A 144,179-nucleotide genomic window follows, 5' to 3' on the forward strand; every position below is an offset into this window, starting at 1 on the left:
TTATTTGAGAGCTAGTGTGGTGTTAATGTGAATTTGAGAGCTAGTGTGGCGTTAATGTATTAGACTAGAATTAGGGAAAGTCAGGCCTAGTCCTCCCTTAGGCACGGAAGAAAATCCTTGTCACATCAGATATGGATTGCTTCAATATGTGACTATTTTCCACATTGCACTAATGTGGAAGTACATGCAGATAATTCCAGCAATGAGGCTGGACTGGTCAGTTCCTTAGTTTGAACTTTATTTAGGAGAAAATTCAACCAGTCTAAGTTTCCTTAGGTTTTATCACTTGTAGAGGAAACTTCTCTTTAAAAGTACTACCGGTAATTCTATGGATGCATGAATCAGATCAGGGTGCAATTTGAATTTTTTTTATTTGATTTAAGGAGATATTTTTATTCATATCTGCAGCTGAAAATAGTCCATTCAAAAATTCATGTGCATGGCCAGTAAATGTTCAAATTAATTAAAAAATGTATTATTTGATATATCATAGGAGCAATTCAACTGAAGATTCAATCAAAAGGATAATTTTATCAAATGGCCTTCAAATCAACATTTTGAATAGAAACTTCCTACATCTACGTAATACCAGAAAAAGAAGTAAAGAAGGAAGACAAGAGAAAGCTATAACTGCAAAGACGTTCTTCAAGAAAAATAGCTTCTTCTTTTATATCTTTCATCTCTGGCATTTTAAACATGATTTTATCTACAGAATTGCCTTTTTAAGGAGCATGCACCCATTTTTAAAAGAAAAATAAAAGCTAGCTCTTGCATTGTAATTTCCTTGAAGTTATGTTCCCCTGCTTGGAGAATGGGGATGGGGTGAGTGTTGTAGGGGACAGACCGAAATCTTATGCAAGGAAGGGTTTGTGATCATTGACTCTTTGTTTTTGTTCCTTTGATCAACATATCTGATCCTCAGGGAAATTACAGACAATATAGAATTATGTTAAGATTTCATCCATGCATACCCTCTAGACCAGAGGTGCTGGCTGAGGAATTCTGGGAATTGAAGTCCATGAGTCATAAAAGGGCCGAGTTTGAAGACCCCTGCTCTAGACAAATGAGACGTAATTAGTGTGTGGGTCTATTGCTTGCTACTTTGAATGGACTATAATGCCAACATATATTAAAATCCTAAAGGATGTAGGATAGTGTTAAATTTTGGATATGCTATAAGAAGCAGAATGGAACTAGACTTGCAAAATTAAGGCAGCTTAAAATATCTTCTTAATATAGAGTTTAAGTGGTATTACAGATTCATTAGCAAAAATAATTTAAACTGAAGAACCTTTCTTCAGTTTGCTGATTTGTTTCCTAATGTGAATATGGCGTGTAATGCCAACATGGGGCATTCACAAGCTTTGAGTTTTGAGTTACGTTAATTGATAAAAATTGTAACTATGCCAACGTTTCAATTTTTATATAATGAAGAAAAGTTAAGAATTCTATCTACAAAGATGTTTCCCAGTGCCTGATAAAATAAAGAACACTCTTTCCAGGACTACCAGATAGCTTATCCAGAATCTTAACTAAATTATATTTTTAAAGGAAATCAACACGAAAAAAAAATCCCTGTAAGGATATCTGACTTTCCTAGAATCATCATTGGTATTAAAAAGTCTTTTCAGTACTTGCATGAAAATAAATTAATCGCATAATTTGAATAGGAAGTACACTTCAGTAACCATTATCTGCATAAAAATTAACAATGTACAGTTCATTTAATTAAAAAAAAATGTTTCTAGAATGCACCAGGGAATCTTTCAGGTCTTCCATAGTCTTGAACCTCAAGATGTTAAGCTTACTGAACCTGAGTTATGCAACTAGTTGTATATTCTAACGAGAAGATATAAGCAGATAATTCATAGACATGAATAAGTATTGGTAACATCATAATATCAGGTAATTTATTAATAATTTATGGGTTTGATATAATGTCAAAATAAAATTTGTCTGGCTTATTGCTTGCCCAAGTTTAATTTTAATAATTCTAGAAGGTTCTGTACAGGATGCAGATGGGCTTGGCAATTAATAAATAATATACTGCATCCCTTAAAATCAGGGGAAGTTCTATTAACTTGTTTATGAATCTAAGGCTACAAAAAAAAGGAAACTTCATTTTATCCAGAAGTCTCAAGGCTTGAAGGACCTGGAAAATGAATATGAAAGATGAACAGTCAATTGTACCGTATTTTCCGGCGTATAAGACGACCCGACGTATAAGACGACCCCCTACTTTTTCTGTTAAATTATAGGGTTTGGGCTAATAACTCAATATTTCACTTCCTGGCACACAATCTGCATATTAACAACTCGTTTAGCGTTAGTACCCTTTTTTTATAAGTGCCACGATGTTGCTAAAATAAAAGAGGTAAACTTTGTGACCCTCCCAGCCCGTGCATAAAACAGAAATGAAAAGTCTTAAGCCTTTTTGTTCCCAAATACCAAGGTTTCCCCCGAGTTTTGCGCGGTTAAACAAACGGCATTTGCGTATTAATGTTTCTCCACGGAGCACAAAATTCGCCCGAATTAAGGAAAGTGGGGAGCTAAAAAAACTGGGGCTACAGGGGATACCTCTGGCACGACAGGCAACCCTGGGAAACACGAGGACTGTAGCGGCACCCTCAGTTCGCACAATCCGATCCAGAAAGCGCCCGGAGGCTCCTTCGTTACTTCTAACAGAACGTCTCCATGCCCACGTCCCGCCCACCTTGCCTTTTAAACCCTGCCCCCTTTTCCCCTGTAACTTTTCCCTGCTCCGCCTGCTCTGAGATTTGCCCAGCTTTGCTCCTTCCCCGCCAAAGGGGGGCCTCGCCTTCTTTCCTCTGAGCTCTCTCGCTTGGTGCGCTGCTGCTCTCAGTTCCGCATTCCGTGACCGGGCAAGCGATTCTTCTGGTCGGCGCGGGTCAGGCGGTGCCTCGGCGGGAGCAAAGGTGCTCCCTTCCTACTGTTGAGCGGTGCGCCTCTGGGGACCACCTGCCCCTCCTCTCACCGGGGACATGACAGCCAGTATTGGAAGCGCCAGCATGGCCAGTCCTAGAGAGAGCAATGGCAGCGGCTGCAGCAGCCGCCCCATGATCTGACGAGAGTTTGCCCTCCATCACCCGTTCGCTGTTGGCCGCTTACTCACGGGTCGCCATCGCCTACCTCCATTCACCCAGCGATCCCGCCGTCCAGCAGAAAAGATCAGAGAGGTGAATAGTATTTTCCGGCGTATAAGACGACTCGGCGTATAAGATGACCCCCAACTTTTGAGAAGATTTTCATGGGTTAAAAAGTCGTCTTATACACCGGAAAATACAGTACTTGACGTATTGCATATATTGGTTACCTGCATTTTATAAATCACAAGATATATAGTGATGAAAATATCAATGAACAACATCTGCAGGAAATACAAATGTAGGTATTTCAACCTGATCCTGATCCAGAAGCTCAGCATTGACAAGATAAGTGTTCCTAAAATTGCAATTAATTACACGGTCTTACTCAGATCTAAGTTTCGTTAAGTCCTTTTTATTTATTTTTAAAATCTGTAAGCAATTCTTCAAAACCAGTTTTTTTCCAATCCAGTGGAAATTGTGTTGGAGTAAGGTGTAGAGAGGAGTATCTGCTTAGACATTTCATATTTAAATGCAAATAATTTACAGGCCACTTATTTGATGAGGATTTTTTATATTTAGGATAGTAAGAGTAAATAAATTTTCCCCTTTTTTTGAGAACAGTAAGATTAACAATTCCTTTTGGTTCTCCCACATCTGGAATTGATTTTGTCTTTGTTGAATCTGCCGTTTTAATACCTGGCTTTGAGTTTTAATTTGATTATTTATTTACTCATCTTTATTGAAGACATGAATTCCTTGGGAAAGGGGGTGAGGAGCCAAAAGGTATAATATTCATATTTTAATAAGCAACAGTGTAACTAGTAACAACACACTATGAAGAATGAAAAACAATACTCGATGTTGATCAGCTTTGAAAACTGTTGTTAATAAATAGCATTTCATTCTTCCCTTGTTTTCAACATTTCAGTGGAAATCACTGACACAAAATACATTGTTAAACTCCATTGTAAAAAAATAGAAGTTTGTGGGACATTCTTAGTACAAAATAGTGCTGAAACCTCCCCAGTGAAAGTTTCAGAAATGTTGACTTTTTCAGCTTATATTACAAAAAAATGAGATTCCATAAACTTTACATCAGATGCTTAATTGTTAATAAACAAAGACAGTGCAAGAGAGATTAAGCTTTGTGCCCTGTTTACAACTTTACAGCTTAACACATGCATGTGCCAGAATGATGCAGTTTATTTTTTTGTGCTAAAGAACCCAAAAGAAAGTGATGGGGGCTTTTCAGATAACTTCCATAAAAAACAGCCTTCTGTTACTGTTTACAAATCTTAAGAAATATCCTATTAAACTGATTGAATATTGGAAGCCCACTAAAAATTACAGATACAAAAGCTGATTATCCCAAAGAAGATTTCTCTTTTTCTTTTTTTTCCTCATGGAAATTCAGCAAGCTGTCAATAAGTTCTGTATTGGAACTTCACACTGTCTGTGGAACTCCCTCCACCCCAGACTCGATTACAGGTAATCCTCAACTTACAACAGTCCGTTTCGTGACTGTTCGAAATTACAACAGCACTGAAAAAATGACTTATGAACATTTTCACACTTAAGATTGTTGCAACAACCCTATGGTCACATGATTTACATTTGCATGCTTGAGAGCTGGTTCATATTTATGATGGTTGCAGCAACCTGGGTGTCATATGATCACCTTTTGCAACCTTCTGATAAGCAAAGACAATGGGGAAGCCAGAGTTACTTAACAACTATGTTACTAATTTAAAAAACTTCAGTGATTCACTTGACAAATGTGGTAAGAAAAGTCGTAAGGTGGGGCAAATCTCACTTAACCATTTTTTTTCACTTAACATTTTGGGCTCAGTTGTGGTCATAAGTTGAGGACTACCTGTACTTTCTAATCTATTGTTTTAAGGCTATTTATGAATGGTCTTATTGCATTATTATGCCGTTTTAAAGAAGCTCTTCATTCTGAGGACTTAAAGTTGTACGTGGAAGTGTGAGCAATTAGAATTAGGCTCAAAACTAACATTATGAAAAATAAAATAAAATCAGCATGTCCTTTTGCATATCAACTCCACCTAAAGTTGAATATGATTTTTAATCCCAACGATTTCTTTCTTACATATACATGTTGTTTATACATTTTTTTGACATGCGAATCCTCTTCTGCTCCTATGTGTAACCTTACAGAAAGGTGCCCCAACATAGATACATCAGATAGAGAAAGATACCCATCTACTGTATGCCTCCTTGTTGCCCATCTCAAGATAATTCTAGAGTTATTCTGGGGTCAGGAAAACCTATACAGTATATACAAAAATAATCAGCATATTCTGACACAGTGATGCACACAAAGGTTATCCAACTACATATTCACATTATCTACAATGAAAATAGCTTTTATTTCAAAAGATGAAATTAAAGAAAGTAGCAATTTTATATGTGTTCTGTTAAAACGTTTCAACATTACTTATGCAAAGTGAACACCAAAATGCCTGTTGGGGAACTTTCAAAGTAGTGCAAGTCACATGGAGTCACCTTCTAATAAAATATTTTCTGAAATACACTAAATAATGGGGTAGCTGGCATTAAGTCCAATTCAGTTGGGCATCCTTAGCCTAGAAGAGAGCAGCATGGCTTCTAGGAGTTGCAAATAATCAGCTCATGAAACAACTGTAACTACATCCAGTGAACATCAGCACAGTCAAGTGAAATTAATGGGAAGTATTTATCACAGTGAAAAATTTCTGCCTGCCTACTAGATTTCACCTGAGTTATATATGTTAAATGATGCTATATTTCTGTACAAAAAAGTAAAGTCATTTTTTAAAAATTTCCAGACCAGGAAAGAATTAATGAAAAACTAAAGGTGCCATTAGTTTTCTTTTTTGACAGAAATGCCTCATTTTGGCTCACTTCATGCTATTGAATCCCAACAATTGCCTTCTATAATCACAAATCTCTTTTTTCTGCCAGCCTTACTTTGAGTGAGCAGTTATTTACTCTGAACACTGATGGCTACTGAATTTATTGAGGCTTATTCAGGATAAACTTGTCAATGTAAATCAAATTGCTTTAGTTCTATTGAAAGAGGCATCCACAAGAATTTTGTTGGCTGCAATTTGTCTTTAGAAATCTTCAGACATCTTGTTAGCCATGGCAAAAGAATAAAAATAAAAAAAAAATATTGTACATTTGTGATGCTGAGTTCCAGGAGTGGTGCCACATTATGTGGTATTTAATGAATCTATTTCCTTTCCTTTTCATAATGTACAATAATTTGGATTACGGTACTATATGCCAGAAGCAGATATGGTCATCAGCAAGGCATCATTATGTTCTTGTGTAAAAATATTCAGCAACAAATAAATGGTGCAAAATTGCTCAGTGTTAGCCCACAGTAAGGTTGAAGTGTAAATGATTAGAATTGGGATGATTTTAAGGTACAGCATTAGGTTAACCTCACTTGACTTGTGAATTACTTGTGAAGTAATTTGGACATCATTTTACAGAGGCTAGATCAGAGCACTTCCATCAGGAGCTTCTTAGATTAATATATGGTGCTCTTCATAGTTTTGTCCCTAGGAGAAATATGCCATTTCCTTGGTTCAGCATAAATGATTTCCCATGTATTTTCAGACATGGAGCAGACTTAGGAAGCATGGCTGCAAATATTATACTGAAAGAAGGCCAATGGGTGTCAATCAGACAAGACAGGTCAATAGTATTATTGCTATAGAATATTTCTTTGAGACTGGAATACTAATATATCTTTTGATAGGTTTTCTTTTAAACTAGTAATTTATTGATGGCTTGCCACACAATCTTATTCTTCCTTAAGTTTTTATTGAGTAATGGCTGCTTGATAACTTGTTAGCTATCTAAGCTTACCTTACCCGCAAAGATACCAAAATCAGATGAACAAAATACTTTAAAAATATCACTTCCCCCAAATTATCCAAACTGTGCTCTAACATTGTCTGGGAAGACTATTTCATGGTCTCTTGGGTTATTTCTGTTCATGATGCAGCACCTAGGAGCCAGTTCTTCTCATGAGAATATCTTGATTTCGATTGTTCCAAGTAGCATACCACGGGCCTCATACTTTATTCTTTGAAATGGTAATCAAAAGCATTCTTACTCCTGGTGGTGGTAAGAAAACACCACTCTGTTTCAGGACCAGTCTGTATTTTAGTTTTGTCATTAACTTTTTAAAAAATATTTATTTATAGGATTATTATTATTTTTTTGTTTTCTTAAAAACTGCTTTGAGTGCTTATGGAAAAAGAGAAGTACAGGTAGTCCTTGACTTACAATACTTAATTTAGTAACGGTTCAAAGTTACAACAGCACTGAAATAAAAATGCCTTATGATCGTTTTTCACACTTACAACCATTGCAATATCCCCGTGGTCACATGATCAAAATTCAGATGCTTGACAACTGACTCATATTTATGATAGTTGCTGTGTGTTGGGGTCATGTGATCACCTTTTGCGACTTCCTGACAAGCAAAGTCAATGGGGAAGCCAGATTCACTTAACAGCCATGTTACTGACTTAACAATTGCAGTGATTCACTTAACCACTGTGGCAAGAAAGGTGGACAAATGGGGCAAAACTCACTTAACAAATGTCTCACTTAGCAACAGAAATTTTGGGATCAATTGTGGTCGCAAATTGAGGACTACCTGCACTGAGATAAAATTAATACAAATGAATAACAATATTAATTTTTAAACTCTTACAATATTTTCTGTGGAGCTAAAAATGGGACCAATCGGAGTGTGAATTGAGTAGCACTTGATGTTGCTCACCATGTCTCACCAGGTTCAGCGACCGGATGAACTCACATGCTGGTAGCTGTATGATACATATATAGATTCTGGGGTCAATTCAGTTGCAGTAATCAATGATTGGAAGAATCTGATTCTGTCAAGCAAGGCACTACTCAGAAGTAAGGATGACAGAATGAGTCCTAGAAGCTACACCCACTAACATACACAAACTATCTCTGTTCAAGGCTGATAGAGCGGTGTCTCTTGAGACAACCCTCTTTAAAGATTGCCTAGGTATGGAAATATTCAGAAGAATACTTGAGACGTACAAGGTTCTACCACAATAATGAAACTCATTCAGTACTTTTCTTTCAGACAGATTTTTGAATGCCATTCAAAAATCTCCAGTGCTCACACAACTGCTCCATGTCCCCATCATATTTCAAATGACACTGGTGTTTGTTTGTTTTAAAGTCCGTGCTTCCTAAAAGTATTGCACTTAGCAGGAATCAACACACACACACACAGGTGTGCAGACAAACTCCTGTGAATGACAAATGTCATACAAGAATTCTTGCTTTTGATAAGAATCAGACCCAGTTAAAGTCTGACTGCACAACCCAACTAACCGTGAAAGGGTTTCGCTGTTTTAACACAGAAAAAGAACAAGATAATTTTGTAAACAGTTTCACAGTATATCAAGAATCATGTTACAACATCTCTGCCCAATCCCTAGCCCAGCCCCCCACCCCCCCCCCCCAATTTAGACTTATGGCTTTTTAGAGTTAGCTAAATCATCGCTTAAAAAAACAGTGAGGTACTCTAAATAGCTGCCAGTTTAAAAGGTGCCAATCAAATTCTAATAATGAACTGGTTTAAAACAGAAATGCCTTCTTAGTAGTGAGTTTTTAAAGGGTTTTTTTTGCATCTTATTATTTTCTAAATTCTAAATCTAAGCCTAAAATTAATTACACACAAATATACATTATTTAAAGATTCTTTACTACAACTTTTGTACATGCTGGATTTATTATTAAACTGAAAGAGAAAGAAATTACAGAAGGCATATGTACAGTATCGTATTGATCTGCAGATCTTTCTGCACATCTTGGGTCTTAAAGCTGCAATAAAGGCATACAGTATCATTTAAATCTATTTTGGAGAAATATATATATATATATATATAAAATCTGGAATTAAAGCTCAGGTCAGTAATAATTATTACCTACAGATTCTCCATTTGTTTTTGCCCAGATCTATGTGATGTTTGCTTTTGGTTATCAAAACAAAACAAAACAAAACAAAAAAGCCACTTGCTTATGTATGAGAATATTGAATTCATCAACTAAAAAGTGGAACAACAAAAGGTAAAATAAAATAGGAAAATATACAATATTGCAGCTTCAACCCAAATCTTCACTGAACTTATTGATGCATGGACAGACAGTAAACATTTTAGACGGCTGTTTTTCCCCCTCCTTCTTTTGAAAGTGTTAATGTCTTCTCTCCCATCGTTCAGTTCTAAACTTTGGATTCATTCTCTAAGTTGCCCACATCGCCATTCCTTTCTGTTTGTTCTTCATGGCTCTTAGCTTCCTCTCCTGTCTCCAATTCAGCATGCTGATCCAACTGGCTTGAGACAGACCAAGTAAGGGGTAATTCTGCTCGACTGGCCATCTCAGCCAATTCTTTGGCACTATAAGATGGGGTGTTGGTTTCATATGTATCATGGAAATTATTATAATCAACTTCATAGAATCCATCCTCTAGGGTGAGAACAGGTGTGAAACGATAACCCCAGAGAATTTCACTGGTAATGTAAGAACTTCGGGCTTGGCATGTCATCCCTGCAAAGAAAGAAGAGAGAAATTAGAAGGATTAGCCAGACTCAATAGTACTAAATTTATTTATTTATCACTTTTATTTAGCTGGCCATCTCATATGACATGATTCTGGGCAGTGTACAAGTAAATCTTTTATCATTGGTTTCAGTTGCTTTTGTTAGCTACTCACAATGCTTTTCCATGGAAGAGTGGGATAAATACATTTTTAAATAAGTATATTTACTATGATTTATATTTTGCTAAGGTCCAATGAAAAGCATGACAGATTTTAAAAATGTAAGATTTAATAGCATGCAAAAATGATGATCTTATATTCAGTGTAGAAAAACAACTTTACAAATAGTCCTTGTTTAGCAAGTGCCAATTTTATTAAACACTATAATTATAACAGAAAAAACTAATTCAAACTTAACATGCAAGAATAGAAAGAATAGAAAGTGCAGGAAAGAAAGAAAAAAAATGGAGAAATAGAAAAAGGAATAGAAAAGAAAGAAAAGTAAAAAATATAGTAAAGAAAATAAAAAATATATGAAGTGACTTTGCACCTTCACCACAAATATAAACAATTTTAGTAACATCTTCTCTTAAAATACAACAAATGATTTCTTCTTCATCCCATATTCCATAAAGCACAGTCATTTCTGTCCTTAGGCCAGCAAAAATTCATAAAGGTTTACCAAAGATAACATATTTATTTTAATCTTGATCAAATAAGCCAACTATATATTGTTTCACTTCTAACAAAGAATCTTTCGCCCATTCAAATTGTGTCATAGAAATTTCATTGTTTTTGTCACTTCTCACAAAATTCTTCAAAACAAGCCTTTTTTGTGAATCCACTACAAGAAAATTATCCTGTATTTGAAAATGCCAGGGTGGCATTTGGACTTGTTCCTTCTGGCCAATAATCTTGTAGAGCAACTTTGTTCAGTACTTCTCTCTTCCCAGCAGACCCTTGCATTGAAATGAGGTATTTGATCTACCTCTTCCTCTTCTGTGGCCACCAATAGCACAAAACACCTGCACACACCTATACCATACACTACACATACCATTCAAAAGAGACAATAAAAAAGTTAAGAAGGAAACAAAAATATCAGAATAAATCCTCTCCAGCAGTTTATACCCAGATAGGGATTAACGGTTGGCAAACAGTCAAGCTGAAAACAATACCCTAATCAAGAAATTACCAAGGATAAAAATTCAACCAACCTGGCAAGCTACTGTATATAAACAAGCAGCAAACCCCATACTCACTTGCACTAATAATGATACTTAGTCTGGAATGAAACATCTGCAAGTAAACAAGCAGGCTCTGAGCACCAAGGACTCAACCCTGAGTTACATATATTCTCTTCTATTGGAAAGATATAATTGGAGATTGCTGTAGATATGGCAATAACCCCTGTTTCCAGTATTTCTGCCCTCTGTTATTATGCCCAGAGACTTAACTCTGTAAGGTCTAAAGATCAGGTGAATCAACACCTGGTCTTTTTGAGAACCCATTCATTTTGATGCACAAATTACATCATTATCTATTTGGCAGATGGGACTCTGACATCTCGTTCTAGTAACCTACACACCAATAGCAAACAGTTAATGCAGAGTTATTTTTTCCTAACCAAGCCTTCTGTTTCTGTACGTGAGTCTACTGCTGAAATGCAGCTGACCAATCTGAGAACAGCTAGAAACAATAATAAGCTAGAGAAGCTTAACTTTTCCTGACCTATGTTTGTGTCCTCTCATTTGGAGTGCAAGAATTCTATATTTGGCTCACAACATCTCTTAATTTTAATTACTTTATTGCTTCCAAAATTGCTGATGAGTTTGATATGTTGGTCTTTAGAATCCATTTATTTAAATAAGGGTTGATGACAAAAAAACCTACACAAAGGACCTCAGATTAAGATTTCTCTACTGAGGAAGGTTAGTTTAATGATGGCTATTAAACTATTCAGTAAAAGATGTGAAAGAACATAAAATTCATAGACTTCACTGACCAGACCCTAATATTGGTAGTGTGGGAAATAAGATGAATTTGAAATTTTAATACAGGTTTAATTGGCATAACTAAGACTTAGTAGAGTAATAGCAGCGATTACAATATAGCTGTCAACACTGCAACGATCTTGGCTGAAGCCATTTTTGTTTCATTTTCGAGGGAGAATGGGTGGTTTTAATGTTAGACTAAACAATGTTTTGTCCCGTGGGAATCAAGATCATCGCTGCCTGACCTCTGGTGTTAGAAAGCCTGCCAAAGTAGTCTATTGGGGAACTTCTATAGTTGATTACATAGTTGATCACATAGTGCTGTGGTGGGAAGTTCAACTTTGTAATATTGTAATGCTTGGGAGGGAACTCCAGACTTGGTTTCACTTTTGACCGTGCAGATACTTTGTAGCCAATAAACATGTTCTTTAAGGAAACCTCTTGCCTTGGAGTTCTGCTTTTCCTGGTCTCATCGATTGGAACCATGACATTAGCAATTAAGAATACAATTTGTTCAAAAGCAATAGAAAGTGAGGAAATGTACTATATGTTAAAAGTAGCCACAACTACAAGTTGATTAACCTATATGCAAGTTAACAAACTTGATTAAAATAAATGGAGGAGCAAGTGAAAACAGTTTACTTTTCTAACAATTAAAAATGAACGGTTGAGTTATATTTTGACTACCATTTACTGTAGCTTCAGGATATAGCGTTGGGCACAAGAGTTCTTCTCTTCTCTCAATTCTTATGTTGATACTAACAAATAGATAAGACAGGGCTGCTTGCACTTTTGTCCTTTTGCCATATTGTTTGAATGGTCCAATAATCCTTTCTGGGGGCAGAAACATGTAACCCTAACCCTCTAACAATCTCCCACTAATTGCCAAAGCAGCTTCAGTCCACTTTTACTTTCCCATATTCTCTCCTTGAGGATTCAGTCCATTGCTTGTATTTGTAGAATGCTAGCAATTCATGGGTTGTTTCACAGAAGCAGGAATGTTTTTTTTTTAATAAGCCAACACTGACTACATTCTGTAGTATCTTTTAGAACTAACTTTAACCCTGACTGCTGTAATAGTACATATAAAGGTAAAGGTAAAGGTTCCCCCGCACATGTGTGCTAGTCGTTTCCAACTCTCGGGGCCAGTGCTCATCTCCGTTTCAAAGCCGAAGAGCCAGTGCTTGTCCGAGGATGTCTCCGTGGTCATGTGGCCGACATGACTAGATGCCAAAGGCACAACGGAATGCTGTTACCTTCCCACCGTAGTGGTCCCTATTTTTCTACTTGCATTTTTACGTGCTTTCGAACTGCTAGGTTGGCAGAAGCTGGGACGAGTAACAGGCACTCACTTTGCTACGCGGGACTCGGGATTTGACCCACCAAACTGCCAACCTTCTGATCAACAAGCTCAGCATCCTAACCCACTGAGCCACCACATCCCTTAATAGTACATATAGTACTATAATAATTATATACCTATACATAGAAGTAGCTGGTCTGAAATCTTGTGGTGTTTTCAAAAAAGTACTATATGATTTTTATTTCATTGAACTTCCTTTTCCTGATCAATGTGTTTTTTAAAAGCCCAGTGGTATACAAGTTTTATTGTTTTCCCCAATAACCTGAGATAGAAGATTTTCTCCTCTAGCTTCCAAAAACAAAAGACAAAACAAAATCGAACCCCACGATCTGTTCAGGGCGTGCATATGTACTCTCTGAAATACAAATCTTCAGGGTCCAGCGAAATAATTTGCAGATGGTTTGGCCAACCCTTTTTCCTTTATTCTTAAAAATGTCAAGGAGTGCCAGGTGACTCTTGGAGAACAAATTTCCCTGTCTTTTGATTGTCAATAAATCTGAAACTGGATCTAAGACAATTCTGTAACAAGTCATAAAGAAACCCACCTGAAAGAACTTTGAAAATAACATAAAGGTGAATTTCTCAAAATGAATCTTCTCTCATATATGAATTGGATGATTATCTTAATAGATTTTGGGAATGCTGTAGATACAATCTATCTCACCTTGTTTTCAGTAAAGATAAAAATAGCATACAACAGTGGGAGCTTAGAGTCTGCACGGGTCCAGACTCCGGTTGAAGAGGATATTGGATATTGGTGTATGCAGCTGTATTGGGCATCAGAAAAGTGGAGAGTCCTTAGCAGGACAGCAGGCAGAAACAAGCTATGGTCAGTGATCTTAGGAGACCCCTGCCACCATTGTTCCATCCCAAGCCTTATTTAAGCAAACCACCATTGCCGAATGGAAGGAATATTCCTTGTTTTAAACAGATTCTTGGCATTTTTGTTTCCCTCATAGGGAATGTTCCATACTCAGATGAATGAGGTTTTCAAGTGGAGCCACCACCCGCTATTTAATGAAGATACTTCCTCTGTGTTGCTTTATATCCATTAGAGTATTCGGTGGGATTTAGGACCATTACATTAGGAGAAGGGTCTATGTTCTACTCAATTTTTCTGTCTATCATTGTTTCTCTTGCAGAATCATGATGTACAAACCAGTTTCCTTGTAAAGATATTAATGCCAGGATGATAATGGTTCATTGCATTTAGTCCTTGGAATACAGAGAGACAATGTTCCTGTTTTCAGCCATCTGTTTAAATTTGTCTAATTTCGGAATACTTGGGATTACTAATATAAAATAAATAAAAGGTTGATTTTACTTAACTCCCCCTTTCTTTTATTGGAGACTCAGTAGACCCCCAGATTCAAATAGTAGGAAACCCTCCTCCCCAGAAAACTGAATACAGATGCAAATTTTCATACATGAGCAATTGTGCAAAATAAAACTGAAGTAAATTTAGGTGTAGGTTAAGAGGAAGATTCATCATGATTTGCTAACTGGTTAAACAACATAAATAAATAGACAGTTATTACCTCTGCTAATTATGAACTTTTGTGGTGATGGATTTTTCTTGCTCTTCTGCTTTCTTAGTATAATTGAAACGAGGGCAATTGCTACAGTCGTTTTGTATCAGTCTGTTGGTACTGAAATGTATTTTGGATAACCAGTTCCAATATACATTTTAAAACGTAACCATTGCACTCAGACATTTCTTTTGCCCATCTGTTTAAGAGGTTTTAGCAGAGTGAAATGTTTCAAAACTAATATTAATAAAAAGCCAGTGAAGCATCAATACATGAAAGCCAGTTTGGTCTAATGGTTAAAGCACCAGGCTAGAAAGTGGGAGACTGTGAATTCTAGTCCCACCTTAGTCCTGAAAGTCAGCTGGGTGACCTTGTGCCGGTCACTCTTTCTGCGCCCAACTCACCAAGGTTGTTGTTGTGGGGAAAATAGGAGGGGGAAGGTGTGTTACATACGTTTGCTGCCTTGAATTATTAGTAAAAATAATAAAGGCAGGATATAGACTAACAGAATAACATAGTTGAAAAGGACCTTGGAGATCTTCTAATCCAACGCCCTACTCAAGCACAAAACCCTATTCCATTTCAGACAAATGTCCAATCTTTAAAATCTCCAGTGTTGAAGCACCCTCAACTTCTGGAGGCAAGTTGTTCCACTGATTAATTGTCCTAATTGTCAAAAAATACCTTCTTAGTTCTAGGATGCTTCTCTCCTTGATTAGTTTCCATCCATTGCTTCTTATCTTGCCTTCAGGTCCTTTTGAGCATAGGTTGACACCCTCTTCCTTGTGACAACCCCTTAGACATTGGAACACTGCTATCATATTACCCTTAGACATACCCAATTCCTGCAACCATTCTTTGTATGTTTTACCTGCCTGTCCCCTAATCATCTTTGTTGCTGTTCTCTGCACTCTTTCTAGGGTGTCAAACTCGATCGCATCAAGTGACATATTGTGATGTGTTGTTAGCTGCGAAGTTGTGTCCGACCCATCACAACCCCGTGGACAACTTTCCTCCAGGCCTTCCTGTCCTCTACTATCTTCTGGAGTCCATTTAACCTCACGCCTACTGCTTCACTGACTCCATCCAGCCACCTCATTCTCTGTCATCCCCTTCTTCTATTATCCTCAATCTTTCCCAGCATTAGGCTCTTCTCCAGTGAGTCCTTCCTTCTCATTAGGTGGCCAAAGTATTTGAGTTTCAACTTCAGGATCTGGCCTTCTAAAGAGCAGTCAGGGTTGATCTCCTCTAGGACTGACCAGTTTGATCGCCTTGCAGTCCAAGGGACTCGCAGGAGTCTTCTTCAGCACCATAGTTCAAAGTATTGTGATGTATCATTACTTTTTTGCCTTTGCGGAGCTGGGGTGGGCATGGCCTGTATATAATGCAGCCTGCCCGCAGGCCGCCAGTTGGACACCCCTTTCCTAGAGTCTCAGCTTCTTTTTTTTAATATCATGGCAACTAAAACTGGATGCACTATTTCACGTGTGGTCATACCAAGGTATTATGGTATTAGCACTTCATGTGATCTTAATTCTATCCCTCAATTGATGCAGCCTAGGGCTGCATTGGGTTTCTTTTGGCAGGTCTCTACATTGTTGGCTCATATTTAAGTGATTGTCCATTAGGATTCCTAGATCCCTCTCACAGTTATTACTATTGAGCCAGGTACCATCTGCAGCATGCTATATCTGTACATTTGGGTTTTCTTGCCTAAATGTAAAATGTGACTTTTCTCTACACTGAACTTCATTTTATTAGATAAGGCCCAGTGTTCAAGTCTGTCAAGATTTCTGTATCTTGAGCATATCTTCTAGAATATTGACTATTCCTGAAAGCTTGGTGTCATTGCAAATCTGATGAGTTCCCCTTCAATTCCCTCATCTAAATCATTGATGAAGATATTGAAGAGTACTGGACCTAAGATGGAGCTTTGGAGTACGCCACTGCATATTTCCCTCCATGTAGAACAGACATGTCAAACACAAGGCCCGGGGGCCAGATGCAGCCCGCGAAGTGGTTTCATGTGGCCCGCGAAGCCATCCTGGAAACAGTGAGGGAACGGCCCCCATTGCCTTGGCCCTGGCCCAGAGACCCTCCTTCTGCCAGAGACCCTCAGATCTGTCCCACTCCTGCCCAGGCCCCCATAGGCACCCTTGATGCGAACGATGTAGAGCTGGCCATGCCCATCCAGTAGGCCATATGCACTCTAGCCACGCCCACCCAGTAGGCCACGCCCACCCTGGCCATACCCCCCCGGCCCCCTGAGGGCAACCGCAATGCTGATTCGGCCCTCAATGAAATTGAGTTTGACACCCCTGATGTAGAAGGAATATAAATAAATAAATATTCATTGTTTCACAGAACATTACTCACAGGTCAAAAATATATATGATGATATAAATATAAATATATAAATATAATTAAAAACTTATTTGGAATCTACAATAAGTCAAGATTTTTAATGGTTTTGATGAGAATTGGAATCAGCTGAAATCTTGCTTGCATCTGAACACTGATAAATTGACAGCAATATTTGAAGAAGTGAAAATAAGGAAAATAGTATTTCAAAAATAAAAGCAGCTTCTCTTTCTTTCCTTTGGAAAGGCTGTTTATAAAATGAATAATTTGATCTTTTAAAAAAAGAAACAGGAAGTGTTCAGATACTTCTAGATACATTTTTTGTTGAGATATTATGGGTGTCTCATTTAGAATTCATAACTTTAAATTTTCATTTTGCAAAAAAAAACATCTGCAATTTTAATCTTGAATTGTTTGTAGGTGGCTTCCAATCATCAGCCTCTCAATTTCCTTAAACCAGTCCAGAATGCTTTCAGGCTTGCAAAGAATTCCCATTCCATCCTTAAAAACTCCTAAACCTTCTCAGTGTGGTTTGTATTTTGGAGTGCAGTACAAAATTAACATTTGAAATAACCCATAAAATAAGCAACATAAATCAACTGTAGATACATCTTGCACCGCTTAGCTGAGGTCTTGAAGTTAAGCGCAATCAGACCTGGTTAGTTCTTAAGAGAGATTTAACAATTAACTGCAGGATTATAGACTGGACTAGGAAATACACCCTCTCCCACATTGGAAGAAAGCAAAGCATACATAAAGATAATAATAGAGATGTGTTCATGTATCACCCGAAGCTAGGTTTGAGTGAAATGCTACCTCTTGTGCAATTCTATAAAAGCAGCATCCAAGTGCAGTTATATTAGTTGAAAAGACTATGTGCTTAGCTCTTATCTTCTGGAAATGTTAAGCGCTATTGGCCACTGTGAAAAGATATACTTTTCAAAGTTAAGTGGTTGATAATTACAGATGCAATCAGAACTTTTGTTTTAAAATTTTATATAGTAAGGGATCAAAAGCAGGTGAGCTTGTTGTATGTGTTCAGGATCATTACGCTATATATGGTCAACTTTTACATCAGACAGATAAATTCCGTATAATGTTTGAAGTATACATAACAGCAACACTTCAAATAACTATTTGTTGTCAAAAAGTAACAACCGAGATGCATCTTTTGTTCACTATTGTATTTCTGAATCTGTTCCTATATTTGTCCTTCTGTATGTCATTATAGCAGTCTGGCTTTAACCAATTCTATGTAGTGAAGAGCTTCATTCAAGTAGACAGCTATTAATGAAACATGATGCCTCAAAAAGTGGCATGAAACCAAGTCCATGCTTTATGCTTTCAGCTTAGATAGTTGAACAGTACAACAAGCAGTAAATTTTGCTATTAGTATGGCAAGTTAGGCAGTTCAGTGTTAGGCAGTTCATCGTTCAGGAGGTCAATGAGTGACAAAAACATCGCCAAGATCTCATGGGAAGCTGGCTTGATTGAAGAAGCAGTGCAAGGAGAATACAACCCCAAAATGAAAATGGATATAGTAGCACATATACCTCAATTCTCAAAAGAGTTCTGAAAAATCCTCAGAAATTTACAAGGATATCTTGTAAATTTGATTATGAATATTAAGAAGTGAAGTTTAGTTAAAAGGAGGCTACCATTTTCTCCCCTCTCGGTTTGAATCTCAAGCATCCTGACTGTAAACCTCGAAATCATCTCTCATTATTCTGTGACATTAGGAGTAGTGACTCATGGTGGGAAAACACTTTTACTCTTTACTCATTGTAATGTAATGTAATGTAATGTAATGTAATGTAATGTAATGTACACTTTACTCATCCTTCCTTTTATGATACCTTCCATCCCTAACCACATCCATATTTTCACAACAATAACCTTTTGAAAGAAAGGCAAAAACTTCAGGATACACTGTATTTGTAAGACATGTTTACTCCTGGTACTTTCCACCAATTCCTTTCTTTGGGTTTGTCTGATGTACGGAACCATAAGCTAACTTCACTATTTGAATTCCCAGACTGGCTTAGCTAAAGGTTGGTTGGTTAATTTGTGGTGCAGTGTCTCATGCAGCTATTCTGAGACAGCTGAGGGTCTTCCTAATTTCTTTCCTGGGATAAATCTTTATCTTTTTCGTGGTTCTCTAATCCTCATTAGATGATACTATATATCCAAAAATATAATATGCTAAAAAGCAACACAGAAGAATAAAATGACCCTTATCTACATGCAGGTATGTCAGAATGAATACAGCAAGGTATGTTAAATTCAACTTTCTGATTATTGCTGGCATTTCTAACTTGGCTGCCTTCTTTATTTCTTGGGAATTGCTTAGTTATGTGATATACTAATGTAGCTTTCAATTTCGATACCAGTCTTACAAGACTCCGGTAATGAGATAAGCAGAATTAACTTTTATACTGAAAGTGAAGGAATGGAGAAATGTGGGGACCCTATTCAAATTCCATTTGAGTTGATGGCATAGTGTTGCAATGTGATTGTGCTTTGTTTAATTACACTGTACTATGTCATGTTCATCAATGGGTGGAGCAGCTGCTTTTTGCTCATGGGTTGCATTTTGCTTTCCATGTGATTTAATAGGTGGCTTCAACTATCAAGCTGAAAAGAAGAGGAAATCAGAATGCACAATATTATAATTATTTTCCACTAAGTGTAGAATACCTGTAATAAACTGGGGAGTCAGTTTGGTCTAGTAATTAAGGCAGCAGGATAGAAACTGGGAGACTGAATTCTAGTATTGCCTTAGGCACAAAAGCTGGCTGGGTGACTTTAGGCCACTCCACTCTCTTTCAGCCTAATCCACCTGACAGGGTTGTAATTGTGGGGAAAATGAGAGGAGGAAGGAGTATTAGGTTTGTTCACTGCCTTCAGTTAGTTATAAGAATAATAAAGGTGGGATAAACAGCAAATGAACAGAAAATGCAGGTATCTTATGTACAAAAAATAAGCTGTGAAGTAACAATATACTGTAGGGACGCGGTGGCTCAGTGGGTTAGGATGCTGAGCTTGTCGATCAGAAGGTCGGCAGTTTGGCAGGTCAAATCCCGAGTGCCGCGTAACAGAGTGAGCGCCTGTTACTCGTCCCAGCTTCTGCCAACCTAGCAGTTCAAAAGCACGTAAAAATGCAAGTAGAAAAAGAGGGACCACTACGGTGGGAAGGTAACAGCATTCCGTGAGCCTTTGGCGTCTAATCATGCCGGCCACATGACCACGGAGACATTCTCGGACAAGTGCTGGCTCTTTGGCTTTGAAACGGAGATGAGCACCGGCCCCTAGAGTCGGAAACGACTAGCACGCATGTACGGGGGAAACTTTACCTTTACCTTTTTTTAACAATATACTGAAATCTTATCATATTTATGTGAAGTATAACATTATCAAAATGAACAGAAAATGTAAAACATTGGTGTTAATGTGAAATATGGCTATTTCTACTTCATAAATCTAAAATTATGGAACAAGGCTGACTCCCCAATAGCAATAGCACTTAGACTTATATACCGCTTCATAGTGCTTTCTTCTGTGCATCCCATATTTTTTTCCCCTAGTGATTTCTTTTGGTAAGGACATAATGTAGTAGCTCAGGCCCTGATTTTGTGCAAGTGTACAGGTTATTGTAAGATAGAATGAGTGGTATAAATCAGTGTTTCTCAATCTTAGCAACCTTAAGATGTGTGGGCTGCAACTCCCAATATTCCTTAGGCAGTATGATGGCTGGGGAATTTTGGGGGTTGAAATCCAGACATCCTAAAGTTGCCAAGGTTGATAAACACTGGTTTAAATTACTTCTGGTCCCATGAAACTTTAATTGGATTTGCTATTTCTGCATTACATTTTCTAATTTTTCAGCCTGGCAAATCTCTTGAGTATCATTCCCTTTGTGGACATCTCCTCCATATCTCTCCAGGCAATATTCAGCTGCCATAGGATTCTCATAGTAATAATAACAGCTGATTTAAATCTCCTGGCTCAGCTTTCCAGTTGCCTCCACTGTGGTTTCAGTACAACAGTTTAAAAAATATATCATTTGAGGCAAGACAATTCTGGGAAAAATTAAAAGACACAGGACAGGGTTCACAAAGCAATTTCAAATCATGGAAGGAGTAATATGAATGCTATCATTCTGCTAATGATAGATTGAAATTAGTTTTGCAAAATAATTGTGCACTAAGTGATTTGGTACTTCTGGAACAAACAATATAGTCTTAGAAGTTCAGGTGTTTGTTGAAATGACCCCACTATGTTACTTCTAACTAAGGTAAAGGCTCCCCTGCACATGCGTGCTAGTCGTTTCCAACTCTAGGGGCCAGTGCTCATCTCCGTTTCAAAGCCGAAGAGCCAGTGCTTGTCCAAGGACGTCTCCGTGGTCATGTGGTCGGCATGACTAGACGCCAAAGGCACACGGAACGCTGTTACCCTTCCACCGGAGTGGTCCCTATTTTTCTACTTGCATTTTTACGTGCTTTCGAACTGCTAGGTTGGCAGAAGCTGCGATGAGTAACAGGAGCTCACTCTGTTACGCGGCACACGGGATTCGACCCGCCAAACTGCTGACCTTCTGATAGACAAGCCCAGCGTCCTAACCCACTGAGCCACCATGTCCCCTACTTCTAACTATAAAAGCCTTATTTGCAGTTTTTTAAAGCACAGCAGAAATAACCCTCTAAACACTTTGAAGCAAAGTTTCTTTGGTAGGGAAGAAGTTGATATTGAGGCATATTCTGGCCTTGGGTTTCAGTGAGGACTAGAATGCCTCCAAAGGGGTAACAAGTAAGGATTACTTATTTTTCTTTCTCTATTTGCCAAAGGCAAAGGACAAGTACAAATCCCCAAATACCCCAGCCAGGACAGCATTGGAAAACACCACATAGAAAAGAGATGCCTCAGTGGACTTTAATGGAGAAGACAGATGACAAAATGTTAACTTCACCATTTTAATTCATTTTCTTCAAATTTTCTTAATTTTTGTTTCACAGAAATGGAGAACAAATAGCACTCTTCTTAAAAACAAATATGCTGAGCAATTATATATATTTTTGTCCCAGTACTTCATTACAGTTGCGAAAGTAATGTTAATTTAGAGCACATTGATATGCAACCCATGGCTGTGCTTGTCTATTTTTTAATTATTCTGACATTATCCTGGCACTGTAATACGAAAATAGTTGGGATGCAAAATGTTGTCTGTTGACTTCTGTGGTTAACTTGACCAAAGTATTGTTCTTAGATTAAAAGTTCCTCTTTGTCATTTTCAAAAAAGATAGTTTTGTGTTTTGATGGGAAACTGAGAGACACTTTTATGGAATAACTCCAACTTTTTTTGTTTTCTGAAGTTCTAGGAACATTTATTGTTGACAGATTCCATTTTTAGCAGTTAGAGTGATAGACAGATGTTTCTAGCTAAGCGGTGGTATTAGTGTCACAGCAAGTCATCCAATATAGATGATAAATTTCATGGATGCTGTGCTTGTAGGACTGCAAGATCACTCAGTAAGCCATAGGGCAAATACATCTATATCTCTAACCAGTTTGGGTCTAGTCCAGGGGTCTTCAAACCTGGCCCTTTTATGACTTGTGGACTTCAACTCCCAGAATTTCTCAGCCAGCATGCCTGGTTGAGGAATTCTGGGAGTTGAAGTCCACAAGTCATAAAAGGGCCAGGTTTGAAGACCCCTGCTCTAGTCTATCCTACTATCCCTACTCTAACTTCCTTCCAGACATGTTGAGATTACAGTTCTCAGAATTCTCCAACAGCCTGGCCTTTGGCTTTACAATCAAGATGATGGGGCCTCTTACAATACTGAATGAAATGAACTGCATTACCATAATGTGGAAACTGATTTTGGCATTGCAGGGAGAAGGAGGAAAGTCTCAGCAATGGTGAACTAACTGGCAAAATGAGAGAGGTGGTAGAAGTATTAAGGCCTTGCTGCAAGAGAGTAAATGGGGAATGAAGGCTAAAGTGTATAATAATAAGTACATGGTGGAAGTGAATAGCAAATTACTGTGAGCTGGTGTGCAAGGGTGCACTGAGATTACATAAAACATTTAAATGGCTTCAAACCAAGTCACAGCCTTATTCCTTAGACTGACAAAAATCCTCCATCCCAATGTTTTGGTTAACAGAGAAAAATATACATAGTGTACTTCAATTATAAAATATTGTATTGATATTTAATACTAACTCTTTCTATACTTTCTCATACATATCCAGTAATAATTTTGGAAGATTCCCTGGGGAAAAAACAGAAATATTAGTGGAAAACAGCATTTGGGATGTTAGCTGTTTTTAAAATTAATAAACAAAATACAAAGATACCATGTTTCTGTTTTGTACCAGCCTGCTACTGGCCCTGCAGAAAAGGCAGGGACAACCCCTTTACAAATGGCAAGAGGCTAGAATAAAGCCTGCCAAATTTATTAACATAAAACAGACACCAACCATGAAACAGGATCTATGAAACAGGAACTATCCAAGCGGTTGCCTTCAGCAAACCAGCCCTCCCACACATTCCCCTTAAATACAGCTCAGGGCGTGGCCTCTCTCTGCCTCCTTCTGAGGTGCCCCATTGCCTTCCTCTGTTTACTCCTGATTGACTGCCTCCTGCGTCAGGCGTCCTTGAACAGGGCCAGCTGTGGGTCATCTTCATCCACGCTGTCAGGCTCACACAGCTGGGTCTCCACCAGGTGGGAGGGGCCTGGCTGAGGGCTCTGCGGAGCCTCAAAGCCATCATCAGCAAGCTCTTCAACACCCCCCTCCTCCTCCTCTGAGTCGTCTGACCCAACTGCCGAACCCACAGGCTGACCCTGAATCACAACACTTTCCCTGAAAATAACCCCAGGTCTTATATTTATTTTTGGTCCAAAAGTCCCATTAAGGCGTATTTTTGGGGGTGTCTTATTTTGCAGGTGGAGGCAGAGGCATGGAGGGAGGAGACAGGGCCATCGTGGGGAGGCGGCAGGCCCACTGGAAAACCAGATTGGAAGGCGGGGCCGAGCACAGGAACTACGGAGTTTCGCATGGTACAAATGAGGTAGAACATGGGTGTCACATGACATGTCGTGATGTATCGTGACTTTTTTCACATTGCCAGAGCTGGGGTGGGTGCGGCCTCCATACGATGCAGCTGGCTCGTGGGCCGGCAGTTTGATACCCCTGAAGTAGAAGATACTGTTACTGCACCAAACCCATTTAGTCCGAGGTGAGCAGTGAATGTGGTTTCAGCTTTTACACTGTCTCTTCACTAGAAAGGGTCTAATTTAGGGATCACTCCCCTTGCCTAGAAAGGGTAATTCAGGGATTGCTCCCCTTTTCCTTCAGCACAGCCCAAGCTCCCCACGCTTCTTTCCAATTCTGCCTCAAAGCCTCAGTGATTCGGTTCTCTCCCAGCATGCAAGCCTAACCCCACCCCCTTCCTTTACTATCACCTCCTCATTTATCTATTTCCACCCACAAGAGGCAGACTTTCTTTCTCATCGCTTGTTCTTCTCCAGGACTTTTTTCTTGCGTGGCTTTGAGGCAGTCACTGGGTGAGCTTCAATTGCCAGGCATGGCATCTCAATGCTGTGGATTTGCTGTGCTGCAGAAGTTTGGACTGGATCTCTCTCATACACAGGCACACCCAGAGGTTGGATCGGCACTCTCTCTCTCTCTCTCTCTCACACACACACACACACACACACACACACGACAGAACTTCAGCACCCAGCATACTCCAAGCTGAAGAGAAGCCCTCTCGTAAGCCAGTAACCAAACTGGCGGAGCCCTCCAATAAACCTAAATCAATGGGCGGCATTCCCCTCTCCTTTCAAAGTGGGGCATGTTCCGCTGCTGAGAAAATAAATGAGTCAAACTTTTACAAGTGCCTGGCAATTTAAACTCACCCACTGCTGCCTCAAAGCCACACAAGAAAACTGTCCTGGAGGAGAACAAATGACAAGCAAGAAACCTGCCTCTCATGGGTGGAAATAAGTAAATAAGGAGTCAAGGTAAGGGGGTGGGATTAGGCTTGCATGCTAGGAAGGCCAGGAGAGAACTGACTCACTGAGTCTTTGAGGCAGAACTGGAAAGAAGCGCGGGGAGCTTGGACTGTGCTGAAGGAAGAGGGGAGTGATTCCTGTATTACCCTTTCTAGTCAAGGGACAGCGTAAAAGCTGAAACCACATTCACTGCTCACTTGGACTAAATGTAGTAACAGTATCTTCTACCTCATTTGCACCATGCACAACTCTGTAGTTCCAGTCCTTCCACCCCACAGCACCACCCTGCTTCCCTCACGTCCCACATGACAGACATCAAACTGGCCATGCCCACCCCCACCCCCTGGGCAACCACAATTCTAGGGCTTACTTTTGGGGTAGGGCTTATATTAGGCCCACCCCCAAAAATCAAGCTAGGGCTTATTTTGGGGTAGATCTTATTTCCAAGGAAACACGATATTAACAAAGAATTTGAAAATGGAAAAGCCAATGGAATTGATGGAAAAAATGATTTTAAGATTGAGAAAAAACATGAGTTTGTCCAAAACAGATCATGGTAAACAAATCTTATTGCATTTTTGACAAAAGGACTAAATTAGTGGGCATGCTATGGACATAATGAATTTGCTAAAGTAGACCACAACTTACTACTTAATAAGATAGAAAATTGTGGGTTAGAAGCATTACCACCAGATGGATTTGTAACTGACTGACCAACTGCACGTCAGTCAACGTGTAGTCCTTAATGCAACTACATCTACTTGGAGGGAAGTATGCAGAGGGGTACCCCAGAGTTCTCTCTTAGGCTCAACATGCTGCAACATCTTCACAAATGATATAGATGAAGGGATAGAAGGGAAACTCATCAAATTTGCAGATGACACCAAGCTGGCAGGAATAGCAACAATCCATAAGATAGGCTTAAGATATAGAAGGATCTTGACAGATTTGAACACTATACTCTCTCCAATAAAATGAAATTCACTGGAGAGAAAAGTAAGGTTTTACACTTTGGCAAGAAAAACCAAATGCACAGGTATAAAATAGGTGGCACCTGGCTCAGTAGCAGTAAACCTGTGGGAGGGATCTAAGAGTCCTAGTGGTCAATGAGTTAAATATGAGCCAACAGTGTGCTGCAGCTGTCAAAAAAACCCCAGTGCAGTCCTAGGCTGCATTAACAGAAGGACAGAATTAAGATCCTATGAAATGTTAGTACTGCTTTAATTTAATTTAATTTAATTTTAATTCCATTTATATCCCGCCCTTCTCCGAAGACTCAGGGCATAATGCCTTAGTAAGACCACAGTTGGAATATTGCATCCAGTTTTGGTCACCACAGTATAAAAAAGATGTTAAGACTCTAGAAAGAGTAAAGAGAAGAGCAACAAAGATGATTAGGGGACCGGGGGGTAAAACTTAAGAAGAAAAGGTGCAGGAATTGGGTATGTCTAGGGGTGATATGATAGTAGTATTCCAATGTCTAAGGGGTTGCCACAAAGAAGAATGTATCAGCCTATTTTCCAAAGCACCCGAAGGCAGGACAAGAAGCAATGCATGGAAACTAATCAAGGAGAGAACCAACCTAGAACTGAGGAGAAATTTCCTGGCAGAACAGTTAATCAGTGGAACGACCTGTCTCCAGAAGTTGTAAATGCTCCAACACTGGAGATATTTAAGACAAGATTGGACATCCATTTTTCTGAAAGAGTATAGGGTCTCCTACTTGAGCAGAGGGTTGAAGTCCTCCAAGGTCATTTCCAACTCTGTTATTCTGAAAATTCTGTGAAATACTTGGGTATCATTATGTCTAACATGAATTGCATGTTAGACCAGATTATTATGTTATGATGTGGAATGAAATTAAGAACAGGTTAAAATGGGAGATATTACCATTGTCATGGTTGGGTAGAATTTCTGTGATGAAGATAAATGTTTTGCCAAGAGTGATGTTTTTATTTCAAACAATACCATTATGAAAATCAATGTACCATTTAAACAATGGCGGAAATATATATCTAGATTTGCATGGGAAGTGAAAAAAATGAAGAATTAAATATAAAATATTGTAAGATGCAAAGGAACAATATAGTATGCAGAAGAAACCAGTGTTGTTGCCTCACTGGATGTAACAGCAGAACACCTCAAATACTTTGGATATATATGAGAACCAGACAAAACTCTCTCAGTCTTAAACTGGGAGAACTCAGATTTCCCCCACCCTCCATTCCAGATTTTGCCTTCCACTGCTCTGTAACTATCCTGTTCCAGCTTCCACATCATTCTTATTTTGAAGACTTTGATTACTTGCTGCACTAGGTTCTGGTAATGTTGAAGAACTGAGGATCCAAACCAAACATTAGGTTCTGAAACAGATAGGTGGCAATGTTGGACTGGCAAGTCTAGGCACATTTCCTATTGAGGAACTCTGTTATGCTTAGCAATAATCTTTAACATGCAGAACAGTCATGTCAGCTGCTTTTATAGTAATTGTTTTTTCTCTGAAACTTTTAACATTAATTCACCTCCTGTGGTTTTTCTGAGTTTCAAATAGACAGTGTGCTTCAGATATGTGATGTCAATGAGAAATTCTACTGCTGTGGATATATGACATAACACTTTCCCCACTGATAAGTTGTCAAATATTTTCACTAGAATGACTACATTTATGACAATTGTTTCTGGAAGCAGATTAAATTGCCTTATTTTAAAATAATGTATCTCACTATAGCTTTATCCTTATTTATGTGGTGAGATTAAAAGTAGCAACTACTTTCTACTGCTAAAATTTGCAGTAATTGTGAAGAATGAAGAAATTGAATGCTCAAAATTAGTTGGGACTGGACATAGATAACACCTATAAAGAAAATAAATCATGTGATGTTCTAATAGCACAGGTTCGGCATTTTGGGAACAATTTATATGGGAAATAGACTCACCTTTATAGCTCTTAGTATTAGAAAGATAAATTATATGAAGTAAGAGCTAAATACCCCTAGATCAGACATGTCAAACTCGTCATGTCACATGACGTCATGCAACGTATCGGAGCTTTTTCGCCATTGCCAGCAATAGGGTGGGTGCGGTTTCTTCATGACGCATCCGGCCCACGAACTGGCAGTTTGACACCCCTGCCCTAGATAATGGAATATTCAGTTATATATAAACTCAGGTTCCTTCATATGGCTAAAGCAAAATAAATCAGAACTTAAACTGAGTCTAAAGTGCAATTGGTGGAATTTAAATGTAGATGTGAATTTTTAAAGCATAGAATCAAGTCTGTAAATTCAATGTAGCCAGTATAGGAATAAACAATCCATAAGTTCACAAGACTAGAAGTCAAAAAAAGCTTTGTAAATAGTAATCTGTTTGATAGCTTCATTAAATATCTAAATAACATTCTCTATGCAGTTTACTGCTTCTTAGAACATTTTCTGCAGCTGCTTAAGCATGCTTTTCTTTTTAAAAATGTAAGCAGAAATGGTTCTGCAAACATTGGACTTGAACTGTTCATCTGTTGGCAGCATAAATGAGATCACAAACATATTTGTATGAATTAGCTATAAAGGAGTAATTTATCTTGTAAGGATTTTATGTTATATTTTGTTCCTTTACAATGTATAAGCATCTTTCTTATGTGGGGAAGAAAGGGTTGTTTAGAATACTACTTCTATTTTGCTCTTGGGGAAGAATCAGTACTGTGGAAGGCTTACATAATGTAATAATCAGGAAGCCTGACAAGAATATGTTTTTCTCCAGCGAGAGCGACATCAGACTACTGGCTCCATTTAAACGGAACTAAACTCATTCTCTGCTAGTGACTAAAATGTAATGACATTCTCTGAACTAAATCCATGACCTCCTGCAATTTCAGATGGTTGAAACTGTCATTCATAGAATGACAACATACTTTATTGCTTGGGAAATTAGCTGGTGGATGGAAATTATAGAGGTTAGTTCCAAATTCCAGGGCTGATATTTAAAATTCTCCATTTCCAGATTCCTAGATTTGATGCTGAGAAAGAATTCAGAGTCTTCAGGGGTTGTTGCTAGGCCTGAGCTGCTTAAGAATACAGTTATGCCAATTATGCCAATCATGTAAAGAAATCTACTGAAAAGCAAACATTTGGATTATACTCTCCTATCCTATTTTTGAGATGTCTTATTTGCAGCTAGATGCATCATGCCAGAAACTTATTTGGAATTGTACTTATTCAGGAACTAGTACTTGTCTAGCGAGCATTAACATTAAATATAAATATCACAATTATGATTGGGCATATAGAGTATCATTTTGTAATTTATTGCAGTACTTTTGCCTATCAGTGTGGACCAGTGTTGTGGAATTCCTATTGTAAGATATAATGGAACAAATAAATCTTTCCAAACCACATTTACCATAATCATCACCATTTCTCTATTGCAGACATTATTCTATTTCAGAGTTTTTATTTCCTGCCAGCAATTTTAAAGCAACACGTCTTTTCAACAAAGCAGCATTTCTGGTTATATGCCTTCTCTTGATATCTTAATTCATGGTGCTTGTGGCTGCCTTTCTTTTTACTGTAAACACACCAGATTACTCCCATTGTTTTCCTATGATCTCTTTTTATGAATTTTTGATGAAATGCACTTCTGTATCCCCAAAACCTATTGATTTTTTTTTATTGGAAAGGACAGTTTGTAGTAATTCCACACATGCCTTCAGCTTTGCAATGTCTTTTAGATGCATATCTAGACTGACAGCTCTCAATCATGTGGCTCTCACTTTATTCATTTCTGGTTTACTGATATAGGCATTTCTCTGACACAATCCATAGATTCCATTACCAGCTCAGCTGAATTTCTTCGAGGCTGAAGTCAATTCACTTCTTCCTAAGCATGACAGATGTGAATCTCAAAAAAATATTATCTCATTACTTTGCTTTGAAGCATGGCATGTTCTGGCGGTAGTAATATGAGCTTATGGTTACGACATATTTTGTAGTTTAAAAATATTGTTATCTCACTAGCCTTTTGTTCCAATGATTTGTGTGATTATTGCATCAGAGGAGGAGAAGAGACCATCAGGACCATCTTTTTGATGATTTCCTTAAGTTGAGACCAGCAGATAGAATAGTACAATCTGTTTACTGGCTCTACCTCCAAACATCAACCCATACAGATGAGATAATGGTATGACACAAATATAGATCATATCTGTGCAAGAATGACTTACGCAGCAATATGTATATAAAATTTGTCTTCTATTAAATCAGACCATTGGTCTATGTAGCCTTATGTACTAATTAGCAGCTGCTATCAATTGGTATAATCCAATTGGCAATAGTTTTCAAACAGTTCATGAAGGAATCAATGTAAAACATTTCACATAGCAGGGACTGGATCTGGGAGCTTGAGTTCAAGATTACATGGGCTTACTATGGTAGAGAAAAATTAGCAGCTGATTAAGTCTGGAAAATTTCTGAAAATGTGAAACTATTCTGAGAAGACATTAAACTAAAAACAACAATGTAATTTCTGTCAAATAGAATAGAATAGAGCTGGAAGGGACCTTGGAGGTCTTCTAGTCCAGCCCCCTGCTCAAGCAGGAGAACCTATACCTTCTCAGACAGGTGAACATTTAGTTTCTTCTTAAAAATCTCCAGTGATGGAGTGCCCACAATTTCTGGGGGTAAGCTGTTCCACTGGTTGATTGTCCTCACTGTCAGGAAGTTTCTCCTTAATTCCAGGTTGCTTCTCTCTTTGACCAGTTTCCAACCATTGTTTCTCATCCTTCCCTCTGGTGCTTTGGTGAACAATCTGGCTCCCTCTGCCTTGTGGCAGCCCCTCAGATATTGGAACACTGCTATCATGTCTCTCCTATTTCTTCTTTTCTTTAGACTAGCCAAACCCAAGTCCTGTAGCCGTTCTTCGTATGTTTTAGTCTCCAGGCAATTAAGTCCAGTCTTGAGTTGGCAATTAAATCTTTTTTGGGCCATATGCTACTCGTAAATATATCTGATCTCTTTTTCATGGTAGGAATAAGATCAGTAAACATAATAACACAAGGTTTCTAAAATGGGCTGACACTGGGGAAGCCTATTTTTTTGTCCCAACTTTGTTCTGTAAAGGATTCTCATGTAACAGTGATAGGAGAATTACATTCAACAATAATAGGAAAACTATTACCATAAAGAATATCTGCCTCATTACCCCATTTGAGAATGTCACAGCACCATCTCTGTTCTGTTCCATTTTATTCCATTCATCATTTGCACCATCAGACTGATAAATGTTAGACAATTTTGGATACTTAGACTTCGGGTGTGTGCTTGTAAATAAATTTCAAGTGTTTTACATTTTAACTTTTTTACAATACAATATTTCTTTTAAAAAGTTAATTTATGTAGAATATGAGAATAAAAATTGTTACCTGTCGCTTCCACCATTCCTTCTAGGATCACAACTATTTCTAATTCCTCTTTGGGCAACTGGGCTTTGGAAATCTCCCAGAAAGGACTCTGTTGGTTTATTTCATGGCTGATGATCAGTGGTGAAACCAAAAACAGTCGATCATCCCCAGTGTAATAACCTACATTGATATCTGTTTGATTGAGAGGTATAAATTCCCCCTCCTTTGTCTGTTTCGATTTGATCAGCTTGGCTCGTATTGATGCTTCCACAATGTGCGAATTTCTAAGATCCCCAACTCGAAACATCAAACACAGCTTTCCATCCCGCATAGAAATTACAGCATTGGTAGAAAACACCAGAGTTTCTGCTCTCTTCTTGGGCTGTGATATTTTTACAAACATGCAGCCAACCATGAAAGCATTCACAATAGACCCTAAAACAGACTGAACTAAAAGCAGGATAATTCCTTCAGGACATTTGTCTGTGATAACCCGATAACCATACCCAATTGTAGTTTCTGTCTCTATAGAGAATAAAAAGGCTGAGACAAATCCATTGAGGTTACTAACACACGGTGTCCATTTCTTATCTCCTATGTGCTCCATATCTCCTCGGATGTAAGCAATTAGCCACCAGATGAATCCAAAGAATAACCAAGTCACAGTATAAACCAAGACAAATATGAAAAGGTTGAATCTCCACTTGAGGTCGACCAAGGTAGTGAAGATATCGGTCAGATAGCGATAAGTCTCTCTCACGTTTCCATGGTGGACGTTGCATTTTCCATCTTTCCTAACATACCTCTGGATTTTTCTTTTGGCATCCTCTTTGCTTAAATGCTTTGGCAGATCTTCTCTGGCCTGTTTGGGCAACTTGGGTGGATGAATTGTAACAGGGCTTTCCACGTCCTGCTCCATTGAGTCTCCTTCCAGCACATTAGCTATTATTTAAAAAAAAGAGAGAGAAAATAAATAGGGATGGTGACAATGCAAATAAAATTTGCAAGATCAGTTACATGAAGCATCTGAAATATTTTTGAACACCACTAGAAAATTACTGAAACTTACAATTTGTTACCAAGGAACAGATGTTAATCTGTATTATTTGAAATAATCTCTTACTTTTACTTTGTATAAGTTAATTTAATATTCATAAAAACTGTTGCAGTTATATGCAAATTTTCTTAAGTGGGAGTCTTAGTCTGGGTGACATATAGAACTGTCCTCCCCAAATCTCTAAGGAATTTTGAAATGGATTAGCTCTATAAATGGTAATTAATCAAATGCTATCAAGATGATTTCTAAGCACCACACCACTCTGATCATTTTGGAATAGCAACTGTGTAAATGATTGTAACAAGTTATTTTATGGACCTAAAGGTTTCAGAAGAACAGAAGCAAAGATTGGAAGCATTTTATAATAATGATAATAAAGTTGGAAGGGACCTTGGGGGTCATTTAGTCCAACCCCCTGCTACTAGAATGTTTAGAAGCAAAATGTAAGTTGATGATTTAAACAAATATTTATTGCATTTATATACTAGCATATTTGATGAAGTCTTATAATAGCCGTGACACATATAAAACAAACCAATCCATTGTAAATATTAATTAGTAATAGCCTTAGTACAGGTAGTCCTCAACCTACAACCACAATGGAACCCAAACTTTCTATTGCTAAGCAAGACATTTGTTAAGTGAGTTTTGCCCCATTTTATGAGGTTTTTGGCCACAGTTGTTAAGTGAATCACTGCAGTTGATAAGTTAGTAATAGGGTTGTTAAGTGAATCTCCCCATTGACTTTGCTTGTCAGAGGATATAAAAGGTGATCAGGACAGTGGAACTGTTATAAATATGAACCAGTTGCCAAGCTTCCGAATTTTGATCATGTGACCACGGGGTTGCTGCAATGATCATAATTGCAAAAAACAAACAAACACCAACCAACAACATTCATATGTCACTTTTTTCAGTGCCATTGTAACTTTGAATGTTCACTAAACGAATGGCTGTAAGTCGAAGACTACCTGTAATTCCAATATTAAATAGTAAAATATTTACAGTAAAATCATCCATACTAACCTAAAACAAAGAACAAAACTACGAATGAATCTCCTAGCAGAAATTCAAGCAATAGTTTCGATTAAGATGATCATCAACCAGAAAAGGCCTTCTGTGAATGCTTTATTTCATATTATAAATCAATATTGATATGCCTCTGTTCTTTTATTTCTGATCCTGGATGGTTTTTTCCAGAAAGATCAAGAAAAAGGGTTAAATACATACATGTATCATCAGAGATAAGCCAAACCTTGAATTTTTAACCAAAATACTATGAAAATGTGCCATCCATGAATAAGCCAATTCTAGAAAAAAATATCACATGTTTTAGTTTTCCCAGTTGGCTCATCTGGGAATAAAACATGAATTATCCCCTTTTCCTGGTATTTTGATAAAAAATTCAGGTCAGATTATCCATGAATAGGCTTATCCACAAATATATGGGATGTACAGGTGCTTTAAAAGATTCTGCCATATACGGTGGATGAGCCCATTCTTGGCTAAACCAAACACAATTTTGGGGTGCATTTTGGCACCTAAAAGTCTTGGTTATTCATAAGTATATACAGCATATGGATATTGTCACTTTCTTCATAAATATTTTCCTCATGCGCATTCACACAGTCATACCTATTCAAATATTCTAGCTCTGGAAGAAGGGGAAATATGCACATGGGCTGTGTTTTCTTCACTCCACAAATTCCATAGTCCTAAGATGAATAATCACAGGTGTTGATATCCAACAATTCTGGGTAACTAGTAGTGCGCTGAGTAGTTAGGGGCATTCTCAATCAACTTTTGAGATTTTGAGGTGATATGATGATGATTTTGCATAGACAATCATGATCCATCACCTAAGCAATTTTTGTGAAGAAAGAAGCAACTCTAATGTTGCGTATTTTGCAGCAAATTATTGTCAGGACAGAATGTTGATGTTTCTATTAGAACTATCTAAGTTTGGAAGGCACGTTTTAATGATATCTCAGGTGAAGCACTCTTCAAAGTTGTCTTGTGTGAGGCACAACCTACTTTCCCCTTTTTAAAGGATGAAACAAAGCTGCTGTTGAGTTGCTTCTGTGGCCTTCTCTCCATGAGGTAGTGGAGTTGCTGGAGGAGATCTCTGAGGTGATTCTGAGAGCTTCACTGAGATGAATAGTGTTACCTCAGGCAAACTTAGTAGCCTTGGAAAGCTTTGTTTCTCTGTGTGGAATACTGAACTGACAGATGCCTGAATGCTGTTATTCTTTTGTAACTGTATATTGTAATGCTATGGTTAATCTTGCTTCAATTTCTGCATAAACAGACTTCCTCATTCTTCCAAAAAGATATGCTATAAATTTTCAGTTGCTCTCAGATTTTTTTCTCAACTGTTATACATAAACCTGTTTGGCAACAGATGTTTCACCCAAGTAGGGGATGTAAAACCTCAGTATGCAATGATTTGGATAGCATCAATCAACACCAGAATATTTCATGAGGAAACATTCAGCTGGGGCAGTTATATGAAGCAAATAGTTCTATGTAAATCATATTTGGTGACACAACTGGGATTACTCCATATTGTGCAATAAAATATGAAAATGGGGAAGCATCCTCTTGTCTCAAGATTATAAAATATTAAGGGGGAAACAATGTAATAATCCTAAAATGATAATTGTATAATTTATCATGGAAATCATTTACTATATTTCAGTTATGTAGTATCACACGAGTTTTATGTTAAGATAATCAGTCTTAACTATCCTTTGTGAAATTTATATCCCATCTTTCCGCTGGGATCTCAAGGTAGTATACACTACAGTCCTTCCTCCTACTCCCTTCACTTCAGTTCAGTAATACAGTATAGGATCATCTGGGAAAGAGAAGAGAGTAACTAGCCTGAAGTCATATAATGAAACTTTGTGACTAACTATAGACTAGAACCTGGATCTCGCTACTTCTAAAACAGGGGTCTTCAAACATGGCCCTTTTATGACTTGTGGACTTCAACTCCCAGAATTCCTCAGCCAGGCATGGGAGTTGAAGTCCACAAGTCATAAAAGGGCCACGTTTGAAGACCCATTTTCTAAAATAATACTTTCTATTGCATATTAAACTAACAAAATTAACCTAAGCAATCCTTAGCGCAGAACATAAATTATACATATGCTACATATATTTTCTAGCACAAACATTTTAAGAATAACACTAGGGTTTATGTTTTTCCTCATGTTCTGCTTTTCCTGAAAATCAGCCCAGTACCACATTTATTCCATTGTAGAACAGAAGATATCATCAGGAAGTTTTCCTAATATTTAGTGAAAATCTCCTTTTTTTCAGATTAAACCCACTGTTTGGTTGATTCCCTAGAACAATCAAAAATAAATTTGCTTCATCTATGAGATAGTGTTTCTACAGTCAAAAGTGACGATAATGCTACTTACGCTTCAAATTTAATTTATCTATCCTTCTTAAGTTATTCTTACAGGATTTGGGCTGTTATAAATCTACCATTCAGTTGAGTTAAACCAATCAGAGAGCCCTATTTCTAAGCTTCTCATTTCAAGCAATCAATCTGACTGACTATAGTCAATATATTATTTTTTTCTTTAGATTTACACAATAATATAGGATTATATTAAATCCATACATAATTCATCCATGAAATTTACATCAATTGATTGCCAAGGCAGCTATTATGGCTTCACTTTTTTAGTAGTTTATATATTTACTTTAGAAGAAGCTATCCCTCTATATTTTACTTATTCATTTGAAGTTTTTGTTTAGCCAGTTAATAGTTGGAACTAGTGGTTTTTTTAGGTACATGCCAACTTTATTACCTAATAGTGGGTATACTTTATAATAGTTTTAACCATAATTTTAGATGTACAGAGGTTTGTTCATCAGTTTGTGTGAAATCCACTTTTACATAACAGCTATGCTTAAATATTTAATCTATCATTATTTTATATTATAATTGTCCTAAACAAAGCATACCCAAACCCAAGAGTGCTGCATAACTTGCCAATGAGTTGTCTCACTAAAATTAGCAGTGAACTAGCTGCACAGTGAAAATCATGGGATTCTCATTTTCCATTTAATCTAATTTAAAAGAATGAGTAAACATTGCTCATGCTTTGCTAACCAAAGCTATCTTCAGTCATTGAATATTGTGTTATAGCAGTGTTTGCCAATTGTGGGAACTTTAAGAAGTGTGTACTTTGATTCTCAGACTTTCTCAGCCACATGGCAGGTTGGAGAATTTTGGAATTGAAATCCACATCTTAAAATTTCCAAGGTTGGGAAATAGTGGTGTATAGAATAATAAAGCACAGGGCTTTTTCTCTGATGTTTCATGCTCCACACTCTGTGATGAAAAGGGGTGTGTGTGTGTGCATGCACAGCTCTATATGTATTTAAAGGGATTTGATCAATAAGGGTTCTAACCTAGGAAAGCTGTGCACACAAAACAGTGGGGTTTGGGAATCCTATTTAATAGACTAATGGTGTGGTCTTTTTGGAATGTAAGTTTTTGCATTCCGATAAAACAATGATTTTCTGTAATGATTTCCAGTTTTCTGTCTCCACGGTGGCCAATTATCAGTCCCCAGCAAACTAGCCAGCAAGGGACAATGTTGCCCACTGTTTTTAAGAGAACGACTGAGTTGCACAGCTGCAAATACCATTTTTCTTGATGTGTAACCAGGTTGCTATTGTGTTGCATATGTATTTTGCTATGTTTTCTGCACATTGAAAAGTACGACCGAACACAAGTGCCTTCTTTCTATTATAAATTGATATTTATATTATATTATTGGAAGGAATGTAAACTGAGTATTGAAAATCCCAGCAGATATCCAAATCAGCATCTGCAAATCATATTTCTAGGAGAAACGCTAGCAGTTTCACAGCTCTAGAACTCTATATTTCCTGCTGTTTGCATACACATTCACACCCGTACAGTCTCTAACCATGGCAGGGAAACAGAAGGCATGCTGTTATCCTGAGCAGTCATTGGTTGGTTCTTCAGCCAACTACAAAAAGCTATCAGCTAATCTCTCTACTGAGAATGTTGCCAGCATATTTTCAATTCCAAGAAAAGCCACTCACAGAAATTGCAAAGTCAAGAATCACTGACTTGGAAAGTAGTCAGAGAGGTCATTCAACTGAACCCTCAGTTGCATAATAACATAGTGCAACAACCAGGCTGTGCACTTAGATCATGCTCCCTCCCTTGGGATCCTTTAAAAATGCAAGTGGGCTGCTCATGTTCCAGAGCTCATTTGCTGGAAAGTAATTCAGGCAGAAGACAAAATCCACCTGCTTCCTATCTCAAAGGCCTTTTAAAAGGGAAGCTTTTGTGCATAGGAATTCATGACTACAGCATGTAATTCTTCCTTTTCCCAAGAGCATTTTCCCCCCAATCTCTTTGTTTCCTAATAAAAAAAAATGTATTTCAAAGAGGATACCACAAAGCTAGAAAATGTTTTGCCAAATGATCATCAGCTTGCCAAACTAGGAAAAATTAGAAGGTTTGCAAGAAGGTTTGCAAGACATTATTTTTTTCTAAAATTGTAGGGGGTAAAGAGGCAATTGCAATGAGAGACTGTTCTTCCTCCATTATCCCCATTATCCCCACCCAGGAAGTCCAGGAGATATTAAAGGAAGTTCCTGAAGATAAGTAAACTCTGTAATTTTGTGAATAATTAAAGGGGTTTGCCTGGCACATGAAATGAAGAAAGCCATTTATGTAAATATATTTACACAATAATCTTTGAAGGAAAGTATGATGATTTGTTACTAGTTGGTGATTGGGCACACATCCTCTTGTGGGTTTTCCCCATAGCATCTGCTTGGCCAGGGAGAAAGAGCTGGATTGTTCTTCTGATCTAGCGTAGTGCTTATGTCATTATCTAAACCTGAAAGAGTTGTATTCCCAACATTTGAAATCTCCCAGCAATGCAAGCCACCCTGTTTAACTTGAATGATTGTTGAGATAGGCATTATTGTGCTCTGTCAGACACCAAAGGAGAAGCTGTTAAACACAGGGAAGCAACCCTGCACCTTCCATATGTTATATTCCAACATACATTGCTATTAAGCCAATTTTACCATCAAGATTGGAATAACAGTGACATGGTTTTGCATCAGGTATATTGTCCACAGTATCAAAATAAACTGGTACAAACAAATGAATAGCAGATTCAAACTCTTTTCTAATAAAAGTGAAAAAACAAACAAACAATGACACACTATAATGAATAGCGTTTGCAGTGTCATTGGAGATATCATTTGAACTACAGTAGACAAAAAAGGAGGCCTCAACCTCCCCCCATTATAATTTTAGCAACAAATACCTACCCTAAAAAAATTATACCTGTTTGCAAATCATTAAAGTAGCATTTCCCAATCTTGGCAGCTTTACAATGAACAGACTTCAACTCCCAGAATTCCCCAGCCAGCAAGGAATTCACTCAGCTTAAAGCTGTCAAGGTTGGGAAAAATTTCATAAGAGGATCTTAAAGCTGCCTCCCATAGCTGGGAACAGAGATGTTTCCCTTAAAGGAGTTGCAATGTTGTCTAGCCCTCCTTTTTCTATTATTATTATTATTATTATTATTATTATTATTATTATTATTATTATTGTTGTTGTTGTTGTTGTTGTTGTTGTTGTTGTTGTTGTTGTTGTTGTTGTTGTTGTTGTTGTTGGCCTTGAGAGCTTTGAAGCTTTTCTTAAGAGTGAGGTTCAGAATTACAGTAGAATGAAGATATTCTTCTAAGGCCTTAGTATTATTTAAACCCTAATATACACATATACTGTATATATTGCAAGTGGGTAGACAAATCAGCACGCTTTAGCTTTTCTAAAAATACTTCGCTTTTGCTGGATTGGATGACATTTTTCACATACATTCTTACGATTTGGGAGAACTGGCTGACCCAGTATATTTTAGCATCATTCTAATTTTATACTGATTCATGATCTTTTCAAAGTATATCTCTTAAAACACATCCAGTTCACGGCAGGACTACAGATAATTCAAAAATTCTACAGCTTTATAAATTCTATATAGAAAGGATTAGTTGTATTTTTTTAAAAAGTATATACTTTTGTTCAGCGAGAACAAAGTAGAAAAATGTATGTTATATTTTAAGAAAAGCCTATTTGGTTCTCTGACCCCAAGCTAAAGATATATAAATGTTTTCCCAAATTAAAAAAAAAACCACAAATCTACATCAATGTATTTGATTTTTTTATTTCTTTTTTAGACAAATGCTGAACTAAGTTATATGCTAGAAAAAGTAGACTTCCTGGAACAGTTTGATTAGGCTACAGCAGGGGTGTCAAACTCATGACTTTTTTTGTCATTGCCAGCAATGGGGTGGGTGCGGTTTCGCTATGATGTATCTGGCCCATGGGCCAGCAGTTTGACACCCCTGGGCTACAGGATCCTGATTCATAATTCTGACATATTGTTTTTGCCCATTGAAAGAAAGTTAGCCCAATATTGTCTTGGTACAGTACTTTCTATGTCAGACATGTCAAACACAAGGCCCGGGGGCCGGATCCGGCCCACAAAGTGGTTTCATGTGGCCCGCGAAGCCATCCTGGAAACAGTGAGGGAACGGCCCCCACTGCCTTGGCCCTGGCCCAGAGACCTTCCTTCTGCCAGAGACCCTCAGATCTGTCCCACTCCTGCCCAGGTCCCCATAGGCACCCTTGATGCGAATGATGTAGAGCTGGCCACGCTCACCCAGTAGGCCACGCCCATCCTGGCCATACCCCCCCGGCCCTCTGAGGGCAACCACAATGCTGATGCGGCCCTCAATGAAATTGAGTTTGACACCCCTGTTCTATGTCATAGAAAATTTTCCTTTTCTTTTTTTTTAAAGGTAATTCAGACATTGAATCTTCCAATAGTGTCAATAAAATCATTGACAGATTAAGTATGAAGTTGCTAGAGCCATCTGTTTGCAGAAATTTGTTTTTCTGCATAACTGTTAAAAGAACAAGAGCTTTGTCATATTTTATTGCCAGACATCTTAATAAGAACTAAAATAATTATTTGATGCATAAGTGTCTTAAATTGTAATTAAATTTATAAATTAAATTTATAAATAAAATGCTAAAAGAATAAGTTAAATAGTTCTGTACATCACAGAATGTAAAATGTACTTTTCATTGACTGATAATCTCATCTCTTAATAATACAGGAGCTAAACGCTCTGAGGCTAATACTCATGCTAAAATATGTGGCAGAACATAAGACTATGAAAATGGAGCAGATGGTGCATTCTCAACAGAATAACATTCAGTATATCTTGGTTTCTTCCATATATTTACTGCTGTGGTTATCTGCTGTTCATAAATATATAGCTCCATGTTTAAGTTCTGCAAGCAACATCTGGCAAGCCATTAATTTATCAGCTGACTGTTAAATTTCTATTAGCTGAAACTGATTTCAGCATTACATGGTTGACCTAGTATTGAGCAATCAAACTCTCTGTCTCATTCATATTGAAATTTCAGACAAGTTCCACTGAAGTAAGCTACATGAATACTTACTGGCTTCTAACCTGTGTGATCTATTGACACAATATTGCTACATTTGATTATTTGCCATTTATTGTTTTCTATCTTTTTTATTCCAGGGCCTTCATAATTTATTTATATATTTCACATTGTTATCACTTTTTTCTCCAGAAGAGAGTTTTGTGGTTCATAGAGCTGAATTACAGAAAAGTCAGATGATCCCATTGTTACCTTAGTTCAGTTCGTAAAAACATTTGCTCGGACTTCAAAATGCAGCAGCGCAGAGGCAGCAGATAGAGAGAGGTTGAGTCTTAAAAATATGGTGAATGCCTCACTCTGGAACATCATGCTCCTAAGCTTCAGGACTCTACTACCATTTTGTAAGTCCCCGAAGATCTGGATTTCAATCTGGTATGGGGCTGGGAGGTTAGATGACCCATTTCTGTGGGTTTGCAGCTTTTATGACCTGATCTGATTTTGTCTCTATCTACCGCTATATTATTAACTGTAGTTTTTGTTTAGTTATAGTCTTATATGTGCTAGACAGAGTCACAGTTGTAAAATGGGGGTTATATAAATTGATGTAACAAGTGAATGAATGAATAAGGTACTCCTATTTCCCCCCCCAGCCAGTTGCTTCCCTCTTGAGACAGCACTAGGTTATCTGATGCATCCCATATGTAGATGAACAATAATGGTATACAGTTACACTAGTAATGTTATACTCATCACGCTAAATACTATCATCAAATGGTTAGTTTGAATTTTAATAGTCAAATGCTTATTTGACTTTTCTTCACAAGTGACAAATCTTGATGTTATTAGTGGCAAACAGAAGTTGCTGTGCAGGGAAGCTACTGTATGTGAGGAAAGGTCAATTGTAAAAAATGTCAGTGGAAGTGTTAAAATCCTCTAAAGCAGGGGTGTCAAACTGCCAGCCCACAGGCTGGATGCGTCATGCAGAAGCCGCACCCACCCCATTGCCGGCAATGGCAAAGCTGTCCCGATACATTGCGCAATGTCACGTGATGTTGCGAGTTTGACACGTCTGCTCTAAAGGCTCACTTGCAGTTTTTCATGGTGCTGTAGTGCAGGGGTGTCAAACTGCTGGCCCACAGGCCGGTTGCATCATATGGAGGCCATGCCCACCTGGCTCTGGCAATGCAGTGCAAAAAAAAAGTCATGATACGTCGCAACATGTCACAGGACATGGCGAGTTTGACATCTGTGCTGTAGTGGATGAATTCAGGGTTGAGGTGGGTGATGTGTTTAAACAATACATGTAGAAAGAAACATTCCAGAAACTGCATGCCAGACTATTATTATATATGAGGGGAAGTAGGCTAATAGCTGGCTTACTCTATGTTCCAGAAGGTGAGGTAAATTAAGAGTTCCCATCAGTAAGAATGTGAACTATGCACAAGATCTATCAAACTACAGTGACCCTACTAGGGGTTTATGTATCACTGGTTTTCTTCCATGATAGGATGCTTTGCTTCACTGCAGTGAAGTTTCTCCCAAAGGCATGCTTTTGATAAAAAGTCAAAGCGTAACTGATATGCATCCCTTGCTCACTCTGTTTGACAAGAATGGCTTCTATAATGGTGAAGTGGCAACTGCCATTTGGAAGCCATAATACAGTCAAGTGCTCTTTTAAATATCAGATTGTAATATACTGAATAAGTGTCAGAAATAAACCAATGCAGATTCTAGAACAGATGGTAACATGAAACTGACCATCTGAGCCAAACCTGAAGTGATGCAAAATAATGATGTGGAACACCTTGAATCTTTTCCTTGATTGGGTTTGTTTTCAGAGGGGATTTGAACAAATTCTTCTGTCTTCTGTCTAATAAGGACCCTTTTGAGGGCAGTCTAAATAAGCATAAAAGGACTTCAATTTTTCATTGATGATGTGTAAATTTGAATAAACCAGAGAGACAGTGTCTAGGATAATTAAACATTGATTTGCCTTGAGGTCAGCTATTATCAGGAAAAAGGGTACATAGTTATTTTAAAAATTTGTTGGCTGGTTTATCATAGAGGTTTCCTGCAATGGAAGAAAGATGGGTAATCTCAACTATTTGCAATTTCTGACTTGCCCCTGTTTTGTGCCAAGGGTTCAAATTGACTTGTTCAAGTAATTAAATCATTTGCATTTATTGGCAAACATTATTGTTCAATAAATATACTTAAAATTATACTGGATGTCCCTCACATGATTTCTAATACTTTAATGTGATTAGGGTTAAAGTCTTCTTTGGGCTTGAATAAAAGTCTGCCAACTCAAATTCTGGCTGAAACAAGACTTTGGGGGAACTTTCCTAGTCCACCTCACCTTGCTACATAGGTTCAGCTCTACCCTAAGGAGATAAAGTAACAAGGACTTGGTGAATTGTGATCTTTCCTTGCCACTTTCTGCCCTTAGTCTGAATAAAACTGGCTGAACTGAAGCAGAGAATTGGAGCTTTAAATATTTAAATTGAAAAAATTTCCAAATTGGCAGCTGGCAGTGACAAATGTTCTCTAACTATAAAGCATCAATTGTTCAAGTCCATACTGTAAGGGGAAAAAGAAACCAGCTTGTATATAAACAAAGAGCCATATTTTATTCTGAGATTTCTACTATACTTTCACTATATATTTAGACTTTGGACTGGAAATGTTCAGTTTATTGTTCTGAATCCTGCTTGATTCTCGAAATATTTTCAAATTACATCTCTTTCTTTTTAGCCATATATGCTATAGCTAATCCTCTAAAATACGCTTTGGCTGTATTCCATACATTCTGAATTAATGTCTCTTCTTTTTTATTTTCCTTAAAAAAGAATTCCATTTCCTTTATTGCTGCTTCTACAAATTGTCTCTCTTTTAACAGGGAATCAAAGTCCATCTTGATTTCTTCTTTACTCCTCTCGGATAAAGTCAGCTTTATCGGATTGTGGTCTGCCCAGATGTTAGGTTCTACCTCAATCACAGGTATGTTGTTGTTGTTGTTGTTAGCTGCGAAGTCGTGTCCGACCCATCGCGACCCTATGGACAACATTCCTCCAGGCCTTCCTGTCCTCTACCATCTTCTGGAGTCCATTTAAGCTCGCGCCTACTGCTTCAGTGACTCCATCCAGCCACCTCATTCTCTGTCGTCCCCTTCTTCTATTGCCCTCGATCTTTCCCAGCATTAGGCTCTTCTCCAGTGAGTCCTTCCTTCTCATTAGGTGGCCAAAGTACTTGAGTTTTAGCTTCAGAATCTGGCCTTCTAAAGAGCAGTCAGGATTGATCTCCTCTAGGACTGACCGGTTTGATCGCCTTGCAGTCCAAGGGACTCGCAGGAGTCTTCTCCAGCACCACAGTTCAAAGGCCTCAATTCTTTGGCGCTCAGCCTTTCTTATGGTCCAACTTTCACTGCCATACATTGCAACTGGGAAGACCATAGCCTTGACTATACGCACTTTTGTTGACAGGGTGATGTCTCTGCTTTTTAGTGTGCTGTCTAGATTTGCCATGGCTTTCCTCCCCAGGAGCAAGCGTCTTTTAATTTCTTGGCTACAGTCCCCGTCTGCAGTGATCTTGGAGCCCAGGAAAATAAAATCTGTCACTACCTCCATTTCTTCCCCATCTATTTGCCAGGAATTGAGAGGGCCAGATGCCATGATCTTGGTTTTCTTAATGTTAAGTTTCAACCCAAGTTTTGCACTCTCCTTCTTCACCTGCAACAAGAGGCTCTTTAGTTCTTCTTCACAGGTATGTTAGTTCTTAATTCAGAAGACATCCAAATCATATCAATTCTGGACCAAGATTTGTGTCTGTTTGAATAAAATATGTACTGGGTCTTTTTTCGGTTTATTTCTCTCCATGTATCCTATATGAGACCGTTAAAAGTCGTTGGCGCTGTTTGAATTTGTTCTGCCAGCAGCAAGATCTGACTGCTGGCCTAGTGATGGATTGTATTGCAAATCAGGGCTGTTTCCAGAGGAGGCAGAGGAGGAGAGGACCTGGAGCTTATGGAGCGAAGGAACTGGATGAGGCTGTCGGCAGACCCAGAGGAAGAGAGAAAGGCTTTTGGAGGAGTTGGTGGCGGCGGCAGCAACGTGCTCCAGGGGCGAAAAGAAGCAAGGCCTCTTTAAGGAAAAGGTGGAAGAGTCAGGATCAGAAAAAGGAAAGAAGGCGAGGTTGTCGGAATACAAGCGAATTTGAGGGCTAATCCACATGGAGCCCCATTTCCATCTGTCCTGTTTGCCATCGTTCACTCCCTAGAGACTAAAATGGACAATGTGAAATTTGAGCGGGCCACGAACAAGAAGTATATATCGGAGGTGGTGACCCTTTGAGAGCTGTATGCAACGAAATTTCATTTTGATGTATGCCAATTGGTGTACATTCAAAGTGACAATAAAGTTATCATCATCATCATCATCATATGCAGATTTCTTCTGTCATTCTAAAGAATGCCTTAGGGCAGGGGTGTCAAACTCAATTTCATTGAGGGCCACATCAGCATTGCGGTTGCCCTCAGGGGGCCAGGTGGGTGTGGCCTGGGTGGGCATGGCCTACTGGGTGGGCGTGGCTAGAGTGCGTATGGCCTACTGGGTGGGCATGGCCAGCTCTACATCGTTCGCATCAAGGGTGCCTATGGGGGCCTGGGCAGGAGTGGGACAGATCTGAGGGTCTCTGGCAGGAGGAGGGTCTCTGGACCAGGGCCAAGGCAGTGGGGGCCGTTCCCTTACTGTTTCCAGGATGGCTTCGCAGGCCGCATGAAACCAGTTCACGGGCCGGATCCGGCCCCCGGGCCTTGTGTTTGATATGTCTGCCTTAGGGAGTAGCTTTCTTTCCTTTCTTCCTATTTTACTGCTTCTATAATCAAGTTTTCTGTCTACAATTGCATTAAAATCTCCTAACAAACAGATATTTTGATATTCCATTTTCAATATTTTCCTGTGTAATTTTTGATAAAATTCTTCTTGTTTATTATTTGGTGCATATATTGCTATTGTCAATATCTGTTCTTGATTTATCATTTGTCATTATTTCTACCATTAAATTCTTCCTTCTTCATCCGAATAGACCTGTTTGGAGTCCAACGTCTCTTTAATCTATAAAGCTACTCCTCTTTTCTTTTGAAGTGCTAATGTAAAATAGATTTTGCCAATTTTTGGGCATTCCAAGAGTTTATAATGTGAGAGGAATTGGCTCAACAAATTAAAAGGGCAAAACAAAACTTTTTTGAAAATGCAAATAAGCCAGGAAGATGGCTGGCTTGTAAACTGAAAGAAGAAAGAGAGAAGAAACTGATAAATAAATTGCAAGATGGGAAGGGCAGTTTACAATTTCAAAATGATGCAATAAAAAAATATTTAAAGAATTTTATGAAAAATTATATGATACAGAAGAAATCTCTTGGGGAAAAATAGTACAATATCTGGAAAATGCTAATCTACCAAAAATTCCAGAGAACTTTAAAATAATTCTATAAATGTTTACAAGATACACTAAGCTCACCAAAGAAAGAAGTTTGCAATGAGGTATTACTAGAGGCCAAATTACCAAACACATGGACAGAAGCAAATATCACTTTAATACCAAAAGAGAACTCAGATTTGACACAGATAAAAAATTATAGACCAATATCACTATTAAATGTGGATTACAAAATCTTCACTTCAATAATAGCAGAGAGACTGAAAAGATTTTCAATTGAATTTATTCATCCAGATCAAAATGGATTTTTACCAAAAAGACAAATAAAAAATAATTTAAAGATTATTTTAGATACATTGGAATACTATGAAATGCACCCAGGAAAACAAATGGGACTAATTTTCTTAGATGCTCAAAAAGCTTTTGACAATGTAAGTTTGCAACTTATGATACAACAATTAAACTGTATAGACTTTGGAGAAAAGTTTATAAAGACCATTAAGGCAATATATGATAAACAGCAAAAGTAAGTGTCAATGGGGACTCTACAGAGAACTTTAATATAAAGAAAGGCACAAGACAAGGGTGTCCACTATCCCCACTGCTATTTATACTAACTCTGGAAGTTCTCAACAGAAATATCAGACAAGATCCGGAAATTAAAGGGATGGAGATAAAAGACAAAAGCTATAAACTACAAGCATTTGCAGATGACCTGGTATTCATTTTAGAAGAACTGCTGGAGACAACTCTTAAACTATTGAAAAGAAAGAAGAATTTAGAGAAATAGCAGGATTTAAAATAAACAAAGAAAAAACCAAAGTTATAGTTAAAAAAACTTACAGAAAAGAAAAAAACACCCAACTGTCAGAAAAAATAGACTTACAAATAGTTAAGAAAGTTAAATATTTGGGAATATACTTAACAGCAAAAGGTGCAATGATAAAAGAAGATAATTACATAAAATTACTAAATCAAACAAAATTAATTTGGAAAAATGGAAAAACTTACAACTATCAGTGTTAGGAAGAACAGCTACTGTGAAAATGAATATTTTACCAAAATTCCTTTTTTAATTTCAAACAGTACCTATAAAAATAGAGAAAAAGTTTTTTGATTATTTGAATACACTGATCTTGAAATTTATTTGGCAAGGAAGGAAAGCCAGAATTAAACTGAAAATGCTATAAGAAGCTAAAGAAAATGGAGGATTTGAACTATCAGATTGAGTCCTATACTACCAAGTATGTGCTCTAACATGGTTAAAAGAATGGATAACCCTCAGAAACAAAAGGTTGTTATATTTAAAAGGACATGACTTGCAACTTGGATGGCACACATTTTTATGGTATGAAAAGAATAAAACCCATAGATATTTCCAAAACCACTACCTAAGAAACACATTATTATTTATATGGGAAAAGATAAAACCAAAAATCTATACGAAAATCCCAGGATGGCTGTCAACAATGGAAGCATTCGTTCACCCAAACTTAGTTAAATTTGAGACAATTCTAATATATAAGGATATTCTGAATATAGATGGGAAATTAAAATCTAAACAAGAGCTAGAAGATCAGGGTATTGAGTTATCATGGTGGCCTCAACTGAAAATGCAATTGAGATATGATAAAGATGTTAAAATATACGGTTTTTATAAAGACCAGACAATGTTTGATCAGGTGTTGTTGACTGCTGATGAAAAACTGATTAAGAAATTGTATAACACTTTATTGAATTTGAAAATGGAAGATGAACAAGTGAAAGAAACAAGGACAATATGGGCAATTTTTTTGGATACAATACAGAATTAGAGAAATGGCAAAATCTTTGGGAAAGAAAGTATAAATTGACAATGGCAACTTTGTATAAAGAAAACTTATATAAAATGTTCTATAGATGGCATCTTCCACCTGTTAGATTAGCAAAAATGTTTAAAAATATGTCTAGTAAATGCTGGAAATGTAATCAAAATCCTGGTACATATTATCATCTGTGGTGGACATGTGTTAAAGCAAAAAAAAATGTGGACAAAAATACATACTTGGTTAGAAAAGATGTTAAGGAAACACGTAGATTTTAAACCTGAACTTTTAAAATTAGGTATAATTCAAGAAAAATTCGATAAACAAAATGTATATTTAACATTGCATGTTATTAGCAGCAGTGAGGATTGTATTTGCTCAGCACTGGAAAAATGAAAAAACAACATTGGATAAAGAGATAATCAAGAAAATACTGGACTGTGCTGAAATGGATAGACTTACAGTGAGAATCAAAGAAAAAAAAGACACAGAATACTTTCAAACATGGAACTTATTTTATCAATGGCTAGAAAAATGAGATAGAGGAGACTTCCGGTCCTGCGCAGCAGTGCAGCAGTCAAGGGGTTCGGGACTCCATGCCCTCAGCTGAGTTTCTTCCTGTTAGGGGACCCTAAATGGGCCAGAAGCTGCCCCGAAGAGGCGGCAAAGAAGGAAGTAAGTCCTGGGTACCTCAGAGAGATGGCGGTCAACCCAATCGGTTCAGGAGAAGTCTTCCAGAAACCAACAGGAGTAAGGCTAGCCTAACTTCAAAGTCTAGCCCAAACTGTAAGCAACCAAAGTCAAAAGCACTATTTTAAGATGATTGTAAACAGTGTGTTTGAATCTGGGTAAGAACACCAATTTTCTCTATCCTATTTATCAACTTTCCTGAAGAAAAAAAAATCCCAAGAAGCAAAAAACCTCCGAAAGTGAAGGAGGGGGATTTTTGCCCCACCCTTTTACTAACAGAAGCGGCAAATTAAACCTTTTATGGAGGACCAGAATATATTGAAATGAAATGAAATGAGATGACTATAAAACCTAAATTTGGATAAGTTTGAAATTACTGAATGGTTGAGATTATCATTTTAAAGGCAATTTGTTCATTTTGAAAATTTGAAAAATATACCAGTGCTGACATCTAGTGGTGGATGAAGACTACGATAGCTATGGCTTTCATTCAGGACTTGGCAAAATCTGGAAAAAAGTAATCTCTACTTGTGACCTTCAAAGTTCTAACAATAGAGAGCAGCTGTGACAAAAAAGAAAACAATCTGGGCTGCAGACAAAGTGAGACCTACAAACTTCAGGGAACAAAAGAACCCACACATTTTTGAACTTTCTGGATAACAAGTATCTATTTAACTCTGACCCCAAAGCTATATGCAGAGAAAAGAAAATTTGGTTCTTGGTTATCATGGAAAACCAGAGATTTATAGAAACAACCTATCAAGAAAAAATAAATACTGTTCAAGAGGAGACAAATGATATGTCACAACTAATTCAAATAACAATGATTTCAAACCACAAAGAAACCCAAAATAACTTTGAAAATATAAACCAATTCATCTCCAATTTAACTTTACAACAACAACAACAAAAATCCCAGAAAACAACAACAGAGAATGAACAGATAAAACAGACAACTGAATACAAATTTAAGGATAGAGACTTAAACATGGAACCTAACAAAACAAAGAAGTATGATTTAACCCAAGTGGAAAAACATTACAAGAAATACTGGATTTGGAAAAGACAACAAATTTGAGGATAAGAAAAAAGATTGGACAAAATGGACTGCAGAGATGCCAGAAAAAACACTAGAACTGGAGAGACAAAAAATGATAAAAGAAGCAGAGAGAAAAAGAAAGAAAAAGATTTTCAACAAAAATGAATGGAGAAATGCCTCTCACAAAGATATTGTACTTGACTTACCTTTTATATTTACAGTAACATCTAAAAGAATATGGAAAGATTCTTTGATTCAGCAGAACATAATGATTAAGAAAGATACTGGGCAAAAGAAAAAGGCTAAAGTGAAAATTAAGAAAATAGACGATGGGGCCTATCAGAGAGAATATTTAAAAAAAGAAACACCTGTTTGAATATGGTTAAAGAAATAGAAAAATTTTGGATATGAATTTGATTTTAAGAGGGAAGAGCCCCTCAAGTAACATAGTACTTTCTTTTTCCTCTTTCTTTTTATTTTATTTTTTGATATGAGTAACATAAAAGAGTTGGAATGACTTATATAAAGGAAATGTGTTAGATATTTAAAGGTGATTGACTTTAAGTAAATTGCAATGGATTAAAAAAAGGGTTTGAATAAAAGACTAGAGGACTAGATTTATTAAATGGAATATTTAAAGATTAAATATATTTTAATTATGGTAAAAAAGAATGAAATTTTTTTGGAAATAAATATGTATTAGTTTATAGGAAATACTGATTTTAAGTAGCATACTATCTTTTTATTCTTTTTTATTCTTATTCTTCTTTTTTCTTTTTTTAGTCTTATTTATTCTTTAAGAAAGGTAAAAGTATTGGGTTGGCTTACATAAAAAAACAACACTTAAATATTTAATTGTAATTAACTATGAGAAAATCTTAACCAGTAAAAATGTTTTGTACACTGTGGGAAAAATAAATGTAAATATGAACTGTAAACAGGATCTATGATGAGACAACCAGCATGACTAGATAGAAAAGGAATATTATATTGATGTGATTATCTGTAGAAATATTAGAAAACTTTTATACTCAATCATCATTCACTAAAATAACAAGAATGGTATTAAATTAAGATTGGTAAAAGAGAACATTATGGGAAAAAGAGGAAATCAAGCAAAGTTATTATGTGGATTATAGATTATAGAAATCAACTGTTAGTGAATGTTTCTTAAATGTAAACCCAGACAACACACTGTTTACTGAATATTAAGGTGATTATGTTAAAAAATTAATACAACATATTTTTTTAAAAAAATGAGATAGAGAGTAAGAACTTAACATATTATTAAGCAAAAAATCAGTTCAGACAACACGTTCATTAAGCACTAACGAATTAATAGAAAATTAATAAAATACTTTTTAAAAAATTACATCTTTTTCAGGGGTGGAAAATGGACAAGTTATCTCCCTGAAATGAAGAATTATAGTTAAAAGTAAACAACTTGTGACCATTGAGACATATTTCCTTAATTAAATAAAGAAGCAGAATGACTCCAGGCTGGCAAAAAAGAAGTAGGAGCAAGAGTGATTTCCAATTTCCCAGGTTTGGAGAGCTGCATGCGCACCTCTTGGAATGGGCGGTGGTGACGCCCCTTGGGAAAGCTGCCGCGGCCCGTTTGCAGAACTGCCGCCTTCCTCCGAAGGTGGTAGCTCTGCAAACGGGCCGCGGCAGCTTTCCAAACTGGTGGCAGCAGGTCTGCAAACGGGTGGCGCCGCTGCCTGTTCGGGCGGAGGTGCGCATGCACCTCTCCAAAGGTTTGGAGAGCTGTGCGCGCACCTCTCGGAACGGGCGGTGGTGCTGCCCTTTGGGAAAACTGCCACGGCCTGTTTGCAGCAACTCTGAAGGCGGCAACTCTGCAAACGGACTACGGTCGCTTGCAGACCTACCGCCGCCCAAACGGGTGGTGGCAGGTCTGCAAACAGGTGGCGCCGCCACCCATTTGGAGAGTGGGAAGGTTTGGAGAGCTGCGCACGCACCTCTCCGAATGGGCGGCGGTTTGGAGGTCCCGGGGGTGGCTCTGGCAGCGCCCGGGCTGAAGGTGCCCGTCGCCAGGGAGACCCATCACCGCGCAGGTGCCTCCCGTTTTGCGCATGCGCAAAACATTTTGTTTTTTGCGAATGCGCATGTGCGTGCGTGGACGCATGCACGCGCACTTTTTGCGGCTCCCACTTTTTTGTGTGTGTGATGGAACCGGTTCCGAGTGGCTCTTTTGCTTTTTCAGGTTGCTGACCCCTGCACTAGGGATACTTGACTAATTAGTCTTTTATAATTCTATGTGATGTGAATGAAGGTGATTTGCAACTTCCAGTGTAATGCGCATGCCAGACGCGCGAACTAGCTGATGGATTTCACACTTCCTTGATTTTTGCTCAAAAATATATTTACTTATGTAATTTGGGGTAAATTGTATTCAGAAATATTTTATCTCCATACTGTGTGCACAATTTGTCTTTTTACTGTACACAGTATATATATTTAACTATGTATCTTTCATTCACCCTTTAATATGAAAATGAAATGGAACAAACTTATATATGAGCACATGAAAATGAGGACAAGCTAAAATCCGCCCACTCCTAGAAATCTCATAAGTGAAATATGCCTAATCTATCAGAATTTTACTTTTATGGCTTGGAAAGCTTTTCTTTAAATGACAACAGCAGTCAGTTTCCTTTCAGTCTGCCAGTTCTCTGATACACATTCTGGAGCAGATGAGAGATTTGTGTTTTATTTGCTGCAGTGCTAAATTGCAGATGGTTGCAGTGCAACAGTGCAGCAACCATTGGTAACCAGCTTTGTGTTTTGATGAGTAAGTCAAACAGTGAAAGGGTTCTTGCGTCTCTGTTACATACACCCTTAATCATGGGCAGAAGAAAACTGCTTGCAAAAAAAAAATAATACTAAAAAAAGCCAAAAACTGGGATTTAGATTTAAATAAACAACTCTTTTCAATATAGATAGTCCTCAACTTACAACAGTTCGTTTAGTGACCATTCAAAGTTACAATAGCATTGAAAGAAGTGATTTATCACCGTTTTACAAACTTATGATCAGTGCTTTTATTGTAAAAGAAAAAGGTGCCGCAACTCACACATGCCATACAACCCACCTTGCCTACCCTACAAGGTTCCATCCAAAAAAGGTGCCGGAACTCCATTCTGAGCGTTCTATGACAAAAAAGCCCTGCTTATGATTGTTGTAGCGTCCCTGAGGTCATGTGATCAAAATTTGGACTTGGCAACAGGTTCATACTTAGGATGGTTGCAGCGTCCTGAGGTCATGAAATCACCTTTTGCAACCTACTTACAAGCAAAGTCAATGGGGAAGCCAGATTCACTTAACAACTGCGCCACTATCTTAACAATTGCAGTGATTCACTTAACAACTGGACCAAGAAAGGTTGTAAAATGGGGGGGGGGAAATCGCTTAACAAATGTCTCACTTAACTACAGAAATTTTGGGCTCAATTGTGGTCATAAGTTGAGGACTACCTCTATTTGTTATAACAGTTATAATGTTACACCAAATATTTTTATATTCTCCAATAACAAAGTTCAAAATAAACTACATCAGGATTGAACTACAAAGAAGTATGTTGGGTACAAGTTGTTTCCTTTTGGAGACCCAGTGTGCAAAATGGCATGATAGAATCCATATCCTTGTTCCCACATACACTGTACTTTATAAACTAGTTGAACATCAGCAGTTCTCAGGTAGTGCTAATTTTTCCCATGTATGGAGGTTAAATGATTCTGGAGAACTAGCAATGGGGAGAGCAGTAGTTCTTCAATGGCATGCTAACACTAACAAATCCTAATTAGAATGGAGGAATGTTAACATATCTGAATTGAAGGCTATCAATTTTTGGGGGGTGGGGGTGGGCTGTTGCATACGCTTAAAAATAGTTGGGGAAATTGAGGGAGTTTCATTCAAACTATGAAGGTTTTTATGGCACATTATTGATGCTGTTAAAATAACTGAACTCAAGAGATGTTTAGTTGTTGATAAGGGGGAAAAGTCTTCAGTAATATGTGGCTTTCTCTGCTTTTCACTGGAACTACTAATCTTCACGGACATTTCTGTCATGACAGAAGTATATACGTGTTTATCTCATAGATAATTGAACTCGTAAATGATTGGCATTTGTCAACACTATAGTCTACAAACCTTCGCTTTGCTAAACATTTTAATCCTGAAATAGATTTATTGTGGTATTTATGTACTAAATACTTCACCGCTTTGGGATGTAATCCCAATTTAATATTCTTTCAGGATTAAACTCAAGGGATTCCACATCTATCTCTAGCATCAGTCAGGTCTAACTACTGTCTCTGGCCTGCTCCCATGTGAATCCCATAATTACACTGGAGTTTGAATAGTTGCTTCAGTTCTTCTAGGCCAGTATTTTCCAACATGGAGTTCTCCAGATAGGTATGGGCTTTTCCAACATGTAGCCAACATAACGTATGGCTGAGGAATGATGGGAGTTTATCCAATAGACCTGGAAACAGAGGACCAGGGATGACAGTCTTAGCTCATTGATGTGGCCTTTGGTCAATATAAAATGTAATGATTAATGAATAATGCCTCCTGATAAACATTTTGGAGGTTATTAATATGGCTTTTTGAGCACCGTTTTGAAATGTTTTAAACACAATGTTAAAATAAGTTTATTTCTATTGGTTTATATTGGAAATGTCTATTTTTCTAGTTCTATTTTTCCTGGAAACTAAGTGCTATGATAGCTATCCAGGAAGATATCTTACTCTTTTGAACTGGGCAGTTTGAACTAAAAAACAACAAAACTGATGACTATGCATTACATCCAGTTGCCTTCTGGGTGAGATTCAAGGTGTTGGTAATGACCTATAAAGCCCTACATGGCATGGGTCTGGAGTACCTTAGGGAGCACCTGCGGCCGGCGTCAACTTCCCTCTGCCCAGTGCGCTCCCACAGAGAGGGCCTCCTCAGGGTGCCACCGGTCAGAGAATGCCGACTGATGGCCCCCAGGGGGAGGGCGTTCTCTGTGGGTGCGCCTGACCTTTGGAACCGTTTACCGGTTGAGCTCTGGATGGCTCCCGACCTTCACTCCTTCCGACGTGATCTAAAAACCTATTTGTTTGAACAAGCCGGCCTGGTCTGATGGGTTTGGGGTTTTAATTATTGTTTTTAAGTAATTTATTTATTGTATTTGGGCACTATGGTTTAATCTGTTTTTAATTTTTGTATTTTGTATTTTTGGTATTTATTGCCCTGTTCACCGCCCTGAGTCCTTCAAGAGAAGGGCGGTATACAAATTAAATTAAATAAATAAATTAAATAAATAAATCCCCGTAGTGAAATTAGTAGATTATACCTGCCCTGCAGAAATGGAAGCAGGATTTACTTCAAGTCACAGGACCTGTCTAAGATCAAAAGCATGCATTATCCGATTACATAAAAGACAGCACAAAACAAGCATTGTTGCAAGTTAAAAAATGGGACATATTGAATGTGCAAGAAACAAAACATGAATATTAAAATAATGTAATAAAAACAAGAATAGAATGCTGGCAAGGAAAAGCATTACGTAGTCAGTTTCTACAAAAGATTGAGGGGATAGTGAATATAGACAAAACCTGGCAAAGGATTACAATGGGAACATTTATAAAAGAAATTGAAGAGCAAGCTATTCAAAATAACGTAATCACGGCCAGAATTAAAAAAATTTTATCAACAATTGATCATACAAGAAGACTGCACAAACGTATTGTAAACAACAGCATAACACACTCAACATAATAATTCAATTTTACATCTGCAAAAATTATTGTGTGCCAATAATGAAAAATTGGTGGTAACATAGAGTTGAATAAATAGTCAAAAAATGAGCAGGTTATACTATTTAGAGGATTTCTGAATACAAACTAATAATGTCTTGGTGCATAACACACCAGATTTAACTTGGGTTGAAAAGAAGAAAATGTGGATAATTAATGTGGCCATACCAGGGGATCTTGGATGGTATTTGGAAATGGTTGCCAATGCACTGATTTATATCTATCAGTTACAAAAGGCCACACTGTGTGTATACTATGCTGACACCTTAGGACATCTTTAGTTCTTGTGAAAAACTCAGTGAATATGAAAGCCAACACCAGCTAAAGAACTGGCAGCTCACATTGTTAAATAACCTGAAAGCAAGGAAACTTGTAGAACAAAAGTCAGCAAGCTTTTGTTTTATATGAAGGGTTGTATGAACCTCTAGACTAGGGTTGTCAAACTGCCGGCCCGCGGGCCGGACGTGTCATGCGGAAGGCACACCCACTCCATTGCCGGCAATGGCAAAACAGTCCCAATATGTCGCACGATGTCACGGGTTTGACATGTCTGTTCTAAGACTCAGTGAGGGCAGATCATATATATTTTTTCTTTCTGTCTCCAAAGTTGTAGTCATATACTATGTTTGAGCTTCTTACTGATCTATCTAATTTTCTGCAATTACATAACAGAATAAATGACAAATTACCCAAACAAACCTGGTTTATATAACCCATTAAGAGCCACTAGATAGCTAGGTAATGTTGACATTAGCCAAACATAAAATGTTGTGGAAATATACATGTAGAGGTCTTTCTCTGATCGGGCTAAGTATATTGTGTGAACCCTTTACACCCAGAGAGTGTCCTTTTGTGCTTTTCAACAATCCCAGTAAGTAGGTTGCTGTTTTCCATTTATACTAGCAGCCTTGATTAACACGGTTTTAGTGTTCTTCATGAGACTACCACATTATTACAAACATAAGTGATTACCACTGGGTAATCTTTTTGCTGAAAATTAATTGGGAGATTAATCTAGATCAAAGAGTGATTTTAAAAGAGACAAGTTGCTTCTAATTGCAGAACAAGAACTTTGTATTAACTGCATCCTCTGATTAAGGAAGATAATACATTTCTATTAGAATTTTAAGTAGGAGTAAGCAAAAATTCCAAGTCTTCATTACTTGAAGGATAGCCCAAATTGGGTTTTAAAGACCTGTTCAGTGCTGCATTATTTTATCCACAGTACACACAGTATATGTTTTTTTTAAATATAAACTTCCAGTTAACAAAGCAAGACACTACATTAAAAATATGGTAAATTAATATTTGCATACATAGGCATAGGCAAACATATCTAAAATTGAAAGTAGCAAGAAAAAGTAAGAAATTTCACTCCTGTCATTTTTATTTGTAAGTCTTGGAGAATAAAAATTATCTGGTACCAGATAGAAAACAAATCTGGCAGTAGGCAAATAGTTATATAACAGCAATTTAGCCTTTACTTTAGTTTGTTTGGATCTAATACTTAAGGAAAATAAAGGAAAACAAGGTCATGTTGTAAAGCTGATCTGATAAAATAATAGGATAGCGGGTACTTTAAATTGGAAGGTTTCTAATACATATATAGTTGGCTAATGTTATTTAGATTTTGATTGTTATTTTTGTAACCCTGTATTTAGTTCCTGGAAGTAGGGGAGGGGGAGGGGGGTGGTTTGGGGGTGGGTTTGTATTGTAACTTTTATAAAACTTTTTAATAAAACAAAAAAAAAACAAAAAACTCTCAATTCTAGATGAACCTCTGTGAATTTCTATGGTTAAAAAAAAACAGTTGGCAGAGTGGGGAAACAAAAGATTCAAATAATGTACCCCATACAAAATTCTACAAATAAGGTTGATCTCTACATAAAAGCCTTATATATAAAACAAGGGTAGCATGAATGAGAGGAAATACTACAGTAAACAGGAATGAACCGTTATTCAAATTCACAGTGGTACCAAATAAATTTAAGTTCAAAGGACACAAATTCATAAATTACGTACAAAAAACAAATGAAGTTACTTATCTCCCAATATTCTATAGTCAGATAATATTTTAATATCCTGTATTTTAATAAATATAATACAGGAGAGTTTGCCAACAGTTCAAATTTTCTTTAAAAAAAATAAATGGACAGATGATCGATGATAGACAGACAGACAGTGTTAAAAATTAGGAGGTTGCTAAAGGAGCTGTTCCTAGATACATTGGCATAGTGGTGCTCCTATAGAGCCATGGTGGCAGAGTGATTAGAAAGCAATATTGCAGGTTAATTCTGCTGACTGCCAGCAGTTCGATTCTTACCGGCCAAAGGTTGACTCAGCCTTCCATCCTTCCAAGATTGGTAAAATGAGGACCCAGATTGTTGGGGGCAATATGCTGACTTTGTAAACTGCTTAGAAAGGGCTGTAAAGCACTGCGAAACGCTATGTAAGTCTAAATGCTATTGCTATCGTTAAGTGGCTATACGTTGTTCAAGAAAATAAGCTTCATCTTAGGTAGTATCATAGCTATTAATAATTAATAATACCTGAACATTGCCTTTTTCAGGTAGGAAATAAGTTTTATGCAAATCTTTAACTTGATGCTAAATTAATGAAGAACAATGTTGCCAATAATCTGGCTTTTAATGTCTTTTATCTTACTGATGGAAGATGATATTAAAAGCTTATAACTTTCTCGTTCAGTTTTTAGCTGTATTGGAATTTGAATAAATTCTTTATTTGTTCATTCCTCTCTTTTTGTGGGGAATGGAAGGATTTATATTCCTTGCAGACAGCTGGTCATTTCTATTCCTTTAGAGAGTCATTATGGACATTTGCATTCTTTTAGAGAGTCATTGAGGCCACTTGGAGGTTTATGTGTGTTCCCAGGGTCACCTGAGTAGTGCAACTGGGTTTGGAGCCTTCTTGGAGCTGCTGAAAAGACTGTTGTAGACCAGAGATAGATGATGTCTTAATAAAAGAGAATATTTGTAGCTCAGGGTTGACATGAAGGGTCCTTGGTGCTCTCTGAGCTTCTTGTTTTTTTTTGCAGACATTTCATCACCTAATCTAGGTAATATCATCAGTGCTAGTAAGGAGTTCAGTTTGCTGTCAGTTTATATTTTAGTGGCTTGCCTGTCAATGTTGGTGGGGATGGTCTTAGAGATTCTTTGATTGGACTATTTGCTGTTGGCTTCTTTGGCAGTTTCTTGATAGGGGTATTGTTTATTTGAAGTAGATCTGATGTTAAACTTTGAGTTAATCTATGCTGATCTGGATGCTGATTCCTGGTGGAGAGGTGCTTGAGTCTTATGTTCCTTTTTGGGCTGGGTGATAGTATCTTTTGCATAATCTATAGATGTTGTTAAAGTCTATGTGTCTGTTGATGGCTTCACCATAACAAAAAAGGACCTCTTAGAGAAAACCCACAGAACCAACAATAACATTTTTAAAGGAATCCAGTTTACTCGAGAAGAAGAAAATAACAACTCACTATCCTTCTTGGACATCCTGATCAGCAGAGACCGCAATGGCAAACCAGAAACACAAGTCTACAGAAAAACCACCCATATTAACTAGTGCTCCACTACCAAAGCAACGATCCGACCTCCCACAAGAGAAGCTGCATAAGGACTTTATTTAGATGAGCCTAAACACCTTGCAGCAACATGAAGCAGCAGAAATAGAGCAAAATATAGAAAATTGAGCATCTATACAACATATTCCAACAAAATGGATATCCAAGCAACTTTATGAAAAAGTCCCCGACCACTCAACCCACAGTGGGTTGGTTGTCTAAAAACAGCACAAATCCTAAAAAGAATTACACTGCATACACCAAGAATATTTCAGAAACCACCAACAGTTTACTACAACCACATGGAATCAGGATAGCACACAAGCCAACTAAAGCCCTTCAAAAGATCCTAAGTAGACCAAAAGACTATAACAACCCCAGAAGAAAAAATAGGAGTCATCTACAACATACAGTGTAAGGACTGCAACAACCTCTGTGTAGGACAAACAGCAAAAAACTGGCAGAACGCATCCATGAACACCAACTAGCAGTCAGAAGACATGATGAAAATTCTTTAATTTCACAACATACAGAAAGATTTAATCATAGTTTCAACTGGAAAAATGTGACCATCCTAGACCAAGCTAAGTCCAAAAATGCCAGGGAATTTCTAGAAGCCTAGCACTCTGACAAATCAGCCATCAATAGACACATAGACATTAACATCTATAGACTATGCAAAAGAGACTATCACCCAGCCCAAAGAGGAACAAAAGACCCAAGCACCTCTCCACCAGCAATCAGCATCCAGATCAGCATAGATTAACTCCAAGGTTAACATCAGACCAACAGTCTAGTAAACAATACCCCAATCAAGAAACTGCCAAATAATCTCTATGACCTCCCCCCACAAGCAAGCCCTTAGAGTATAAACTGACAGCAAACTGCATTTCTTACTGATGATGTTACCTAGGTTAGGTAATGAAACGTCTGCAAGAAAACAAACAAGATCAGAGAGCACCAAGGACCCCTCATAGGTGATATTGTACCCCCCCTGCTCTGTTGGGAGAGGGTTGTTTAATTTTGACATAGATGGCCTCTTTGACCCCTCTTTCAAACCAAAATTTGGGCTTTGCTTCTTTAAAAGAGTGGCCTTTGTCTTTTAAATGCAGATGGACTGCTGAATTTTGCCCTGATGAGTTTGTTTTCCATGGCACTTTTAAAAGACAAAAGCCACTCTTTTGAAGACAGCAAAGTCCATATTTTGGACAGAGAGGACCACTGGTTTGAAAGAGGGATCAAAGAGCCATCTATGTCAGAACCGAACAGCCCTCTGTCAACAGAGGGGGAAGGATACAACACCATCTATCTCCTGTCTACAACACAGTCCTTTCAGCAGTTCCAAGAAGGCTCCACACCCATTTGCACTACTCACCTGATTCTAAGGACACAGATAAACCTCCAAGTGGCCTCAATGACTCTCTAAAAGAATGCAAATGACCAGCTGTCTGCAAGAAATATAAATCCTTCATTCACTACCATCTGGTCAGAGCTGAAGAAGCTTCTTGGATGAGAAGTGAAACGTCTGCAAAGAAAAGACAAGAAAGTCCAGTTGCCTCTTGAAAAAGCACCTTTGGGTCAAGCTTTGTAAGTATTCTTAAACAATGATCCAATATCTAAGGGGCTGCCACAAAGAAATCAATCTATTCTCCATAGCATCTGAAGGCAGAACAAGAAGCAATGGATGGAAACTAATCAAGTAGAGAACCAACCTAGAAATAAGGAGACATTTCCTGAGAGTTAGAATAATTAACCAGTGGAATGGCTTGCCTCCAAAAGTTGCGGGTGCTCCATCACTGGAGGTTTTTAAGACAAAATTGGACAACCATTTGCCTTATGTGGCATAGGGTCTCCTGCTTGAGCAGATGGTTGGACTAGAAGACCTCCAAAGTGCCTTCCAACACTGTTATTCTGTTAAATCTATTAAATGAAAGAAGATCCATGGCTGAAATCCACAGCTTTGTTTAGGCACTGAATCAGCCCAGGAAGAAATCAAGTTAAAAACTGAAGATATAGCTTCTTTTACCTTCTTTGCCAGTAGTAGATACGACTACTATGTTTCATGTATGCATGTATACACTCGGAAGCTCAAGGTAGTCTACATATGGTTAGCTCTGGATCTTATGAATAGAAAGTGGGGATTGGCAGAATCTTCAGTCCTTATCCAAGAACTCTGGAGATGAATTGGGGAATTTTGTTTTCCCCCAGCAGACTCAAACAAAATCCATCCTGTTTTTAAATATGTCTTTGAAATCACTTTTTTGCTTGTTTGTTTCTTTTCCTCCACCATTCTAAATTTGGTCCCCTTTGTTCAGTTTCCTGAAAATTATGCTGCTGTCACAGATTCCTGACCCCTTTACATAACATCTTACCAACATTCTGTTAGCTTGAAAGAATAAATAGTAAGTTGAGACTGCTGAAGAACATTCATGGTCTAGAAGTGCCAATAATGTACAACCTTTGTAGTTTATTTCTGGTAATTTTGTTTTGTTTTGTGAACAGCCTTGCCAATCAAAGCAACCATTTTTGAAACTGTAAAACTCCCCATGACAGCAATGTTCTGTAAGTAGCTACAACACATTCTCAAAATACTATCTGTGCCTGCTAGCTCCAAAGTTGGGAACTCTTGGGATAGCTAATATTTTAAAATCAAATTCAAAATGTTAGCTCAAATGTTTTAATGAAGCTAATATCTGCATTTAATTGCACTGAATTTGGAACAAAGACTTCCTGTACAATTTTGTTTGGTTCCATGAAACTTTGGTTATTCTCCTGGTAATGTTATTTTAAGGCCACCATCAGTAATGCCAAATTCCTAATTTAGAAGTGGTCAAGGCTCTTCAAATAATTAAAGCCATCCATTCGCTGAAGTTTTCAACAGCTAGTAATTCTGAAGTCACAGCCCAGCATATCTGGAAGGAACAAGGTTCGGAAAAACTGCTGGAGTCTGATATGTATTCAAAGATTAATTTGCAGGAATGTGTCATTATTAATAAGAAACCATGGAAACTGCAAGAAACAAGGCATATTTGCTAGCCTCCTAGCAAGAAAATAGGCAGATATGTATCAGTTATGATGATACTAAACAAGAGTGGAGTGGAGTTAAAAGAGCAACTAAGATGATTAAAGTCCTGGGGACTAAAACATATGAAGAACGGGCAGGACTTGAGTTTGGCTAGTCTAAAGAAAAGAAGAAATAAGGGTGACATGATAGCAGTATTCCAGTATTTGAGGGGCTGCCACAAAGAAGAGGGGGTCAAATTATTCTCCAAAGGACCAGAAGGCAGGACAAGAAACAATGGTTGGAAACTGATCAAAGAGAGAAGCAACCTGGAATTAAGGAGAAACTTCCTAACATTGAGGACAATTAACCAGTGGAACAGCTTGCCTTCAGAAATCGTGGGCACTTCATCACTGGAGATTTTAAAGAAGAGAGTAGAGTGTCACTTGTCTGAGATGGTATATGTTGTCCTGTTTGAGCAGGGGGCTGGACTAGAAAACCTCCAGGGTCCCTTCCAGCTTCTATTCTATTCTATTCTATTCTATTCTATTCTATTCTATTCTATTCTATTCTATTCTATTCTATTCTATTCTATTCTATTCTATTCTATTCTATTCTATTCTATTCTATTCTATTCTATTCTATATATGATCTAGTTTGTATTTTTCCTTTTCACATTGGCCTTTCCTGATGTTTTATTTTTTCATATATCCATTTAGTAGCATTATAATAGAAATATAATTTAAGTCACCATTTCCTCTATGCTGCACAAACTGGTTGTTTATGACTCTAATAAGGAGTGTCATTAAAAAACTGAATGGCACATGGTACCGTATGTATGCTTAGCCCTGGAGAATTGTTGTCAAGCTAGTAAAAGGAGCTAGTCTACCTATGTCTGGGAGCTTAGCATTCATATGACAAATTTGCCTAGTTCTATTGTTCAGTAGAAATCACTATGTCATTTTTGCCCATCATGTAGTTATTTTCTATCATCAGCTGCCAGGTTCTAGCTATAATACAAAGATTCTGTATATAAATGGCAGGATTTATAAGGTGGGCCTCACTGCTTCCTAGAGTGAGGGGGGAGGAAAAGAAATCATAGACATGTCAAGTCTTATGAGAAGTGCAATATCTAGAACATTGAGTTGTTGTTAGCATATGGCATCGTTAGAGTAGCCATGAGACCACAATGCTATTGTGGGGTAGTGGTTTGGCTTGCCAAGGTATCAGCCCTGTTATAAGGCACACTTGTGCACTTCTCAAGGTGCCTCACAAGAGGGCTAGCTGGCTTTGCATCAAGTGGCTCTTCCTGCAGCATCACCCAAGGCCCCCTTCCTTCCTGGAGCTGCCTCGCAAATGGGTGCTGCAACATGGAAGGTTCAGGAATCTGACTGCCTCCACAGAGCACCCACATGTCTCCTCAGTGAAGTGGTATCTATCTATCTACTTGCATAAAACACGCTTTCAAACTGAGTGGACAGAAGCTGAGGTGAGTGACAGGAACTCACTCTGCCACACAGTGTTAGAGCTTGAACTGCCGGAGCTGAGTCCATCTCTAGCATCATTAAGCCATTGAGCCATTGTGACTCTCAACTGAGTTGTTCAAATCAACCTATTCAAAAGAAAGCAGAATGTTATGTTAAAAAGGGCAACTGCAAAATACAATGAAAGTTGCCTAAGAAGCCATTAAATGGTTTAAATGGATTTCAAATTGACCATCTTTAGGTAGATGGGTAAATTTGATATGAATTATCAAATCAAATAGGTAGATCAAGACAGTTGGTGTACATGCTAGCCACCATCAGTTTAATTTGGAAATTTCAAATTTAATGCATCAAACCACTGCAAATAATTCAATTTGAAGGGGTGACTAAGTTGATTAAGCTTTTGGCAGCCTTAATATGTATATCAAAGCTACTGCAGCACTGTGATAAGAAATTAGTTTGTACTAAATAAAGTTAAATAAAAAAATAAAAATTGAAAACATTAGAAGGTTCTGAAGGGAGATAATACCTATTTTAAATTAATAATAGAATGTTATTCTGAAGCTACTTCTCTTGCTTTAAAAATAATTTGTTATATTTAGGGTTCAGAAAAGGAACTTGAAATTTTAATGCCCTGAATTTTATTTTCCTGATCAACTTGAAAGAACTAGTTGGTTGTAGGAGTCTATGAATATGTCAAATATATAGAACTTAAATGTATATATTTATCTTCAATATATGTACAGTATATAGGCCACATTTTTCAGAGCACAGCAAAGTAGAAAAGCATAATAAATGCTTTAATAAAAAGCTGACTGCTAAATTTCCTCATATTATAGATTCTGTGAAAAGATCACTTGGAGCTGAAGAAACCTCTTTTGGTGGTCACTAAGCCTTGAAACCTGAACAATGTTTGTGTCTATTTAATGTGAACTTTTGCAAATTATATTTCCAAATCCATTGTATCTGAAACTGAATTGTAACAGCCACCATAGGAAGTTCTGGCTTTTAAAAAATATGAATCTCCTTATCCTTATGCTCAGAAAATAAGCAGGCCTGTTGCATTACTTCATGATTTGTGGCCATTGCAATTAGCACATCATTCATCTCAGAGAGGAACGTTATATAACAAAGGGAATGAAAAAGGAAAGGAAAAATATTGTAGCTATTTATTCAAATAAATCCGTTTTACTATAGCTCGTGATTTGAAACTAATCACAATTGATGATATATTGGCTTCATTTTAAATCTACATACCACTAGACTGCCAACAAAAAGGCCGTGAATTATTTTCTTCCGCAAATGTTATTTCCCCATAGTGTAATTTGTCTTTGTATTTGCAAAGGATGAGAGCTGAACTACACATTACATACAAGCATCAGGCTCTTTATTTAGAAGAGAAAAAGCAAGGCCAAAAGCAGAAATGGAAGGGATTGTGCCAGTGTTACACATGGACATCAAAGTCTATTTTTAAACCTGGGAAAGTTCCCAGAGAGAGATGTTAAATGACGGGGGTCTGCAAAGCTTGCTGAAGAACAGGATCAACGTTTGCACCCAGCCTATTTATGTCAGCTTTGGCACCAATAATTGAGATCATATAGGGCCAGCCAACAATCCTGGCTGCATATCTCAATCTTATAATGCTCCTTTCTGTTGTAAAATGCATTTGATAGTAATTTCCTCACTATATTATTTCTATCATTATTTGGGGGGTATATCCCTCAGTTGGGCTAACTTTTAATCATGGCTTATTCATTCTGCTTTTGGCTTATTTCAGGCTAATGACTGATGTTTATCATGATTCATCATTCTAACCATTGTCTATCCACTGCAGGATGAAGGCCTCTTCTGCATGTTTCCAACCAATGTTTTCCATGATTCCTTTAAGAAGAATTATTTTGATTCTCCTTGTTTTTTATTATGTGATTATTTTTCAAATAAGATATTGTCTCAGATCCTTGCTGTTAGCATTTTTCTGTTAATTGAAAATGGGTTGGGGGAATTCCTACTACATCAGAATGCAGTTTTTGCATTCCATACCAATAATCAACAAAATAAATCTCCATTAATTATCTTTATTTAACTGCCTTGTGTCACTGTTGTGAAGTAAATATGCCAAACTTATGTCATCTTTTATTTGATATATAAAACATATATCATATTATGATTGCAATCTTTATCACAATTACCTAGCAATTAGCTCCATGTTGCCTTATCAATGGCTAAAAATAGATAGGAATACTAAATGGTAAGAAAAACAGAACTATGCGTTTTATTTTAAGTCAGAATTTGCAATATTTTTCTTGTTACCCGTTTTATGTCCTCTCCATAAGATAATTGTGATGATTACTATATTTTGATGGAAAATAATAAGCAATAGGACTATGTAGATCTTGAAGTGGGGTTTACTAAAGGTTTTGTGAAAGGGGTCTTGAACTTGTTTTGCAAAACAATATAGCCACCTTGCTGTTAGAAGTAAAGAATACAGTAGCTGGAAGAAACTTCTTTGCAGGCTGTTGCAAGTATTAAAGTCCTGGAACAAGACTTGCCTCTTTACTTAGTAAGGCCCATCTTGCTGCTTTTGATCATGAATTCATGAAGTCCTTTGTCTGGTCCTAACAAACAATGCTGATGTCCACTAATTGTGTTTTCAGTGAACTGTATAGTTCTTGTTCTTCAGTACTAAACAGAAATAGTCACAAAAGGGTATGGGACTTTTCTTTTTTTCTATTATCCATCCATCCATCCATCCATCCATCCATCCATCCATCATCAATCCATCCCTTCCAGCTTGATGTAGTGGTTAGGGCACCAGAATAGAAACCAAGAGACTGTGAGTTCTAGTTCTGCATTGGGAACAAAGCCAGTTTGGGTCCATCATTCTTCCTCAGTCCTAGAAAAGAGGCAATGGCAAACCACTATGGAAAATCATACCAAGAAAACTCCAAAGATCAGCCAGGCAATAATCAGGAACCAAGACTGATTCAAAGACGTGTGTACAGAGTATGCGCGCGCACACACTTAAGTTTCAAATAATTTTTTATCAGGACCGAGATGCCCTATGTACAGTCACTCATGCACTCGTTACCTCTCAGATAGATTACTGCAATGCTCTCTACATGGGGCTGCCCTTGAAGACCACCCGGAGGCTTCAGCTGGTGCAGAATGCAGCCGCGCGGGTAGTGATGGGAGCATCCCGATACTCCCATATTACACCCCTCCTGCGTGAGCTGCATTGGCTACCAGTTGTCTTCCGGGCGAGATTTAAGGTGCTGGTACTTACCTTTAAAGCCCTACATGGCTTAGGCCCGGGATACTTGCAGGACCGTCTGCTACCGGGGACGACTTCCCATTGCCCAGTGCGCTCACACAGAGAGGGCCTCCTCAGGGTGCTGTCAGCCAGACAATGTCGGCTGGCGACCCCCAGGGGGAGGGCCTTCTCTGTGGGAGCACCAGCCCTTTGGAACCAGCTTCCCCTTGAGCTTTGGATGGCCCCGGACCTCCGGTCCTTTCGCCGCGACCTCAAAACTTTTCTCTTCCATCAGGCTGACCTGGATTGATGATGGGTTTTTAAATATGTTTTAATTTTTAACTGTAGTTAATTTATTTTGGGGCTGTTATTTAATTCATTTTTTAATTTTTGTACTGTTGCTTTTTATTGTTGTAAGCCGCCCTGAGTCCTTTGGGAGATAGGGCGGCATATAAGTCCCAAAAATAAATAAATAAATAAATAAATAAATAAATAAATAAATAAATAAATAAATAAATAAATAAATAAATATATCTAATTTTTCACTCAATTTAATTTTGCTATCAATTGTGCATTTTATATATGCAATTGTATGTTACTCTCAGGGAAACTTGTAGCAGGGTACACGGTCAGGCTATAAACTTTATTTAGAAGGCAAAAGGAAGATTAAGAGAATTGAATAGTTACATGGTATTCAACCTATGACCCCAATGATTTTTATGACCAAAATTCCAGTCCCAATTACAGTTGTAACTTGAGGACTATCTGTACAGCTGGACCCCAGAATGTCTTCATCCAAGCACTATGTCACTGGGTTTGGATGGATAAAATATACATAAATGTAAGATTTTGGAATATGGTATCATCCAATCTATATTGAAGTAATTTTGGTTATTGACTCATATACTGCCATACTTATAACACAGAAGAGATGATGTACCTTACCTCAGGAATGCCCCCTGGCTAATGATGTAACCCTGCATAGCTTCTTCCCACTCAATGAGATTGAACAATGAGAGTGTACTCTAACATTAGAGGAGTGTTATCCAACCTTGGCAGTTTTAAGATGGGTGGATTTTAACTCCCAGAATTTTGGCTGAGGAATTCTGGGAATTGAAGTCCACTCATCTTCAAGATACCAGGGTTGAGAAATACTACACTGGAGTGTTACCGTGGTAATTCTGACACAATAATCAAACAATGCCACCTATTGTAGGGCTTTTCAACTGGTGGTAGGTGTACAACCAGTGGTACTTTGGTATCTGGCCAGTGGTACACGGCCATCCTAGAGAAGTAGTAGTGGGTGAGGAGAATGAGCGCAGCGTCAGCATCACAGAAGCCTGAGGGAGAGACAGCTGGAGCTGCAGGGCTGTCGGGGCTCAGCAGTAGTGTGTGGCTACAAGCCAATTGGTGCTTCTGCAGGGCTATGGGGGCTGGGCAGAATCCCCAGGATCAGTCCCAGGCTTCAGTTGATTGGTGCTTCCAGGAGCTGGAGGTACACAGAAGAGAAAAGGAGGGGGAGGGGGCAGAGGACAGGATCTAAAAGAAGGTTTTGGCATGAAAGGGCCAGCAAGGGGCTGCTCCTAACCCACCCCCTGGGTGCGCACACAGGAGGCAGCGAGCACATTCCTGCTGACTGCTCAGAAAGAAAAGAGGCAGGAGAAGTGCTTCCCTTTTCCCCAGGATGCTGGCACTCCACGCTTGCCACCTCCTGTGTGCACCCACAGGGGGAGGGGCAGAGGTGGCAGGGTGGCCCCTCGCTGGATCCAGGGCTGCTCCGTGAATCTAAGGCTGGCCACGTCCAGGTTGTAGATCAGTGCCTTGCCTGCCAATGCCTCATTGACAGAGGCTCGCAACCACAAGGCTTCCCTTTCACCTGGACCGCCCCTGCCTGTGTGGGATAGCTATAGCTGGTGGCAGCATGGACACCGGCAGTGCTGGGAATCTCTCCCCCTTGCCTCATCCCTTCCTGAGTGCAGAGGAAGGAAAGAGATGGGAATGAGAAGCAGGGAAGGCAAGAGGGAGGGAGGGAGGGAGGGAGGGAGGGAAGGAAGGAAGGGAGGGAGGGAGGAAGGAAGGAAGGAAGGAAGGAAGGAAGGAAAATTAGAAGGAGGGAGAGAGGGAAGGAGGAAGGGAGAGAATGAGGAAGGAGGGAAAGAAGGAGAGGCAACTTGGGAAGGAAGGAAGGAAAGAAGGAAGGAGATGGGAATGAAAAACAGGGAAAGAAGGAGGGGAGGAAGGAAGGAAGGAGATGGGAATGAGAAGGAGGGAGGGAGGGAAAAAGGAAGGAAGGAGATGGGAATGAGAAGCAGGGAAGGATGGAAGGAAGGAAGGAAGTTGCTCCCAGGCCCTGAATTTAGCCTTTGTTAGTCTTTTTCTTTTTTTATTGTCCTTGGGTAAATTCAGTTGCTTTACCTTTCCAGATTCATGTCCTTTTATTGTTTAGTTTTTCTCTGTGTGCATTGTGAACCCAGAGTCTTTGGGGAATCAAGCAGTCTCCAAATATAACAATAAATACCTTGAAAATTGACCTGCAATTGCTAATATTCACTAAAAGCTGTGATTGTGAAAAGAAAGTAAAACCTGTGATTCAGACGAGTATATGATCTAATCATTTTGTTTAGAGTGGCTAATAGTTGCCCAAAGTAGTAGAATATGTGCCCACATACTTGGATTCTACAAAGGATGCATGTAGAAGAATGCTTATTCTGATGGTGATCAGACAATAAGATTATCTGCTGACTGTCTATTGTACTTTAGCTATGCATAAAATGCTTAGCTTTGCATTAGTTGGAAAGGAAAAAAAATCAATTCTAAATATCAAAACCCAGCAGGCCAGCAATCTTTGGGAACAGCTTCAATCTCTTCGCTCCTGCTCATTTTCCTGCCTAATTAAACAAGCATTCTGGCAGGCTTGGGTTGCAACAGCGCATTACTTTTAATGTTCTCAGGCACTTGTACAGCCAGAAAGCACACAACCACTCACAGGAAGTCAGGATTAATTCATACTCTTGTAAGCTGCCCAAATATTGATTTCCTGTCTTCTGGACTGTTTAACCTGATTCAGATTCTTTCCTTTCCCTCTCCTCCCCACTGAACTCCTCTGCAACAAATATGAGCTGCTCTTTCAAAAGAGCATGGCACAAGAGAGCAGGTAACAACAGTGCATTCCTGTGTGATCACTGAAGCTATTGCTTAAGCCCAAACAACAGTTTCCTGTTAGCAGACTCAGTGCTCCATTAACAAACCAAGGGATCAGCACCAGAGGAGGAATCAAATATAGCTAGAAAAATGCATAGTGAAGACTAAAATCTTACGCACGCTTCCTTGGGACTGAATTTTGTTTGATGTCATCTGATCTGCTTTGGAGTTAACATGATTTTGATTGGATTTCAAACACATCTAGATTAACAGTTCAATGACATGCTGGCGCAGTTTTTGCTTAATACTTGACAGAAAGAGTTGGGTTTTGTTTTTTTGTGTTAGAGAAGGCAGTTCTTTACCAAATAAATACTTTGAATAATCTTTCCAGTAAGAGTTGAACAGGGATTGTGAGAATGACATTTGGATGTAATGTATAGAATCATGCTGACACGTTACCAACTTGTAACGTGAAATAACAGGAAGAGCATACAAGGAATTTACAAAGCTGCAGTTCTACTGTTTTGGCAGTACTGAAAGTCTTCTTCCAAATTCAAGTGCTAGTTGCTGAAAATTGACAGTATAGCTTCCCATCATTTAAAGTGGAAAGCACACAAAAACCCATGTTTCCACTTTAAATGAGAGGAAGCTATACCGTCAATTTTCAGCAACTAGCACTTGAATTTGGAAGAAGACTTTCAGTACTGCCAAAACAGTAGAACTGCAGCTTTGTAAACGTGGGCTTTATAGGAGCAGAACTCCTCACCCAAAATAAGTGGGAAAGAAACAGATAATTGCAACTTTGCCAATATATGTGACTCTATAGGGAAGTTGTCCTGGAAGGTGAGCTTGATTTCTAATGAATTTATAGATCAATCCACGTAATTTTCTCGGCAGCTATAAGTGCAGCGTGAATAGAAAGAAAAACAAAATGAAAGGCAGAGTATCATTTCTTGTATGTGTGTGTGTGTGTATAATCATATACTTCATTAAAGGCACCAGGCTAGAAGGCAGAAGATCATGACTTCTAGCCATGACTTCTAATCCTACCTTAGGCATGAAGCCAGAGGGACGACTTTGAACTAGGCACTCAGGGAGAGACTCAGCCCTAGGAAATAGACAATGACAAAGCACTTCCAAAAATCTTGCTTAAAAACTGCTCTTATTGGAAGCAATTCTAACAACTTTCCCTACTTTTATATTTTAGCATCAAGGAAAAGTTTTCTGTATTTTTGCAAAGCCAACAGTCAGGGTTTTCTTCTGCAGTTCTGCTATAGCATATTAAATGATAATAGGATTTTTATAGAAGGGACGCTGTGGCTCAGTGGGTTAGGACGCTGAACTTGTCGATCGGAAGGTCGGCAGTTTGGCGGGTCGAATCCTGAGTGCCGCGTAGCAGAGTGAGCGCCTGTTACTCGTCCCAGCTTCTGCCAACCTAGCAGTTCGAAAGCACGTAAAAATGCAAGTAGACAAATAGGGACCACTACGGTGGGAAGGTAACAGCATTCCGTGCTAGTCATGCCGGCCACATGACCACGGAGACGTCCTCAGACAAGCGCTGGCTCTTCGGCTATGAAACGGAGATGAACACCGGCCCCTAGAGTCGGAAACGACTAGCACGCATGTGCGGGGGAACCTTTACCTTTTTACCTTTAGGATTTTTATTTTTTTACAATTTCTCCATAGTTCTAAAAGTTGACCTGCAAGCTTCATGGATTGCATTACTTACAGGTTTCAAGTAAAAAAAAAATAAGTCACTAATATTATGTTGCTACTGCTTTGAAAGGGCATCTGTGGATTAGCCTACATTTGGATGTAATGTATAGAATCATGCTGATTTGATTTATAAAATCTAATTTATCTTCACTGTTACAGTTACTGGGGGGCTTGTAGTACAGACGTTTAGCAGGCAATAAGATTTGATCTCTTGAGGCAGCCATCACCAACAAAACTTTTATATAATTCTTTGCAGTGTTAATTTTAAACACTGTCATCTGTTTCCAATTTTGAGAACTGGATAGTTTCTAGACAAATTCTAAAGTCATGTATTATGATATGTTAGAGCTAAAATTCTTTAAATAGGTTAATAATGATTCAGAAAAAGCACAGACAAAAAATGTATACTATTTGTAGACCTGCAATGCAAGGGAGTCAACCTGTTGTGATACAGCTATCAGCATTTAGCTAGGGTGAGGTTTATTGTTAATCTTATATTTGTTGTGTACCCTTTTTTCTTTTTTTGTTTTGTTTGTAATTCTTGTTTTCTTTATAAAAATTTATAAAAAAATTATAGAAAAAATGTTTCAGACTGTTAGGCATATGGTGCTAGCCTACAATGTTGGGTTGAAAATATATTAACCATAATGCTATGGCTTTAAGTTGTTAATTGGCCAATGGGTGTGTAAGTGTTCTCATGGCCATAAGAGGAAGCTAGGAACGTAGCTTCTCTCTCTCTCTGAATTCACTGCTCTCTACTGTTACTGTTTTTGCTCTGCTGTTGGTTTACTACTGTTGTAACCTGAACTGTGTATTGACCTCTGGACCGGTAAGAAGACTTTGTATTTTGGATTGCTATTGTGTATGACTTGGACTGTTTATTTTTGACTGTGCATTTTTGTTCTTACACCACCTCAAAGTAAAATACTTTTTGCCTTTAGAACTCAGTGTATTTCTGTGTGTGACTTTTACTGCTCTCAGTGCCCTTCCTTGTCTGTGCAACTCTTTGGTAGCACAAGGAGACCTCTGCAAAATAAATTCATTAACACTGGTTATGGGCCCAGGCCTGTACTGAGAGTAAGTACACACAGTATTCCTAGCTGAGTTTGTATTTGGTGTAAAATGGCACAGGAACTGTTGTCAGGCATCTCCTGGATAACCCGGTTGGATGGGACAAACTATGTTTCCTGGTCCACGAAATGCTGCTTGCTTTTGCGCAAGGAAGGACTATGGGCTGTTGTAAATAACCCACCAGATACTACTGCTTGGGATCCAGATGACGAAGAGGATGCAAAGAAGTTAGACAACTTTAAACGTAGCAATGAGAAAGCTCTTTGCATTATTGGACTAACACTGAATGACCAGCAGCTTGTCCATATTCGTGGTGAGGAGTCTGCTGCTAGGTGTTGGGATGTTTTGCGAAGGCTTTATGTTCGTGACAGTGTGGGTGCACATATACACCTTACACGTAAGCTGTTTAGGGCTCGTTTGCAGAAGAATGGAGATATGCTGACCCATTTAAATTACATGAAGGCAACTTTTCAAGAGCTTCATGAAAAGGAGCTGATTTTTTCAGAGTTGCATCAGGTCTACATTATTCTGTCATCTTTGGATGAGAGTTATGATGAGTATGTTTCTTCTTTGGAAGTCCTGACCAGAGAGGAACTGACATTGACTAACATTACTGGGAGACTGCTGGAAGAGTCCAGAAGGAGGCGTGACAGAGACCAGCTGAGAGAGACACAGCCACGAGAGAAGCAGCAATTTACCACTGCTTACAACGTCAAGAAATGTTATTCTTGTGGGGCTAGAGGGCATATAGCCAAATTCTGTAGAAAGGGTAAAAAACAGAATGTGAATAGCAGTGGGAAGGCTAAGAAGGGCATTGGTTTGGCTATTTCTGGTGAATCAACATCCAGAAATAATGAATTGTGGGTTGTTGATAGTGGGGCTTCACAATGCATTACTAAAGTGAAAAAGAGGTTTGTTAATATGAAAAACAGCAACCAATATGTTTCACTAGCCAATGGTTGGAGGATGAAGGCCTCTGGTGAAGGTAATTCCTATTGTCCATGCATTGATGAACAGTTACCTATGTTATATATACCTAAACTAAGATTCAACCTGTTATCTGTAAGGGAATTGGTTAAGGTTGGGTTTGTGGTAACATTCAGAGGGGAGCAATGCACTATTGAGAGGAATGGAACCTGTGTAACTGCAAATTTGAAAAATGGTTTATTCGTTCTCACAAGTAACCAGGTTAGTACAGTTAAAGCTAACTCGATATGTGAGAACAAGAAGCCACATGATGAATGTATACATTTATTGCATAGGCGGTTAGGGCATGTAAACTTTAACTCACTACGTAAAACAGTGGAATTAGTAGAGGGAGTTAAACTGAAGCCATGTAGTAAGTATTTGAATTGCAATGCCTGTAATCAGGAAAAGAGTAAGGCAACTCCTGCACACAGGATAAACAGCTTCAAAACAACTGTACCTTTGGAAGTTGTGTTTGCTGATTTAATTGGACCCATGAAACCAAGTTTAGGAGGGTCATGTTATATTTTAAGTATATTGGACCACTACTCTAGATATGGTTTTTGTTATCTGCTTAAGTCAAAGGCAGATACTTTCCAACAATTTGCAAACTGGCTGAAGTTCGTGGAGAGAAAAACAAAGAGAAAGGTTCAGTGCATAATTACTGATAATGGTACTGAATTTACAAATAAGTGTTTTGTTGATATGCTAGAATCAGCTGGCATTGAGCATAAACATTCAGCCCCTTATAGACCTCAACATAATGCTTTTGTTGAGAGACGTGGGCAAACGTTACAAGCCATGATGAGAACCATGTTACAAGATTCTGGCTTAACAGATAGACTGTGGGGGGAGGCAGCAAAATGTGCAAACCATGTTCTGAATATAGTTGTTAATACTTCTACTGGTAAAATACCATATACAATATGGCATGGTAGAAGACCAAACCTTGATTACCTGCACACGTTTGGCACCCCAGCTTGGGTCCACATTCCTGCACAACTCAGGAGTAAAGGCCAACATAGGGCTAGGCAATTATACTTTGTAGGTTATGAAGCTAACCACAGATCCTATCGTTTCTGGGAACGAGGCACAACTAATGTATATAACAGTGCGAGTGCAAAATTCCTTGAGCACGTTGGTTGGGATAGGTTAGAGCAAGAAACTGTTAATACTGATCCTCTAGTGTTTGAGGACTCCTCTGATAACGTAACTAGTAATGATAATACATCTCCTGTAAATATAAAAGATGAAGAGGAGATAGGGGAGATAATAGATGAATCAGAGGAAGGAAAGGAGTCTGAAATTCAAAGCCCTGTAATTCCTTGGCGTTCAATGCGTATCAGACATCCACCTGATCGCTATGAAGCTAGTATAGTATGTCAAGTTAGTGTAGTACCTTCTAACTATGATGAGATCAGGATGTATCCTGAAAAAGAACAGGCATCATGGAAAGCTGCAATGAACAGGGAGTTGAAGTCTTAGACAGAAACACATAAGCTTGTCTACAATGGAGGCTGAATTTTCATGTCTATCAGTGTTATGTACAGAACTGCTAGTGTACAAACAATTATTGTTAGATATGGGTTTAAATGTAAATGATCCATTTATTGTGTATGAGGACAATCTAGCTGCGATAAAGATGGCTAATAATGCTGCAGTAAGAACAAGATCTAAACATACTGATCTTCGTTATTTGAATGTCAGACAATGTATCAAAGATAAATTAATACAGCTAGAGTACAGTATTGTTCATCTGATGTAAATATTGCAGACCATTTTACGAAGGTACAAAGTGCTGTGAAACACAATGCTAATTGTGAAAGAATGTGCGTAAGATTGTAAGAGTTATATATTATTCTACCCAAAGGGGAGAATGTTAGGCATATGGTGCTAGCCTACAATGTTGGGTTGAAAATATATTAACCATAATGCTATGGCTTTAAGTTGTTAATTGGCCAATGGGTGTGTAAGTGTTCTCATGGCCATAAGAGGAAGCTAGGAACGTAGCTTCTCTCTCTCTCTGAATTCACTGCTCTCTACTGTTACTGTTTTTGCTCTGCTGTTGGTTTACTACTGTTGTAACCTGAACTGTGTATTGACCTCTGGACCGGTAAGAAGACTTTGTATTTTGGATTGCTATTGTGTATGACTTGGACTGTTTATTTTTGACTGTGCATTTTTGTTCTTACACCACCTCAAAGTAAAATACTTTTTGCCTTTAGAACTCAGTGTATTTCTGTGTGTGACTTTTACTGCTCTCAGTGCCCTTCCTTGTCTGTGCAACTCTTTGGTAGCACAAGGAGACCTCTGCACAACAAATTCCTTAACACAGACATTACGTTGTGTGAAGCTCATCAAAGCAATCCTCTTTTCCTGGTTTTGTAGGACCCCCAAAACTATATAGCTCAGTGTTTCTCAGTCTCGGTAACTTTAAGACAGCTACTTTAAGACCTACTCTGCCAAACAGGCTGACTCTGGGGTGGGCCAACCTGGTGAGGCCAGCCAGAGCGTTTTGATTCCCCTTGACACAGGAGCACAAAAGGACATGGGTCTACCCAGCCCCCTGGGTAAGCTGGTAGACCACAAAGTGATGGGAACTCCAAGACGTTCCTCTAGGCCACACAAGCCTCCTGCGTACCTCACAGATTACACTGTAAAATAAAAGTGATGTATAGTGTTCTAAAACTTGTTACCACTGACTACAGAAACACGTGCATTGTGAAACTGCCATTACTGCAATGTAAGCCTGTTTATTAGACGTTGTTTAATCTCATTATAGCCACAGTGAATTTATTATTTATTATTTATTATTTTTATTATTATCACTACAGTTGTATGTGAGTTGATTAGTAAGTCTTGACAACTGTCAAGACTAATCACGGTTGTCATAGTCTGATCTAAGAGGGGAAGGGTGTTATGGACTGGGCTTGTGGTGATACACCACGTGCGTTGCTGGAGCAGCTAACGGCTCTCCAGCAACCCAGACTAGCTGTCTCCTGTCCTGCAATTGGCTAGCCCCAGGCGGCAAGAGTGGGTTCAAACCTACTGGCTGCTGCCTAGGGGCTAGACTATATATTGTGGCTGGTTGCAGCCCAAGTTTCAGTACAGTTCTAGCAACAATAATGTATGAGTTATCCTGTACTCAGCCTTGTGTCTTCCTTCCTGTACCAAAGAGCCCACTACTTAACAGGAAGAAACAATGGTATAGCTGTTTTGATTCTTGAAAGCAGCAGCATTTGTTTTGCTTTATATTTTGCAATTTGTTTAGTCTTCTTGTACAATGTCATGTAAAATCACTGAATTATGGTTGTTCCTAAATGAAATTTTGGAGGAAATGTTCACCCTGATGCACATAGGTACAGTTTGCTATGCTATGCTGATGACATCTAGAGTTTAAGAGAATTGGGGAAGACAATGCAAAAATAGCAGGGTGTGCAGTAATTTGGGGCCTATTGGATCCTAAATAAAAGAAATGTATGAGGAATTATTGTAATCTATTTATATTGTCAATCACAAATATCCTATAACTATATATATCCTAATGGATGGAGGAAAAATGGAAAAAAAATTATAGACCTGGAACTAATATCCTTTCTAGAATATAAGAATTTACAGAGTCTGATTTGCATGATGGAAAAATATCTATGTGGTTGCTAAGACTAGATGATGACTTGATGACACATAATCAATCAATCTGATTTGCACCTCACAATTCTGCAAGACATTTATGTCAAATAGAGAAAACATGCAGAATGTGATTTCATATTTTTTTCTAACTTTTTGAATGGCACATCAAACCTCGTTATCACAGAAGAAGTGCAGAGGATTTAAAGAAACATGTAAGGAGTCCTTGAACTTTTCCTGAATAGCGATTACATGGTGCCATATTTCACCCAGAAGACTAGTTACATAATTTCCTATTAGGCAAAGCTGAAGAGAACTTGAAGACGAAGGCTGACAGTGGATTATGAAGTTTTGCAAGCAGTCATTTTCCTATATCAAGCAAAGAGCCCTCAATCAAAATGAACTGGGGGAAAATATCCAGAACACAGGGAGAGAAATTTGTAGAAATTGAGAAACTGGGGAAACTAGAGCTAAGCTTCTACCACTAGATCTTTCTAGATATAGTGGATTGTCATACTTTGTAGCTTTAGGATTCATGTCATTTTCATGGTATAAAACTATCTTACTATTTGTCCTTGGAGGATGTGTCCCCAGGGCCCCCACCTTTGTCTCATATCCAGTCTTCCACAGAGTAGATTATATTTGCTTTTTGCTGTTAAAAGTAGTCCCCCCCTTCTTCTTCTGTAACCTATAACCACAGTGTAGCCACAGCATGAACTTGTACCATTTTTACCATAATTTTCTTCAGCTTCTCAGTGAACAAAGGAGCCTGTTGGAATCAATAAATGGAAGGAAGCGTCACAAGAGCATTACAGTGTTTGGCTTTCTTTTGGTTCTTGAGGTCAACAGATAAATTACCTGCCAAGTTTTGGAATCCTTCTGGATCCATTAGGTGTTCTAAAAAAACCCCCTACCACTTGCATGGAAGTGACAGGATTCCTGTTCTTTTCATGCAACTAATATGTGGCTTACTCACTGTTTAATCAAATTCTTGAATTTTTGATTTCTGGGCTCATGCAAATGAGTAACACAAACCTGTCAATATAACACACCTGTCTGCCAACAATGGAGACAGTAGTAGAACAAACATTTTTACAGAAAAGTATAATCTATGATTAATGTGATCCAAAAAGAATTGTCATCCTAGACTAGAGAAAGGCAAAATCATTCTGAATAATTTCTACTAGTTTTATCTCTGGCAGAAGGCAAAATGTGTGTTACTTACCACATTTTTATCTTTCATAAGTCTCTATGAAGATGGAAAACAAAAATTAAAGGTCAGTTATAACTGCTCCAACTAATGGATAGGGTAATGTGTCTGAAGGATCAACTTGGTGGCGCAGTGGTTAGAATTCAGGCTAACTCTGCATTCCACAGCCAGGAGTTCGATCCTTATGAGCTCAAGGTTGACTCAGCCTTCCAAACTTCCGAGGTTGGTAAAATGAGGACCAAGATTGTTGGGGGCAACATGCTGACTCTATAAACTGCTTAGAGAGGGCTGTAGTGCACTATGGAGTGGCATATAAATCTAACTGCTATTGCTATTATTTCTCTGATTTTCCTAGATTCCTGCATTGTGTACATTATATCTCTGGCCCTTTCTTCAACATCAAGACAGGAGACAGCATACATAAATATTAGCATTTCTTATTGAGCAAAGAAGATGTCTTCAGAATCTGGATTTGGAAATACAAACACAGAATATTGCTTCTGACACAATTAAATAAAGCATTTATTTAGGAACATGTAAAGGAGAGAGAAGTGTATTAATACAGGGCTTCTTTACTCCTTGCCATGTGAGTTATCACTGCCTTTATACTTATTAAATATAAATATGCAAGTCATATTAAAAATAGAGAATTCATACTTAACAGTGGAGGTCAGTCAATAGTTAAAGAAAACAGAAATAGCAGGCTCAAGGCTTCCACCTCTGATTTTGTCAAGGAGGTCTGAATAAAATAGCTTAATGAATGAAAAAAGTGTGAAAGCTTTACCTTTATATTTCCAGCTGAACCAGCAGTAGTTACTGCACAGCACTTCAGAGACCTGAATTAGGTACAAATGTCAATTTTGAGTTGTTGTCAAACTAATGTTGATTTTATTTTATTCTCCCAATATCATGCATCCTTGAAGAAAGCAGATGACCACCCAGCATATTCATAGTTCAAGTTAATCAAAACATTTTGTAAAAAAAACCCAGCTGTGCTTAATAGTAATGGCAATTCCTATCAAGCGGTTGGCATTTTCCCCTGTAGTTTTTACTGGGAGGAGGGAACAAGAAATTAAGAGTTTGCAACTGAAAATTGTTGCTAATGTCCCTAACCTTCAAGATGACAGTTTTAAAATCAGTAAAATGACAGTAAAATCAACATTAGTTTGACAACAACTCAAAATTGACATTTGTACCTAATTCAGGTCTCTGAAGCGCTGTGCAGTAACTACTTCTGGTTCAGCTGGAAATATAAAGGTAAAGCTTTCACACTTTTTTCATTCATTAAGCTATTTTATTTATTTATTTATTTATTTGTCAATACAGTCTACAGTTTAACGATTATCATATTCTCAGATATTTAAAATGATTAAATGTTTCAAACTCCTCTGAATTTAGACATGGCTTATTTTGGACAAGGAAAACCCTCTAAATGTAATAGTTTTATTAATTTATTTGCCCCTAGTGGAGTCATATAGTGCTCCTTCTAACCACCATCACCCTCCTTTAATTTAATTTATTTATTTTTCAAATTTATACAGCTTCACAAAACAAGGGCGGCATATAAGGACATGCTGAGGGATACCACCTCTGAAAACTGTAACTGATTCTCAGATGACAATCATCCTATATCCTTTCTGATCCCAATTCATTTCTTTAACTTGTGAATGCATAGCCTTCAGCTCTGAGTCTATATTTGGTTTAAAGAAGATCAAATTAGGTCTGCATGTGAGCTTTTTTTGCTTACTTGTGAAGAGGAGAAGAATGTATCAGAAAGAGAATGAGAACAAGAAAAAATGAGGGTCAGAAAGAGTGGGGAAAGGATGTGTCACTAAAGAATAGGGGTTCCCATCCATTTTGGTTCTGATCCCTGAGGCTCCAAGTAAAAAATATATATATAGCCTTTTCCAGTCCACCTTGGAGAACTCTAAATGAAACTTCAGTTCTCAAGTGGTTGATCCACAGAGGGCCCCTCTTGTCTACTGAAATTTTGTTACTGATTTGTGGTTGAGATGAGACCATCTTGGAGATTTTGGTGATATTGGAAGTAAACAGCTAAGAATGAGGGAAATAAAAAATTGTTTACAGAATTTGTTGCTCAAGCTAAAACAAGATACGAAGAGCTGATGACCTGCCAAGACACTCTGGACTAGATTCAAAGTCATGCATGGAAAAAAAATTGCTTTATCAATTTTCCTTATGTAGAACATCAGCAGATTTTGGTGAATGCCATAGTAAAATGCATGCAAAATGCATTACTGATAGAATCAGCACAGTCTAATGGGTATCTTCTTCACAATCCTGCCATCTTATTGGTTTTTTAAAAAAATTATTTGCAGATCTGAATATGCTAAAATATTACAAGCAGCGATGAATGTAAAAGTTTTGGAATATGAGGGGGGAAAAAACCCTGAATGTGATTTCCAGATTTGTGCTCAGGGCTGATAAGAAACATGAAGCAGTCCACAAAAACTAGCCTTATAGCCCGAAAACAAGGGATAAAGACAGGATATATCTACTGCAATCTTTAGCTTATTTTTGGCTTATCCTTGGATCCTTGGTTTATCCTTGGATTATTTGGTTCAAGATAATTTTATAATCCAGAAACTGTTCTTAATTATCTCAAGCAACAGATGGATACTCAGATTGTTGCAGATTTATCCCACTAGTGTACTCAGGAAAGATATATTGGTTGGAGGATTATGGAGGATATTAGATCTTTCTCGTGATCCTCCATCCAAACAGATACATATTTATACATGCTATAATACTTGATGCAGAGGAAGATATATTCCCCCTTTGGTATTATCATCTTTAATTCTTTTTTTCAGAATAAAATAACAGAAAGTAGGCTCCCTGTGTACTTGCCATGTTCCATTTGAGAGTGCCTAATAATGTAGAATTTTTATTTTTTAACATTTCAGCTTTAGTCAGTTATCCTCCCCCTGCAATTCTTTGTGTTTCAAAATATGCATATACAGGTAGATCTCACTGTATTTAGAATTTAGCATATTTTCCTATCTTTGAGATGTAAAAGTATATGATTTTCATAGGTAGGAGACTTTATGTTCTTATTTTGTTACTAATATTGAATATTGTAATGTTTAAGGCAATGTTTCAATTTTAAGCATTTCAAAAATTTTCACTGTAGTCCTAGAATCTGCAAAATAATTTATTTCCAATGTTTTTGTATTATTATTATAAAACTTTTATTCATTAAACATGAACCTCAGTCAACTGAACACTCAAATTGACTGTTCAGTTGACTGAAGTTCATGTTGTTGTTGTTGTTATTATTATTAGTCTCCTACCTATGGAAATCATATAATTTCTGGTATGGAAAGGTAAATGGCTGAGAGGTGCAGCTGAATGAAGATGATTTTTCATAAATTGAAGACAATGAAGTCTGAAGGGAGTTTTTCTTCCCATGAGGAAAAAAATACTAACTTGATATTGGATTGATCAGACATTAAGAAATGGAAATTTGAAGTAACAATTAAATAATTTTCTAATTTCTAATTTTAATATTGAACAAGAGATTTTGAACTTTGAAGGATATTTTATAATTCTGGTAGTTAAAAACAGACAGCTGGTTTTTTATGCCCCTTCAAAATGGATACCTTTCATTTTACACCATTGTTTTTGTAATCTTTTTGAATTACAGAGGGACAAATAATTTTTCCTGTGGGATTTAGTCTAATTTTGTATGCATTTGTGAATTGGAATAAGATTTCAAGGTGGGGGGAAAGGCATGATGGGGTTTGAATTATTCTCCATGCATACATCTCTGAATTTAACTTAATGGACATATGGCAACAATTTAACTGAAATAAGCAAAAATATACTTTTATATTTTCTCTGCATGATACATATTGAAGACTGAACAATTTTTTAAGTATTTGGATTGACAGTTGGTATATGAAATAAATTTAAACTAATAAAAGCCCTATAACAGCTCAGTATCTTTGCTAAATGTGGATGCTCAGATTTCAGCAATCACTCTAGCAAGAACAAACCAAAAGTTATTACCTTCAATAATTTCTCTATTGCAACTTGGTTTTGTGAAAGCGTGTGAAGTTGTAGACAAAATTAGACTTTAGTTTTTTCTTTAGTTTTCAATGCTACAACTATTTTGGTATTATGAGATGCAGAAAAGTCTTCAATATGGTAAAAAGAACATTTTTTTTCTGGTACAAGTGATGAAGTTTGGATATAGCTTGCCATATTTATTTACTGGATTAAAAATGTTCAATTTCCAACTCCAGTTCTTGGGTAAAGATGAATAGGAATATTTTTACTCAAATCAAAATGTGACACTTGAAAAATTGGTATGATTAATTTCCAGTTTATTTTTCACCCAGCATCCTGCCAATCAATCCCTACACCTCTATACAAGCAGGAACATGTGTCAATTAGTTCAGCAAGCAAAATATATAACTTGATGTTTATTTATTAAACATTCAGCATACATATAAAAACACTTAACTGGCAAAAATAGGACAAAAGCAGGGAAAGAGACACATTTACACTAATACTGTATATAAACAATTTACACTAATACTGTATATCAAAAGGCATAGAACTTTCCAGAGCCACTGGGAACGATACTGCAAGCAAGTAGCATGGGGAATCGCAAAGAGAATGGCTTTTGGTTATTTCAGCCTTAACTTTTTAATGTATATAATGGCAGCAGATAGAGATGGAATGTAGGACACAGGTGATCTCTACTCTCTTCCTGTGTGCTATTTCCTTTGTATTTCCACAAAGAAATATATCAAGATTGCCTTTTATCTCCTTTAATGTTTCATTTGATGCTTGAATCCCTGGAATGGTTGTTGATTTATAATTTTGATTTATAAGCCTGCTCCAGCTGAAAACCAACTCTGGGCAGTATAAAATTAATAAGTTAAATTCAGATCAATATGTCAATCGGATAAAGTAATGTTCTTTTTAAAAAAAACTTTAAGCATTACAGAAGAATATAAATTGCCTAATACAGATGAATATACAGCTAAAACACTTGTTAGGCAATCTTGTTTTTCTCTGAGGTCCCATAGCTTCAGAAATTCTAAAAGCACTGGATGTTTGAAGAACAGTTATGGAGGCCCACCATTTTATTATCCAGCATGTGAATAATATATGAGAAATCTTAACTAGTGAACCACAAAATTAGTGGATTCAAGAAATATTTTAAGAAATATATATATTTCTTTTATATATATATATATATATATATATATATATATATATATATATATATATATATATATATATATATATATATATATATGGATCCTTGGTTTTTCGGGTTTTTCCCCGCGTAGAACTAAAGGTGTAGGCGCAACGTTTCGACGGAATCCCATCCGTCATCATCAGGCTTTAGCTTCCTTCTTCTGGGAGGAAAAACCCGAAAAACCAAGGATCCACATACAGGCACCCGCGAAAACCTCAGAAAACATATATATATATATATATATATATATATATATATATATATATATATATATATATATTTCTTTTTATATATATATATATATATTATTTCTTTTTATATATATATATATATATATATATATATATATATATATATATATATATATATATATATATATATATATATATATATATATATATATATATATATATATATATATATATATATATATATATATATATATATATATATATAAATATATATATATATATATATATATATATATATATATATATATATATATATATATATATATATATATATATATATACTGCCTAATATGCAATCAGCCCAGGTTCGAATCTCAGACTGACTGATGAAGACTAAAGAGTCAGAAATGCATCTTAGTCTCCCTTAATTCTTTGTTAGTAATTTACACACACACACACACACACACATATATATATATATATATATATATATATATATATATATATATATATATATACAGTATGTGTATATATATATATATATATATATATATATATATATATATATATATATATATATATATATATATATATATATATATATATATATATATATATATATATATATATATATATATATATATATATATATATATATATATATATATATATATATATTGAAAAAAATTCGAAATTGTTTTGAATCCAGCAAAAATAATTGAGGTTTTTTATTTTATTTCTCAAAGGATAGCAAAAGATTTGATGTAGGTTCTGATGAAGAAAATTCCAAACTATTTTTTTCATTGCTGTTTTTAAATTGTCTTGGACATAGAGGTGCTTCTTTCTGCTGCTGATTCACTATACCATTTCTGTTTGTTCCAAGCAAAACTGACCTCACATATTGAGGTATCTGCCTCAGGCAACTGATATGAGATGATGCAAAAAGACTTGTTTTTTAAAGTTATTGTTGCATTTCTAGCATGCAATGAGATTGTGGGATTTCCTGCTTGAGTTGTAAAAATAATTTGGTTAGCTTTGAATACAATACATTTCACCTTGGGGTGGGAGATGCCAACTGCTGCCTTGTATCTGCAAAAAACCTTAGGCTGATCCTCATTCCATGGCAATTGATCAATGTGAGACAGGCCTTGGTTCTCCCAGTTGGTAAAGCAGTGTTTCTCAACCCTGGGCCACTTGAATATGTGTGGACTTCAACTCCCAGAATCCCCTCACTCAAGAATTAGGGAATTCTGGGAGTTGAAGTCCACACATTTTTCAAGTGGCCCAAGGTTGAGAAACATTAGGTAAGAGAATTGATGGATAGGTGAGGTCAGCTTTGTTTTCCTCCAAATAAGAAGGTACCGAAAATGCTTGTAAATGTTGTTTTATTTACAGATATATATGTAGGCTGTAAGAAAGTTCAGCCAACATATTAACTCTGAGCTATCTTTATATATGCTCTTAAAATAAACCTTGATGTTTTGTTTTGCACATCACCTTTTTGCTTTAATCATTCCGCCCTCTAGCTGGCAATCATGAGTACAGTTACCATATGTGGGTTGCACAATCATCTTTGGTAACCCTATTCATGAGACTCTCTTGGTGTCAACTGGCAGTTACCTCCCAATCAATCTGCACTGAGGAATCAATCTGTACTCTGGATCACTAACAAGCAATCTCTCTAATAAAGACATCTTAATGATATTTATGACAGATGTATATTGCTTGGGAATGTTGGTTTCTGAGGAGACTAAGCCTAATGCTCATCAAGCTGTGAGACTGGTGTTCTGCTACATTTGGCAGCATTTTTTCTTTTTCCTAAATATCATCAATAGCATTACATAAGCACTCACGGTAAAGGCAGAAAAATCTCATATATGGGCCATCAGTTTTCAATTCCTTTCTGTCAAAGTTCCCTGGGAATGGAACTGATTATTCAAATATGAATTTTCATCGATGTTTTGGATTTGCACTCTAAAAATCAGTCGTAGATGGCTCATTTATTTGCACAGCCCTATCCATTAAAATAATAAAACACTCCATATCTGATTTTGGCAATCTTTCTTTTCCCTTTAGCTTACATCCCAGCTTCTCCTATTCTGAGGCATTTTTAAAGTGCTGGAGGGGTTTCCACAGGGGAGGGGCAGGCAGCACATTTCACTTCCATCAGCCTCATTGCTTTTGCCTGAAAGTGGATCCAATCGAATGGCTATAGGTATTTGCAATTTGCCAAATATATATGAAATATTGGCAGCTTTCTTTGCTTTCAGATGCACTGATTCAGTAACAAAATGTTTCCCTCATTTCTTTCCACTTTATAAAATAATAGTTGTTCAACTGAATGACAAATTGAACCTCAAAACCCTGGGATAAATTGTGATTGCATATGAACAATGATTTTGCAATTCAACTCGTCCACATTTCTGGCTATTCTGATTAACTTGCCAGTCAATATATCATAATCAAATTACAATTTCCATGACAGATTGTAAATTATAATGTTCTCAAATAGCAGGAACTCTAAATTGATTCCAAATTATAAGAGTTCAATAAAGGTCACCATTGCAATTATCTTTCCCTGGGCTTCTGTATTGGGGAAAAAATACAGGATGACATGGTGTATTCCTTTTCTACATTATGAACCATATATTCCTACTTCCATAAAGATATTTGAGTTCACTTGAAAATATGATGAAATTCTCAATTAATGGGTTTCCATTACATTTTCAAGCTTATAGGTTGTATCACAACTTATGAAAAAATCAGCTCTCCTTTACATCAAAAACATCTCTGAGACAACTAATATACTATTACAACCTCTTGGCATCACTGTAGCACACAAAGTAACATAATCCCTCTAAAACCTCTCAAACAAACAAAAATATCTTGTAATCAAAGAAGAAAGAATGGGGAATTCATAACATACAACAGGGGTCCCCAACCTTTTTGGCACCAGGGACTGGTTACATGGGGAGAGGTTTTTCATGTGGACTGGAAGGGGTGTGGTTTTGTGTGCTGACTACATCCTCCAGATGGGGCTTTGCTTCTTTGTGTGGCCCAGTTGCTGGTGTGCCATGGCCCGGTACCAGTCCACAGACCAGGGATTGGGGACCCCTGACATACAATACAGTGACTGTAACAGCCACTACATAGCATAAACAGGTGGAAGATTGGAAGAATGCATCCTAAGCATTAACTGTCAGACCGAAGACTTGAAAATTCCTTGAACCTTCATTCACACACAAAATTCAACCACATTTTCCATTGTGGAACTGTCAGCATTTGAGATCAAGCCATATCCCAAAATGCAAAGGAATCCCTAGAAGCTTGGCATTTTGACAAATCAGCCACCAACAAACACATAGAGATAAACCCTACTAACATACCATATTAAAAATATAACCAACAATTGAGGAGAGAAACAACTCAGAGCACATCCTTCCCAGCAAAAAACTCTTAGATGAGCAGGAAACAGCATTCAATAAATAATCAGGGAAGAAAGAAACCACACCCCAGCTAAGACAATTGTAAGGGCAAGCTTCTGTATATAAACAACCATCATCGATCTCCCATACACTGGTGATGTTATCACAAAACATCTGCAGGGAAACAACCAAGCTCAGACAATACCAAGAATCCAAATGTCCTGCATATTCCATCAGAAAATGGGACTAGGATTTATATCATACATTTAGGAGATAGCTTCCATTTTAAGAAGGTAATCAAGACCTTTGGTTAGGACGTTGGGTAGGGTTTTGAGTTGGACTGGTGATAATTGTATATGTGACTGAGTTTTAAAAATATTTTATATACCTTGAGGTATTCAATTATGATATGGCATACCATTGAAATAATGGTAACAAAGGTTGTAGTGATATTAAATATGCAGTTTGTTGTTTCTCTCTCAACTCTTCTTATTTCATTTTCTAAGTATCATTGCAAGAACATCTGTGACCAGACAAGTTGGGATTGAGTCAAAAAAGTGGGCTGGGATGATTTTTTATCTATCAAGAGTGTACATTTATAGCTAGAGCATTAGAGGCATCCCCTGATGACACGATAGTGTTAGTAACTTCTTCCCAATCTTGCAGGTTTTAGCTGACCCATAATCTGTAATAAAAGAAGAAAGTAGATAAAACTACCTGTCTCTGAGGGCTTCTGCCCAGCTCACCAGATCCAAGTGTGTGGGTAGGATTCCCTCTATTTAACAATATCCTCCCCAACTCCATCAAACATTTCTAACACTGCAAGAATTAGTGTGATGAGACCCTTCATCTCTCTTCAGTTTCCACCCTGCTGACATTTGGGGAACCCTTCAAGACCTGGATATCTTCAAGGGCCCATGGGTTGGCTAAACCCATATTTGTGGTTTTCTTTGCTATGTCTGTGGTTATGTGGTTGAGGTGATTGCCTCAGCCATTGTTATTATTATATTATTCTTTATAATGTTCATTATTTTGGGTTTGCTAGTTTTTACTCTTATGTTCACCACCAAGATTATTATTGTGAGATAGACCTCTGTATAAATTGGTATGATAAATCAAGGCATTACAGAATAACAGAGTTGGAAGCAACCTCGAGGTCTTCTAGTCCAACCCCCTGCTCAAGCAGGAAACCCTATGCCATTTCAGACACATGGTTGCCCAATCTCTTCTTAAAAGCTTCCAGTATTGGAGCATTCACAACTTCTGGAGGCAAGACATCACATTGGTTAATTGTTCTAACTGTCAAGAAATTTCTCCTTAGTTCTAGGTTGCTTCTAACTTGATTGGTTTCCATCCGTTGCTTCTTGTCCTGTTTTCAGGTCCTTTGGAGCATAGGTTGATCCCCTTTTCTTTGTGGCAATGCCTCAAATATTGGAACACTGCTATCATGTCATGCCTAGTTTTTATTTTCCTTAGACAACTTAGACAACTAGACAACCCAATTCCAGCAACTGTTCTTCATATGCTTTAGCTTCTAGCCCCTGAATCATCTTTGCTAATCTTCTTTGTGCTCTTTCTAGAGTCTCAACATCATTTTTTATACTGTGACCAAAACTGTATGCAGTATTCCAAGTGTGGTCTTACCAAGACCTTATAAAGCAATACTAACACATCACATGATCTTGATTCTATCCTGTTAATACAATTTAGGCTTGCATTGGCTTTTTTTGGCAACTGCAGCACACTGCTGGTTCATATTTAAGTGACTGTCCATTAGGACTCCAAGTTCTTAGCACTTACTGCTATTGAGCCAAGTTTCACATAATCTGTACCTGTACATTTGGTTTTTGTTGCTTAAGTGTAAAACCTTACTTTTCTCTCCATTGAATTTCATTTTGTTAGCTAGGGTCCAATGTTCAAATCTGTCAAGATCCATCTGAATCTTGAGCCTATCTTCTGATGTGTTGGCTGTTCCTGCCAGCTTGGTGCTGCTGGAAATTTGTTGAGTTCTTCATCTGTATCCTCATCTAAATAATTTATGATGATATTGAAGAATACTGGTCCTAAAACAGAACCCTGGGCTACCCCATTGCTTACTTCCCTTCATGTAGATGTAATTCCACTAAGGACTACATGTTGAGTGTGGTTTGTCTCAATCAGTTACAGATTCATCTGGTGCTGATGCTGTTTATCCCACATTTTCTAGCTTGCCAAGAAGTAGGTTGTGGCCTACTTTGTCAAATGCCTTACTGAAATCCAAGTATACTATGTTCATAGCATTTTGCTTGTCCACTAGTTTAGTCACTTTGTCAAAGAATGAAATAAGATTTGTTTGACATGATCTCCACTATTTCTTGCATGCTAACTATTAGGAACCCATTCAGGATGAATGAAATCAGCCATGTGGTACTTTCCTTATGTCTTAATATATGCCAGAGATGGATGAAACAATGAATTTTTTGTATGACTGGAGACCCACATTTACTCTAGTCCATTCAAATATGAGTGCATTCTCATATACTCAGTACTATAGCTATTCCATGAATTCATTTCTAAACTGTGTTCAATGATTACAGCAACCTACAATTAAAATAGAAAAGCCTAGAAAGATCATACTTTCTATACATATGGTTTTCTCCAACATACATATTTTAAGGTAAAGGTAAAGGTTCCCCCGCACATGCATGCTAGTCGTTTCCGACTCTAGGGGCTGGGGCTCATCAACGTTTCAAAGCCGAAGAGCCAGCGCTTGTCCGAGGACGTCTCTGTGGTCATGTGGCTGGCATGACTAGACGCCAAAGGCGCACAGAACACTGTTACCTTCCCACCGTAGTAGTCCCTATTTTTCTACTTGCATTTTTACGTGCTTTTGAACTGCTAGGTTGGCAGAAGCTGGGACGAGTAACAGGTGCTCATTCTGCTACACGGCACTCGGGATTCGACCCGCCAAACTGCTGATCTTCTGATCGACGAGCTCAGCATCCTAACCCACTGAGCCACCGCGTATATAACTTTCTCAAATGTGTACATTTTGCATGTCACCTTCCCTTACATATACATTTTTGTGTGCACTTTCTGAGTTGACAACTGTTATGCAAAATTAGGAAAAACTGAATTGTGACACAGTTGGCTTGTTTGAAGCATTTCCCAACATAGTCTCTAACTGGAATGAATGAGAATTCAGTGAAACTAACCTATACAAGATTCAAATTGTACTTCAGATCAATATTTTATAGATAGTGGGTCAAACTGAGAATGTATTCAGTGAGAGTTACTTCCTGGTTTATTTCATTGTAGCTTCAGCTTGGATTCAGCTCATCCAAGTTGCAATAATAACAAAGGGCACAGAGTGATGCGGGGAGAGATTATAGCTGAAACTGACATAGGGATTTACATACAGAATTTTGGTTACAGCCAGTGCTTTTTTTGTAAAAGAAAAAGGTGCCGGAACTCACACATGTCATACAAACCACCTTGCCTACCCTACAAGGTTCCATCCAAAAAAGGTGCCGGAACTCCGTTCTGAGCATTCTATGAGAAAAAAAGCCCTGGTCACAGCCATTCTGTGTTTTCTTAATCACACGAGAGAATTTTTTCCCCTTTTAGCTTTGCTTCCAGCTATAAACCAGCTCAAGCAGAAGAAACCAACAGCAGCTGCAACATCCTTAGATAATATTGCATTTTTTTTCTATTGCTGTCTTTCATTTAAGTAAAAAAAACTTATAAATAATACACCCATCTTTCTTGCTCATCCTCAACAGCTCTGCTATAAGCTACTTCTTTCAACTGATAAATGCTGGCTAGTTCTTTCACTAAGTTGCCTCCCACCCCCCACCAGGCTGCTGTTCTCAGTTTTCTAACATCTCTGGCTATAAATAGCTAATTTGTCGAACTGAGAAGGGGGCAAAAAAACCAAAACCCTTTACTTTCTGTAGGGAATACCAGGAAAGCAGCAAATATCTCCATGGAAACCTGTTTCTCAATCTATCAGTCTCCTGCTTTACTTAAAACATGACCTGTACAGTGAAGACTACTGTACTGTTAAACATTAACATTTAACACAATCTCCATTTTGTACACCTGATTAGCTTACCTTCTCCAGTTCACGAAGAAATGGGTTATTTTTAAATATCTCCAGAGGAACTAATAGTCTCCCAATCCCTATTAAAATGGATCATTTGACTTTTTGCCTGCAAACATGTCACATATGGGGGTTTCTATAGTAACATGGGATACTGGCTTAATTTGAATTTGTAATCTTTAAAACACAAGTGAAGACTGGTAATATGACTTACAAAAAAGAGAATTCGACTTACCATTATGGTGACATGCTGACCATCAAATTCTGGTAAATAATACAATAATTTAAAAAGAGATGTTTTCAATTTTCTAAAAGCAGTTTAAGATTTGGGTTTCTGTTGCATCAGTTACTCTAAAACGATTCTCTGTGTATTTGATACTAGAGGGTTGTTTTTTTTAAAAAAATGATTCATTTAATAACTGTAGGGAAAGACATGTTTCCCATTATAGTTTAAAGCATCATACATTTCACAATCTAGGGCATGACATTTAAACAATCTGTCAGGATTCCAGTGATCTGCTAGGACATTTTAGGATCTCAGAATTAATTATGCATGTAGGTAGCCATTTCCTGCAATAAGAGTTACATAAAGTTCATCAATTTATGCATATTACATTTGCTCTTCATTAGGCACAATGTGAACAAACTGGGGAAAAAAAGGCCTGTGGAAGCTAGTAGAGTCCAATCATAGCATTGAAAATTCTATAGAGAAGCTGTGAAAAACGATTATTGCAGTATTTGCTAAAATTGCAGATAGGTTCTTCTAATTATTAGCTTTTAGTTGCCTTAGTGGATTTAAATATTGCATTAATACTAGACCATCAGTAGTTTGAATTGACATTTGTAACTGTGTTTGTTTATTCTGCATACTTGCGAGACCACCTGCTGCCATTGTCAACCTCCCATCGCCCGGTTCGCTCCCACAGAGTCGGCCTCCTCAGGGTGCCGTCGGCCAGGCAATGCCGGCTGGCAACCCCCAGGGGAAGAGCCTTCTCTGTGGGTGCGCCGACCCTCTGGAATGAACTACCCCCAGAGCTGCGGATGGCCCCTGACCTTCGGTCCTTCCGCCGTGACCTGAAGACCTGGTTGTTCCAACAAGCGGGCCTGGACTGACTACGGTTTTTAATTAGGCTTTTTACTGGGTTAAATTGTCTCGTAATTTTGCATCTATTGTTTAATTCTTTTTTAAAAATTTACTTTATGTTTTTTAATTTTTATGGTTGTGAGCCGCCCTGAGTCCTCAGGGAGAAGGGCGGCATATAAATTTAATCAAATCAAATCAATAGTCAGTTGACTAATAAATATTTTGACTGATTGACTGAATCCCTACAATACCTTTCTGCCTTGATTTTTTTTTCTTTTGGCTTATATAAAGAATGTGTGTGAAGCTCTTGGATCATCCAGTTCTGATCCTGGTCTAAAGTGAGCCATTCTTCTTTCTACTACTCTACAGTAGACTATTTGCTGCAGTTTGAGTAAAGGGGCTAATCATAAAACTATGATGTCATGCTGGTGTCATCACAGCTTTCAGTGACTATTTTTATAGAGGAATAATAATGTTTTGAAGGCCAAGCAGAATTCCCTTCATCCCAACAGCCCAGCATTTTTTTCAACACAAATGCACACAAAAGCTACAGAAATTTTTTATCTGTGGGTGCAGGGGTGCCAAGTACCACTTTTCTTTTTCTCCGTGGAACAAAACTGAGGGTCTTTGGGTGGGTTTACAAAGCTGTCAGAATTCGGAGGATCAGGCAATAACTGAATAACATGTTTTGCATTTTTATGTTGACCAAAAGGGCCATTAATTGGCTCTTGATGTTCCCTGACTGTTCTCAGCATTAAGAGCAGGGCTTTTTTTCTCATAGAACGCTCAGAACAGAGTTCCGGCACCTTTTTTGGATGGAACCTTGTAGGGTAGGCATGGCGGGTTGTATGACATGTGTGAGTTCCGGCACCTTTTTCTTTTACAAAAAAAAGCACCGATTAAGAGAATGGCAAGAATGACAGATGGCTTCAAAATTCTGTGAAAATATTGGAGAGATTGCTTTGTAGAAGTACTTCCATTTGTACCCTTCAGAGGTTCATATTTCATTTAGGAATGTGAACTGGTTCAAGCTGGTCTAAAATCCTCCTCCTCTTCTTCTCGTGTTTGAACAAGCTTTATTTGATCTCTCCTCACAAATAAGCGATGCTAAATTCTCCCGCTCCCTTGCCACTAAATCCCACTGTTTTCATCCTCAGGCTCCCTACTATGTGGAAAAGTCCTGTCTAGAAGAAGAAGAGCTCCATGAGAAGAGAGATGAGTTCCTTCAGGAAGAGAAGCCAAACCCAAGAAGAAGAGAGGAGTGTTAATTTCCATGTGTGAACTGTTTTTAAATGTCATTCTACAGTTCATATGTGATTGCACCAAATGGTATACCCTGCTATAAGAACTTCGGTGACCATATCAGATCCCAATGTTTCAACCTCAACAACTTTAATATATGTGTACTTCAACATGGCTGACTGGAGAATTCTAGGAGTTCAAAGTTGCTTCGAACTCAGCTCAGGTTGAGAAATACTGCCATGTTCTGAAGAATTCCTTTTGAATTGCTATGAAGCAAAAAAGACCATAGTTAACTGTGTGGAAACATTCAGCAGATACTTTTCTAATAATTCTGTGGAAGGGACTGTTATGTCCGGAATGACGAGCGGAGACAGCGATGTCATACAATGAACGTTTATTTGAACTCACATGGGTCAACTGGCTAGCAGCCGTTGAACCCTACCTTATATACTAGGTTCCATTCAAACGTAACAAATCCCCGGCTCAGAATCTCCCGCCGGGAAGTAACAGCCAATGATTGCACCAGGTTTTCCCGCCGGAGGGAAACCACTCCCATAACTATGTACACAACACCCCTTCCCCCCTGGATGAAATTTACTATTTGACATAGTCCTTCAGATAGCTAGGGGTTTTATGTTGCCTGACTGGATATCGGCTGGCCGTACTAACTGCTGGGGTTCCTTCAGTTCCACCGTTGACTACCACCTCTGACCCTGTTGTGAGTGTGGACGGCTCTGGTGGTGTTTCCTTATTGGGCTGTTGTTGTGGTTGCTGTTGTTGGGGCTCATTGGATTGACTGGATGACCCAGGTGGGCTGTCATGGGGCGCTCTTTCTATCCCTGCGTTACAATTCTGGGGGTTTGCTTCTATTAACCTGAATTGTATTCTCCTCCCCTTACCCCCTGGTGCTTTGTTAACCTTGGCTGGGGAAAGTGCAGTGTCAGTTGTAGTGTTTTCCCTCTCATTGTTGGCTTGTACACATTCAGGGGCCCTTTTCCTTAACTGATCGATGTGTCTCCTAATCAGCTGATTCCCTTCCCCCTCAATTAAATAAGATAAAGGTCCGGTTTTGTCAATCACGACCCCTTGTGCCCATTTGTCCCCTTGTCCATAATTCCTAGCCCACACCATGTCCCCAATGTTCAGGAACCTGGTTGGTGTAACCGGGTCATGTTCAGCAGGTAGTCTGTCAGGGTGTAATCTGTCCAATTTTGTTATCAATCGCCTGCCCCACCTCATTTCAGCAGGGCTCTTCCCTGGGGCCGTGCACAGTGTGGTGTGTTGGGCCAACAGGAACTGAGCCAGTCTCTGATGCCAGTCGCCGTGGATGATTCGTCTGAGGGCGTCCTTGGTTGTTCTGACGTTCCGTTCTGCCAAGCCGTTAGAAGAGGGGTGGAAGGGTGCTGATGTCGCGTGCCTAATCCAGTTGGCCTTGAGGAAGTCCTGAAATTCATTAGATGTGAATTGGGGCCCGTTGTCAGAAACAATTACGTCAGGTAACCCATGAGTGGCAAAGAGTCCCCGTAAGACCTGTATGGTTTTGGCTGACGTCATGGACTTCACAGGCATGACCTCCAACCACCGGGAGTAGCTATCCACTACTACTAGGAATGTGAGGCCCTGGAATGGGCCAGCGAAGTCAATATGGATCCTGGACCACGGGTTCCTGGCCTCTTCCCATTTGTGTACCGTTATGTGTGCTTGCTCTGGTCTAGATCGCTGACACTGGTAGCACCCCGCTACTTTGTCCTCTATGGCTGTGTCTAACCCTGGCCACCATACGTGGCTTCTAGCTAGGGCCTTCATACGCACAATTCCGGGGTGCCCTTCGTGTAATTCCCCAATCACTGTGTTTCTATGACTCTCTGGTATAACAACCCTGTTTCCCCACAGGATGCATCCTAAGTGTGATGACAATTCGTCCTTCCTTCTAACATACGGTGTGAACTTAGGGTCAGGGTTTTTGCTAGGCCACCCTCCTTGTACCCACGCTGCTATTCTGCTGAGTATGGAGTCTTTTCTGGTAGCTGCTGCAATGTCCCTGGCAGTTAGAGGGCACTCAGAGAGTTCTTGTAGGGACATGATTTGTCCCACAGGTGCGGGGTCTGTACCAGTATCCTCTAGAGGTAACCTGCTGAGGGCATCAGCGTGCCCCATCTCTTTGCCCGGCCTATGTTTAATTGAGAATGTGTATGCAGAAAGGAAAATTGACCATCTGAGCATCCTGGGTGACATTATTTGTGGTGTCTGTCTATCGGTAGTGAATAACCCTAACAGGGGTTTATGGTCAGTGTAAATGGTAAAGTCCCTACCATACAGGTAATCGTGGAACTTTTTTACGCCTGCCACGATGGCCAATGCTTCCCTGTCAATCTGTGCATAATTCCGTTCCGCCTTTGTTAAGGTCCTGGAATAATATGCTATAGGCCTTTGTTGACCCTGCTCATCCATGTGGCTTATGACTGCTCCCACTCCATAAGGGGAAGCATCACAAGCTAAAAATATGGGTTTGTTTTCTATAAAGTGAGTGACTGTAGAATTGCTGGACAGTATGTCCTTTAGTGTTTGAAAACTAGTCCTATGTTTTTTCTGCCACTGCCAGGGGGTCTTCCTGTCTAAAAGTCTATGGAGGGGCTCAGCAATAGCTGCTTTGTGAGGCAGGAATGTGTGATAAAAATTAATTAAGCCTAGGAAAGCTTGTAATTCTGCCTTGTTCTTGGGTTCTGGAGCTAATTTTATTGCCCTAATTTTTCCCTCTGTAGGGTGGATGCCTAGTGCATCAATTCTAAACCCTAGGAATTCTGTTGATTTTACCCCTATGCAGCACTTATCCTTTTTTAATTTCAATCCTGCCTCCCTAAACTTCCCCAGTACCTGTTCTAGCCTCTCAGCTAGGATGTCCTCAGTTTTTCCAGCGATGAGGACATCGTCGAAGTAAGGGCATACACCTGGAATGCCCTTCAAAGTCCTCTCCATCACCTCCTGGAAGATGCCTGGAGCTGCAGCTATCCCGAACTGAAGTCTGTGAACGCGGAACGCCCCCTTGTGGGTAACTATCGTTTGAGCCTCGGCGGCTTCCTTAGACACAGTAAGTTGCAAATACGCCTGCGCCAAGTCGAGCTTGGCGAAAATGGCGCCGTCCTGGATCGTCGCGAGGACCTGCTTCACCGTCGGGACCGGGTAAGCATGTTTTTTCATGGCGAGGTTCAGGGTGGCCTTATAGTCGGCACAGATCCTCACATCCCCGTTTGGTTTCAGGGGTGTGACGATCGGTGTCTCCCACGGGCCCCCTTCTACGGGTTCTAAGATGCCCTGGCCTACTAGCTTATCTAGTTCGGCCTCGATTTTCTGTTTAAGGGCGAAGGGCACCCTCTGGGCCTTAAGCCTAATGGGCTTGACTGCGGGGTCTAAATTAAAATTAATGGGGGGTCCCTTGTACCTCCCTAACGACCCGTCGAATACGTCTGCGAAGTTATCGCAGACAGATTTTAGGGTTTTACTCTGAATGGTGTTAATTCCCCCCACCCAGATGCCCAGGGCCGAGAACCAATTAAGGCCTACAAGGCTAGTTCTCTGGCCCTCAGTTACTAGAACAGTTAATAATCCGCTAAACCCCTTGTATTTAACCTTAATGGAAGCCTCTCCCACTAATTCTATGGGTGATTTCTGGAAGTCGGCTAATTGTAATTTAGTGGGTTTAAGGGGAATTCTCTGGCCACTTCTGTTTTCTATGTACCTAAGGGTGTCCCTTGAAATTATGGATACTGAGGCCCCGGAGTCCACTTCCATCTTGCAAGGAATGCCTTGCAGTTGGACTTCAATTCTTAATTTGGGCCTCAAAATGTGGTTAATTCTAGGGGTGTGTTTGAGTCTAGGGATCCCCACGTGGTTGACCCCCACCCCAGCCCCCGGGTTGGAAGTGCGTGCCTTAGGCCTAGGGATCTCTCCGCCACTCCGTTCGGGGGTTACCTCACCTGAGGCCCAGGCGTCGAGCTCGTGGAGGCGGTTGTTGCGCGGTCGGCTTCGGCAGATGGCCTGGATGTGGCCCGTTTTCCCGCACCCTCGGCATTTGGCGTTTCTGAATCTGCACGTTGATCGTTGGTGATTTCCGCCGCAGCTTCCGCACCGCGTCTCTGGGTCGTGAGGTCTGGTTGTGTTGTCCCTCTGGGGTCGTTGGAACGCGGTGGGTTGCTGTCTTCTGCTCCGGTCGGGTCCTTCGGCGCGTGGTGGTCTCGGCGCCATCTTTCCGAACCTTCGGGCTACTTCGGCGATCTCGGCTTCCCACTGGTAATCCACCTCCCCACCGTCCACATGGCTCTCAAAGTTGACTTCGGCTGAGGCAGCCATGCTATTGTAGGGGGGGTCGCGTCTGCCTGTAGACTCGTACGTGAGTAGCTCGTCTAAGACTTCTTGGAGGTTGCCTGTGGGCTTAGAGATAATTCGGTTTTGCAAGTGTTCATCTCGCAGCCCCAAAACCACTCGGTCCCTGATGCGAATCTCGAGGTTGTCGTATTTACAGCGCAGGGCTGCTTCTCGGACTGCCGCCACAAATTGTTGTATAGATTCACCCGGCCGTTGGCTCCGCTTCTCAAATATCCTCCGCCAGAACAGTTCCGACCGTTTAGGGGTGAAATGGACCCTTAGCTTAGCCAACAGGTCGGCGTACGATACGCTGGAGACCGGCAGGGGTTGGCACAGGCCAACGGCCACCCGGTAAACCGGAGTGCCGCTGATGGTTAGGAGAGCCGCCGCCTTCTTCCTGTCCTCCGTGATCCCGTTGACCAGCATGTACCCCTCGACTTGACTGACATATTCTTCCCAGTCTTCCGGGTAGTTAGGGTCAAACTCCTTCAGGGAACCGACTTGCGCCATTCTGTAAGCTCACTTCGCTTGCTGCTCGGTTGACTGTGATTCAAATTTCCCGCTTTTCGCTCTGTCGGCTTTCCGCGGTTCTTTCGCTGTTCTGCCGTCGATCCCACCTTCGTCGCCACTGTTATGTCCGGAATGATGAGCGGAGACAGCGATGTCATACAATGAACGTTTATTTGAACTCACATGGGTCAACTGGCTAGCAGCCGTTGAACCCTACCTTATATACTAGGTTACATTCAAACGTAACCAATCCCCGGCTCAGAATCTCCCGCCGGGAAGTAACAGCCAATGATTGCACCAGGTTTTCCCGCCGGAGGGAAACCACTCCCATAACTATGTACACAACAGGGACAAGGAAAAGGACACTGGAAAAAGAGAAAGGAGAAATCTTTAAAAATTAATAATCTGGGGCAGTAGGTAAAGTTAACTTTTCTTAAAAGAGACAATCAAAAATTGCCCATGTTCTTTTCCTCTCTGTTACATCTTTTTTTAACTGCATTTTAAGAGTTATGGTCCTCCAAGCATGCAGCAGAAGGATCCAATAAGAGGTTATGGGAAGGCCAAGAAAGGGATGGAAGACAACACAGACATAAATAATCAAGAAACAGTGGTTCAATCAGTTGATAGCTTTAATCATAAATGGCAATTTAGCTCAGGTGGGGAGAAATCTGAGGCAAGGTGTTTCAAATCACTCAGAGATTTTGCCATAACTAACTTACTATAAATGAGACTGGGCTGGTCCTATTACCGTTTATTATTAATGATACCTTACTAAAATTCCTTAAACCTAAGAGACTCAGTGGGAATGATGTCACATTTTTATACAGATTACTTTTGGGGGAGAGGTGAAAATGAAAGATGACTATCTTTGCACTGTCCCAGGAATTACACTACTTCACATATAGGTACACTGCAATCTCACAAGCAATGGTATACAACAGAACTAAAAACTGTTCGTAAATACATTAAACTATAAAAACCAAACTAAAACAATGAGTAATAGATGAAGGGATGTTAAAAGTAGTGGAATCCCTGCACTAACTCATCTGTCCCCTGCAATCCCCAACAATGACAGAACCAATCCCAACTTAGGGGGGTGGGGATGGAGAAGATTTATCCGCATGGGTGACACAGCAGAAAAGGCCTGCTCCTAGGGCCCGCCAAATGTAACTCTCTAGGCAACAGAACTTGTAACAAGCCTTCCCTGCTGGATCTGGGCAAATGAAATTGGAGAAAGGCAATCCTTCAACCTGCTCCCATGCCAAGAACAGCTATAAAAGCCAACACCAAAACTTTTTAATTATTTAGTAGATATAGACACTGTTGGCAGTTTACAAATACAACTATAAAACCATATAAAAGAGATTCAACTAAAAGCACAATTAAAACCACAGTGAAAAACAGGTTTAAAACAGAAGCAGAATACAAAATGAGTTAAAAGCAGAAGAAGCAGCCTCAGGCCCCCAAACAACCACATGCTAGAAACAACAAAAGGTGAAGCTGAAAACCTGAAGGCAGCAGTAAAATGCAAAAGTGAATTCATAGTTTTTTGTTTGGATCTTGCAAAACCCAAAGCTATGTTCTTAGATGGTACATATTTAAAAGCTGGCAACCAGAAGCACATTGAAACATAATGAAATTCCTACTCTTTGTATACCTGGTCAGTTCTGTTTTTATTAGGAACCTCCCCCCCCCCCCCGAAAATCTTGTTACCAGTGGACCAAAGGCCAAGGCTGTCAGCATATTAATGTCAAGTTATGTAACCAAACTTATCTGAACACAGAATGAAGTTAACATTTCCTGTCTTTACGAATGAATTTCAACTTCAATGGGATATATATATCTTTCTTGCCTTTCAAAAAGGAATATGGTTAAATTTTAACTTTGGGATCAGTTTCTCTAAGTCCCTATGTCACTATCTTTAAAACAGAGGTTACTGATATGGATGCTAGGCAGCAACCACTATTACCCAATTCTATCAAGTTTTCGCTACTACTGCATTTGTTTTTAATTGCTTTTTAATTACACTGATGTTAGGCTTATGGTGTTAGCCTACAATGTTGGGTTGAAAATATATTAACCATAATGCTATGTCTTTAAGTTGTTAATTGGCCAATGGGTGTGTAAGTGTTCTCATGGCCATAAGAGGAAGCTAGGAACGTAGCTTCTCTCTCTCTCTGAATTCACTGATCTCTACTATTACTGTTTTTGCTCTGCTGTTGGTTTACTACTGTTGTAAACCTGAACTGTGGATCGGTAAGAAGACTTTGTATTTTGGATTGCTACTTGGACTGTTTATTTTTGACTGTGCATTTTTGTTTTTACACCACCTCAAAGTAAAATACTTTTTGCTTTTAGAACTCAGTGTATTTCTGTGTGTGACTTTTACTGCTCTCAGTGCCCTTCCTTGTCTGTGCAACTCTTTGGTAGCACAAGGAGACCTCTGCACAATAAATTCCATAACACTGGTTATGGGCCCAGGCCTGTACTGAGAGTAAGTTCACACAGTATTCCTAGCTGAGTTTGTATTTGGTGTAAAATGGCACAAGAACTGTTGTCAGGCATCTCCTGGATAACCCGGTTGGATGGGACAAACTATGTTTCCTGGTCCACAAAATGCTGCTTGCTTTTGTGCAAGGAAGGACTATGGACTGTTGTAAATAACCCACCAGATACTACTGCTTGGGATCCAGATGATGAAGAGGATGCAAAGAAGTTAGATGACTTTAAACGAAACAATGAGAAAGCTCTTTGCATTATTGGACTAACACTGAATGACCAGCAGCTTGTCCATATTCGTGGTGAGGAGTCTGCTGCTAGGTGTTGGGATGTTTTGCGAAGGCTTTATGTTCGTGACAGTGTGGGTGCACATATACACCTTACACGTAAGCTGTTTAGGACTCGTCTGCAGAAGAATGGAGATATGCTGACCCATTTAAATTACATGAAGGCAACTTTTCAAGAGCTTCATGAAAAGGAGCTGATTTTTTCAGAGTTGCATCAGGTCTACATTATTCTGTCATCTTTGGATGAGAGTTATGATGGGTATGTTTCTTCTTTGGAAGTCCTGACCAGAGAGGAACTGACTTTGACTAACATTACTGGGAGACTGCTGGAAGAGTCCAGAAGGAGGCGTGACAGAGACCAGCTGAGAGAGACACAGCCACGAGAGAAGCAGCAATTCACCACTGCTTACAACGTCAAGAAATGTTATTCTTGTGGGGCTAGAGGGCATATAGCCAAATTCTGTAGAAAGGGTAGAAAACAGAATGTAAATAGCAGTGGGAAGGCTAAAAAGAGCATTGGTTTGGCTGTTTCTGGTGAATCAACATCCAGAAATAATGAATTGTGGGTTGTTGATAGTGGGGCTTCACAATGCATTACTAAAGAGAAAAAGAGGTTTGTTAATATGAAAAACAGCAACCAATATGTTTCACTAGCAAACGGTTGGAGGATGAAGGCCTCTGGTGAAGGTAATTCCTATTGTCCATGCATTGATGAACAGTTACCTATGTTATATATACCTAAGCTAAGATTCAACCTGTTATCTGTAAGGGAATTGGTTAAAGTTGGGTTTGTGGTAACATTCAGAGGGGAGCAATGCACTATTGAGAGGAATGGAACCTGTGTAACTGCTAATTTGAAAAATGGTTTATTCGTTCTCACAAGTAACCAGGTTAGTACAGTTAAAGCTAACTCAATATGTGAGAACAAGAAGCCACATGATGAGTGTATACATTTATTGCATAGGCGGTTAGGGCATGTGAACTTTAACTCACTACGTAAAACAGTTGAGTTAGTAGAGGGAATTACACTGAAGCCATGTAGTAAGTATTTGAATTGCAATGCCTGTAATCAGGAAAAGAGCAAGGTAACTCCTGCACACAGGATAAACAGCTTCAAAACAACTGTTCCTTTGGAAGTTGTGTTTGCTGATTTAATTGGACCCATGAAACAAAGTTTAGGAGGGTCATGTTATATTTTAAGTATATTGGACCACTACTCTCGTTATGGATTTTGTTATCTGCTTAAGTCAAAGGCAGACACTTTCCAACAATTTGCAAACTGGCTGAAGTTTGTGGAGAGGAAAACAAAGAGAAAGGTTCAGTGTATAATTACTGATAATGGTACTGAATTTACAAACAAGCGCTTTGTTGATATGCTAGAATCTGCTGGTATTGAGCATAAACGTTCAGCCCCTTATAGGCCTCAACATAATGCTTTTGTTGAGAGACGTGGGCAAACGTTACAAGCCATGATGAGAACTATGTTAAGAGATTCTGGCTTAACAGATAGACTGTGGGGGGAGGCAGCAAAATGTGCAAACCATGTTCTGAATATAGTTGTTAATACTTCTACTGGTAAAATACCATATACAATATGGCATGGTAGAAGACCAAACCTTGATTACCTGCACACATTTGGCACCCCAGCTTGGGTCCACATTCCTGCACAACTCAGGAGTAAAGGCCAACATAGGGCTAGGCAATTATACTTCGTAGGTTACGAAGCTAATCACAGATCCTATCGTTTCTGGGAACGAGGCACAACTAATGTATATAACAGTGCTAGTGCAAAATTCCTTGAGCACGTTGGTTGGGATAGGTTAGAGCAAGAAGCTGTTAATACTGATCCTCTAGTGTTTGAGGACTCCTCTGATAACGTAACTAGTAATGATAATACATCTCCTGTAAATATAAAAGATGAAGAGGAGATAGGGGAGATAATAGATGAATCAGAGGAAGGAAAGGAGTCAGAAATTCAAAGCCCTGTAATTCCTTGGCGTTCAACGCGCATCAGACATCCACCTGATCGCTATGAAGCAAGTATAGTATGTCAAGTTAGTGTAGTACCTTCTAACTATGATGAGATCAGGATGTATCCTGAAAAGGAACAGGCATCATGGAAAGCTGCAATGAACAGGGAGTTGAAGTCTTAGACAGAAACACATAAGCTTGTCTACAATGGAGGCTGAATTTTCATGTCTATCAGTGTTATGTACAGAACTGCTAGTGTACAAACAATTATTGTTAGATATGGGTTTAAATGTAAATGATCCATTCATTGTGTATGAGGACAATCAAGCTGCAATAAAGATGGCTAATAATGCTACAGTAAGAACAAGATCTAAATATACTGATCTTCGTTATTTAAATGTCAGACAATGTGTCAAGGATAAATTAATACAGCTAGAGTATTGTTCATCTGATGTAAATATTGCAGACCATTTTACGAAGGTACAAAGTGCTGTGAAACACAATGCTAATTGTGAAAGAATGTGCATAAGATTGTAAGAGTTATATATTATTCTACCCAAAGGGGAGAATGTTAGGCTTATGGTGTTAGCCTACAATGTTGGGTTGAAAATATATTAACCATAATGCTATGTCTTTAAGTTGTTAATTGGCCAATGGGTGTGTAAGTGTTCTCATGGCCATAAGAGGAAGCTAGGAACGTAGCTTCTCTCTCTCTCTGAATTCACTGATCTCTACTATTACTGTTTTTGCTCTGCTGTTGGTTTACTACTGTTGTAAACCTGAACTGTGTATTGACCTCTGGATCGGTAAGAAGACTTTGTATTTTGGATTGCTACTTGGACTGTTTATTTTTGACTGTGCATTTTTGTTTTTACACCACCTCAAAGTAAAATACTTTTTGCTTTTAGAACTCAGTGTATTTCTGTGTGTGACTTTTACTGCTCTCAGTGCCCTTCCTTGTCTGTGCAACTCTTTGGTAGCACAAGGAGACCTCTGCACAATAAATTCCATAACAACTGAGTTGCATCCTGTAACAGTAATTTCTTATTGGTTCTTTAGTCATATGAAAAAGAAACATTATACCATTGGCAATTCTTTCATATGTCACAACTCAATAAGTGACAGGAGGCTGTGAACCTTGACTGGCCATGATTGGCTTATACTCATTTTAAGTTATAAGATGTGACTCCCTATTTATGCTTTGGAAATTATTCATGGCATCTATGTAATCATGTAACAAAAGATGCCACCTTTTGTGAGGAGAGGCATCTCATAGAATGCAAGAAAAACATTACGGTATTTGGGTGAACATTATCTCCAAGAGAGTTTTTCCCCCCTAAATAAAATGACTGAAGGAAAATCAAGAATTGATCTTCCTGTGTGTACTCACTCATTGATTCTGTCAATTTGGCCATCTTTTTCACTTTCTGTTTGAGATCCTCCTAGAGGAAGAAAGTAAATAATAAAAACAACCCCAAATAAATGTTTATGGGAAGTTTAATAGACTAAATTAGACTATTGGTCTATGTTATGTATGGGGTTTAATAACAATAACCACAATAACCACAATAACTCTCCAACGCTTCAGATAGGAAGGACTCTTCTCAAGTCCTGGAGATACCAAAGGTTAACTTAGGAAGTTTTGCATTTGAAATTTCCTCTAAGCTGTTTTTGATGTAATTTCATTTGCACATCGCATCAGTCTAAAGTGTGGTTTGTTGGGTTTTGGTTTTGCATGATGTGTTTGCTGAGGCATTGTGGTTTGTAAGTCATTGTTTGCAAGTTAGCATCATAAGCAGATTACAACACTATAAAAGGTTTTATAAAATAACAGTGGAGGGAGGGATTCCCATATTTCTGAACCTTGCTCTAGCTCAGTAGGCCCCACCTTTGGGGGAAACTTGGCATGTGGGGCAGAGGGGATGGTTCAGGCATGCATACAGCTCCATTTTTTGTGTGAGGGGAGCTGTGCGTGCACATGCGCTTGCCCAATGCTTTTTGTGGCCCAATTCTGAACAGGTTTTTATAGTGTTCTGTTAACCAATTCGTTCTTTGAGAAGTTGTTCTTTAACTTTGATTTATGATTGTCTTCAAAACAGAGGTCTTTCAGATTTGTATATTAGTTCAGGTACTACAATTATGCAATTCTATCACATTTACAGAATGAGGATTTTTTTTCTTTTGAAACTGCTTCCCAAACAAGGCCTTGTTTATGAACACTATTATTTGTTTTGGTCTTAGACCATAACACAGAAAAACAGAAGAATAAAATACAATAAATATAAAATGAACATAAAAGCATAAATATACTAAAGTGCAAAATCATATAGCACTATAAATTTATAATAATAAAATAAAAACCTCTCTCAAAATTAGAGGACTTTAAATTAGAGGATCAGCGTTATATCTCTGACAACCTCACAAAATTCAGCTACTTTTCTGAATAATTCAGCTTCTAGTTTGAAAAGTTAAAAGAAAGTGAGTGATATTTTAGAGTCACTAAATAACATTAAAAAGTAGGACAATTAGCAAAGAACACTAAACTAACACACAAGCTTTAAAACAACAGAATTTGTATAATGTTTTCTTGCATTTTCAATAGATCACTGCAGAGGGTAAACCACAGCATCTAACTAATCCATAGTCTCTAGCCTATTATATGCAGGAATTGTTAAGTTAGAAAGATATTTAACTATTTTAAGCAAGCAATTTATTCTATTTAGGTGTAATCATTTGGAACCAAAGACACATCTGTTTGGTGTCACCGATACATTCTTATTTTAATGCTTGTCATAGCACAATTCAGCCTGATGAAAAACACTAGAAGCTCAGTTTTTATGGGAAGTGCCCACATTTTAGAAATAAGACCTCAGGGCAGAGATTTTTTTTAAAAGGATGATGATTAAAAAAAATGGATGTTACACAGTTGGTCCTTGAGGTATATGAACTTGGAACAGATGACTGGAATATGGGCTGCAGCTGGAAACTGAATGGTTGTAGAGGTCAAATAAGAAAGGGAGGGAGGCAAGAATAAAGACAGGAAGAATACAAGGAGGAGAAGGGAAGTGAGGAGGAATGGCAAAGATGATTAAAATTGGATTGGTTGGGATGAGTGCAGGAAAAAAACCCACATGTAATTGGGTTAATGGTGAAAGGAAAATGAACCAAGGTGGAGCAGGCAAGTGGCAGAAAGAAGTTAAAAGAAAAAGACATATAGGATCTATTACCGAAAGAAGCAAATTCAGACATGGTCAAGCAATTCCTTTGTATTTTATGTTTGGAATTTCACCAGTAGAACTTCCATCCATTAGTGCTTATCCTATTCTCATAGACCATAAATCCACAGCCTTTCCCTGTGACAGTCCTTCTGGTATTGGAAGACTGCTATCATTCTCTTTTGTAAGCATCCCAAGTTCCTTTAATTATTATTCATAGGTTTTAGTGATCACACATTTCAACTTTGCACTTTTCAATAAAACTATTTTTCCGTTTCCTTAGCATTCTTTTTGTCTATGATGACCAGAACTGGACACAGTGTTCCAACTGTGATCCAACTAAGCATAGAACTATCATTTTCCTTGGCCCTTATAATTCTGCTGACATTGTCTGGGATTGCAGTTATTTTGGCAGCTGTAGTACATTGCTGTCTTGTGCATCATCTGTGGTCTCCTAGAATGCCCAGATACGTCTCCAAGTCAAATGGCTGAAGCCAGTATAACTTATCGTGTAGCTGTGTATCTGATTTTTTTTAACCTAAGTCCACAATCTTACATTTCTTGCCATTGAATTGCTTATTATTGATTGGGTTGAATATTCAAGTCTATCTAGATCCTTTTGAACCTTCAGCCTGGCTTCTTAGTTTTATCAATTCATTCAACTGTGTATTATCTTTGGATCTGATGAGTGCCCTTTGTATTGCCTCATTTAAATCATGGTAGTATGGAAATTGACATGAATCATTCAGCACTGAAGGACTAAGTAAGCTCACATCAGTTAATATAATGGCTTCATGAGGTTTCTTATTAACTCATAATAAGCCTGAAGTACTTAAAGAAATCAATTAGCTATATTTTTTTTAAAAAAAACTGTGTTACACAATAGCGTATAGCTTATACTTAATTTTCCTCTTTTTTAATTTTTCTTTTTTTAATTATAATTTTCAAGATATCTATATATTTATATAATTAATACAGCATGCAATCCTTACTTAATCCAATTCCATTTCCAATCAGATTATCATGGAATATGAAATTAGTATAGATTGTGTCTCCAGCATTTCCACAGGCTATTAAAGAAATTATCTGATTTTAAAAAAGGCTAATCTGGCAGGACTGTTCTTGCCAAATCTATGCTGACTTCTGGCAGTTACGGCATTATTCTTTTCAAGGCGTTTACAGAATGATCTCTTTATGATCAGGTCTATAAAATTCCCAGCTACTAATATTTGATTCCCTTGTTCCCTTGTTCCTTGTTCCCTATTTTTAATCTGACATGGAAAATGTTTTGACTGTGTTATCAGCAAATTCAAAATGCTGTGTATCTGGTCCCTGGTAGCTAAACTCACTCAGAATAAATGTATATTCCCTTTCCATAATTCTTATCAGTCTCAGCCTTTAATCCTGTCCCTTTATCTTGTTTCTGGAACTCATAGCTTCTAGTTAAAAATATTAATCACTATATAAAATATTTTCTGGGGTGCTGCTTATAAAGTCTAGCAGACACTCTGTTCATTATGTGGACTCAGTGAATCAGCAGTATAATTATTGCTGAGTACTGAATTCTCTAAGGAAGAAATGTTGAGTTCAGGATTTTTTTTAAGAACCTCATGATCCTCACACACACACACACACACACACACACACACACACACACACACACACACACACCTAGTTTTTCTTATCAATTTTATTTCAGCAAAATATCTGACTGCACATACTCTTGTGGGAAGTCAGCCCCCCCCACGAGAAGGAAATATTAAAAGAACAGAATATTATATTTCCTCAAAGGATCTTAAAGAGGCAGAAAAGCATGCCCAAGTCTCCCTCCCCCAAGCAGAAACCAGCTCTGTAGAAATGCAGATGTAAATAATCCAGGAAGGTTGGAGGCCCCCAGCCAGTGGTGGGATTCAGCTGGTTTGCACCATATTGGCAGAACCGGTAGCTAATTTTTTGTTTCCTAGACCAAGAATGGATTTCTGGAAGCAGCATCCACACAGAGAACCGGTTGTTCACATATTTGAATCCCTTCACTGCCCCCAGCTAGAAGCTTAGGAAGACAAAGACACCTAAAATCTACATACCCCACCCAAACTCTAAGACAGGACATACTAGGATTAACCCACAGATGCCAAAGGGGCACATTCAGACTCAGCTCAAAATACATGACACAGGAAATACAAAGCCTCAAACAGGAACAGGAAACAACCTCAAGAGCCCCAGAGGGTATAAAAATCCACTCCCTACATGTGCTCTCTCTCTTTTCTTCCAGAGCCATCTTTCTGTCTGGCTCTCCTCTTCAATAAATTGCAACCTTCTTTTTAAAGCAGTAGCCATGTTGTTTATTCTTGGCTTGGACTGAACCATGATGAAGACTTTTCCTTCAACAATACCCTGAATGAAGAACCTGAAGAGCTGGTTTTGCCAATAGGTCAGGGGAACCCAGAATGAGATGGAGCCCATCAAGTGATTGTTTGTTGATTGTTATCACCAAGGAGGTGGGGGTATTGTTTTTTATTGTTTATATATTGGGTTTTTATTTCTGTAAACTGCTCAGAGTCACTGAGAGTGAGTGGGCAGCCACATAAATTCAATCAATCAATCAATTTATAAGGACAAGAGAATTACTTTCTTGAGCCTCTTGTTAAATAATTGAAGTTATAAATATTTGATGATCTCCTGTATATCATCTAGAAATCAATAGCTGGAGCCCAACAAAGCTTTTAAGTATTTCTAAAGAACCAAAAATATATAATTCTATCCATGCAAAGCTTTCTTCCCACTACTATGCTTCATTCTTGCAAATCTCGTTTTCTTAGTCTGAACTTTTTTCCAGAAATGTTCACTAAAATAGAATGTATCATTCCAATAATAATTTCCACCAGTACTTTATAAGAATAAAAAATATATTTTTCTTTATTTTTCCTCCTTTTGCAACCATTTATTAGCCCTGTGCAAGGCCCCAAGTTGCTGCACCTTGTTAAATTTGACACTTTGCCGGCCTTCAGTAAATGCACACACAAAAGTTATTTTGGAAGGAAGCAGCTAGCTGAATTTAAGTGGCCTGTTTCAATACTTTTGACTTGAGGCACTGGAGAGATCCAGATCCTTAAGGTAAAGTGTTTTGCTGAGGCCTGTTGTTTACTCTGGCAAAAGCTGCATTAGCCTTGAGAATGGCAATATTAAAGGTAGTATATAAAAAAATTAATAAAATGCTTTACAAGAACAAAATCCCATTTCCTTTTGATTTTAGAGCACGAAATTTATGACACCGTGGCTTCAGTCTTATGCTTGTTTCATTTGATTTCAATGAGGTTTTATATGGTCTAGGCCAGGGGTAGGCAACCTTGGCTCTTTTATGACTCATGGACTTCAACTCCCAGAATTCCTGAGTCAGCTATAAAAGAGCCGAGGTTGCCTACCCCTGGTCTAGGCTGATTGAAGATCTGACACTTATATTTGGCCAGCCAGTGAATAATGAAGAATTTCCCTGAAGCGATAGTATTTGTTGAGTCCATAGAATTGATGACTGATTTGTACATAAGTAGCATTGCAATATTAATTTCCCCTATCTCCCTTTAAACATCTAAATGAAACCACAGAAGAGTCCCTGATTCACTCTCTCTGTGTTTGTTTGTTTCTCTCTCTCTCTCTCTCTGTGTATTACCCCACATGGTTTAGTATACAATTTGATAACTATGACAAAGGGTGTTTTTGCACAGTTTTGTCTTGTGCATGTGCATCAAATACATCTGTTTCTGGATTGAGAGAGATATGCTTATAGTCACTCATATCTTGTCTCCTGGTTAGAATGTTGTAATATGCTCTATCTGGTGCAGCCCTTAAAGACCACCCAAATTTTCAGTTGGTCTCGAATGTAGCAGTGTGGGTAGTTGTGACCTTGTCACAGGTAATGCCTCTACTCTGTGAGTTGCACTGGCTACCTATAAGCTTGTGAATTCAATTCAGGAGGTGGAGGCTAGGTCATCCCATTTTTACAGCTCCCGCTGCCATCGAGCTCTGGGCTGAAAAGGCTGGAGAAGGCAGCAGGGTGTGTGTTTAAATGGGATGTCCTGGCTGCCACCACCTCCTGCTGCCCATCCTGCCCACTGCCACCACTGTCCCTGACGTCTTCAGCCTGAAGCTTGGTGGCAGTGGCAGCAGTAGGTGTGAAAATGGGAAACCATCAGCTGCTGCCCTGCGCTCTACTTGCATCTACTTGCTCGCCCACACATAGCAAGTTGTCCCCGCACAAGTTGGCCATGTGGAGTTGTCCTGTGGTGACTTGGCAGCAGTGAGTTGGCAAAGGCAACTTGATGATGGTGAGCTGGTGATGATGAGCTGGCCACGCCAAGCTGGCTGCACCGTTGTCCTAGATCCTTTGTATACTGTCCAGAGTCATGTTGCTATATTGGAGAGTCATATAAATGTTCTAAATAAATTTTATACCAGATTATCAAGTCGAGCCAGACATCCTAGAATGTGAAGTGAAGTGGGCCTTAGAAAAGCTGAGCAACAACAAAGCTAGTGGAAGTGACAGTATTCCAGCTGAGCTATTCAAAATCTTAAAAGACAATGCAGTAAAAGTGCTACACTCAATTTGCCAGCAAATTTGGAAAACTCAACAATGGCCACAGGATTGGAAAAGATCAGTTTACATTCCAATTCCAAAGAAAGGCAGTGCCAAAGAATGTTCAAACTATCGCACCATTGCACTCATTTCTCATGCTAGTAAAGTCATGCTTAAAATCCTACAAGCTAGACTTCAGCAGTATTGTTGTGACTCAGGGCCAGCCTGTGGGCCCGGCAGCCGGCTCGGATGTATCGGATGACTCAGATGAGGGGGAGGAGGAGGGTGTGGAAGACGAACCGGCTGATGATGGCTTGGAGGCTTTGCAGAGCCCTCAGCCGGGGACCTCCTCTCAGCTGCGTGAGCCCGATAGTGCGGAGGATGATGATCCACAGCTGGCCCTGTTCAAGGACGCCCGACGCAGGAGGCAGTCGAGCAGGAACAAACAAAGAAAGGCTGTGGGACTCCTCGGGAGGAGGCACAGGGAGACCACGCCCTGAGCTCTCAATAAAAGGAGTGTTTGGGGAGGGGCTGGTTGCTGAAAGCAACCCTTCCGCTTGAGGATTCAAGTTCCTGTGTTTTTGTTTCTTGTTCTGTTAATTGACTATTAAATCTTGGCAAACGCTTTTCAGCCTTGGACGCTCTCCAGTCTCTTCTGTTTGAATAGGGGTTTGCCTTTCTACAAGGCCGGAAGAGGGCTGGTTCAGAACAAGTATGTGGATCGAGAACTACCAGAAGTGCAGGCAGGATTTCGAAGAGGCAGAGGAACTAGAGATCAAATTGCCAACATACGCTGGATCATGGAGAAAGCTAGGGAGTTCCAGAAAAACATCTACTTCTGCTTCATTGACTATGCTAAAGCCTTTGATTGTGTGGATCATAACAAACTGTGGCAAGTTCTTAAAGAGATGGGAGTACCAGACCATCTTATTTGTCTCTTGAGAAACCTATATGCGGGCCAAGAAGCAACAGTGAGAACTGGACACGGAACCACTGATTGGTTCAAAATTGGGAAAGGAGTCCGGCAAGGCTGTATACTGTCGCCCTGCCTATTTAACTTATATGCAGAGCACATCATGAGAAAGGCAGGGCTAGATGAATCAAAAGTTGGAATTAAGATTGCCGGAAGAAATATCAACAACCTAAGATACGCAGATGATACCACTCTAATGGCAGAAAGTGAAGAAGAACTAAAGAGCCTCTTGTTGCAGGTGAAGAAGGAGAGTGCAAAACTTGGGTTGAAACTTAACATTAAGAAAACCAAGATCATGGCATCTGGCCCTCTCAATTCCTGGCAAATAGATGGGGAAGAAATGGAGGTAGTGACAGATTTTATTTTCCTGGGCTCCAAGATCACTGCAGATGGGGACTGTAGCCAAGAAATTAAAAGACACTTGCTCCTGGGGAGGAAAGCCATGGCAAATCTAGACAGCACACTAAAAAGCAGAGACATCACCCTGTCAACAAAAGTGCGTATAGTCAAGGCTATGGTCTTCCCAGTTGCAATGTATGGCAGTGAAAGTTGGACCATAAGAAAGGCTGAGCGCCAAAGAATTGAGGCCTTTGAACTGTGGTGCTGGAGAAGACTCCTGCGAGTCCCTTGGACCGCATGGCGATCAAACCGGTCAGTCCTAGAGGAGATCAACCCCGACTGCTCTTTAGAAGGCCAGATCCTGAAGCTAAAACTCAAGTACTTTGGCCACCTAATGAGAAGGAAGGACTCACTGGAGAAGAGCCTAATGCTGGGAAAGATCGAGGGCAATAGAAGAAGGGGACGACAGAGAATGAGGTGGCTGGATGGAGTCACTGAAGCAGTAGGCGTGAGCTTAAATGGACTCCAGAAGATGGTAGAGGACAGGAAGGCCTGGAGGAATGTTGTCCATAGGGTCGCGATGGGTTGGACACGACTTCGCAGCTAACAACAACAACAAAGGTAAATTTATGCTGCTATTTATCAGTGGGCAACTTACTGTACAAGAGTATAGAGATAATCTTAATGAAAGAATGCAAGTACCGTTAAGAGAAAGCAAATGACATTTTAGTCCTGGAAAGTGAAAAGATGTGAGGAAGACATTCAAAACAATGTTGATTCTGTTTGGTATAAGAAACTGTCAGTGTTCCAAGATTCTTATACCCTACAAAAATAAAGTAGCATTCCTGCATCCTTGCTTTGTATTTCCTAATCTGGTCTACTTTAACGGGCTGGCAGTTGCCACTTAACTGATGCCAAATCCTTTTTGGTTAAGTTATATACTTCTTTGGATTCAGTTTCAGTTTTTTAAGAGCATGGGCATGTCAAATGTAGCACCTGCAAACAAACTGTGCGACCTCAGGAAAACACATGATTGCTTTAAAGAGTTGCAGGTAGGGTACTATAGTTCTACTCTCACTTGTTCCAAAGCACCTTCTTGGAGTCAAATCCAAAGTGTTACACAGTCCTAAATGGGATTTGTTCCCAGAAGTATAAAAGGATCAAAGCCAGTTATTTGGCTAAAGCAATTGAAAAGGAAGTCTTTGTGATGTCATTCTTTTTAATTATATGAATTCAACCAGAGTTTTAAAATTTGATTTGAATGTAGGAAACTGAAAGACTTCTGAAACAGATCATCAATGTGCATGTTTATCAGCTCCTGAATAGACATGAAAAATTAACTGGAGCCAGCATGAGTCTGTCACAAATAAACCATAGCAGACTAACCTTATTTCCTTTGGTATAATTATTAGCTGAATAGATCATAGAAATACCATAAACCCAGTGAACCTGGACTCCAGCAAAGCCTTTGACAGAATGCCTCATAATATTTTTTCATAAAATGCTAAAATGTGGCCTAGATGATTCTGCTGTTAGTTGGACTCACAGTTGGCTGAATGACCTCACAGACTGCTCATTCCTTCCGCCTGGAAGGAAGCATCAAATAGCATACAACAGGTATTGTATTCAATGTTTTAACCAATGACTTGCATGTTAAAATTGAGGGGGATACCTATAAAATTTGCAGATAAAAACTGGGAGGACTAACTAATACTAAAGATAAATAAAGATTTGAAAAGATTTAGATAGGCTTGAGCAATCGGCTGAAATGGATAGGCTGGAATTTAATAAGAAAAATGTATCTGAGTAGAAGAATGTAAGGTACAGTTACAGGAGAGAGAAATCCTGGATGGGCAGTAGACCCTGTGAAAAGGGGTCTGAGTATCCTTGTCAAACATGTGTTAAACAGAAACCAAATGCTAAAAAGGCAAATGCTATCTTGGGATGCATTAACAGAAATATTGCCCCCTAGAAGTGATTGTTCTATTGTACTCTGTCCTAGTCAGACACAATTTACAATTCGTCTGTCCATTTCTGGACATTGGAGTTCAAAAAGGGTCATGACAAATTGAAGTAAGTTCAGAGGATGTTTATTAAGTTGATGAAGAGTCTGAAACTAAGCCTTATGAAGTTGGGTTAAAGGATATGGCTATATTTAGCCTACAGGCAAGATGACTGAAGGAAGTACAATAGTGTCTTCAAATATCTGAAGGACTGGACTTATTGCCCATTACCACAGAGAGCAAGAGCAGAATAAATGGATTAAAAATATAAAGAAGGAAAATCAGGCTAGTAACCAGGATGATCTTTTTTGAATTGTTGGAACCCAGTATTAAGGAGGGGGAGGGTCATTTATTTCTTTTTTCTTCCTGTGGGTTCTGCCATACTCCTAGAGGGGAGAGCAGCGTTTGAGAAAGGCTGATACAGAACATCTCTCCTCTTATTTTTATTGAATAATTGGCTCATCTTATCACAAGGGCTTTAAACTAAAATTGAGGGGGGGGCAATGTTCAAGAACTAACTTTATTTATTTATTTATTTAATTCAATTTATATACCACCGTTTTCCCGAAGGACTCAGGGCGGTTTACAGGGCAAAATTAAAACAATACAATATAAAAATTAAAATAAAATTAAATCAATAGCCCCAAAATTTAAAATTAGAATTTAAAAACCTTAAAACCCCTCAGTCCAGGCCAGCTAACTCAAAAAGCCAGGTTTTTAGGTCCTGGCGAAACGAATGAAGGTCGGGGGCGATCTGGAGTTCCACCGGCAATTGATTCCATAGGGCAGGCGTGCCCACAGAGAACGCCCTCGCCCTGGGGATTGCCTGCCGGCATTCCCTGACCAGCGGGACCCTGAGGAGGCCCTCCCTGTGGGAGTGCACAGGACGATGGGAAGTTGATGCTGGCAGCAGGTGCTCCCTGAGATAATCCGGACCCATGCCATTTAGGGCTTTATAGGTCATCACCAGCACCTTGAATCTCACATGGAGGGCAACCGGAAGCCAATGCAGCTTGCGGAGAAGAGGTGTTACACAGGAGTATCGGGAGACTCCCATCACAACTCGCGCAGCTGCATTCTGCACCAGCTGAAGCCTCCATGTGGTCCTCAAGGGCAGCCCCATGTAGAGAGCATTGCAGTAGTCTATCCGGGAGGTCACAAGTGCATGAGTGACTGTGCGTAGGGCATCTCAGTCCAGATAGGGCCGCAACTGGCGCACCAAGCGAACCTGGGCAAAAGCCCCCCTGGCCACGGTTCCTATATGATCTTTCAAACTGAGCCGTGAGTCCAGGAGGACACCCATGTTGCGGGTCCTATCAACGGGGGGTAACACCTCACCCCCCCATAGTTAGCGATGAAAAAGACTGGTTAATCCGAGATGCTGGTATGCACAGCCACTTTAGAACCTAATTCCAAGCACTAGGGGGGGGAACATTACTGCAGTATTCCAGTATTTGAGAGGCTGCCACAAAATGGAAGGGTCAACTTATTTTCCAAAGCACCAGAAGGCAGAACAAGGAACAATGGATGGAAACTAATGACTAAGAGAAGCAACCTGGAATTAAGGAGAAACTTCCTAACAGTGAGGACAATTAACCAATGGAACAGCTTGCCATCAGAAGTTGTGGTTGCTTCATGACTGGAGGTTTTTAAGAAGAGACTGGACAGCCACGTCTGAAATGGTATAGGGTCTCCTGCTTCAGCAGGGGGCTGGATTAGAAGACCCCCAAGGATTCGTCCAGCTCTATTCTGATTGGGATTTAGAGCAAACTAGGCAAATCTCCAAAAGAATGGAGATATAGGCTGAAGATTGATATTCACGAGTAAGTGGTCTGTACAAATATCATTTTTTGTTGTTCCATTTCCTAACTGCTTTCTTCTTTTGCTTCTTTATGCTCAGAACTTATAAATATTTCATACTGTGGATTAATGATATTGATGCTAAACATCATAGCATGTTTTACTTGCAACAATAATTAGTAATGTTATACACACACACATATCTATATCAGAGAGATTTTATTATCAGTTTGTGGCATTCTCATAGATGTTAAGACAGAAATATGAATTTGATTTGATGGAGAATAAAGGCATACTTATAGAGAAATGCGGCATTATCCAGATGCTCCCTTAGTTTGGCAGCTGGCCTTAAAACTAATACCAGTCCTATTGGAAATACTGCCAATTTCTCAGACGTACCCAACTATAATGCTATTCATTTATCTCCCTCCTGCTAATAAAGTGGTAGGGCTAAGGATGAGTCAAGAAGGATTGAAGGATTTGGGGATACAAAAGTGGACTGCCTACCAAAGTCTTTGTTCCAGTTGATGGTCTATGACTGTTTTCAGAGAAAATCAATTCTCTGAGCTTGGGTCCTGACTGGTCCTATTGCCTTTTACTTTATTGGGTACAGAGTCCAGTGAGCAGACAGCACTGATTTGGATGGATGTGGAGTCTCCTCTACTATAAGGATGCTTCCTAAGATGGCAGGATGCTTAAGAACTGACACTAGTCCAGTACAAAGAGTTTTATTACTGATTAGATTTATTATGCCCCCCCACTTCAAAAGTCTCTGGGAAGCTTATAGCATCAAAAGATACAATTAAAGTAGGTAGTAGTAGTAGTAGTAGTAGTAGACGACATTATTGTCATTTCAACAATATACAGTACAGTACACAGTGAAACGAAACGACGTTTCCCCAGGACCAAGGTGCTACATCAGACGACACGAATCAAAAAAGAACAGAACACAACTACACATAACTCTAAACTAAAAACTTAAACTGTGTCATTCAGTTTTACTTTTATAAAGACAGCCCTAGGTACATTATTTCGGACAGGGAATAACATATAATTTGTTTAAATGGGAGAGTTAGTTTATGCACCATTCAAGATCTTCAGGGTATCTAAAATTATCACTGCAACCAACATACTGACCTCTTATATTCCTACACTCATTTAGCTTTCCTGCTGAGAGTGTTAGTAAGTCTATCAATTAGTACTGAACTGATAATTCTTTAATGCTGACACCTGCCTGTCAGAGCCTATACATTCATTATGGACACAGAAAGGAGTTAGATTATAATTGCTTGTAATTTTGCTGCTAAATACTATAAACATTGTTTCTTCTTCAGGATTGATCCCATACTTTGATGCTACAGTATTTCTATTTGAGTACCAAATAACTCTTATACCGATGGGTTTCATTAATTCTCAAGGTAGCAATTACCTCTAAATTTGTGCTTTATGTATACAGGGAAACTATTTACAACATAACTTCAACATGTTAAAATAGAAACTACACTTACAAGAATTATAATCTAATGGCTATATCACACTAAAGCACAATGTCTGAAAAATGTGTAATATTCTTTAATTCTTCAACAGCATTATTACCCTTTTAAAATAGTGTGTCATTTAATTTTCTTTACTAAGCATGGCATTCCCTTTCTCATTCAAAGGTCCCTTTTCCAGTCACCAGTCAATGCAGAGCTCACTGTAATTTCTTAACAATGTAGGATTGAAGAAGAGCCATGCTGGAACAGATTAGAAATCTATCCAACCCAGAGGCCTGCTTTTACCAACTGTCAAATCCTCTATCATTAGGGTACAGACTCACCCCAAGCCTAATTCAGATAAGAAATAAGCACCCAATTCCAGGGATCTCTTCATAGTCTCTAGTATATTTTCCCTGCCTGAGGCCATAGTTTTCTCATCAGCCATGAAATCTGAGGTATGTTTTCCCTGTAGCATCTCTTATAATTATCACACTCACGCATTTGTTCAGGAGCATGTGATTGAAGGAGCCACTGTATGACCTACAGGATTACACCTGGGATGGAAAAATAATTTCAGCCAGTGTTTTTAAGGCTCAGGTAGAGGGCATGCTGTCACTAATAATGCTCTTTTCCCACTTTGCTAAAGGAACATTGTGGAACTAGCCATGGTCCTGATCACTGCTATCCTGAACCGGCCATGATCAACCCCTTAATGAAATAAAGCGTTTTAAACTACCCTGTACAGTGAACTGACTTCTCTTGGTTTCTATGGAAATGAACTTTGTTCTTTTGTTTTGTCTATCCAGATTGTATTCATGTTCTCTGTCAATTATCAAGTTTCCTTTTATAGCCATCTGATTTAATGATCATCAGCAAAGTGGAGTAAACTGAATTACAACAGTAATGGGTGCACCATTGAAGACCTGAAAGGCCCAGTTGTGGACAGATCATCCTGGGAAAAAAATCTATGTGGTTGTTAAGAATCACTGCCTGCTTGATGGTACATCAAATGCCAACTTGATGATACATAATCAATCAATCATCAATTTGCTGACCATTTTCACATCTTTCAGCTGCTCCCCTACAATGAAACAACTTGATTGCCCCTAGACAAGGTCATCACTTACTACCACAGCCTTCTGTTAGTAAAACCCACTATTTTGGAAGGCCTTTGAGGATTGACTGAGGATTACTAGTTTAATTGTATCATATTATGTTAGGAGGGATACTGGAAGTGTATAGATACTAATAAATCAAATACAATAATACAAAAACATTATTGTGTTTGATTTATTAGTATCTGTAAACTTCTTAGAGTACATCTGAAGCAATAGATTGCATATATAAACAAACAGACAAATCAATCAGTCTTGTAATAGCAGATCTCATAAGTTAATTATGCACCAGCAGCATAATTTTATTTTGTTCTGCTTCATTTTGTTCTGCTTATGAGTGAGTAATCTATTATTATTTTGTATTTTATAATGGAAAATTTAGAATTTATTCTGGCTAATTTTCATTGTCACCAATGAAACCCAGCTTTATAAACCAAATATATTCATATTATGAATGTGATTAAAATAAGATTTTGGGGGGAAAATGGCATGAAGTACACTAGAAATACCTCTCCAGTGGAATTATATCCCTTCATATAGAGTGGAATTGCCTTCCATAAATGAAGTATCCCTCAGAGAAGTCGCTTCACTGAGTGTTTAGAGATGTTTACGCTGCCCTGCATCACTGCTTGTTCAGCAAGGTCTCCTGACTCACTGGTTGCTCCTGTTGGTTGAAGGAGAGAGCCTGCCGAAAACTGTGTGTTTCTATATCTGGATTAAAAGCAGTGTATTAAGAAATGTCTTAAATAATACAGGATAATAAAAATGATGTAGTGGTTTATACTTTGATTCTAGAATTGATATTTTTTCCCTGGGTTCTGTTCCTATTCTTTAAACACATCAATCAATCCATCCATCCATCCATCCATCAGGTCCACATCTCTAGTATTCAGGTATGACTAAATTAAGACAAAGTCATTAACATTAGAGTGAATTATTAAACCAAGATAAAAATGAGCAATTTACCTCCTACTTGCATCTGTATCGTTCTGTATTCTTAAAACTCGTATAAAAGAACTGTATAGTTATTCTTGTAATTGCTTAAAGAATGATGTCCCTTTATTTTCCTTCCATGCTCTGTCATAAATAAATTTCACCTTCAGTGATTGAGAAGAAGGAGGTGCCAACCCACACTTTTTCGCATTTGCTTTGTCAATATGAAATATATGGGTGATAAAAATCACACACTGAGTTTAAACACTGTATGGAAAAAAGAACTTCCATGCTCTGTCAGATTATTCAGATAAACTGCACATCTTTTGAAAATGACTGTTAAACAAGAGATTGGTTTCCTTATCCCAAAATAAGGATAATAAGGATAATAAGCCATTTGCTCATTTCAATTTAATTTTCCTTCCTTCCTTTCCTCCCTTCCTCCCTCCTTCCAAGTCAGTCTGCTTGTTAATCTGAATCATGCCAAAGTAGTTTCAGTGAGTAGCTATGTCAACAGTATTTCATTATTTAATTGGTACTGAAACATTCAGTTACCACTCCATATGATTTACGAGCCAAGCTCTGCTGGAAGCAGAACAATTATGTATAGTTCTATAGATGTAATAGACACAAACATTGTATGTGTAATGAGTCAAAGTTCTTTTCTTTTCTCTTTTATTTGTTGTTTAGCAGCCTATGTAAAGTTCATTTTACTTATATTTTATAAGTAGGGAATTGAAACTGAGTGAGTGCTGTTAAGAAGGGATGTAAACCACCTGGCCCAGAATATGTACAGGCCGAACTCAGTCTGTAAATTCACAGAATGGTGAACAGAGTTTTGCTGCTGAATCTCCACAGAGTAGCACAATAAGTGTGATTTTAGTGGAAGCAGGAGATGGTGGTGGAGACGGTGTCAGAATGTTCTTTCACCCACGCATCCCTCCCACTAGACTTTTAATTTTGTTTTCCTTTCGATGGGGCTCTATGCCAAGAAGGAGGCCTGGAGAGAAACAGCTTCAACACAGTGTGAATAGGGAACACCAGAGGTATTCCATTATTCAGTCCAAGATGTAGTGTCTTGCATAATACTTTCCTCTTGACCAGATTAAACATCTCTTTGTAAACATTGTATTTGCAGAAATATGAAAGCAATGGAAAATAGTGTTTTTTACTTGCTATATACAAATATGCGAGGGGCATAAATCTGGAATTTGGTGTGCTGGAAATATTCCTACTGCCTTTTAAAAGGTTTGGAAATCTGTGTTATTTTTGAATTCAGTCTCTTTCTGAATTAATGACTAATTTGACATTGCATTTGCTTGTATTTATGCCACCTGTCAATCTTTTTGCCATTCTACCCCTTCTGCCACCAATAGTCTCTTATTTTTGAGAAAAGAGCCCAGGTAACTAGTGTGGAAAAAGCATCACGAGATATCTGAAGAAACAAAAAATTTCCTCAGAAGAATGGCATATGGAACAGGCAGGGAATACATCTTTCTCTCATTCTCTTCCTATTTCTGAAGGAGCAACACCTTCCAAAATTGAAGGATTTTTAAAGAGCATTCTCTAAGCGACGCTGCCTAAGAATAGATTTTCAATTCATCGATTGGCTTCCTGCTTAGAATAACACAGTAGGATTTTTATTTCAACAGGATTTGAGGAAGATTCCTGAAATGCATTGAATAATATTTTTGTTTTATTTGTTTGACCTTTTCCTTTTTAAAATTTTATTATTTGAAAAAAAAAAGGAAATGAAGAACTTACATGAAAATGCATCATTCTTCCAATTATCTGTTTATGGTTATATTGCACTGTGCACCTAATTATTTTACACTGAATTACAGTTTTTTTTAAAAAAGGGAAACAAGAAAATTACATATATCAAATAGTATATGAAGGCTAAATTTCTTAAGCAATTTCCAGTCAAGCTCTTGGTGATAGCTATTTCTGTAATTTCAGTATGTGCAATTATGTTCCAATATTCAAGCATTATTATTTTTCTTGGCATAGGAAAACCAACAACGGCTTGTCATCTCAGATTACGGCCACAGTTTTGAATTTAAATGGAGCTAAAGAAAAGAATTATTTACCAAGTATAACAATGGGGAAATTTATAAAACTTTATAGGGAGAAGAAAATGTTTGACAAATTCTAAAAAAAGGATTAAAGTTTGCTTAGATGAGTGAATAAAATTTTGTGTTTAGTAACAAAGGATATAGTTGCACTACTGTACTACATGTTTAATTGGGTCCTGCAAAGGGTGTAATGTGCTGCTGTAATGCTCGTGGGCAAGTTGGCTTTAACCACAAACAGTCCCTGGAGTTAAAGTACTGAAAATTTCCTAAGACAACTGTGATACCTAAAAAGAGTTGAGAATGAGGGAGGGAGGGAGGGACAGACGGACAAAGGAAGGAAGGAAGGAAGGAAGGAAGGAAGGAAGGAAGGAAGGAAGGAAGGAAGGAAGGAAGGAAGGAAGGAAGATTTCTGATGTTCCCTGCCAACCTCCCATAAGGAAACTCAGTGAAGAAGCCGGCAGGAAATTATAAGTCATTTCCACTCCCACTGTTCCCCCCCCCACACACACACCTGTGACTATACTGTTTCTGCTTAGGTAAGGAAATGTTTCTTGTCTATCCCTTTTACAAAACTATCAATTTGCTTGTGTTGAGCTTCCACAAATTGCAGTGGATTTTCTCTTCTTTTGCTTTAATATTCTCAAGGGAAGAACATGCCTGGCTAATTTCAGAATCCTTTTGCATTCATAATTCCATTGGGAATGATATACACATAGGAATTCATGATATATATAATTTTGTGGAACAACATAATTTCCATCTTCATAAACACCCATGAGATGTGTTGGACTACAGTTCACAACAATTCTAGGCAGCATGACATTACAACTTTCATCAGCCCAGTAAGTTTGCAGAAGGATCCTCCAGGTGGGAAATGTGGAAGGTGCTTGAGGATAATAGCTGTGAGGCAGCATTTCAGAGGAGGCAGTTTGGAGTCTATTGAAATAAAGTTGTAGCCTTATTGAATTCAATTACAATCTTCATGGTTTTTTTTTTATTTGCCTCAGGGAACAATACAGGAACCCAGCAACTGCAAGTGACACAATGAGGCCTTGCAGACTTCAACGGCAATCAAGAAATTGCATTGCCTGCTGATTTTATCTCCTTTGTAGTCACAGATACCACCACATTGGTATCTTATTGTAACTTATTGATCAATATTTTTTATTTTTGATCCAAATTGAACAGATTTCTGCTCGCTTTGTTGCTTTTCTCAAATAGTTTTCAGTGCTTTCTCAAAAAATCTATGTTTTTTTAAGAGTACACCTTTAGAAGTTATGCTAAAAGATGAGGAATTAACAAAGCATAATCGGAAAGAATACTCTAAGGCAGGGGTAGGCAACCTTGGCTCTTTTATGACTCATGGACTTCAACTCCCAGAATTCCTGAGTCAGCATAACTGACTCAGGAATTCTGGGAGTTGAAGTCCATGAGTCATAAAAGAGCCAAGGTTGCCTACCCCTGCTCTAAGGAAATAAGATTTAAGTGGGGGGGAAACGTGCTTTCTTTTTGAAGTATGGCTTGTTTTTGTGGAATGGGACTCAGGTCACAGCAGTTCAAGTTTCATACTTGAACAAATGGTGGTGGTGGTGGTAAATTACGCAAGGAAGCTACTGAAATACACTGAAATATAGAAATCAAAGGAAGATGATTTCTGTTTAGAAGAATCCTGTATGAAAGCATCATTAAAATAAATGATGGGAAAAGCAATTGTTGTCTTGCTTCTCCCCAAAGAGATGCTTTTGCCATGGTAATGTCAATCACTTTTTAAAAATATGGGTACAGTGCCACTAGATGTTTGTACTATAGGTCAACATTTGAAAAATAAACACATATCAAAATACTTATTCTTTAATGTATTCCAACCCTAACATACAAATACCGATCCATCTCTCTCTCTCTCTCTCTCTCTCTCTCTGTGTGTGTCTGTGTGTGTATGTGTGCGCGTGTGTGCATGTGAAGCTGTTAAGCTGGAACCTAATTGTTTCCCAAAGGAAGCAGAAGAGTAGAAAGTGTTGGAAGCCTGCTTGGAAGCAGTGATTCATTGCAGACACGATTTATTTCCCAGATCAGATTCAGATATACTCAGAAGACAGATTAAGTTACCTGAGCTAGCAAAGCCTACTGCCTATCAACTGAAAATCAAATGATAACTTTGAATTCCAGCATGGTGCAGGAATAAGTACAAAGTGATTAAATAACATGTTTTGAAAATGGTTTAGAAACCGAACGGCTTCTAAATAACACTGCCTGTGTGAGAGTTAAAGTTCCCCTCTAGTTCATCTTTAATTTGATGATGAGGCCTTCTAAATTTTTGCATAGATTATCCTTTTAGAAACCCCTGTTAAGGGAAATGGAGGCAAACATTGATGTAAACCAGGAATGTGTGCTTGTCTGGCCTATTGACATACCAGGATTGAGGAAATGTTAACTCAAAGCTCATGCCACGTTTTACTCCTGCCCTTCTCTCTTATTTAAAGAACTTGACATATTAAACACAATAGGCTTAAATCTCTACTGAATATAGTGGGATGAATTCATGAATAAACATATATAGGAGTGTCATGGAAGACTGAAATTCTTTACCCAGAACTAAGCCCCATTATTATTAGGAACAAGTCTCTTACTTCTAGGTAAACCTTTATACCAGTCAGCTAGCATATCATTATAGCTGATCAGTATTCACCCTGCGGAAGTAGCAGATGTAGGAGGGCAGAATCTGATGCAATACCATCACTTCCTCTACCCTTATTTTGGAGGCTTCACGTTCTCCCAATATGACATGGCCAGGCAACAATCCCATTTTTTTTAGGATGAAGATACCTGAAATGGGCAGCCTATTACCATGGCTACCGGTATTCAAATGCTGTGGTAGAGAGCAATGCCATTGCTAATGTGCTGGGTGAATGTTTCTTGAACTCAGTTTGGATGAGGGAAACACTCCCCACCTCAAATACAACAGCTTTCCCCAGTGTGATATATTGGGACTATTGTTCCCCAAATTCCCTACCAACAGTTTAAAGTTTCTTGGTTCAGACCAAAAATGTATCAGAATCGACATTTTTTATTCTATGCAAAGCAAAAACAAACAGGAAGGGCATTTTTCTTAGTGTAAGAAGGCTGAGACACCTTCCCTCATTGTGAAGTAATGTAGCCAGCATCTTGTAGGTTTGATATTCTGACATTCTGAAGACTTTTTTTTGCCCTAGTTAATATTGGAATGTCAGGATATCAAACCTACAAGATGCTGGCTACATTACTTCACAATGAGGGAAAGTGTCTCAGCCTTCTTACACTAAGTAAAATGCCTTTTCTGCTTGTTTCTATTGCACTGGAACTAACGCTTCAGTTGGCTCTTAAGCCTATGCATGCCGTTTCCACACATGGTTGGCTAGTTATGTAAGTGTGCAGCAGCACAGCGTGTAAAAAGAAAAGAACCAGGAAGCAGCTGAACAAAGCAATGCAGCCAAATTCTAACAAACAAAACAACAACAACACACAAAGCTTTTCAGCTAGGAATGCAGCAAAACAGAAAAGACTTGAAACGGTACAGTGATTCCCCAGGCTCTGCAGAGATCAGAGACTGGTTTTCTGCAGTTCCAAAGAGTAGTAGCTATTGGATAGGCTTTTGCTGAACATGATCTTAACATTAAATCCAGTGCTTGATCTAACAAAATGAAATTCAATGGTGAAAAAAGTAAGGCTCTACATTTAGGCAAGAAAAACCAAATGTACAGGTATAGTATAGGGGGGACCTTGCTCAAAAGTAGTAACTGTGACAATCACTTCAATATAAGCCAGCAGTGTGCTGCAGCTGCCAAAAAAGCCAACACAGTGCTAGGTTGCATTAACAGAGGGATAGAATCAAGATCACGTGAAGTACTAATACCACTTTACAATGCTTTGGTAAGGCCACACCTGGAATACTGCATCCAGTTTTGGTCACCACGATGTAAAAAAGATGTTGAGAATCTAGAAAGAGTACAGAGAAGAGCAACAAAGATGATTAGAGGTCTGGAGGCTAAAACATATAAGGAACGGCTGCTGGAATTGGGTATGTCTAGTTTAATGAAGAGAAGGATGAGGGGGGACATGATAGCAGTGTTCCAATATCTCAGGGGCTGCCACAAAGAAGAGGGAGTCAAGCTATTCTCCAAAGCATCTGAAGGCAGAACAAGAAGCAAAGGATGGAAACTAATCAAGGAGAGAAGCAACCTGGAACTAAGGAGAAACTTCCTGACAGTTAGAACAATTAACCAGTGGAACAACCTGCCTCCAGAAGCTGTGAATGCTCCAACACTGGAAGTTTTTAAGAAGAGACTGGACAGCCACGTGTCTGAAATGGGGGTTTCCTGCCTGAGCAGGGGGTTGGACTAGATGACCTCCAAGGTCCCTTCCAACTTTACTATTATGATTATGTATCATTAGGATTGTCTACTATTGTTTCTTACTGGGGTTCTTAAGTAAAATATGGGCAGCTTGACACCCCTGTTCTAGCCCAATGACCTGCAACCAGCAGGAATTGAACTGGGGAGTTTAGAAGAAATTCTCCAACTCTAGAATAAAAAGTAACAATATCTTTAATAATTATAATAATAGTAAACACAAAAGTTATTCATTCATATATATATCATAATTCTCGTATTCCAAAGAACTCTGAATTAGCTTAAAGAAATCCACAACAGTAGTTTGTTTTTTTTAAACACAGCAACTCTGGATTCAGACCCAGGTTCTTTCTTTAAAATCCTGGATTATCCAATAAAATTAAGGAAAACTTGGACAACATTTCTTTGTACAATGAATAATTTAAATTATAGAATTTGCTGATGCTTGGGAATTCTAAACATTTACCAAGGGTGAAGTCTATTAGTATCTACTCTTGTGCTATACATTCACAAAAAAGATAAACAGAAATCTGCATTTTCAGAAAATTTCCGAGGGGATGCAGGTAAGTGGCAGAATATATGCTTTGCATGCAGAAGTTCCTCTATTCTAGGAACTTCTTTGCATGCAGAAGTTCCTCTATTCTAGGAACTTCTTGTCTTCTCTAGCTAAAAAACATCTTGGGCAGCAAAAGTTCTTGACTAAGACTTTAAAAAACTGCTGCCATATAGCAGCATTTAACTAGATGGACCACTTTAGAGAGCCTTATGCAGCCTGATTTCCAAATACAATACAAGAATGTGTGGCAGTGTACTATAATGCATATATTTTATAATAAGGATGGACAAAGCAACTGATGCTTCAGTTGGATTCCCCTCATCTCCCATAACAGACTATCTGGCATTACCTGCCTTCCTCTCTGTTTGAAAAGGAACATGAATTCATGCTGATAAGGATGTCAACATTTCTTCATTGCAACAGAGGAAGTGGCTGGGGACCTGGGTTAGCTTCACTAATGGTCCTGTATGTGCAGAAATTTCAAAGTACCGGTAGCCATGTGAACCTTTCAAAGGACCACGAAAATGCTTCACTAATGCCAATACAACACTTTTGCAAAGCACTCTTTCAGATGCTTTTGACAGCCTTCTTTCAACATAAAAAAGTAAATTGTTCTTCAACTTTGGTTAAATTCTTAGTGGCTTCATGGACACATCCATGTAGCTTTCTGTCAGTAGTATAAAAGCAATTTTCCTTTGCTGTCTTTCAGGATCTTTTTTCTGTCCTTTCAATCAACCTGACAACTCTGATATTCTCCCATCCAAATGTTAACTTGATTTGACCCTCTCCAGACATGGATTTGACATAATCTCATTTATATATTATTTTCCTGAATGGATAATATAAATGCCAATATTCACGATTTTAGTTCTTCCATTTTGCTAACCAACATCAAAATCATCTCCATCAGAATGCCCCAACAATTCATTTCTTACTTTTTGAATATTCATTTTACCTGAGCGATACTAAGAAAGTAGTCTAGGTATTTTAGAACATATTAATGTGGTTTGTTGACTAGGATGTCAGATAAAAACCAAGGAGATTGGGTGATCAAGAGCCAATCCAGCCAATCAATTGCTTCAATTTATCTTATAAGATGCTTATATGGATAAAATAAGATAGGGAAACACATTTTTTAACTTCAAGTTATTGGTAGAATAGTGTATAGTGTATAAATATCACTGGCAAATTATTAAAAATAGAAATGTATAAAGAAAGAATATAAACATATTTCATAAAAGACAAATACATGAAGCTTCATGATTTGCAAATTAATGCTAAGTGTGTCTGATTCAGTAGGTGTCAATGTCATGTGTTCAACAATTGAATTCTGATACATTCACAATTCTAAAATGTACAGTGTTCTGAAATGCTGAAAAATTGCTACCAAAATGCTTCTTTTTTTAAAAAAAAGATGAACAAAATTATATCATTTATTATGTGAGCAGCCTCAAAGCAAATCTTCAATCACTAATAAACCTGTCTATATGGAAAAGTAGATGTTTTAATGCCCCTGATTGAACAGAAAGGATCCCAGGTTGCTTTTACTTTCCAAGTAGATAGGAAATTGTACCTGCTAATATTAGCTTACTACAGAAAAAAATATAATCAAGAATTTTGCAGCAACAGAAGGCATACATTTTGGGACCACAGTCAATGAAACTGAATAATGCTGTGCATGTGATGAAGTGACTGTGAAGAAACTGGCTTATTATTTTAGGAATTAGAAAACATTTCATGATTCAGTATACAAATTATAACTAGGGATCCTAGTCAGCAGCCATACAAAGATGAGCATTTCTCCTCATCCCTTCACTAAAAGCTTCCAAATTTGGTCACTATGAACTCTGAACATTTCCTCTAAATATCAGGTCAGATAGAATAAAGATGTTTAGACAGAGTGATTTATTATTAATTAATTATTGTTTTCTGATTACAAAATCTGGAGGTGTTTTTATATCCAGATTTTCTGAATTTCTAATTTATTTGTACAGGTTTGTACAGACCACCAGGAAATTAATTGTATCCTGATGCAGAAATTCTTTATACTTAGATTATATACAATAAGGTACGTGGCAAATAGCTACACCAGTGAGTTACAAAAATTAGATATTTGATTCCTAATGTGTATTTTTATTCCTGAATAAATCTTCAGTCCTCTTTCTCCAGTTGTTCAGACATATCCTCTGATTCTTGTTTTCTAGGGCTAGGAAAAGCATTAAAGGAAAATGTGTTTACAAAATACAAAAGAAAAAGACCAAAAAATGACATAGAATAATAGCTCCAAAATGAGTCATCCAAAGATTTGTTTCCTAAATGAACACTATTATTTTCTTGTTTTCTTTTCTGTTCTTGATTGCCTTGTATTTCTAACAATAGACAGAAATAATTATAGCAAGAAATAGAAATGGAGCTAGCAATGTCAATGTGGAACAATACTTGTGTTCACAGCTTTATTTTAGGGATGTTCTTAAATAGGATGCAAGGCTGTACAATAAAAACATAAATTGGCTTTTTTACTACCTGCTTTCAAGGTGCTATTCTCTATCTCTAATAAATTTGTGAAAATGACTGTCAGTCAAGTAGCTTTGTTACTTTTCTCCAAATGTAACTTTAATCTCAATCCCGTGTACCAAAGGTCAGGATTGATTTAAGGCATTTTGCTGTCTGAAGTGGAGTAGCAAACGACTTCCCATCCACCCACCCACAGGACTTCCACCTCAGAAACACACATGCTATCCAAGGACAGTTCAATTAACCTTGGAGTCGGAGGCAGAAAAACCCAGATATTTTCCTCCATTTTTCCCAACAGAATCCAGATTTATTCAGAATAATCCCACTGAATGTCTAATTTATGTTCCACTGATTTTATTATTATTAATAATAAAAGCAATAAAAGCAATAATAACAACCAACAAAAGCTAACTATTTGTTGCCTTTCCATGATACCTACAATTTCCTGCCTACCACAGCTATGTCTCTGAATTACACTAGAGGCATCCTTGGCCATGTGACTTGAACCGTTTGCATATAGATCTTATAATTTGGAATTCAGTCTTTCTATTTCTAAATGCTATTTATTTATTAACTATTTACACGATGTTCAAATAGTATTTATTTATTTATTTATTTATTTATTTATTTATTTATTTATTTTACTATTCCAGACTGCTCTTTAATTTAATTAAGACTAGAGTTAGAGTGAGAATAACTTTGGGAGACAATAGAAGACAAGGAAGACTGGCGAGATGTGGTCCATGGGGCCACAAGGAGTCAGTCGTGGCTTAGCAACTGAACACCAACAACACAGTGAGATTAGTTTTTTTTTAAACTATACGTGGTGCTGGAATAAAACTGCTTTGTAATAAATACTTGTGAGGTGCAACAAAGAGCATTTTATTTTGGCTACGGTGGTTAAGTTTGGCATTGTTCTTGTTTCTGCATCAAAGTAGCTGTAGAAATAGTTCCTCAACATAAATGCTTATAGAAAACTTAATTAAAAGCCATACACTTTATAAAAAGTATATATTGGCAGATATCATCATCTTTTATCAATTCACTGCAGGATTAAGGCATCTTCATTGGATGTTTCAGACCAGGAGTCTTCAAACTCAGCCCTGTTATGACTCATGGACTTCAACTCCCAGAATTCCTCAGCCAGCATGCCTGGCTGAGGAATTCTGGGAGTTGAAGTCCATGAGTCATAAAAGGGCCGAGTTTGAAGACCCCTGTTTCAGACCATAATCTGTCTGGTCCATTGTGGGATGATAGAGAGATGCTTTCCCAGTTTACAGATGAAAAAGTGACTTGGCACCTAAAGGAGCTTGAGAACCAGGTTCTCACCAATCCTAATCCAATGCTCTACCCACTGCACTACACTGACTTTCATGTGGGCAGCTATACCAGTGCCTAATTTTCCAAATGAAAAGAAAGTTGTGTACATAGCAAAGCACTGATGCTATGCTGCTTCCATGTCTCTCAGGTTGTAGTGAAATGATGGAAAATTGCTGTGGCTACACTTAAGGGTATAATCCTGCCAGCTAAAAACAAACTGTTGATGATTTGGCAGAAGCTCTACTAAGCCGGAGGAATGGAAGAGATGCCATCGCCATAAAATAAATACTGACAAAATGGCTAAAAGAGCACTGAGTTGTGACTGAGCTCTGAGCAACACAGGGGATATACTGATATTGTTTCCCCACTGACAGTACAATATTATATTGCACCCAAATCTAGCAGAAATGCTCTAATTCTCTTGTCTTTATTGAAAAGTGAAAAAAGCCAGTCCAGCACAGGCTACTTTCTTCATACTGCTGTGACTGAGCATCAGATATCATGTAATCATGCAATCAACCTCATTTAATCACTGCACAATATCACCCGTATAGAGCTTTATTGTCTGCACACTGGTAACCTCATTCTGAGATTGTTGCAATGCATTCCATAGAAGCTACCCATTACTTAGTTAAAAGCCGTAGCAGAATGTAGCCGTCAAGTTGCTAAAAGGGACAATGGCCGTGCCCATGTTGCATATATGTTGCAGCAACTGCACTGGTTGACAATTAGCTACTGAGCCTAGTTCAAAGTCTTGATTCTGACATGTGGCCCGAACAATTTGGGGCTGAAATATCTGACAGAACTCCTTCTCTGTACAGATATGATTAATCACTGAGATCATCTGAGGAGACGTGTAGGCTGCCATCCCTTCTTCTTGGAGTCTGCTCTCCAGAATAGTCTCTTCACTAAAAAATTCATGATAAAAACATATTATCTCCTTTGAAATAAGCCCAACTCCTGATTCTTAATGGGCACAAGTATTTGCTATGGTGCCTTTTGGGCATCTCTGGGAAGCCTTTTTGCTCATCAAAGCTCTTCTTGTATATCCCTTGGACAGATGTGTGTTTTGTTTTACTTCCATCCATTTTAAATAAATACGAATTTGTTGCTTTAACTTTAAGATAATTTGAACAGAAAGTGGCATTAAAAAAGAATAAACAAATAATAAACTGACACGGTATGCAACTATAACTCTCAGGTCCCATAATATAATTCACAGATGAAGAACTAAGAGAATTTGGCCACCAAAGGTTGCATGCAATCTTTGCTTAGTTTTCTGTGCAAAACAGCTTAGTTTGGCAATATATCTGCAGGTATGTCACCTAGAAATTCTATAGATACAAATACCCCAAATTTTGTTCTGATACTGACAAAGCAGATTATCCTATAAGACTAAGCAAGAGTAAGAGAAAATGTACTGTGATGTAGAACTGCTGCTATGGTCTTCAAAGTATTCTCCTAGACCCATCTGCTTTGGCACTGATGAATATATCAATGAGTCATCAATTCTCAGTGTGTGGGTAGTATGTTGGTCCCATTACCAACACAGTCCCTAATTTGTGGGATGGTGTTTCTAGATTTGGTATATGTGTTTTTATGACATTTTGAAACTTTTTATTTGTGTGCTTTCCTCTTTCTGCTCTTAGACTACCATATATTAGATCCTTTAGTTATTCCTAAAGGGACGCGGTGGCTCAGTGGGTTAGGACGCTGAGCTTGTCGATCAGAAGGTCGGCAGTTTGGCGGGTCGAATCCCGAGTGCTGCATAACAGAGTGAGTGCCTGTTACTTGTCCCAGCTTCTGCCAACCTAGCAGTTCGAAAGCACGTAAAAATGCAAGTAGAAAAATAGGGACCACTACGGTGGGAAGGTAACAGCGTTCCATGCGCCTTTGGTGTCTAGTTATGCTGGCCACATGACCACGGAGATGTCCTCGGACAAGCGCTGGCTCTTCGGCTTTGAAACGGAGATGAGCACCGGCCCCTAGAGTCGGAAACGACTAGCACGCATGTGCGGGGGAACCTTTACCTTTACCTTTACCTTAGTTATTCCACTGGGCAGCTATGATGTATCTTTAAGTCCAGTGTAATATGAACATAGGATTGCTGAATCAAAATGTTAGGTCCAGAAATCAACAACAACAACAAAATCACAAGTAGAAGGACTAGTGGTAACCTCTGAAATTCCTTAGTTCATTGCCTAGTCTTCTCCAGATTTTCTAGAATACTTATGAAATAAGTCATGAAAAAGAATATAAAATATTTTATATTTACTTTTTATATCTAAAGAAAGTTGTCACTTTGTAATTCCCCATTAGTGTGTCTCTTGCCCATCACTGTGCTTTTGCTTCAGTAATCTAGATGTCATGTTCTGTCTTCGTCCTTTAGGAGCTCATCAATGGCAAATGTTTTTTGCTCATTATTTTTAATTTTGGCACATTAATATGAATATGGAACATATTTAGGATAGAAATCCCATCTCATCTGCAGAGCAGAGAAATTAACCTAAAATGGCACTCAGGGATGGACAGATTTCCAATTCACTGGATTTTCTTTATGTTTTTATTAGCATTTTGACATCCACCAAGTGAGCCTGACATACATCTGTAGAAAATATTTATGCCACCTACTCTCTTATGGGAAACCAATGGCACATTAAAACTTCACCATCTTCCTTTAAAAAACAAAACAATAAACTAACCATAATAGATATAAAAGACAAAAGTTAAAACAGTAACATGGTTCTCAGATAATAAATGTTTTGAGTAATAAAGGTAAAGGTAAAGGTTCCCCCACACATGCGTGCTAGTTGTTTCCGACTCTAGGGGCCGGTGCTCATCTCCGTTTCAAAGCCGAAGAGCCAGCGCATGTCTGAGGACGTCTCCGTGGTCATGTGGCTGGCATGACTAGACACCAAAGGCGCACGGAACACTGTTACCTTCCCACCGTAGTGGTCCCTATTTTTCTACTTGCATTTTTTACGTGCTTTCGAACTGCTAGGTTGGCAGAAGCTGTGACGAGTAACAGGCGCTCATTCTGCTACACGGCGCTCAGGATTCGACCCGCCAAACTGCCAAACTGAGTAATAATGGGCAGCATTTGTCTTTGGATTCTGACAAGGTAAATTTAGAGCCTGCAGGAGGGTGATAATAGCATTTGCCTACAACTCCTTAATGCAGTTGTGCTTATTACTAGGATTGCACACTAGCTGGCTGTCAGACACATGATGCTAGAAAAATATATTGCTGATTTAAAAAGTCCTACAGTAATAATCCAAAGTACCTGTGGAATTGAATCTGAACCGTACAATGGTTTTGAGTCCCCTCTTAAACTTGAGGGTTGCTTAAATTCCAGTGGTAAATTATTCTATAAAATAAGTCCTGGTACCAAGAAATCTGAACTGATCACCGAATTTGAGCATATCCGAAGCAGGATCTGCAAAAGATGTCCTACTGACTACCCAAAATTATGGGGTGGACTGTAGGAAATACTTAATAGGTCGTGTAAGTAGTTTAGTATTTATATATAAAAGTTTCTCCTGGAGGAAAGACAAGATATAAATATTATAATCAAACAAACAAATGTGAGGATAATGTGGGAAACTAAGTACTGAAGAATTCAAAGCTCAGGAATTTGTTTTCTGCAGAGATTCACTCTTAGTTCTCCCGAGTGTTCTTTATCTCAGTAAAGTTGAGATTTTAAGAGGAGTAGAAATATCTTTCTGCTAAAATGTTAAATAATTTGGAATCTTCCGTCCATGCCGATCTCCCAATAGAGTGTCCAATTGATTCTGATCCATTTTCTGTATATCCTGGCCCTATCATTCTCCAGCTGTAACAGAATATTAGTAGCAATGCTGCATAGTGACCATTACCAAAGGTAAAGAAAAAAAATATAGTTCTGAAAATAAAGAATTAACTGAGTGCTGTCCAGATCATTTTTTAAATTTCTTGATTGGACCAGAGAACATTGCTTTCATGCAAATGCTTTAGGTGATCACAGTGTGTGCATTGAAGCAGCTTAAGAGCTAGAAGATATTTTAAAAAGTTATCATTGAACAAGTGAATTATCTTTCTATCACTGTTAAAAACTGCCTGCTCAAAGGGGTTTTGGTTTGTCAGATATCTAAGCTACTGTTAATTTCAGCTAGCTACTCTGATATTTCATCACTTTATATTAAAGTGGTGTAGTAAAAACTACACATGTAAGATGCAATAAGTTAAATATTTCCTATAACTACTTACTTTAAAATTAACACATTTACCATACGGTGTTAGGAAAATGTCAGATCTGAAATGCGCAATTGAATTACAGTATACCAACACACAACCGCTACCTCCTTTTGGCACTGTCCATGGTGCTGATGCTATGTTTGCTTCAGGGCAAGATATCTAATGACTGTTTTGATCCTATTACCATACATGGTCCCTAAATCATAAAGTTGGTGTCTATAAAATTATGGACGGTAAACATTTCATGATTCCCCCATCATATGCTCTCAGTAAAGATTTCCTGTCCTTACTATGTTCCATGGAACTGAAGTTAATATTCCTGGGTCGCCATGGTGATAGTGAGCTCTGTTCCTAAGAGCAAGACAAATTAGGCACTACCTCATTAGCCTGAACACTCTTCTAGCTTGCAGTCCTATGCAATTCCTCTTTGAAATATTCAGAAAGGATTAGGGTTGGCATGATTATATGTTATTACGTCACAGTGGCATACTCCTCAAGTTCCTTAATGTTTCTCCCACTGTTTAACTATCACTCTGCTATGATACAAGTTCAGGGTGCCTGGCAATGTTTCTGAAATCAAACAAAATTTGACCACTAGCTTTAGTCAAAATAAAAGTGGCATTCCCAACCTTATCTTTTCTGGTAGAGGCTGCATGTGGAAATATTTCCCTATCTAAAAGACATTAGGTGCCTTTTGGCATTTATCTGCATCATAACTCATTCCCCTACCCCCTGCATAAAATTTGATTTAGGTACTTATCTACTTCACAGCTTATAAATTATCATAATCACTTGTTCTTGATTGTAAAGTAAATAACAATAAAGAGGATCCAAAACACACCCTCTATTACATTATCAAAATGCACAACATCTGTTTGATTTTGTATGCATGAAAGCCAAATACAAGCCAAGACTCTTTGTCAAAAATCACAAGTTTGACGGACTCGCAATTATATGCATTTATTTTCTAATGGTTAGTTAGTTCCCTTCTCTCATCCTCCACGTGCTTGCTGGCTCTGGAGGACAGAAATCAGCCAAGATTCCTCTTCTTTTTCTGGTAAACAGAAATGCCACGCTCGGAGTTCAATGATTAGAAGTATTGATTTTCCCCAGTAGCAGAATAACACATAGGAGTACAGACACCCGCCGGCACACACCCCGTTTCACCCAGTTGTTCTCGGTTAACATGCGTGGCTTCCCAAACAAAGGAGGAAACCTGTCAGAAATCGTAATTGGTCAAATGCCTGTCATGCACCCCATCCCGTCCTTTTAGCTGCCAATAAAGAGATAGGAAAACGACCGCTTTCTTCGTTATGTAACTGTCATCCCTTTCCCTAAAAAAACACAACTTTGAGATCGGATATACTTCAACGTCCACTATGACAAGTTGAGGGTTGCAGGACCAAAAGGCGTTTTTCTCTTAAACACGCACAGGATTGGAATAAACTGCACGGAAATACCTGTTTGCTGCTGGTTTTCACTCAACCGATCATGATTTTTCTGCTTCGGAACGCAGCAGGCTCATCTGTCGCTCAGGAACGGAAGATGAAACAGTTACGATTTAAGAAAGCAAGAGAAACAAAAGGAAACGAGAAGACAGGATCTCCGGCTTTTACAGGGACCCGGCGCTGTTGTCCGAAGCTTCCATTCTCCGCCGAAGTCTTGGCTCCAATCAATCTGGTTTGGTTTTTCCCCACGAGAAGCCGACTGGGGCACACGAGGCGAATCGAACTGGTGCCCGCTTTGCCCAGGCAGAGTTCAGCGGGAGGCGCCGCCAGAAACGGGAAAGACCGGAGTGGAGCGAGCCAGAAGACCCAGAGCTGGCAGAGAGAGAAGTAATGGACACGTCACGAAAGCCTGCAGTTTCAATGAATTCTACTCAATTTCAAGCGAGGGACTGCTTGGATCGCCAGCCTAGCGCTTTAACAAAACAAAGCAGGGGAAAATTTCTGTTCAGCGCCATCTAGCGGCTCAAGCCGAAATACAAACTCGGGAAGCCCCCACCCACCCCATCCCATTCCCCCGCGCACGTTCCCCAGCCCCCCTCTTTAGAAAGTGAGATGTTTCCCTTTGCGTTAAAAAGAGGCTAAATGGAAACTTTTCCGCCTGTACGATCAAGCCTCTCCGTTTCCTGGGAACAGAACTGAGGCAATACTTTTGTCTACTGTATATGTAGCGCGTGTGATAAGGCTTATGGAAGTCAGTGAGATTCTTCCCCCGCCCCCCCCCGCAACCCGAAATCTGTAGTGCATATATAGTAGGGTCCCATAGGGCCCCCCAAAAATGACAAGACGTTAGAAAAGTAAAATAAAGGCACACAAGTGAATATAACCCAAGATGAGGAATTGTGTGCTGGGTGGGGTTGTGTAGCTTTGTTTGAAAAGATCTGGATTGAATAAGATCAGGGTTTTTATTTTTCCCCCTGAAGTGATCCTGAGGATGTTGCACTGTAAAATTTCTAACGCAGAAAAGGGTATCCAATCCCAACCCTTAAGTAGCTCTCTCCTTTCCTCATTGCACACTTTTACGTGATTCTGTCTAGGTCGTAAATACATTAACTCACGGCTTCTAATACTGATGTCCCGAATGGACATTGACTCGACAAATTCAGTAGCAGTAAATCCCTGATTGCCACATGCTAGGGAGAAGGACTGGGAAGTAGCTGGGATGCTGGAGTTATGATGCTCCTCCTGCTTTACGTCCAACCCAAATGTAGAACTCATGGTTTCCTGGTGCCTAGCCTGATGCCTTAATCACTACACCAAACTGACTGTCCTGATAGTGAAGGCTGGTACTGAAAGGACAAAAAAATTCCATCAGCTCTAGTGTTTCTCAACCATGGCAACTTTAAGAAGGGTGGACTTCATGGCTGGCCGGGGAATTCTGGTAGTTGAAGTCCACCCCACTTAAAGTTGCCAACACTGAGAAACACTGATGGACTCATTTAAAGATAGATGCTGTTGTGTACTGGGTTCTTTTCTTGAAGCAAGAGACAAGGTGAGTAAGTTCAGCAGGAACATGCTTTTATTGAAGTGCAGGAACTGAACTGAGAAACAGGGCTGCAAGGCAGCTATTTATAGTCTGGCCTCTAGGCGGCGGCCAATATGTTGTTTATGTTGTTTATTGTACTTATATACCGCCCTTCTCCCGTAGGACTCAGGGCGGTTCACAAGGAATTTAAAATAACAATACACATTACAAAAGTTAAGAACAATTAAAATAATTAAATTTAGTCCTTGAATAAAATAAAACCCCTATTAAACTCCAATTAAAACCCAATTAAATAAAATTACAATTAAAATTCTCAGTCCTGGCCGGAAAGCTCAAAGAGCCAGGTCTTCAGGTCTCAGCGGAATGAACGAAGGTCAGGGGCAGTCCTGAGCTCTACGGGCAGCTGGTTCCAAAGGGCAGGTGCACCTACAGAGAAGGCCCTCCCCCTGGGTGTTACCCACTGGCAATCTTTTGCCAGCAGTACCCTGAGAAGGCCCTCCCTGTGGGAGTGCACAGGACGAAGGGAGCTTGATGCCGGCAGCAGGTGTTCCCTCAAATATCCCGGACCCAAGCCACCTTGGGTTTAAAACAACCTATTGCCACCCTAGAGCCAACCAATGGCAGTCCTGGAGACGGACTGTCTGAGGAGCTGGCGGCCATTAGCCAGCTCCTTGCTTAAACAATCTGCCAGCATTCAAACCCACGTGGTACACTCAAGTTAAACAAAGTACAACATCTGTAATATATTGGGCTAAGTGTCTTAGCCCAGCTGTTTGACTACGTCTGTGACTACTGAAGACAGTATGGTTTGCTATATCAATCTACACTATTCTCTCTTCAAGGATGTGTTGCAGAATGTATTCCAGATTAAGAAAAATTCTGGGCATGTACAATGGTGTGGTCTGAGAGGAAAGAAAGCTAGCTGAGTTGGAATGGAATGGAATGGAAGGTTGTGACATGACCTTGGGGTTTTGTTCTGGCCCCATTTATGTTGGGGGAGTGAAGCCTCTGGCATGTCAAAGGTGGGCTTTGGCTCTCCAAACTTTCACACCCTGACTTCACAATTATCAGTGGAAGGATGGACAAGATTAGTAGCAGATCTAATCAGCTCAACTTTTTTTCTGTGTTTGTATGAATGAATTTGTATTGTGAATGCTGATTTATGGAATCTGAAGCTGCCGTGAAATGGATATGCAACCTTGTGTCTCAATGAACTATTTCTCTCCTATCTCTAACCTTCTCTCTCAGGTGAATGTTGTTCAGAAAGTCAGGTAACAGCTTCAGGAGGTCCTAAAAAAAGCCAATTATCATGGTTTCAGCTGGACTTCGGACAAGTGCATAGTACAGAGAATACATTTCTTGAGGCTGTCAGATGATCTCTGGTGAGGCTGGACCTCTTTGATCTCTTAATCCCATTTTAAAAATTATAATCTATTATACTTTTATAATTTATAAACAGAAAGAAAAAGCAAGAGAGCTGAAAGAAGGGGAATTTCAAAACATCATAAAAATTGCTATAAAATTTAAATTAAACAATAATTTAAATCTGCAAATTAGAATATCTTACAATTTGAAAGTTTAAGTCAGAATTAGAATATAGTAAGTCAATCTTAAAATTAGGTTATTATAGAATAATTAACAGGTGCTAATTATTCAGTTCTTGAATAAAGATTTTTTTAAGAATCTCATTGGAAGATAATGTAGCAAGTTTAAGAAATCATTAAAATATAAATGTTGTAATCTTATTTTAGGAACAAACCCAAACTTTGGATGTGGTCCAAATCTGTATAATTACAATGCTTTCTACACTAAGCTAAATTCTATATATCAGATTTGTCTTTCAGATAGAACGTTAATTTTTGACATTGATACATACTCCTATAGTTCTCCTTGATCTGTGAAGATCTTGATACCATCAATCATGGTATTCTGGATTGATTCAATCACTATGTAAGGCACAGTATTGCAGTGATTCTCCTCCTTCTTACAAGGTCAGTGACATTTGGGAAAAGAGGTCTAGCCCTGAACCTCTGCTTTGGTATGAGTGAATATATGAGGGCAATTCAGAAATAAACCTCCCTTTGGTTACTTTTTGACATAATTGCCATTCAAATTGAGGCACTTGTCTTAATGTCTTACAAGGTTTGAAATTCCTTAGTAGTAGTCGCTTGGTGCCAAATCTGGGCTATGAGGGGGGAGGTGATCAAAAACATCCCAACAGAACTGCTTCAAAAGTTCTTGGGTGCATCTAGCAGTGTGCGACACCACACTGGAAGTCAGCATGCCCTGATGCTTATTATGGATGGCTCATCTGAGTTTTCATAATGTTTCACAGTAGACTTCTGAACTGATGGTCGAACCATGCTCCATGAAATTCACTAGCAGTACTCCTTTGGCAGCTTCACATTTGGTGGAATTTTCTATGGCACCACTTCTGGTGTGTTTTTGGTTCATGTTAATGCTCGCCTGCACACTGCTAGACACACCCAAGAACTTTTGAAGCAGTTCTGTTGGAATGTTTTTGATCAACCCCGTCATAGCCCAGATTTGGTGCTGAGTGAGTACTACTAAGGAATTTCAAACCTTGTAAGACATTTGAATGGTGATTATGTCAAAAAGTAATGTAATGTTGTAGTTTTCTAATGTGTATAATAAAAGTTTTGTATCTGCGAGTGTCTGTCTTTGATAACCAAATGGAGGTTTATTTCCAAATTGCCCTCATAAATGATTATCTCTCTGCTCTTATTTAACATCTACATGAAGCCACTGGCTGAGGTCATCTGAAGGCTTGTGGTCAGACATAATCTAAATGCTGATACCTAGCTATACATCTTAAACCCAGGCTTACCAAGTGATCCCATTTTTTTTTTATCTGGAAGTCTTGGGGCCTGTATGGTGATACTGAGTAGCTGTGAGTTTAAGGCTTCCTAAATCTGGGAATTTTATCAGTTCTGAATGGGGTCCCACTACCATGGTCAGAACCGATAAGTAAGATATCAATGGTTTGATTTTCCTGTGACCTTTAACTGCAATATGTAGTATATTGATATTGTAATCCAGGGCTACCATATGAAGCACTGAGTTCTTCAGCTTAAAGGCTACAAATATGTAATCCAAACATGCTGAAAACTTGATGAAATTGGAAGACTTTCATACAGATGTCTTATGTCTGAATGTTCTAAAATTGGTATGTTGTTAGTTGGCTGTGACTTTTTGCCATACTGGTATAACTTAATTTTGTTTCATTTGAGAATTTAGAAAGAATTAAAATGGACAATAATTTTGGCAGGTAATTGCAGGGAGGGAGGGAGGGAGGGAGGGAGGGAGGGAGGAAGGAAGGAAGGAAGGAAGGAAGGAAGGAAGGAAGGAAGGAAGAAAGGAACGCCTTGCTGTTGTATGGACACAACTCCAGGATCTTTTGGAATTGTGTACCATCTGGTCTGGGAAATTTCCAGAGCAGACTAAGAACAAGTTGAGAACAAAGACAAGTGTGGGTGGAAACTAGCTAAATAAACGGTCTAATTTGAGTCATACCAGAAGGATATCCCCTTTGCCCTTTCTTTGGTGTTTCTTTTGTAGAAAATCTAGAGATTGGTAGCACATTGTGCTAAGCACATTGATTTGTGCTTTAAATTGTAAGTCGCCCTGAGTCTTCGGAGAAGGGCGGGATATAAATGGGATTAAATTTTTTTTTAAAAAAAATAATTTTTTTTAAAAAAATTAGAGTGTCAATGCTATGAAGTTTACAGTCAAGAATCCAAGAATTTCTGCTCAGATTGATTTTTATAGCAAAAATAATGGATTTTCGCTCTTTCTTTTCTAAATACTGATTGACATTCATTATGTGATGATCCTAAGTCTTCCCAAAACTGTTCATATCAGAAAGGTTCTCCTAAATAGGACTGCTGAGTTTATAAACCAGTTGTAGTACAAGACAGTGGTAGCATTACTGTAATTTTGACACAAAACTATCTTGCCATTTGGGAGAATTATGTAGTATTTGTTATTTGGAAGACCCTCCACTTTTTAAAACGGATTTCCTTTTTTCACTTATGTGAAATCCACTATGCAACTTCATCACATATTATGAAGAACCACAGAAACTATCTTAGAGAAGGAATGTGGCAGTTAGTAAAACGTGAATTAAACCCAGAGAAGGAGGAAAGCATTGGAAAGAAACTTAGAGCGACCCTACTTGTCCTTGGCAGTCTTTGATGTAACAGTTAGGGAAGGAAAACACTGTAAGGCTTTCATGATTCTCTTATTATAGCTCATATCAATAAAGCAGAGTTTCAGTATTTCTTATGGAGTCCATTTCTTGACCTAGCCTACTAATGTAATGTCAAAGAGCATTGCATTGAATGAAAGTAGGTAGGAGTGTTTGATAACTGCTGCATTTCTTCTAAGGTAATGTCTGTGGTTACTGCTTTTTGATACTATCAGATAACATTTTTAATATTTTTCTTTGCAACCAAATTAATCTCTTTGAGAAATAGAAAACAATTACCATTTGCATTATACATTGTGTTAAGCATTATAAAACACACAATAAAAACTGAACTGTTTTCTCAGAGACAATGCTTTAATTATGCTTCTAGACTCCTCCCACTTCTCCCCTCCCCCTTAAGTTAATGCATGTTCTGACTAAAGGCATAAATTCTCAGCTTTGATTTTTAATTCAGTCCAACTGTAATAAACTATGTTGACTCCAGAAGAATATGCAGACATTTTCAGTTTGCAGTTGAAGTACTAATTACAATTTTTTTTTGGACTGACTTTGTTAGTCTTACACAATAGTATTCAATGAATTACTCTATAAGTTTTTATGAAAGAATTTTGGGTTTGTATTATCCAGTTATGAAAGGAAAAAGGATTGGGAGCTGGAAAAACCATGCTTGGGCAACTACATGTTTATATATCTTCCTCCTCACCATTACGTATGTAACACCTGGACCAGGGGTGTCAAACTGCTGGCCCCTGGCCCAGATGCGTCATGGTGAAACCACGCCCACCTCATTGCCGGCAATGGAAAAAAGTCACGATACATCGCGACACATCACATGAAGTTGCAAGTCCTGACCTGGACTGTCAAAAAGCAAACTACATACTTGTTATTTTAATTGTATGTTTATAGATACTCTATGACATTTAAAAACACTAAAACAGGCTTTTGAATTTTCAGTGATCAGCGTAAAAATACTTCTCCTCGACATTCTTCACCTTGGTCCTTTATTCCTGGTTCCCATTCTCCAATCAATTAGTCACTAATATTCTTCAGCTCTCATTTTGCTATCCAGTTTTGCATGAGGTAGAGCAGGGGTGTCAAACTCAATTTCATTGAGGGCCGCATCAGCATTGCGGTTGCCCTCAGGGGGCCGGGTGGGTGTGGCCAGGGTGGGTGTGGCCTACTGGGTGGGTGTGGCTAGAGTGTGTATGGCCTACTGGGTGGGCGTGGCCAGCTCTACATCGTTCGCATCAAGGGTGCCTATGGGGGCCTGGGCAGGAGTGGGACAGATCTGAGGGTCTATGGCAGGAGGAGGGTCTCTGGGCCAGGGCCAAGACAGTAGGGGCCATTCCCTCACTGTTTCCAGGATGGCTTCGTGGGCCACATGAAACCACTTCGCGGGCCGGATCCGGCCCCCGGGCCTTGTGTTTGACATGTCTGAGGTAGAGAGTACCTAGCCAACTTGGTGCGGCATTATCCTCGGGTAAGTTTATATCAGCTCTTCAGACAGTGGGAAGAAATTGTGGCATCTAATAAGCAAAGCGAATTGTGTACTAAAAGGATTAATAAAGAGAACCATTTGCCTAATTTGTCTGAATTACTATAATTGTAGGAGGCCTGGAACCCCAGGTCACCGACTTTAACATTCAGTGAGTTATTAGCACAGCTGTTACTAAACGGAATTATATTCAGCTGGCAATGCTTCCAGATGTGTTTCTGAGTATTAGAATTATGTGAGTTATGGAAAACGTACTATCATCACCCATGTGTCTGATCCAGAGTGATCAATTTGCAGATGCACATAACTCCTTC

At 38.5% G+C, this 144,179-nt stretch overlaps 1 protein-coding gene across 1 annotated transcript; it reads right to left on the minus strand.

Annotated features, from left to right (window-relative positions):
- Positions 1-9,152: 9,152 nt before the first annotated feature.
- On the minus strand, positions 9,153-105,057 carry KCNJ6 (potassium inwardly rectifying channel subfamily J member 6; the record flags this gene model as incomplete). Its single annotated transcript, XM_081327126.1, has 3 exons — positions 9,153-9,719; positions 31,387-32,307; positions 105,033-105,057. 3 exons carry the CDS (start codon positions 105,055-105,057, stop codon positions 9,394-9,396), a joined length of 1,272 nt encoding a protein of 423 aa, XP_081183252.1. The 3' UTR covers positions 9,153-9,393.
- Between the last annotated feature and the right edge of the window lie 39,122 nt (positions 105,058-144,179).

The sequence above is a fragment of the Vipera berus genome (genome assembly GCF_964194415.1).
Source record: "Vipera berus genome assembly, chromosome: 4".
NCBI lineage: Eukaryota > Metazoa > Chordata > Lepidosauria > Squamata > Viperidae > Vipera > Vipera berus.